Genomic DNA, 144,179 nt, shown 5'->3' with positions numbered 1-144,179 from the left:
ATTGATGGAGGGGTGGGGAAATGAAGTTTTTCTTGGTATGTGTATGGCTGCAGTTTAAAAAAAAATTGGTTGACGACTCTGGATTTGTCCCTGGCCACTCCGTTATTGCCACACTGGAGCCTTACAAGGCCTCTGGTGAATGTCCTCCTCTGCCCCAGCATTCAGCTGGAACTGGGAGGCGGTCATGTTGGGTAGGTTCAGCTTTGGGGTTAAGCCCAGTTAAGCCAGTACTACTGATATATTTGAGTGGCACTGTGCCATAGTGTCGGTTTGTGGAAGGGAGCCCAAGATCTCTTCCCAGGGAGATGGAAGGATTCTCATTTAGATGTCCTCCCCAGAAGACAACTCTCGCCTAGTGACTTTGACCTCTGTTTCTAGTTTCAATGTTGCCTGTGTTCCTCATGGAACCTGTATCTGATGTAAGGGTGTCGTTTTTTCTCGTGACATCCTCCAATACTAAGAGGAATGACTGTTGGAGAAGCTGCAGTCGTTTGGTGTGATGAGGGTTGAGCGCCTTCAGAAAAAGATAGATGGCATTTTGACCATGACTGCAACCTTGTTCTAGACTTTTGACAAGTTGATGTTGCTTGCATTTGTAAAACTGACATGGCTATCGCTTCCTGTGAAGCTGTATGTGCCAACATCAAAGCACTGCTACCACTGCCAGGTGTATGGACATGTTAGCTGATTTTGCAGCTGTGTTCACACTGGCCTTCTTGTTCTCTGCATCTGTTGTGGTGGACCAAGTCATACCAGTGACTGTCCAGGACCCTTAAATGCTATCACTGTGGGGATCCTAATGCTGTACCATCTTAAAACTGTCCTCATTACTGTCTCGAAAAGCAGATTTTGTCAATTCGAACACAAGAGAAGGTTTCGTTTCCAGAGGGTAAGAAGGGAGCCCAGACTCGCTTCTTCCAGAGAGATGTTTTTTTTTTTTTTTTTTTTTTTTTATGTGTCTGACTCTGTTACTTACTGTATGCTGCTGCCCTTTCTGGAATGCCAGTCACTGTCCATTGTCTCAGAGACAGTCATGATTCAATCCAGTGCCCACACCATCACATAATGCTTTGCAGGATGCTGTCCCCGTAGTTCGTACTGTTTGTGAAACTGATGTTCGCCTGCCACTGCTCTGATTTTTTCCGTCCCCACTTCTGTGGCTGACATTTTGCGTACTTCCATGGTGGTGGCTGATGTACATGTTGACAATACTCCTTCTCCCCCGTTGTCCAGTGTGCCCAAGGCTCCATCTGGATCCATAAACGTCACCGTGGTTCTTCAGAGTCTTCTGAGCCTGATGACGGCCACCTAACATCTCAGTTTCGAACCTTGTGTTGACCTCTCTACTGTTCCTTCTGCCCCAGAGGCTGAGGGGTTTAGCCAGGTGGAAGCTGCACCTGATGGTTTGGTCACCATTGTCAAACCCTGTGTCGACCTCTACTGTTCCCTCTGCCCCGGAGGCTAAGGGGTCTAGCTGGGTGGAAGCTGCAGCTGATGATTCACATGTGGTCAGGTCCCCACCTGGGGATGATGTTGGACAGACCGTTGGTGCATGAGTTCCGAAACATACAATGTCTTCCTCCAAGGGTTCTAATCATGTGGACACTCCTTCCAGTTCTGGGGCTTCTGATGTTCGCACTGGCCATCCTACATCACCCAGGGAGGCCTCCAAACCACTTTCCATGGCAAGTATTATTCCACCTCCGAGGAAGTGTCCTGTAAAACTTTCCTCTTCCGTTTCCCCACCTTTGCCCTCGGATATTCGACATAGAGTCCGGATTCCATAGTTCTGGACAATGTCTTCACAAGGGCTTTCCTAACCATCATACCAAACCCACTCGCTTGTCATGAGGTGTACAGTCCTGTGCTTAATCATTATCCTTCCAGTATGAGTTCTATCATCCGGTGGAACTCTCAGGGTTTATGTGGTAGCTATGAAGAACTGTGTCAACTTGTTTCTCAGTTTACTCCTCTGTGCACGTGCATCCAGGAGACCATGGTAGGTGATTTTGTTCCTTCTGGTCCTTCTGGCTATCATGTCTTTTATTCTGATCTTATGACATGCCAAGGTTGTCATGGAGGTTCTGCTATTTTCCTTCATCAGGATATTCCATACAATCATCTGGACATCTCCACTGCCCTGCAGGCTGTTGCTGTCCGGATGTTTTTATGTTGGCAGTATATAGTTTGCAGTTTTTATCTTCCTCCTAGTGCCACTCTTCAAAGGTCGGATCTGGAACACCTTATTCGTGACCTTCCTTCTCCCTTTCCGTTACTAGGAGATATGAATGGTCACCATCCACTATGGGGAAACAGTGGGGCCAACACTCGGGGTGTCATGCTGGCCTCTTTAGAGGAAGATGAGGAACTGTACATTTCTAACTCTAGTGACTTATGTCCATAGCCAGACTGGACCTTTTACTGCCAGTGATTTTTCCTTATGCTCGGCTGATGCTGTTTTAGATTTTGCTTGGGATGTGTTGCACACCTTTATGGCAGTGACCATTTCCCATTACTCTTAACTGCTAGTGCAAGTGGACCTCAGCCTCATATTCCTCACTGGCTTCTGAATAAGGCTGACTGGCCACGTTTCAGGGAATTAAGTTTCATTGCCCTTTCTGTCAGTTAGTTTGGCTTTCTTACTGAGGCGGTTTCTTATTTCACTGACGTGTTGCACTCCACAGCCCTATTATCTATTCCAGGAACGAGGGGTCAGTTTCTTAAACATCCGGTTCCTTGGTGGAGTTCCACAGTGAAAGCCAAACGAGTCGCTTCCTCTCCACTTTGTCATCACTGTGGGGATCCTTAGTATGTGATGATGTATCGAAGGTCACGGGATCATATGAGGTGGGATTTATAGGAGTCCACGCATTCATCCTGGAAAGAGTATGGTTCCTCTTTCAGTTCAAGGACTTCGATCATTCAGGTGTGGAGTTGTTTTTTCTGCAGCAGGTGGAACTGTGGCTGATCCTTTTGCTATTGCAGATTTGCTTGTTGATCATTTTCCAAGCACATCACGGAAGGATGGAGATTCACCTTAGCCTTGTCACCATCGGCACCTAGAGTCTCGTGGTCTAAGTTTTTCCTCTACTTGGGGAGAGCATTATAATGTCCCCTTTTCCATTTCTGAACTCTAGGCGGCTCTGTTGCAGTGCCATGATTCTTCTCCTGGCTCTAATGATATTCCTTATGCCTTTCTACATCACCTATCTGACGAGTCCCTTTCATTCTTGCTGTCAGTATTTGGTAAGATCTGGTGTTTTAGTGAGTTTCTGGCTTGTTTGGGTGTCGCTGTATTTATCCCCATTCCCAAGCCAGGTGAGGCCCACCTACAGGCAACAAACTATCGACCCATTTTTCTGATTTCATGTGTATGTATGGTTCTGGAGAAGATGGTCAAAGTTAGGCTTGTGTGGTTTTTGGAGATAGGTGACTCCTTATCCCCTGTTCAGTATGGTTTTCGTAAACTGTGATGTACCTCTGATGCGCTTCTGTCCTTGGAAACTTCTATGTGAGGCTTTCTTCACTAACCAACACCAGGTCATGGTCTTCTTCGATCTGGAGAAGGCATATGGCACAGCCTGGCGTCATGGCATTTTACTTTTTCTTGATGAGTCTGGTCTTCGTGGGTGCTTGCCTATTTTTATTCATCAGTTTTTATCTAACCATTGTTTAAGGGTCCGTGTGGGAGGAGTGCTTTCTAATGCCAGTGCACTAGAAGATGGAGGACCACAAGAAAGTTTCCTTAGTATTATTCTCTTTGCTGTGGCCATCAACAGTGTAATCATTGTACTTGCTGATGGTGTTCGGGGCTCACTATATATAGATGACCTCTCAATTTCCTTCACTGCATGTAGAATGTCCCTGATAGAGAGGAAGTTGCAGCTGGCTAATAGAATTTCTGATTGGGCTGAGTCTCGTTCCTTCCATTTTTCTTTAATGAAGACAGTGGCTATGCATGTTTATCGTCTTTGGGGGGGTGCACCCAGACCCTGACTTGTACCTCTATGGTCAGAAAATATCCTGTGTGGAAGAGTCGTGGTTTCTGGGTCTTCTAATTGACAGATGACTAACATGGATTCCTCATATTCGTTATGTCAAGGCAGCTTGTATTAAGGCTTTGAGGCCTCTGAGGGTTTTGGCTCATACCACTTGGGATGCTGACCGTCAGACCCTCTTCCTCTTGTACAAGTCTCTTATTCTTCCTAAACTTGAATATGGGTGTGAGATCTACTCCTCAGCAACAAATGGCCAACTCTGGTAGTTAAACTCTGTGGATCATGCTGTTGTACATCTGGCAACTGGAGCATTCACGTCATCCCTGATTTCAAGTTTGTTTGTGGATGGTGGTGTCCTTCCTTTGGATATACGCCACCAGTCATTGGTGATGTGTTGTTGCTATCGTCTTCACAGCATTCCGGACTCAATTTCTTGTACCATCGTTTCCCAGGATTCCCGATCGTCTGTCTATGACACCCGCCCTAGTTTCCCGAAGCCCTTTGGTTACAGGGTCCGGTCTGCTATGTTAGCCCTGTCTGTCGCAGGACTGGCAGTTTGTCCACACTGGATCGCAAGGGTGGGTGTTTGGCTACTCCCTTGTGTATCGTTTAGGTCCATTGTTGGTAAAAAGGGTTCACTTCCCTCTCAGGTGTCCCTGCCTCTTTTTAGAACATGCCTTCACTCATGAGGGCTCTGTCCCTGTCTATACTGACGGATGTAAGACTATTATTGGAGTAGGCTTCGGTGTTGTCTTCCCTTCCTATAGTAGTGGAGGTAGTCTCCCTGGTACTGCTTCAGTATATACAGCAGAACTGACTGCGATTTTATATGCTCTTCAAATCATTTTTGCACTCCTGCAATCTGGTTTTGTGGTTTTCAGTGATTCCCATAGTGCTCTGCCTGCACTGGAGTCTTTTAATGCATCTCATCCACTGATTTTATAAATTTTAGGGTGCCTATTTCTTCTTAACCATCGTGCCGAAGTGTGGATTTCTGTTGGGTTCCCACGCATGTTGGTGTGGTGGGCAATAACAGGGAAGATATATTAGCTAATGATGCGTCTAGTTGACAGCCTCATACAGACTACCCTCTTCCCGCATTTGATGTCCACCTTACTTGCGGTATGCGAATCGTACGGGTTGGCAAAGAGAGTGGGATGGTGTTCCCATGATAAACTAAAGGAATTTTTGCAGTGAGTTGTTGTGCCAAGGATTCTCGCATCCATGCCTCTGCGATTGGAGTAGGCTGTTGCCAGGCTTTGCATTGGGCACTCTCAGCATACTCATGGGTTCCTGATGAGTGGTAGGACTCAACCGTACTGTGATGATTGTCTTGTTCCCCTTACTGTCCGTCTCTTGCTGGTCGAGTATCCAAGTCTGGGGGATCTACGTCAGGGACTCCTCCCTAGCCATAAGGGGGCAGATGGTGCCTACTGTGTCCTTCATGCTTCGTGGAGCCTGCAGCAATTTTACCGATGTTTTTAGTTATTTCCAGGATGCGGGTCTCTTTCCACTTTTATAAGAAATAAATTGTATATACACTATTCATTTGTTATTTGCAGTTTTTTTTTTTCCTACAGTTGGGTTTTAACTTTAATTTGAATATGTACTTTTTATTTGCGGCGTCCTTTACCTTGTTCTTCGGTGGCCTATGACCCTCGCAGTTTCGCCTCTAGTTTTTAATTATATTCAGTCAATCAATTAATAAATCTCTTGGTTGAACGTATAGTGCCTATGTTGTGTTTGTTTATCACCTAGTTTTTATCGACTTCTGGAATCCATGTTGGTCATAAATATTAGTTAGTCTTTGCAGCTCTTTTGCTTGCTCAGTCCACCACTTGATCTCCGTGTGAGGCAGTTTCTTCTGGGTTTCACGTATGAGATTCCAGAGTTCAGTTTTTAGGGTTAGGGAGCAAGGATGATCTAAACAGTTGTTATGTGCTCTATTCTTCATTGCAAGAAGATAATGTAAACTCTCAGCATAATCAAACCAGTAATTAAGGCGGTGAGTGGAAAAACCTAGGGTTTATTCTGCAGTGTCGTGATGCATTGTCTTAATGTTCGGCCACTGTGTGTCTAGGTTTGTTGCATTATTGCTTGGGTCAAGTGGTGGACATGAGGAGAGTTTGATTGTAATACTAATGCAGAAGGTGTTACATGTTGCTTTAATCCTTCAAAATACTTTAGTTTAGTTACGGTGCATTTGTGGGCATGTGAGCAATTGTGGTTTGGCGAGTATAAGGTTATGGTCTATTTAGCACTTAGCACCTCTCGTGGATTGAGTTATAAGAATTTCTCTTTGATCTCGCTGCCTTATACTGACATAATCATTTACGTGCCAATGTCTGGATCGTTGATGCATCCATGTGTCTTGTGTTTATTCTTAAGCTGAAAAATGACATTGATGACGACCAAACTGTGTTATGAGCAAAATGAAAGCAGTCTAAGGCCATTGTTGTTCGTTACCAACACCATGGAGTCCTACAAAGGCTTGCCAGAGGTGGTTATATTTTCCTTGTTTAGCATTAAAATCTTGAAGCAGGATGAGTTTGTCATTACATGGTATTGGAGAAATGGTAGCATCCTGAGTGCCATTAAAGGAAATTTTGATGGTGTCCTCAGAGTAAAAGCATTGGAGCATAGGCACTGATGAGTGTTGTACATTGGCTCTAGAGAGAGGTTTGTGCCAGGACATCAGCATCTCTGATATACCTACAGGTGATTCTTGGATGTTCTGTAATAGGTTGTCTAAGCATCTCCAAAAATAATTATACCCTTCTCCTCCTTCTATTAGGTTGCACTCTCCAGAGAGGCGAGTCTCAGATACGGCATCAGTGTCAGTTTATCGTTTCAGTTCATTGACAATAAAGGCAGTCCTATGGCGTGGTTATGCGTCTTGGTCATGATCAAGCAAGGTCCTTATACTCAAGGCAGCAAGAGTCAGAGGGATTATTTTGGTTCTTCGACCGCGATGTGGAATGCCTTGACAAACGCGGTTATCTGCCCAGGTGTAGAGCAGCAAATGTTTAGTTTACCTTTTCTAAGCCCCTCCCCATCAGCTTAAGCAGTTGGGTGTCCGTTTTTGGCTGCTTAGACGCAGTATATGCTGCTGAAGACATAGCATGTTCCTATGCCATCATACCAGCGACCACCGGGCCAATGCTGCCAATGGGCAAGACTAAAGCTAGCGAATAACACCGATATCCATGACCTGTCACCGTCACCGTATCCTGTTGCAATAGTTCATTTAGCTTTGATGTCTAGGTGAAATGGGGGGTGAACATAGCAGTGGGCTTGTGCATTGAATGGATTTGGTATGGTGGTGAGAGAGCGCATTCCTTAGCACCACATTACTTGTCCCTTCTTAGCTTGTGATGGTAGCATGAAGATTCACGAGATCTACTCATCAGGGTTGCAGGAGTCTGCTTCGAGCTCTGTCTGTCAAGCCCTGTCTTTCGGAGGACTTCACTCAAGAGTTTTACATTCGGGGTTTACTACCGTTGCTTAACTCATCCAAGGGTGCCTGGGTACACTCACTCTGACCCCTCACTGATGGCATGGGTAACCCTGTCCATCTGTAGAGGTCGGGGGGGATCTCCCCCTACTTGTATGGCCCAACAGATATACGGGACGCATGCATCCCATTATGACATGGTGGTTCCTGTGGGAGGTTACACACACACACACACACACACACACACACATACACCGCTCGCTGGCGCAGTGGTAACGTTCTCGCTTGCCAACTGGTGGACGGGAGTTCGAGCCTCGCTCAGGTTGCGAAAAGTTTCACTGACGAAGTGGGTGGTTACTGTCCCCCTTGAGCAAGGGAACGGGTGTGTGCGTGTGTGAAGGTCACAGCCTTGCCCTTAGATCGGACTATATGAGCTCTCAGCTCCCTTCCGGAAGGGTAAAAGCTGACGATCACGACCATCAAGTGATCCCGACCGACCCGGTGAATTACACACACACACACACATACACACGCACACACACACGCACACACACGGCACAAACGTCCATCAACTCCCTCTCAATCCTACGACTGGAAGATGCTAGATTACAGATGATAAACATTCGTCTACAGTCCACCAGGTTTATGTTCACGTGAGCCAAGATTTGCAACTAATGCAGTATATACAGTATGGTACATGCATATATTCATTTGTATAAGCTTATGCAGATTATCGTATTTTAGTACAGAAGTTCACAATATCTGAGTGTGTCTTAACCCTGACTGAGTTACCGTATCACTGAACTAGCTCCCACAACTTACGTTGCCTTACATTATAGGAAATTTATGTACTATGCATAATATGATGAAGTAAAGAGATATTGCTTCATTCATATGGAGGTAACAATACCATTATTACTAATTCTTTGTTGAAGGACAAGGAAATCTGAGTACCCAACATTCTTATTCCTGTATTTCTTCCTGCAGAAACATATTTGACAAACAGCACATCTTCAGCTTGTTTTAGGGTACAAACTGAAGATGTGATGTTTGTCAAATATGTTTGTCTAACCTCTGATCCCTGAGGAATATAAGAGAATTATATTCCACTCTATTGGAATATATCATACTCCGCTAAGAAATCAATGTCTTTTTTTTTTCTATTGTACCTCATTTCTGCACAAGGAGCCTTCACGCGGTAGCACCTACATGATTGGGTGATTGCACTTTCTGGTTAAACAAACGTTCCTCAGCTAATCTCCCTATCATTCGAAACGAGGATGATGGACTTTAAATGAAATGCAGTTTCATCGTGCAGTTCAACGGGCTCTAACTCAGATGATCCTAGGGCATCAACAACTTAGGTTACAAACTGTCAATTTCGAGGAGTGTGTGAAAGTGGCGCTGTTGTATTGTTTTTAATATCAACCCTATACTGCTCAAGAAGGAATACTCCTTTCGTTGAGGGTCGCTGTGTAACGTGCAGATCACTGACGTTTGAAGAAATGAACCTATCGACTATGATCCAGTAGGCGAAGGAAGGTAGGCTGAGAACCATCCCTCCAAAACACTATGTCCAGCACATTCAGGCAATAAAAGTTTGACAGATTTCTGTAAAAAAAAAAATAAATATTGATTGATTGCTATATTAACTGAAATAAGAGCTTGCGGCCCAACTGCCAGAGTCATTCCAAAATAATATGAAGATGAACAAAGTGAAAAAAAAATGATGAGCTAGATGGCAAATTTACATAAAACGATGAGCATTACAACCGATCGGTGTATATAATGACCTACTTACACTGTTTGCTGTAGTTAAATGGAGCCAGTCTTGGAGGACGACCCATATGAACTCGCGAACTTAGTGAGTCTTGAGCCATCAGCGAAGACGCGTGTCTTGTTTGAAGAAAGACGTATGGAAAAGCGCATAAGTGTAGATGTTAATATATATGAGTTTTGAGTCAGGAGTTCGCGATTTTGAATCTTGAGTGAATGATAATGAGGCCTATTCAACTGGGCAGACTGTCGTTAGGTTATTTCCTTTACATCTATATATATATATATATATATATATATATATATATATATATATATATATATATATATATATATATATATATATATATAATAATAACAGAACAGAGGAAGGAAAAACAAATGAATAAAAAAAAAATATAAAATCCATGCACCAGATTAGTGGTGTCCTTTGTTCATAAAATATCTGTAACAGTTAGACTTGAACAGCGGTAGGTTGAAGTTTGGAGGGAAACAACTCTGTGGAAGCGAGTTCCAGAGAGATGCAATTCGGGAATGAAAGAATTCTGATAGGCAGAAGTTCTGCAGTATGGCTGAGTGACATTCCAGTCATGAGCGCTGCCCGATGCCCGTGTAGCACAATGGAAGGCATGGAGAGGTGGCACAATGGACTCAACTTCGTCTGAGCATTTGCTAAAATAATATCTGTAAAATAATGCAAGGGAGGCAACATTCCTTCTTACTTGCTGGGGAGGCAATTTATTAGTAATAGCAGGGTTTTTAATAATTCTAACAGCTTTGTTCTGAATTTTGTCTAGTTGTTTTAATGCGACCTCTCCACATCCATTCCACAAGGGTGAGCAGTATTCAAGCTGAGAGCGCACATGACTCTTATAAATTATAGCAAACTGCTCGTCAGTGAAGAAGTTATGGACTCTGTACAATAATCCAAGTTTTTTAAAATCGGTTTTAGCAAATGATCTGACATGTGAGGTCCAGGTGAGGGCATTGTTAAGTGAGATGCCGAGAATTTCAATACTTTTGGAAATGGGTTTATTTGTAGCACTGAAGGTAATATACGATTCTGGCAATATCTGTCTATTAGTAAATTGTATATATTTAGTTTTACTAACATTAAATGAGACAAGGTTATTTTGTCCCCATTCACTGATCGTGGATAAGTCTTTATTCAAAGAGATGGCTGTACTGAGTTGAGAGTTACAGATATCAGACTTTGTAAATTTTTTCTGAGTGTGAATGAACTATGAAGTGTTGAGTCATCTGTATATGAATGGATGGGATTGTAGGTGACAGATAAGAGATCATTAATATGAATGAGGAACAGGGTTGGTGCCAGAACTGATCCCTTCGGCACGCTGGCGTTAATTGAGTGGAAATTGGAATATACATCATCTACTTTTACACTTATTCTTATTTTTCTGTTGGTGATATATATATATATATATATATATATATATATATATATATATATATATATATATGTATATATATATATACTTATTTATTGGTCTGTGGATCCCAACTATACTCTGTCGGATGAAGGGAAAAGAGGTATAGATGATGATGATGATGAAGGTGATGATGATGATGACGATGATGATGAAAAACCTTGTGCATTGAAAATGCTGGCAGACCTTCCATAAAATACTGTGTTTATCTCCCGTCTGATTACGCCCTTTCAGTGTATTTGTGTTCTATCCAAACAATTTAGGTTCAACTTAGAAAGGATTTCAAATTGTGATGGAGGTTTTTACTGGTATATCCAGTCATATTAGTTTGGGAAACCACTCCCAATGCTTAAAGAAACCGTCTGCTGCCGTTAGGATTGGGTGATTGATTGATGAACCTGAATAAAAAATGGTGGCACAATTGCTTCTTGTGGCACCGGACACCAGTGAAAGTTACGATACAATAATATTAAACAAATAAAATTAAAACACTAAATGTGCTAAACACTAAAACTTACAAAGGAGTCTGGGTGTCTGCACAAAGGAGAGGATTCCTCCATCCCTCTCCATAGCACAAGCATCCTCTCCAAGCACCGGGCTGTGTTAATAATAACGTAAAGGTGTAACATATGAGACAAGGTTAACCTCAATCCGATGGCGTTTTTTTTTTTTTTTCTGATTTATGAGGCAAACAGTAAACAGTTTTACTGCAAGTACGAAGGACATTTACTGAAGAGTGTAATGAAGGCCACATCCAATCTATTACAAGCTACATAAAACCGTGAAGATTATTAGCCTGGTCACTACGATGGTGTCATATGTTTATTGTTACATCCAGATAATAAGAATAAACTTAGGAAGATTTTCCCTTATTCAGGGGGTTCATGGAAGATACATCTGACTGCCCAAATTCAAGTTGAGCTTTTTTTTTTTTTTCTTCCAACCTTAATAAAATTGCCTTTAGATTTCAAGATCATATTATGAAAGACATCTAGTCTTATATCTGGGAAACCAAAGTTCCTGTGTTTACTAATTAACTTCCATTATTTAGTTTTTTTTATTTTTCCACCTCCAGATAATTCTTATCGGAATAGGATAAACTTTTCGGACTGTGGTAGGTTGGGGGGCTCACTATCCACTCACTCGATGTAGTGCTGCTCTCAGGTGGCTGCCCTTTCCCATCTCTCTTCCTCCTTTCCTTCCTTCCTCTTATGTCATTCTTTCCTTCTTTCTTTCTTCTTCTTTCCTTCCTCTTCCTTCTGTCTGCAGGTGACTCTACACTGAGTGACAAGCCAAACTGTATGCTGTAAACCAGGAAACCATTTACTACGCTGTTTGGTAACCATATAATAACCAAATTATGACGCCTGCTGATTAAGTGGGTAATTAAGGCGCTCCAGTCGGACTGAGGCGGTGCAGGTTTATGTCCAATGGGTGGTTGGGGTTTATTGCTCAAGTAATGCCACTCAGGGATGAGTGAGGCTGGTCATCTCATCTTAAATGTCATGACCAACTTGCCAAGCCCCGGGCTCCTACGCTCCTCATGGGGCAACACTGGAGTAGATGATGATGATGATTATGATGATGATGATTATGTCTATATTCTCGTCGGTTAAGGAAGCTCCCTAACAGCTCTTCCTTGGCGATTTATTTTGCTTATCAGGATACTTTTTCCTCTTATCTTCTGTTCATTAATATATCTAACATACTATCAGTCACAGCACAAATTAAATACAAACTGATATTAACCAGCCTTGTCTAAAAATAAACAGCTCGACGAGAACGTGACCCTGGGAGAGTGAAATATGGTATTCATTAACTTCACCTCTACTAGTGGTCTCTCCCAAAATAATATTAACTGCCAGCAGGAAAACTAATTTAAGACGGTACCGTGATGAAATGTTTAAACGACTTAGGCCAGGATCTCGTCGGCTGAGGCAGCTCCTTAACATCTTTCCCTAGGCGATTTATTATATTTGTTAAACCTCACTGTTCTCTTCTGTTACGTATATAGCTCCACTGTCGCCATACTCTGCATAAATGACGCAAAAAGATATTAACCACCAATATCTATAATTAAATCGATAAGAAGAGGTGTTAGGGAGCTTCCAGAATACGAGCTTTAGATCTGTCTATTAACAGCTCGAGGATGGTTAAGGCAGACAACTTTTATCCCCGTCTCAGTTTTCCCACAGGATATGACCCGCAGTATCAGTTTACATCCAAGTCCCTAATACAATGTTGAAAAACAAACTCAGGTTCTCCCATTTGTGAGCTGAATGTACTAACGAATGGCCACCAGCCGGCATGAAAAATTAACAGTATTTTCTAATAGCTTTATCACTGTCACTAGCTTAATTAAAGTGTTAGGAATCATAAGGCCGAATTAAACAACCATTTTTTGTTTGTTTGTCTTTTCAGTTTCATATGAGGCGTTGGCTAGGTGATACAGTGAATATTTTGCAGACCAATTTCCCGTCTTCCGAGTCCTAGGCAGCAGGCATTCAGAAAATCTGAGTAGTCACTGAGACAGGTAGAGAAAAAAAACATTAACCTTAGAAATTCTCATCTGTTCCTCTTGGTTTCTTCGTGGGATGGAGCCACACCGTCGACTGCCAAGTTCAGTAAGGGTTGTATCCACTTGTTTACCTGGCAGTCAACGGCATTGCTTTATTTGACAGGCATTCTGAAGTCCAGGCTCGTGTGAATCGTTTGGCCTGTGAAATGAATAAAAGAATATCGATATCTCAAAGGATCGGGGGCCTAGTTCACTGGTCGTTGCTTCATGGTTATTTTATAATTTCTGTTCCTGTTTCATGTAACCTCCCACTTTCTTATTAATGATATGATAATGTTTTTTTTTTAATGATTCCGAAGACCTCAAATGGGTGAAACGTGAATTTAGCGCAACTTATGAGAGGTAACGAAGTCTGGTCGCGTCGCAGGAATTAAGTGTTAAAATTTCATATGGCCGTTAAGGAAGGAAAAAAAAAAACATACCAGGTAAAGTAGTGTTGCATCTTTATCTCTTTTCTGTCGCTACTTCAATGGTCACTGCTCCTCTGAACTGTCTGCTTGCATCCCTTCACCTGTACGACGGGCGCGTAGCACCCGTCTAGCAACAAACTCTCATCCCTTTTCTGTCCAACTCTCTAATGCAAGAGTTAACCATTACTTCCAGACCTTCATTTATGCAACAGATCAACTCTGGAGCTGTGTCCCTCTATCTGTATTTCCTACTTCCTATGATCCCCAGTCTTTTAAACGCGCTGTGTCCAGGCATCTCGAAATGAGCGGATCTTGACTTTGGCTCTTTTTTGTATTGTTATTTTTTTCTTGGAAGGAACGGTTTGCGGGCTCCAGGCCTTTGGTTCCTTCTTCCTTACATTAAAAAAAATTTATAATTTTTTTGAAGGTTAATTATAGTATGAGAAAGGAGTGGCTTCCTGATGGTATGATCGTGGTATAAGTCTCAGCTGGATCACGGAATAAGTTAAGGAGTTGCATTTCTTTCTGACTGTTTACTGAACTTTCACAGGACTAACCGGCACGTCATGCAACATACCCCAGTTAATTCCATCACATGTAAGCTAGAATGTTTGCCTATAGATCATTCAGTATTAATGTTCAAGATGTGATATGTGATGGTGTGTTTCTCTCTGCCAAAATGTCGTATGGACTGCTGAAGCTATGTCCAAAGTCACATCAATGACTTCCCTTACCTTTAATGGACTGGCTACTATGTGAATCATCATCTCACTCTCCTTATTTAATAATTAATTCTGATAACTGTTCTCAATGTTGTGTTTTCTTAAGGAAAGGCATCACTATTGTTCTTGCATATTGAACTTCAAAGAGATTGTGGGCACTGGGAGTGTGGATGCCTGGTATTCCTTTAGACCCTTCACAATGACCGACTCTATACAGGATACTTATTGTATACAAAAGTCGTGTATGGGTAATATTTACTTTATAAAACATGTTGTACTCTAAAGCTTTTCCTTTCATCGACTCCAGTCCTGTCTTGTACTCAGGTCTTTGTAATAATACATCACTCTTGTTTTGCTAATATGGAGGACACCGCACTTCTGGCCTTTTTTATTTTTTCTTTGGTTGCTGCTTGCTTTTATATTCGACCCTTCAGTAATATGGTGTTTTCTGTACTTGTATTCCCTGTACCTTCAGGCGACGTTATTCATGGTAATCAAAACCTTCGTAGTGACTGTGTTAGAAGCAGTCTCCATCAAAATCGGGTTAGTAACACCAATCAGTCTATACACTCACCTGTTTTTCTTCTGCCTACATTTTTAATGTATTTAGTAGTTAGTTTCATTCCTTCATGCATATTAGTACAGTTGTATAGAACTGGAATAGTCAACATTCATGGTGCCATTCCTTTCCCTGTAACACTATAGCCCGTTTTCCCTTCAGTTAAGGAAGCTCCCTAACACCTCATCTAAACGATTTATTTTGCATATTACTCTTCATTATCATCCTGTAGGTCATTTAAATAACTGAAATAACAAGACATTCATCATAAATAACGTAGAAAGTGATATTAACTTGCCACATCCAAAATTACAAAGCCAAGACAGAGGTGTTTGGGAACTTCCTTAACCGACAAGAATAAGGCCTATGGCTGACAGGGGCCTTGTGAGAAGATTGGTGAGAGACTACCAAAGAAATAAGAAAATTAGAGGTAGAGGCAATGACGGAACAGGGATACCAAAGAGGAGATGGAATGATAGTGTGAAAGAGGCAGGGACTTCGAAGTACAGAGTCTTGCATATGTAGGAGGAGGTGAGGCGGGTATGGAGCAAAACGGAGTGGAATGGACTGGGGAGGGGAGAGAGTTGAGAACCTCGGTTAACGATCTTTATCCAGAGAGAGAGAGATGAAGTGACCAGAGTAATCGGTATAATAATCAACGCTCTCTAACTAGAAATTTGAATTTAATGTGTTGTCGTGCGATAAACATTAGAAAAAAAAAAGGCAGACATGATTCCCCACTGCAGACAGGGGTACTGTGTATATATTTGGGAATATGTTAACGAAGAACTAACTAGGTTCGCTTCTAACTAACTGGGTTAACTTCCAATCTGTTATGTTAATTCTCATTGCATATTTACCCAGTTTCACCACAACATAAACAATACACCAATAATATCACTGTTTTAAGATGATAATAACATCACGTTTAAACTGAGTAATGGTATTTTGGCAACGTAGTGTAAAATTACTAATACAGTCACCGTTATTTAAATGTGTGTGTGTGTGTGTGTGTGTGTGTGTGTGTGTGTGTGTGTGTGTGTGTGTGTTGTGAGAGAGAGAGAGAGAGAGAGAGAGAGAGAGAGAGAGAGAGAGAGAGAGAGAGAGAGAGAGAGAGATGTTGGAACTGTAAAAAATCACAACACGAAGTATTAACACACCTCTTTAAGGGCATGGCAGGGCCTACCTTGTCTTCGTAAGGTTTCCAAACAGCAGAAACTTCCATCACTCGGATACCTTCCCTACTGAGTGTCTTCTCGATCATCTCACTTTTATACATCAGCGCCAGGCACAGAGCGACGACGCAGAACATGCTCTGCTCTGCCGCATTTTGCTTGGCTTGACATTTTGTTTTCCGGGATGAATAAACAACGTGACGAGAACAAAAACAGCACACTTACCTTAGAAATAACAGTAAATGCCTCCCAAGAGAACTGATCATTGTTGTTATTATTCTTTCTTTAGTGTATCGAGTCCTGAAAATAAACAGTATGATATTTGGAGGAATAGTTTTGGCCACACATCCCTAGTCCAGCTCATGTATGATATGTAAATGTAAATGAACATAGTCTTATTTGTCCATGTAATTACGCTTACACCAAAATTATATGCAAAGCATGGATTAATAAATTATTCTTTTGGTTAATTCATGCAAAAAATTTCCGTAAAACATAGAACAGGACATGTCATTTATAAGTCACATTACATCGTACAAGTAATACAGAACTACCAACAGATAGCAATGCCCTCATGCAGCTGGCATTTATGTGTGTGTGTGTGTGTGTGTGTGTGTGTGTGTGCGATAGATGAATGTTAGTTTCTTACTTCATATCCAAGACTTAAACAAAGTATTTCATAACAAATCAAGATCATATAAAGAAATACTCTTCTAACTTGTCGGTCTGACACTATGAATAGGTAATAGTTTGGGAGGTCGTGACATCAAGGTTTTCTTGCGAAACCAAATAATTTGCCAATTCAATGTCAAGTCGTCCACTTTGACCCTACGTCATGTAGGCTGAATGCCAGTAATTTTGTGAATAATTAACAGATTCAGAGCAGAAAAAACAACACATAACGCTGCACCATTTTTCCAGTAACAAATTTCATTACTTTTACTGAAAAAGTCCCACATAAAACAGTAGTAGAATGTTGAAACGTAATTATGAACGATGATCTTCTAGCCCAAATGTGGCTCTTTTTGTTGTACCACGAACTAATTCTGGCTATTTCAAGACGTAGATGATTGAAATCGTTTAAGCACACTTAATGATACACATATTTACATACGCAGCAAGCAGGAAGGTATGCTCCATGACATGCTCGCATTTTAATATTGTGCTTTCCATCTCAAAGAAATCTTTGCTGTCGTATTGAGAAGAATCTCTCTCTCTCTTTCTCTCTCTCTCTCTCTCTCTCTCTCTTTGTCATGCTACCATCTTAGTCAGTTCTACCAACTTCTGCATTTCCACTGCATCCTCAATAATACCCCATTACTTCTTCTGCACTACTGTTAAATTAGATTGTCCACCAACCACACACTGTGTAATGCTGTCTTCAGGTGACATTTCACTGACTGACAACCCAAATGGTTTCGTGTAGTCCAAACAACGGCATAAAGTCCTGGCGGTCTACTGGTGAAAGTACTACGATCGGATGTGGCCTGTAAGGCAACCGAGGAGTATTGAGGGTTTGTGGCCGAGACGGTGGAGAAGTGGCCTGCAGTCCTAGTGGACCCAGCTCGAATCCTGGCTGGGGCAGGGAACAGTATAAGGATCCGAATTTCTTAGAAGCAGATTTTACTGATCTGCCATAAGACTCGTCGACATGTCGTAAAAATAGCAATGTTAATATCAGTATACTAGTCCTGTTTGAGATAGCCTTAGCATGTATTCAATATGGACGGTGGGTGTTAACGCCGAAGTGGTGAGATGTGAAGGTTTAGGAGGACTACTGGGCTGTGGGATAGGCTACTGCCCCAGAGATATAGGCCCTGAAGCCTTTGCCAAGAGTCGGACACATTAAGAAAAAAAAATGTATCACGTCTGCTACTGAATGTCGTTGATCAATGAACGCAAGCATATTAATGTTCCTGAGTTAAACACGACATGCTCTAGTGTTAAGAGTTATTATCGTATTATGTAAATAAAAACACTGAAAACGTTACTCGTACGATGCTACCGCAATGTTATGTGTTTTATCCTCACGTTCTGTTTATCGGTGACCGATAACTAACATAGTACTAGTGAGTAGCCTCTGGAAACAAAGATAGAAGGTTGTTCATTATGATAACCTGACCCTGGTTGTAATCTACTGTAATTCATCTGGCCCTGGTTCAGTATAATTTCCACAAACCAGGTTTAGATCAAACTACAGCATCTTTAGTATAACACTGAAAGCTGAAGAATTATTTCTTGTGATGAGAAGAAGGAAAACAGAAAGGGAATAAGACTATAACATCATTTACTGTTTTCATTGTCAATGTCCATATTCATTCCTTATCAAAGCACAATATTTTTTTTTCTGACTGACAAAATAAATCACTTTCTTGGTTTAATGAAAAAATCACATTCACCTTCAGTAAGATAACGTTCTTGAAAGTTTGTTGGCTTAATCAACAATCGAAATTATTTGGCTTAGTAGACAGTTTTTAAAGAAAAAGAGGTAAGTATATTGTTCATTATCTCCGTCGCAGCTACGAGTGACGGGGGGGGGGGGGGAGGATGGACTTCTTTGAAACAACCTGATTAGCTAGAGAGGAAAAACAAAAAAACTTCTTGGGTTCAAGATATTGAAAAGTTAAAGTAGTAAAATGTTTAGTACTGATTATGTGAAAAAGATATGTTATTCCAGTAAAATGTGATCCATATTATGCCATGTTATTCCATTCAGCCCACTGATATATTTTGTATTATACCTTTTCCATTGAAGTGACTACCAAGTAAGATAAGTAAATCTTTTGCTGGTTGCATGAGTAAATTATTACAGACGACCTTGAGTCCCTTGTTGTTTATCATGGTTTTTGAAGCCCTCTCACATGACATGGGAATGGACTCCCGTTGGAGATGTTGTATGCTGATGATTTGGTGTTTATTACAGAGAAGGAAAGGGAGGCGGAGGAAAGATTTAGTAAGTGGAGAGATGGTATGGGGTACAAAGGCTTAAGAGTAAATGCAGATAAAACAAAAGTGATGATATCTAGGGTTGGTGGTGATACCGTAAAAGATGAGGGAGAGTGGCCATGTGCAATTTGCCACAAGGGCGTGGGGGAAGTAGTTCCATCCCGTGCAGTGTTTGTGATAGGTGGGTACATAAGAGATGTAGTGGTATTAGTGGTAGACTGCGAGATAATGTTGATGTTATGTGTGCGATCTGTCAGGGAGAGCAGGTGAAGATCGTCAGGAGTGAAAGGATTGGACTTTCTGGCGAGTCTCTTGAGGGAGTGTGTGGAAGAGTTTGTTTTATTTGGGAGACGTGTTTTGTGGTGGAGGTGGGACTGGAGCTAGTTCTGTGGCTAGGATGAGGAGTGATTGGAAGAAGTTCAGGGAGCTGTTGCCTCTCCTGACACTGAGTGGGCTCTCTCTACATGCTAAGGGATCTTTGTATGCAGCATGTGTTAGGAGCATAATGCTCTATGGTAGTGAGACCTGGGCAGTAAAGGAAGATGATATACGCAGGCTCAGATGTACAGAAATGACAATGATTAGGTGGATGTGCAGAGCGTCCCTGAGTGCAAGGGCAATGGGGGTTAGGTTTACAATGGAAGAGTTGAGAGGTAGAATGGTACTGGGGTGTACTGTAGCTGTTATGAGGAGAGGTAGATTGAGATGATTTGGTCATGTGGAGAGGATGGGGGATTATAACTGGGTGCAGAAAGTGAGAAGCATTTATACTAAGGGTGGGGTTGCGAGAGGTAGACCAAAATAGACCTGGGACGAGGTCATTAAGTGTGACCTCAGGGCTAAGGGAATTAACAGAGAGGTTCATGCAAGCATGTTGGAGCCTTCAAAAACGAAACGAAACGAAACGAAACGACCTTGAGCTGAAGACATAAGCGATCAAGATAAGTTACTTCTGAAAAAATTTTTAAATGTTAGTAATTGGGTGGTTTTGAATTTTATTTAAATTTTATGATATATAATTTGCTGTGCTTTTCTCCTGCAGCGTGAGGGCCATTATTCTGTTGTTTATTTCCACTTTCTTTGGAACCTTTTAATCACCTAGCGGGAGCTCCCAGGTACAAAAGAATTTAATGAAGGCTGTGACCTAACATTTCTTATTCAAATTATTACCGTTAGCTCCAAAGAATCGTCTAATGGTAGTAAGAAGAAAGAGTCGACCCTTTAATGGGAACATGGAAATTTATGGTTTAAAAAATTACAACTGCAAAAGCTTCCTTTATTTTTATGAAAAAGGAACAGCCTTTACTTCAACATTTTTTTCATATCTCCTTTAGTTCTCATAATACGAGTCTCAGCAATATTGTTGAAGTGCCTGTGTAAGCTGGCATTGCTCATATTTAATGATGCACCCGGCAACCTAAAAATATGTGTACTGTATTAGAAATACGCCTTGTTATTCTCAGTCATAGCTTTGGAAAAGAAATAAAATAAAACAACTGCATCCATAAAGCTTTACAGTCATTAATATCATTGAGCTGTTTTGTAGTATTGAGACAAAATATGCATATTTTTTTTTATATAGAGAAGGTTTTGCCTCACACAGATATATTATACTGCCTGTTTCCACATTGCATTTCAGATGCAGAAGTTTCTCTTTTCTGTACCTCCACTTCAGTATAATTTGTATTTGTTGAATATGCCTCACCATTTTTGTTGAGCAAAAGGTTAAAGGGCTAAGTCCATCATCTGATTGGCCTGCATCATTAGGTACTACTTTCTTTTTATGCGAGGAAGAAGGAACCAAAGGCCATGAGCCCGCAGTAACAGTTCCCTCCAAGAGAAAAACAAAATACAACAGAGAGCCAAATTCAAGTCTTACATTTTTCACCCAAAAACGGGTGAGCATTCATTATAATATCTGAAAGAAGTGTAAACACTCATAAAAACTGTGTTTCCATGATAACTGTTTTGTTGAACTGTTTCAATACAACGTAATTTGGCCATAAACATGTCTCATAACAAAACTGTTAAGCATTATTCAGGCATCTAATGCAACATATTACACATCATTTATCATACGATACTAGTTATAAAAATCATCAACAATGTATTGAAAATACAAAAATGGTACAGAACTATTGCTTGCCTTTCAACAGACCACTAAAAACGAATGAGGAAGATGAGGAAAATCAGGTCTGGTTGGTACCTGAGAGGCTGTGTTTTCTCTGAGTTAGTTGACTGACACATGCTGCCATCTGTTGAGATCAGACACCAAGGCAGAGTCTTCAATGTTGCTGAGCAGTTTGGAAAGGGTTTCTCTTTTCTGTACATCCGCTTCAGTATACTTTGTCTCTGTGTATCTATTTATTCCCAGGTGCCTCAATCCCATTAGGGGTGGCCACAAACAAATCGCCTACATGTCGCCCTGCCTAATGTCACGTCACTGCATTGCTCCCAGCTCACATCCCCCTCTTTCATATATCTCTCCACTCCATCCCTTAACATCCTTGGCCTCCCCCTCCTGCTCCCGTCCTCCACCTCACTGGGATACACTCTCCTCGTTTGTCTCTTGCTCACCATCTTCTCCAAATGGCCAAAACACCTCAACGTATTTCTCCTAGCACTTTCTATCACATCCACATCCACACCACAGTGCTCCTCCACTTCCTCATTTGTCAGTGTCTCGCCATGTAATTCCACAGGTTTCCCTCCATTGCTCTAACCCTTGACTTGTGTCTTTCCAACAAGGTCCAAGCTTCACTTCCATACGTTAGAGTAGATATCACAATTCTGTCGTTCAGCTACTTTTTTACTTCCATGCTCACTTCCCTGTTCCTTACCACTGCTTTCGAAGAACTAGCAACCTATCTTCCCTATTGTACCCTTTCAAGCACTTCACCCTCTAAACTTTCATCCTTACTCATCACACTACTCAAACGCACTCACATTTTCCAGTTCCTCCTCATCCTACCTCACTGTACATCAAGGGACTTCATTTCTCTCAAAGACCATAACTTTACTCTTATGTACATTCGCCTTTATATTCCGTTTCTTACACAAACTCCCAAATTCATTCACCAAGCCTTGCAGTTCCCCTGCATCTTCACTTTACAATAACATCTGCAAACAATAGTACTGGGAGTTTCGAAACACTGCCTTCTCTCATTAGGGTCGCTTCAACATTCACTGCCCTACCTTGTATCTCTTTTATTACCTCATCCATATACAGATTGAACAGCCATGGTGACATGACACATCCCTGTTTCAATTGAACATTTGGATAGAAAAATTCACTGAGTTCACTATCCACATGCACTGCAGCCTTAGAACCCTCATACATACTCTTCATGGCATTTAGCAACTTCTCATGTACACCATGTATCCTTAATACTTTCCACAATCCTTGTCTATCCACCCTGTCATATGCTTTCTCCACATCCATGAAGGCCACATACAGCTTCTTATCTGTCTCTAGAAACTTTCCCACTAAAGACCTAAGAATGAATATCTGATCTACACAACCTCTTCCCTTCCTAACACCTCCTTGTTCTTCCCCAATTAATTCCTCTGTTATTTCCCTTACTCGGTCAGTAAGTACGCTACCATATACTTTTCCTACTATACTGAGAAGACAAATGCGCCTATGATTGCCACACACTTCTTTTTCCAATTTTCCTTTGTACAAGGGAATAATTATACCTGACTACCAATCCACCGGGATTCTACCTTCCTCCCAGGCCAATCTGCACATCTTTAAAGTATACTTTTTACTCACTGAATATGCCTCATCATTTTTGTTGAGCAAAAGGTTTGGGATTCAACTGGGTAAGTGTGAGTTTGACAGAGACATCAGCCTCTCCAATACAATAGGCACAGCTCCTAGAGTGAGACCTAACAGGAGAAGCAACGGAGGCCCCTGCATTTGAGTCAAGGTCAGGCTTCTGAATCTGGATGAGGAACACTCTGATGCCACTTGCTTCGACTCGTGCGTCAGTTCATCCCTGTGCTTCATTCTTCGTTCTTGGGCAGCTGCTTCCAGGGTTTCCTTCTTGCACTGCTCATACAAGCCAGCCTGAATGCGACAGATGAGAAACATGTATCAACATAAGAACACTGTGTTTCATAACACAAAACATTCTGTTAATGGTTTGGCAATATAACAACAAAAATTTGTTTTTTTTTTTCTCATTATTCCTTTTGACTAATGACCTAGAATTTTCTGGCTTCATATGAACTCGCTGCAATGAAAAGCTGAAGGCCATCTACCTTAATTGCTGTCTACATTAAGTTTCTAGGTGATGAATGAAGCATTTCCTAATAAGCTGGAATTAAATTACTAATCCTGTATTCTCAGTTCAGATGTAAACCAAAAGATGTTTTCCCTAATTTTAGATGTCTTAGGTTCTTCTTCAGATCTTTAAAACTGTCTATCGTTTGTCAGCAAACAGTGCAAAGTAAGGTAATTCACAGCCAAAGAGTTAACTTTTAGGATGCTGTGTATTTTGTACTGTAATTAGCGAAACGGGTCAACATATAACTGAACTGATTTCTTACTTCCTAGGTTATCCTTTTTTATCCTTGCTATCTACAGACGATCTTCAGCACGAGAGTTTTAAAAACGGAGGAGTGGGATGTAGCCTTCATAACCCCTTTCACTGAAGATGTCTTTTACAAGTTAATAAAATCGCTTGAAACCAAAAAAAAATTATTTGAAAATACGTCACCGAATTTAAGGATTTTTCTGTTAGATATCAGTTGATACAGATGCAAGAGAACAGGAGGATAAAAAAAAAAAAGTTAAACATATAAGAATGATGGAGAAAGGATGGACGTCCAAAAAGTTTCCAGCAACCAATGAATCTCTCTGCTTACTCTACATGTTATGCTGAGACTGGTTCTTCCAAAGTTATGGGCAACTGTTCTCGTGAGCTGAGAAAGCTCCCTTACATCTTTACCTAAGTGATACATTTTGCATATTATGCATTACTGTCCCGTTCTGTGTTACATAAAACCTTCCAGTATCGACATACACTGGATAGATAATGGATAAAAGGATATTACCCAGCCATACCCAAAAATACATCTCTAAGAAAAAGGGGTTAGGGAGCTTCTACAAATGGCGACAATACGAGCAATGGTGTATACAAAGTACGGGTATCTACGGGCGAATTATTGTGCTATGATGTCAAAATAAGTTTTTGCACTACCAGTCATCTTAAAACCTACCTGAACTATAATCGTAAGTTTCTCATCCTGTGCTGGATTATAGGAAGCATCGTGTGGTATTGACCGAGCGAACAGCAGCTTCAGCACACTCTGCTTTCTCAGATACAGTGGGGAGGTTCCGTCTAGTCTCACGAAGTGTTGATTAAGGGACATTTGCAATTCCAGACCCTTGCCAAAATGAGCACGCCTGGAGGTAACAACTAGCTGGTCCTTATAAGGGAGCATTAGTTAAATATTAGGTTCATTTTTTAGTTACATATTTGTATTATATTCGTGCTACCGTCTATCATCACAAAATATTATTATAAAACCATTTGCGGTTCATAAAATGCTCTTGATTGGCTTGCTTGAAGAAGTGCATTATTATAGGAAAATGATGCTACGATATACCATAAGCCTTTCCTTACTGTTACGACATTTTTTCTGCTTTTATCCTGCTGTCTATACCCACGACATTGTGATCACTGTCATATGCAAGACTTGCGGCCCCCCTGGATGCGAACAACATAAGATAGTAAATGGAACCACTCGATTTTGGGAAATGGGAGCAATATGGTATGTTAAACTCTTTAGTACCAGGCGCTCTGTCTTTCCAGAGACAGCAATGTTGCGTCAGCGTGTAAGAAATGGTAATTCAGGTAGACAGTCAGTCATTATTCCCAATAGCAGCTCCATAATAAGAAAAAAAAAAATGAAATGGTGAGTACTCGGTCCCCTAGCTGTCAATGCAAAACTTTGCTTGGTATGCCTCTGCCAAGCCTTCCTCATGGACTCGCCATACAACTTCCATGACGGGGTTCACTGTGGGTTGAAATGAGATGAAGATAAACTAAGTCAACTCCATATTACTTTGACCTTTGACCCCTTGACTTTGCTGACCCAGTTAGTTCATTGTTCATTCATACTGTATAAATGGCAGAAGTTTGGTCGAAAACCGTCGAGGGGTTCAGGAGATGTCGCGCCCAAACCCATATGACCTTGACCTTTGACCTTTTGACCTTAATGACATAATCAGATCATCCTCGCTTTATACTGTATCGCTAATAAAAGTTTTGTCGAATTCCTTTGTGCGGTACACGATATATTGCGCTACAGGGATAAACTAACTTCTAATATACTATAGCACTAGCTGTGTGTGTGTGTGTGTGTGTGTGTGTGTGTGTGTGTGTGTGTGTGTGTGTTTTGGACAGCCGAAACTACACATTCAAATCTCACCAAAATTGGCACAAAAATCGCAAAAAATTACGCTGATGTGAAAAAAACTTGGTCCAATCATGATTGAAAAATTTTACTATATTTAATGAGCGACCATATTTTGACCAAAAAACGCCGCTCCCGGCGCCCGCCATAGGATCTCCGTAGAATTTTTTCCCCATAGCTATAAAAAATATATATTATTTGCAGCGCAAGAGCCCTCCACAGGAGCAAGTGTGAGGGGCCCGAAGGCCCCACGAGCAGTTGTACTTTCTCTATAATAATTCTTCCATATACCTTCCCTACAACACTCACTGAACTTGCGCCACGATAATTCTTGCAATCACTTCGCTCACCTTTTTTTTTGTACAAGGGTACGCTCATAACCTTCCTCCACTCTGCTGGCACAATTTCACTCATCCAAGCCTTCTTACATATCTCCAACACGCACTTCATTCAGCTCTCTCCACTACACTTAATCATTTCTCCATACACCCCATCAATAGCAGCTGCTTTCCCATTTTTCAGCCGCTTCATAACGTTAATAATAATAATAATAATAAAAATAATAATAATAATAATGAAAATAATAATAGTAACAACAACAATAATATTAATTATAATAATAATAATAATAATAATAATAATAATCATAATAATAATAAACACTTTGTCTCTAATATAGGCCTAACGATGAAGCACGGTCACTGTGGACAAACAAACACGGAATGTTGACAGAAAAATCTATTGAATTAGATTACAGTTTTTTCTTGATTCCGCAGTTTTGTGCAGTGCCTGAAATATATCTGTAATACAAAGCGTTCTGATAGGTAGTGACTTTTCAGGCGAAATCTATTAGGATATTAATATTTTTGGCACATCCTTGCATAGTGCATCAGTGCTACTAACAGAGATAACTCAATATTATTAATGCTTATGGGTTTAATTGGAGTTAGGTAAAATGCAGGCAGAGTACACTAGGGGGGCTCCAAATATAATCCCGGTTAGAGTAACCAAAATTCCAGAACCAGCACTGAAGTGAAGTAAAGACATTGTTTCTACTGAAGTAAAGCTTGGAATTACATCGTAGGTTACAGGGCAAGAGTGAGTGTGGAAATTTGTTATTTGATAACCGCATGTGGAGTTACACGCAGAAAGAGTAAGTTCTTGTACATTGTGATGTTAATGTGATTGTGCTTCAAGGTGTAAAGGTATGTACCTCAAAGATGGAGAGAGAGAGAGAGAGAGATTTACGTAATTGAATATGAGAGAGGTCGGGAGGTGGTGGTGGTGGCGGGGTGGAATGAAAGGGATTGAGGATGAACGAGATTGAAAGGTATATCCATGAGCTTAGTGTGGCCTTGTCGCAAGGCAGCCTGATGCTGGAGGACACGCGACGCGGAGGCTTGTTCTTCGTGGCAACCACCTCTGGGATAAAGGCGTTTGGCTGCCGTACTCCAAAACCACAGGTGCCCAGTGATCCCGTTGACAAGCCTTTATAATAATGCTTCAGCGTGGATGTTGCAGTATCTGGGTGCTTTTTGTCAATGGCCATGGAGGACGCTCCGTAGCATCTCTTAACGATTTATTTTTGTATTCGGATGCTTAGCATAATTCTGCACGTCACTTAGGCGGAGTACGGTGAAATTAGACTGATCTAAACAGCACACAAAAGGGCAGTAAGGTATAATAAGAAAGATAAATACCTTTGGAAGAGGTGATAGGGTGCTTCCTTGGCCGAGGAGAATAAGTGACTAGATCATTGGGCCTCTTTTTCGGGACAGTTCTAGTATTATATTCCAGCTAATGACAACCGGTTGTTGTCCGAAAAGGTTTACATAGGAAAATTGTCGGCATTTTTGTTCATACTCTCCACTGGTGCAGGAAACTGATCACCCTCGCCGTTTTTACATTTTTTCTACGCTGGGATAGGGTTGTTTCTTTGTGTTGGGTTAGGTTAGTTGGTTAGTCAGTTTTGTTATTATGTTATGGTAAGTTAGGTCACGGTAGAGAGAGAGAGAGAGAGAGAGAGAGAGAGAGAGAGAGAGAATGTTCATCGTGGGAAAATCAAACTTAGCTGGCAGTGAAGGATTAGTGTTCTGTACAGAGTGGAAATCTGCGTCACGGTTCCATACGCCCTTTGTGAACCAATAGAAGACTGAATGAGGTAAATATATATATGAATCGATTCGTATGGTCATTACCAAAGGATACTGATGTCATTTCTATGACTAATCCTGTTTCCTGAACTTAACCAACTCATTCCTAGTGGCAGTAGAGTAGGTGCCTTTGTTAATCATTACCGTTATTATTACATCATAATGCAGGATTAGACCTTAAACTCTTCAATCTGATATCGTATTCCCTATTTTATTTTTGCCACCTCTACGATAAACCAACTGACCATCAGAATAGACACAACATCTGGCTTCTTTCTGGGTAGGAATCGAACAGCTGAACTGGGATGGATAGGATCCAGCAGCTGAAAAATCCACTAGGAGGACCATGACGGCCAAGGTTGTGGGGCAGGTCAAGTGGTTCCACGTCCGGAAGGGCTATGGCTTCATCACACGCCGGGATGCAGGGGGGTGGATGTGTTCCTCCACCGCTCCTCCATCGTGGCCGCAAACCCTGCCCACCCTGTGCCGTCTGTTGCTGCTGGCGAGGAGATAGAATTTGTTATATGGGAGGATGCTAAGGGCCCCACAGCTGCCTTTGTCACCGGCCCTGCGGCCCAGGCAGTTCGGGGCTCGCCCCATGCCATCCCCCGTCGGCGGCGGCGGCGGCGGCCGCCACCATCTGATGTTCCTGCCTCCTTCCCTGCCTCCTCTGCCTCTACCATCATCACCATGTGTGTGGAGGTTGCTAAGGCCTTTTCAGGGGGAGATATGGCGGTTTTTGCTCGACTCCTGCCCGTCATTTTCCAGGCCAACGGGCTCCCTGCCATATCCATCCCAGAGACTTTTTCTTCCACACCCATGGCACAGAGGAGGCCTGGGAGAGGAGCTCCTTGTCCTCGTCCTCTTCGTCGTCACCGTCAGCCCTCTTCGACCCCCAGCTTCTTGGTACTGCGGGTGCTGCAGCTGCAGCCTTCCACTCCACCGACGAGGATTCAGCTGTCGGGGCATTCTGTCTCCCGCCAGTCTGCCTCTCAGCCCATACCTGAGGTTCCCATTGAGGTTGGGGATGCTGAATCCTCATCTACACCTGAGGCTGCTTCTGATGCACCTGTATCTGAAGAGGTGACTCCTGCTGTGCGTCCTCCATCATCAACGGACCAGGGAGCGAAGAGTGCCAGGTCCTCCAAGTCGGTTCGGCAACTCTCTTGAGGAGACTTTTCCTCCCTCCCCCCTCTTGGCCTCGAGATACTGGAGAACCAGCTGCTCCACTATGAAGACACGGCACCAGTGGAGTCTGGCGAGCGAGAGTTTTCCAAGGGGGACTACCGGCAGGCGTTGCTCTCCTTCACCGAGCTGCGCCGGGGGTCCCTCAAGACTGTTACCGACCCCAAGGAGTGTCGTATACTTTCCTACACCCTCGGGGTCGTGCAGTCTCACCTCGCCGCAGGTTCCGACTCAGACTCAGACTCTGCTGCCTCCACGGTTTAGTCCCAGCCGTCACTTTTGCTGCCCATGCCTTCCTGCCCTACTGCTCCTGATTGTCTTCTGTGCTGTGGACTGTCTGGATATTGTGTTTCCACATACATACAAGTGTGTATATGTATATATGTACAGTGTATGACATTTTGGCTTCTACAGTGTACAGTGTATGACATTTTGGCTTAATGGCCAACGTTATGGCCGATAGCCATTAAATCGAAAAATCAATCAATCAGCCACCTCTACACGATGTAATACATTTCTGAAGAAAGATTTTCATATGGGGAGTTAGCTACTGATACTACTGACCCCATACATACAAAAGGTCTCCACTGAAGTTAATGAAATTGTTTGTCTGTTCCAAAAATTAACCAGTTAAGGGGTAGATGCAGTATTTGGTAAAAGGATACTAAACTCTGATGCAGGTAAACTGAATCTCTCTATCTATAGCCCGACGCCCTAATCCCGCAAATGGTGGCTGCAGACAAAACGCCTCCAAGTCGCTCTGTCACCCACCATTTGACTGCCCTCCCTCCAGCTCACACCCCCCTCCCTCATATACCTCTCAACTCCATTCCTCCACCTCATCCTAGATCTCTTGTTCCCTCTCCCTCCCTCCACTTCGCCTACATACACCCTCTTAGTCTTTCATTCTCCATTCCCTCCACATGTCCAAACCACCTCAGTGTACATCTCCTAATTCTCTCAATCACATCCATATCCACCCCACAACGTTCTTTCACTTCTTCATTCGTCAGCCTGTCCCTCCATGTCACTCCGCATGCTTCTCTCAGGTAACACATTTCCACCGTTCTTACTCTTGACTTGTTCCCCTCTAGCATGGTCCACTGAATCTCTAGTTAAGATATATATTTTATGTGCTAGAATAATAGGGTCAAATATGGTTCAGTCCTGAAAGTTCTATGGCATAATCGTTCTGCCTCATTAAACCATCGCGTGAAATATTTCCCTCACATTAAATTATCATTAACAGACGTGGGAACAACAAAAGAATAACTTCTTCGTTATTAGATTATTCACCAATATTCTAATGACTTATTTATGGAATATGGCATTATTGTCTGTCCATAGGAATTAATACATTATAATTATACAAACTTAAGTCCATCTGTCCTGAACCACTGTTGTCCCGGTTACTTCTGGACGTATATTGACTTCAGCTAATATGGAATGGCATAGAAAAGGTAGAGCATTATGCGATTTTATCTACAGCTCATCACACAAGAACCAATACAATTAAGGCCAGTGAAAATAATCTAGGTGGTAATATATCAGTCACTGTATTAACGCCTTAATAAATTTCAAATTTACAACTCACCGACACTATATCGAAATACACCCCCAAACCATCTCCGGGGGCATCGCTACCAGAGATTAAGAAACAGTGCATTAGTGCGTAACTCTCTTCTGTGAAAAACATGCAGATGATGGAGCAATCTCTCCAGCACAAAGCCAACAGTACTCAGGACAACACTCGGCACATATAGCATGAGAGACCTAGTATGTGTGTAGAATAGTGTGTCATGTTAATACAAGCTGGTATAGAATTGTTCATACCAAGTCAACAGTTCACTAACAAATCGGACTCCCCAAACTGGTTTCATAGCACCTGTGCCACAGCAACAACCCATACTTAAAATATAAAACATCTGATTTACTTTGTCAATTGAAAATTGTTAGAAACCATGCAAAAGCAGTAATAAATTGCTAAATAAAACTTTCCTCACAACCAAGCATCCAAACTACCAAACAATCCCAATGACAAAAGAAGATTCTGGTTAACTTTCAGTTCTTTCAATAATAACTTTAACAATTCATCACCCATTCCCCCACTAAAATCTTCAGACGGTAACATTACAAATGACCCGTGCAGTAAAGTGAATATCCTTGCCAGTACAATTACCAGAAATTCTACAGTAACAGTAGAGGAAATCGGCCAGAACGTCCAAGTACTTGAACTTGACTCTACCGAAATATCTCCACTTAAAATACAGACTAGATACATAAAATTCATCCTAGACAATTTACCAGCCAACAAAACTCCAGTCCCAGGTGGAATTCCTCCTTTTGTTTTTAAAAAGCGCTCCTCAGAACTTGCTTCTGTTCTAGCTAAATTGTTCAGACTATGCATACGTACTTATTCAGTCCCTGGTTCTTGGAAACAATCCAATATCCACTCAGTTTCGAAGAAAGGAAGTTCCTCTGACCCCTCTGATTACAGACCAATAGCTATAACGTCTTCTCATGGTAATGCATTTGAAACTGTAATGAATAAGAACATAGTTAAACATCTTGAACCCAACAGCTTAATTAATGATAGATAGTATGGTTATCGCCATGAAAGAGCCACCATTGATATTCTCACCAGACATCAGTCAATTGACCAACATTGAGAAACTCGTGCAGTAGCCCTTGATATTTCTAAAGGTTTTGATAGAGTGTGACACTGTTCCCTGCTATCCAAACTCCCTTGCTATGGAGTAACGTCTTTTAATCCTCTGATTTCCTCTTATCTCAGTGACAGAAATAGAGTAAAAGTAGAAGATACATAATCTAATTTCCACTCAGTTAACGCCGGACTGCCATAAGGATCAGCTCTGGCTCCAACCCTATTCCTAATTCGTACAAACGATCTCTTATCTGTCACCCGGAATCACATCCATTCATATGCAAACGACTCAACACTTCACAGTTCAATCACACTTAAACACCCAATCACAAAGTTTAATATCTCTAACTCACAAATCGGTACAGTCATTTCCATATATCAAGACTTAACTAGGATCACTGAATAGGGGACAATATCACCTATCTATCTATCTATATACCTAGGCTGCTTCCCCCAAAGGAAAGGGAGGTAGCCGAGACAGGACGACACACTCCCCATTTACACATTCATTCAAACACATTCATTCGCATCTTAGCCCCGAAGGGGACAAGGGACAGATCCTCACTGCACCACACCGCACAAGGGTCAACTGCGCAGTGCAATCAGTGACATCCGCATCAGGGCCCGACAGCAGAACTGGTTTACCCCTGCCACATCACAATAGACCCATCCCCTTACCCGCACCTGACTTGACTAGCTGATCAGACCAAATGTGGGAGAATATCCCCTCAGGGCTGCGTCATCATTTATTCATTCACAATTTCTCTCCATTTATTTCTGTCACGCACAGCCATTCTTCCTTGCTCAACAGACATGCCTCTCACAACCAGCACTCTCTTCACACTGTCCATCCATCCTATTCGTGGTCTCCCTCTCAGCCTTACACCTCTCACATCAGATCTAGTTATCTTTTTCACCAATCGCTCATTATCCATTCTCTCCATATGGCCAAACCATCGCAACACCCTCTGCTCAACTCTATCAGCCATCTCCTGAACAACTCTAGTTCTTCTTCACACTTCATCATTTCGCACTCGATCCATACGCGTCACTCCACACATACTCCTCAGACACCTCATCTCCATTGCATTCAAACCTTTCCTCTCTGCTACAACCATATTCCATGTTTCAGCCCCATATAACGCAGTCGGTACCACAACACCCTCATACAGCCTTCTCTTTACATCCGTTCTAAGTGAACAACATCTAAACACCTTTTCAATTCCTCTCAGCACCTTTCCTACTTCATTCATTCTAAACTTTACTTCTGCATCTATTTTTCCATCCACAGCAACATGTGACCCTAAATATTTAAAACACTCTACCTCCTCAAGCAACTCACCATTCAAAACTATATTCATCCCCCCACCATCTACCAACCTCGTACACTTCATCAGTTTGCTCTTATTCTCATTTACTTTCAATTTCCTCCTTTCACACAGCCGTCCAAACTCCTCTACCAACTGTCTCAATCTCTCCTCTGAATCAGCCACCAGTGCAGTATCATCTGCAAACAGCAGCTGCTTCAGATACCACTCTCCACCATCAACATTCACCACACTCAGACCTCCACCCAAAACTCTTGCATTCACCTCCCTTACAACACCACCCATGTAAATATTAAACAACCAAGGCAACATCACACATCCCTGTCGCAGCCCCACTCTCACAGGAAACCAATCACTCACAGCGTTTCCCACTCTTACACACGCTCTACTATTTACATAGAAACTCTTCACTCCTTTTAGTAACCTACCATCAAGTCCATACAATCTTAAAACAGTCCACAAAGCCTCCCTATCAATTCTATCATACGCTTTCTCTAAATCCATGAATGCCCAAAACACATCCTTGCCTTTCGCTAAATATTTTTCACACATTTGTCTCACAGAAAACACCTGATCCACGCATCCTCTCACTCTCCTAAAGCCACACTGCTCATCACCAACCACTCCCTCAGTACCCTCTCTAACTCTCATAATTAACACTCTACCATACACCTTACCTACAACATTCAAGAGACTTATACCCCTAAAGCTAGTACATTCATACTTGTCACCCTTGCCTTTATACAATGGGACCACACAAGCACTTGCCCAGTCAACTGGCACCATACCTTTCACAAAGCACACATTCAACAATCTTACTAACCAGTCAGCAATAGTCACTCCACCACCCTTCAGGCAATATAACCTAGTCTCATTTAATGCTAGTAGAACCAAGTATATACAATATACTAATTTACAGTTATTGCAAGATTCCTATATTACCTTCAGTGCTATTAATACTGTTATCTCCAAAAGTACTGAAATTCTCGGTGTTCCACTTGACAATGCCCTTAGCTGAATCTCTCATGTCAGATCACTTGCTGTAACTGTCTCAAAGAAAATTGGCGTACTGTACAGAGGACATAGGTTCTTTACTGACTGGCAGTTAGCTATAGTTTATGAGAGTCATGTGCACTCACAGCTAGAGTATTGCTCACTCTTGTGGAATGGATGTCGTGAGGTTGCACTAAAACAGTTAGACAAAATTCAAATCAAAGCTGTTCGAATTATTAATAACCTCGCCATTACAAATAAACTACCTCATCTACAGGTAAGAGTGAATGTTGCCTCCTTTGCATTATTTTACAAATACTTTTATGGCAAATGCTCTTGCGAAGTTCGACCCATTGTGCCACCTACCCTTGCCTTCCCCTGTGCTACACTGGCATCCGGTAGAACTCATGAGTGGAATGTCACACTGCATTATTACAGGACTTCTGCCTGTCAGAACTATTTTTATTCCTCGTACTGCGTCTCTTTAGAATTCGCTTCCCCAGATTTGTTTCCCTCCAAAACTCAACTTACAGCTGTTCAAGTCCAACTGTTACAGATTTTTTATGACTGGAAGACACCAGTAATCTGTTGTATGGATTATTTTTTATTTACTTTTCCTTTCCTCTCCATATAAATAACAAAAACAAGTCCACATATGTATGAACTTTTTGGTTGTAAGTGGTTCTTACCTTGAGAATGTGTGCCTCTGGTACAAGTTCATAAACCCTACGAACTGCATCCTTTACAACATCATAATCAGCACACTGGTCAGCTGATAAAGCAATATATGTCTCCTGTGCTGTACACTAAATTGCACTCTGAAGTAATATCGACCCAGAGTATTGGGCCAGGAAACACGAGCTGCCACCTGAAACATTTGGAAATATTTAGTGACACCTTACTCCTAAAGGAGAGGACTAATTGTTCTTGGCATCATCAAAAAAGTTACTTAAGGAGGCACAACAAGGACTAGGTAAACCGCCAAGCTGCCTCAGTCTGCACTCATGAATTAATGCAGATTCACACCGGATGCTATGTGAGCTATGCTAACTACTCTAGCCACGTGGCTGTGAAATCTCTTGTGTTATTTTCATCAGGGTTGTCTAGACCGGATGCGATGCTATGTAAGCGATGCTTGCGATATCGCGGGCATAGCTCTGAAGATCGCTCCTCCGGCAATTTTCCTTGTCATATCTTCCATCGTGCATGAGCACTAGTGACCGTGCCGACGCCAGCCCAACCCCCCACGACAGTCTCACGCCACTCAGTCTGCCTGCCCCTCGGACGAGTACAGTACGGACGGACGGCTTCTGCAGGACGCAATGGAGCATGTAAGGAGTGCATGGAGTGCAAGTAAGGAGTGCACGTAAGACCACAAGAAAGCTGTCTTGCAGGCCACAAGAAAGATTTCTTGCAGGCAACAAGAAAGCTGTCTCGCAGGCCACAAGACAGCTGTCTTGCAGGCATCAAAACAGAGTGAAGAGGGACATTCTGGACATTATTGCCCGAGCAGAAGAACAGGATGATTAGGATAGCTCTGGAAACACAGTATCACCAGTACCTCATACACCCTCACACTACTCTGTGTCTTATACACCCTCCCCGGTACTACCCCCATAAGAAGATGTACAACAACTTTTCCTTTGTTTTGAGTAAAATTGGTTTGCAAATACATTTATCTTTTAATTTACCTTAAGGTAATGGCCAGCCTTTCCTTCGCACTTATGGAGTTCTTGTAATTTGTATCTTGTCACTTGATGTCTTGTTCAGTCATTGATAAAACCTCAATGAATTGAGTGGGGGATAGTCTAAAATACTGTCTGAATTTCTCTTCATCACCTGAAAATTCTTGAAATAGATGATGGAATTCCCCAAACTTTTGTCTTTTCACATTAGTCTCGTGTAGCCATTTCATTTTCCTTTTTACAGAAAGGGATAAAGTAAGCTATAACAGCTCCTCCTACTCCTCACAGAACCACATTTTGCTCTCCTCCATAGCTGAAGCGAACCAACTGTCAAAAACAACTGACCATGACAAGTATCACATGTAAAGTCTGCGACGTAGCTAGCTGGCAAGGCTTCCAGTGTAAACAGTCAAATAGCAAGCATCGCTAGCGTGCGTCCACAGCATAGCTCACATAGCATCCGGTGTGAATCCGCGTTTAGTTTACGCTGTTTGTCTTGTGCTTGAAGTTGTACCATTTGCAACTGAATTTTGGCTAATTCAGGTTGTTTACTGATATTACGATTTAAGGTATTATCATCTACTTCTGAGTAGGATCACTGTGAATAGGTGGGTGTCGGTACAAGAACTTAGGATTCTGAACATTATCAATACTGTGAACAGATGGCTCATGTTCTCTGAGATCATGACCAGTTTTGGTTTGATTAGTTTCGTCATCTTCACTCACTCTAAACAACGTGTCCTGAATCAGACCAAGTAAATTACGCTTATTATTACTGAAAAGTTTCACTCATAACACCTGAGTAGTTGATTTAAGGTCAAATTTAGCAAGATTTTTTGTTTCATAGTGTTTAGGGTCAGTTTGCAAACATGCTCCAATATCACCAAAATTCGTCAATATCATGATAGATAATTACGTAATTAGGTTCAGACCATAATCATTAGGCTATCCTGGCAGAGGTCACTATTTTAATTCTGCTACGGACTGTACAAGGAGATTTCTGGCTCTGATGGCCAAACCAAAGGCAATGACACTTAAACACATAAACATTACTTTATTTACAAAATCTCCATACAGCACAAAACAGACTTAGGTTCATTTTCGTAATAAAAGGACAGAAAAGATTCATTGACACTTCAGTTAATACAGTAATTTCCTAAATAGAAACAGTTACATTACTAGGCTGCTGTGTGCAGGTTGATCACAAATTCTTACAAAAACTGATGGATCGATGTCTTGGAGTACACCATACACTAAATCCTCAACTAAGAATAGGATTAAGAGGGGTCTGGAGTCGAAACTTAGGCTCTCCTCAACATCTAGCCACTGTTATCTATCCCAGTAGCCATGCCACTTTTCTTTCACTGACCTATCAAAGCAGCAGCATTATGTTTCCAACAGTCCTTAAAGTGAGTAAAGTGGGTGGTACCACCAGGTTTTTCAGCTGGAGTTGGCTACTGCATTATAGATGGGCGGTTCTCATCACTTGGGTTCGGCTCCATCTGCTTTCTCTCTCTCTAATTCGACATAAGTTGATCCTTATTATTGCTGATAAACCGTGCTCCAAACTGTGTTGCAGTTGAGTTATTTGTGAAGGTACAGTAACTTGACTGTGTCTTCACATGGTAACTTCAACTGGCCAAACCCCAGACTAGTAGCCAGGCGGTGGCCAGTAACAAACAGAGTATAGGGGAAGTTTTAAACTTAGTAAAACATTAATTTTCTTCCTTAATGACCCTCGTGGAGTCGGTAGGCATAAATATTAAGTCTTTTCTGACATGATGACGTCCTTTTCTGTTTGTATTATTTATAAAAGCAAATTTATCTATCTTGAATTAGAAGTGGCACCAGGTTCACTTGAAATGTGAGCCCAGTGGACAGCAGGCTTAAGATTTTGTTTTCCTGCAACTAACCTTCTTCCTTTCAGGGGATGGGGAGGGAGCCGAGAGACGTTTGCATAACCGGACAATAGAGCAGCTCAGTTATACCGATGCCTCTACATAAAGGCGTCCCTCTCCAACACCTTCATTTACCTTAACCCGTCACGTCCCGAGGTTTTCCGCACCTCCGACATCCCCCAGTCCCGAGGTATTTTCGATTTTTTTCTTTTTGGCTAAAACCTTCGCTTTTGGTGAGAAACATCGAAAATTCATAGAGAAATCGCTCACTTGAGGTTTAAAGTGCCCAATCCTGGTAGGAGTTCCTCCTTACCTGAGTGGGTTTTCTAACATGCTGGCACCAAAGAATTCTATGGGAGGGTAACTATTTTATCCACTCATAAACGGTATTTATTTATTTACTTGGCACGAATGTATATGTAGTATGACAGTATATTGGTTTTCAAGCAGTAATAAAAGCATTATAAGCATTGTTTCACTCACTAACTAATCACCATACCTGACCTATTTTTGCCACACTACCTGATCATTATTTCTGGCTGTTTCTTCTTCTAATGCTATGTAAACATTGTCCTCCACATTGTCATCGATTGGGGAATCACTTTGGCCCTGAATAACTTTACTAGCCAGGTCACTGGTAACAGGTCCTTTGCCAAGACAATGGCGTGAGGGGGGGAGGGGGAGGTTATGCAGTGTAAGGCATTGTCCCTGCTTGGTATCTTGTACAGGAATAGAGGAAGGTGTCCCGTGTATACATACGAAAAATCACGTGCGAAAATTAAAAATTGTGCAAATTAGCGACCTTGCAATTGCACGACGTACTGGTACGTCACTGGGACTGGCAAATGCAAATCGTTGCAACGTACCCATACGTCATCGGGACGGGGCGGGTTAAAGAGACTATTCAACTCGAGAAGTTGGACACAGCCCTCACTAACTTGTTTAGAATGAAGTTCTAAATTGATTGGCAGGTGTAAGACCATGAAGATAAGAGTATATACAGGGTATTCTGGATGGTGGGCATAAAGATAGGAAAATAATATATGAAGTAATTCTGAGTAAAACATGGGTAACATTACGCTTTTGCAACTTTCCACCTGACAAAGCACATACCCCCAACCTCCCTGCACACCTAACTAAGCACATAACGGACCTCTCCCCCCCAATCTTTTCTTTTAACCCGCCCCGTCCTGACCACTTTTTGACCACTGGTACCCCCCAATCCAACCATTTTTCAACCCTTTTTTTTTTTTTTTGCTAAAACTTTCGCTTTTGGTCAGAAACAATGGTCAGTGGCAAAGAAATTGTTCCCCGGGGTCCATAATTACCCTAACCAGGTATGCCTTGGTCCCACCTGGCCCCGTGTTCTCCCTAGGCGGTCTGAGCCTCTAACGTTTTCTATGGTATTATAAGTCTGGGAAACCAATGAAAGTAAGTAGATATGTATTTATTACAAACATAAAAACATGTGATAAAAGAGTATATTGGATTTTATACAAAAATAGAGCAGAAATAAGCATTGTACCATCTTGCGAAACGAGCAAAATCGGGCAACTTGGTCACGATGAATCGCTAACATTCTAAAATCTTGATACATATCATTTTTTTTACTTACATAATACTTCTACAATAACATTATACCATTTTACATTTTATTGAACTGTGTTTACGTATTCACAGGCCTTTTGATAACATTTAGCGTAATGTTAGCGCTTATTTACGTAGTGAGTGAACTCGCTGTGACTGTTGTTTCAACTCGTATTGTGTTTTTTCTACTTACATAATACTTTTCTAATAACATTATTCACTTTTCAACTTTATAGAACTGTTTTGAGATAATTTCAGGCCTTACGTAAATATTTAGCGTAATAATAGCACATAATAACACACACGGTGAAGTCGCTATGACTACTATTTCAACTTACAACCTATTTTTGTACTTATATAATAATTCTCCACTAACATTGCACATGTTTACAGTTGATATAATTGATATCACATAATTTCAGAACTTACGATGCAACTGAGCGTCATATTAGCGCGTACTTACACAGGGAGTGTTATCGCGATATCATTTGTTTCATCTTACACTAGTATTCAACTTATAAAATACCTTACTACTAACATTACAACAAATTCCACTTTATATAATTCCTATCACATACTTACTGACCAGAATGTGGGTGTACTCGTGACATCAATTATTACAACTTACACTATTGTTCAACTTATACGTTTTATTCATGCTAACATTACACCCGTTTCCACTTTATATTCTTGCTATCACATATTTACTGACCAGAGTGTTATACTGAGCGTCATATTTTCGCAGATTTATACAGTGGGTGTAGTTTTCATATCACTTCGTTCATCTTACACTATTTCTCAACTTATACATTACTTTCCTGCAAACATTACACCCGTTTCAAGTTTATATAAGACTTGGCACATACTGACTGGCCTTACCATTATACTGAGCGTCATATCGCCATCCCACACAGTTTCAGTAGTGTAGGAAGTTTTGGTACTCTCTGAAACATAGCTGAAGGCACAACGCAACATTGGTGGTGGTGGGGGAGGTGGAGAGCGGCGCCTTTCATCACTCACACTTCTCTTCCCTCTCCCTTTTCCTTTACCCTTTCCCTTCCCTTTCCTTCCTTTCCACACATCCTGGGGCTGTGTGGAGGAAGTTGGGGAATATTGTATGGCGAAAGACGTGCTGGGGAGTGGCTCCACCTCCTCTCCCCTAGGCCTACATGCACCACATGCTCGTGCTGCCTCCCTCACACCACATCCCTTTCACCCCACACTCCCACCACACCACTTTCGCCTTCCCCAGACAAAACACTAGGCCATACTTTATTTGCCTTCTCACCCCACCTTCTGATCCTCGGGGTGAGATTTTTTCCTTCCCCAACCACGAGGCAACATCACTTCCTAAGCCGCCGTCATCGTCATCGTCCTTATCCTCGTCCTCATCAGAATCTCTCTCTAGGGGATGGAGAGAGGTCCATGCAGGTGTTTTGGGTGCAGGCTGGCCTTCCCTTGCCTTACGATACGTGACATACAGCTTTTTCCGGGGCGAAGGGACCTCCTCATCACTGCTTGTTATTTCCTCCTCAGGCTGCACATAATCTCGATCCACCACATCATCATCAAGTGGAGAATCACTATCTCCAGTGAAGGCATCCAGGGCAGATTGTATTTTGTCGTCTGAGAGACCTTTACGCACCATGTCTGACCTGGGTCACTGCTAACAGGTGAGTGACCGAGACAAGGGCGAGCGCAGGTCACGCGGGGTCTGGGACGCTGCCCGCCTGGGGGCAGGTAGGGGAGGCTTGGGTACGTGGGCGAATCGAAAATCTCGCGCGAATTTTGAAAATTGTGGAAATTATGAACCTTGCAATTGCAGGACGTTGAAGTATGTCAACGGGATTGGCAGTGACATAACGTGAGGACGTGGAAGTACGTCAATGGGACTCCGTGGGTTAAAGGTGTACATAAGGAGAACGCATTCAGAACACATAACGTGGGTCTATCAGATTCCTTGTGAAGGCGGCATTGAAATCTATGGAAAAATTGTTTTTGTTACTTTTTCATTAAAAAAAAAAAAACTAAGACACAGCATATAAGTATGTGAAATTTCATGACTCTATAGTGAACATTTTCTGAGTTCTGACCCGAAAACGAAATCTCGATGCCCAGAAACCACCCTGCAACCCAACACTTATTGATCCCAGTGATAATAAGACCCTCGTCTGACTCTGCCAGGTGGAGGGCAAAAATGTCGATCTACAAGGCTTCAATTTTCAACAGTTATCGAGCTACAGTTATTGAAAACCTTTACCAAGCTGTGGTTACTGAAAACCTTATGAGGAAGACATTATGGAAGATCAGTTCCCCAATTGTTTCATCTATTCAGAAGCGAAGTGTGACGTTGCCGAATCATTCACACTGAACTCACTCCAGTGTTGCCAAAATGACTGGATGAATGAGTGCTCCCGAACAAAAAAAAAAAAAAACAAACTGCCAAGGTGGGATTGTTTGGTGGGGTGAGTGAGTAGGTGGATGAGTGGGTAGGTAGATATGTGGCTCCCCAGGTAACAAAGCAGGAGATGGACTTATACCGCTAGTAATCATATAATATGTCTCTCTTACTTGGATTTTAGTATATCGTTTAGAAGACGATGGACAAAAATTTGAATGTATGTAGTACACTTGGGTCATTTTATAGAATCCTGCTAGAACTTCAATATTATTTCTTCACATGGAAGTGAGGGTGCATCTATGCACGTAATAATAAACCTAATGGGGTAAATGAAACTATTATTACATCAGAGAGAGAGAGAGAGAGAGAGAGAGAGAGAGAGAGATTACCAGTTCATCGACTTTGCAAATCAGTGCTTTGGTGGGGGTAAGGAGAGTGTTTCTGTGTGAATGGGGGGGGAGGGATGTGTTCGATTAAACTGCCCTGTAGTAGCAGACTATTGGCATTCTCCATGTTTCTTTATTAGTATTCATGATTGTGTCAACTTTAACATATGGATGTGAGACTATGGTGTGGCATGAAAATGAAAAGTCAAGAGTAAGAGCAGTGGAGATGGGACTACTGAGGAATGTATGTGGAGTACAGAGGGCGGACAGGATACGTAATAATGTGATTCGTGAAAGGTATGGAGTGAGGAAGTCAGTGGACTCCAGAATCGAAGAGAGTGTACTGAGATGGTATGGTCATGTGAAGAGAATGGATAACAATAGAGTGGTGGAAATGGTATATCTGAGCGAATTTGAAGGAGGGAGGAAGCGAGGTAGGCCAAGGAGAAGGTGGAGAGACATGGTGAATGAATATGTGAGGAAGAGAGGTTTGGAAGTCGGTGAGGCTAGGGAACTGACAAGAGATCGAGCTGGCTGGATGAATGTCGTGAGGGTAAGTGCATGATCAGGGATCTTGGCACCCCTTTTAAAGGTGGCAGTGTCCGGACTGACTGAGTCGGATACTTTTGTGTGAAGCTGTGGAGTGTGGTGAATATTTTTGGTGTATCCGATGGAGCCAGGATTCTGAGGCCTTGAAAGATGAGTGAATGGAAGCGTGACCCATTGGACTGGGCAAATTTGGGCTGTCTGGACATTGCTACTCCTCACCCTACCCTTGGGTGGGAAAGGAGGTCCGGATGATGGTGATGATGATGATGATGATGATGACTGTGTCCATCCTGTGGCGCAGAGGACACAATCTGGCCACACGATGGGGTGATACCACCACTCTACGACCAGGTTGTGTTAGGAAGAATTCTGCCATCATATTCCCTGCGTGTTGTAAAAGGCGACTAAAAGGGACAGGGTGAGGAGACTAGGGACTACCTCCTCTGTATTTTTAGTTCCTACAATGGGACAGGCATAGAAAGAGAGAGGGGATTGAGGTATACTCGCACTCTGAAGACTGGGTCTACGAATGTGCGTGAATGAAGTACAATTCAGGCTAAAAGGGAGGACACTGGGAGAATGTTTGTGAGAAGAAAGATGGATGTGTTGGCTTTGAGTGAAACAAAGATGAAAGAGAAAGGTGAATCTAAGTTTGGAAGTGTGACTGGAAGGATGACAGCTGTTGATAGAGGAAGAGCAAGAGAAGAAGTGGCCTTAATAGTGGGCCCTGAAGTGCAGCAGTGTGTGACTGAATGGAAGGTGTTATCGAGACTGACGTGGGTGAAAGTGAAATTTGGACACGAGGTGTGGGTATCTGTGAGTGCATATTGGCCTGGTAGTGAAAGGGATGAAGAAGTGAGGAAGTCTTTCTGGAATGATGTTCATGAGTGTCTGTAGAGTTTTGGAGCAAATGTGAATGTGGTAATGATGGAAGATCTGAATGCTAGAGTGGGAAATGTAGCAGTTGAAGGTTTCGTTGGTATGCACTGTGTGCCTGGAATAAATGAGGGGACAGTATGTTGGGGATGTCTGTTGACTGAGAGATGGCGATTGAGAATACCTTGTTTAGGAAGAAAGATATTTATAAGTATACTGTACATGGGTGAGACAGGAGGGTGGAAGAGTTGTTGATAGAGCATTCATGAACTATGTGGTTGTGTCCAGGAATGTAAGAGAAAGATTGCTGGATGTGAGAGTTTTGAGACGGGAGGGTGGAGCTATATCTGATCACTATCTGGTGGAAGGAAAGATGAGAGTAGCTATGAGGTGGGTGAGATCTAGGAGCGCTAGGTGGTACAGGGAGGTTTAGATAATCAGTGAACTGGAAAAAAGAGAGAAAATAACAGAGTGTCAGGAAAAGTTGAAAGATGAATGGAATGCAGTGAAAGTTCAGCAAAATGGCGGTGTGGAGAAGGAGTGGCAGTGGTTTAAGTGTGCTGTAGCTGAGTAAGCGGAAGAGGTGTGTGGTGTGAGACGAGTAGGTAGTGGTGTATGAAAAGGGAAGTGAATGGTGGTATGAGGAGGTAAGTATGGTTGTAGCTGGGAAGAGACGTGCATATGAAGTGTAGCTGCAGAGGAATGATGAGGTGTAATATAAGAGATATAAGGAAAAGATGAATAGGGCGAGAAAGGCTGTGCTTGATCCTAAAGTGGCACACAGATGAGAAGTGGGGTAGGCGGTTGACAGAATTATGAACAGAAAAAGAATATTTTGGAGGGAGATGAACAGTGTGTGAAACAGGAGTCTGGGAAGGTAGAGTGAGTATAATCAGAGGATGGAAGGATGTTAACTGACATGGATGCAGTAAGGAAGAGATGGGCAGAGTATTTTGAAAGATTGTTAAATGTAGAGGAGGAAAGGAATGCTGCCATTGTGGCAGATGGAAGGGTTCAATGAATAAATGTGTTGGGAGAGTTGAGTCATTCTTTGATCACGACTGAGAAAGTGCAGGAGTCAGTTATGGAGATGAAAGCAGGGAAAGCTGCAGGTGTGGATGGGTGTGCTGTGGAATGCCTGAGAGGTGGTGGACTACTGTTGAGTGGTTAGTAAGATTGCTGAATGTGTGTTTTGTGAGTGGTATGGCGCCGATTGACTGGGCAAGGGCATGTGTGGTTCCGCTGTATAGAGTAAAGGGTGATAAGTATGAATGTACCAGTTCTAGGAGTATAAGTTTGTTGAGTGTTGTAGGTATGGTGTATGGTAGTGTTGATTCAGAGAGTTAGTGGGGGTACAAAGAGAGTGCTTAGCAATGAGCAGTGTGTCTTTAGGAGAGGGAAGGGATGCGTAGATCAGGTGTTTGCTGTGAGACAGGAGTGTGGAAAGTATTTGGCGAAAGATAAGGATGTGTTTTGGGCGTTCATGGATTTAGAGATAGCATATGATAGAAATGATAAGGAGACTTTGTGGACTGTTTTGAGATTGTATGGACTTGATGGCAGATTGTTACAAGGAGTGAAAAGTTTTTATGTAAATAGTAGAGCGTGTGTAAGAGTGGGAAATGCTGTGAGTGATTGGTTTCCCTTGATAGTGGGGCTGCAGCAGGGATGTGTGATGTTCCCTTGGTTATTTACTATTTATATGGAGGTGAATGGAAGAGTGTTAGGTGGAGGTTTGAGTCTAGTGAATGCTGATGGTGGGGATTGGAATGCGAAAGTATTAGGTGGAGGTTTGAGTCCGATGAATGCTGATGGTAGTGAGTGGAAACTGAATCAGCTGCTGTTTGCAGAAGAAACAGCAATGGTGGCTGATTCGAAGGAGGGATTGAAACAGTTGGTATAAGAGTTTGGAAGGGTGTGTGAAGGAGGAAATTGAGAGTAACTGAATGCTGATGGTAGCGAGTGGAAACTGAATCAGCTGCTGTTTGCAGAAGAAACAGCAATGGTGGCTGATTCGAAGGAGGGATTGAAACAGTTGTATAAGAGTTTGGAAGGGTGTGTGAAGGAGGAAATTGAGAGGAACTGAGAGTAAGAGTAAAGTGATGAAATGTACAAGGTTGGTAGATGGTAGGAGGATGAATGTATTTTTGAATGGTGAGTTGCTTGAGGAGGTAGAGTGTTTTAAGTACAGTATTAAGGGTAACATGTTGCCGTGGATGGAAGAATAGATTTAGAAGTGAAGTGTAGAATGAATGAAGTAGGAAGGGTGCTAGGAGGAATGAAGAAAGTGTTCAGATGCCGTTCACTTAGAATCAGTGGTGGGCAGCGCAAACGAAAAAGGACCTTGGGCAAGCGTAATACATAATCTGCAGTTCATTATTTTGTGCAAGTGCAAGTGCCCAATCTGACAAATTTTTAGCTTGTTCAATGTCACAAAGCGCAAGTGCAAACCATTTGTATCTATCTGTGGGAATTATTGTAAAATATTTTGATATTGAAATAAATTAGCATACTTAATTTTCTTTATTATTATTATTTTCTATTATTTGTAATTTGTGCAAGGGCACAATCTAAAATTTAGCATGCCCAATGACACAAAGTGCTAGCGCAAACCATTTGCATATATTTGTGGGAATTACTCTAAAACATTGAGATAATTAAATTAATTAGAATACTTACTTTTATGTATCATTATTATTCTATCTGTCTATCTATTGCCAGACGCCTTAATCCCGTAAGGGGCGGTCACTGGCCACAAACAACAAATTGCCTCCATGTCACCCTGTCCCCCGCCATTCCACTGACCTGCTCCCAGCTCACACCCCCATCTCTCATTTACCTCTCCACTCCATCCCTCCATCTCATCCTTGGCCTCCCCCTCCCTCTCTCCCCCTCCACCTCACTCACAGACACTCTCCTCACTAGTCTCTCACTCTCCATATGGCCAAACCACCTCAAAGTGTTTCTGCTAATGCTTCCTGTCACATCCACATCCATACCAGAACGATCCTTCTAGCCTAGTAAAATATTAGGCTCTGGATATTTGATTTAAATAATATGTTTTAATGATTTTTGTAAGGAATTGCAGATGCAACTCTTAATAAATAACGTATTATTAGTTTATTATTATTTATTAATAACAATAATTTAATTATTAAAATACATTATCTCTGTTGAAGCATTTTAAGAAATGCTACTGCCCTCCCGCCTCCCCCCAACAATCCAGAAACCTCGCGACCTGCCCGAGACTCCCCCATCCCTTGTCCAACTACGCGGGCAGCTCCCAAGACCACGTGTCCACAAGACAGGTGCGCAAGGCGGGAGCACAAGTGAAAATTTAGTTCTTCAAGTGCAACTAGATTTGCATTTGCGCACCCGCCTTTTCATGTGCAAAAATGCAATCTTCTGCAAGGTCTCATGCGGTGCATAATGCACAAATGATATTCACCGGATTGCAATGGTGCGCAGTTGTGCATTGCGCAAGTCATTGCGCACCTGCCCAGCACTGCTTAGAATGGATGTAAAAAGAAGACGTATGAAGGTGTAGTGGTACCAGCTGCATTATATGTGACTGAAACTTGGACTTTGGGAGTAGCTGAGAGGAAGAGTTGAATATAATGGAGATGAGGTATCTGAGGAGTATGTGTTGAGAGATGCATATGGATCAAGTGAGAAAAGATGAAATGAGAAGGAGAACTGGAATTACGTGGGAGATGGCTGATCAAATTCAGCAGGGGAGTTGCGAAGGTTTGGGCATTTCGAGAGAATGGATGAAGAGGGATTGGTGAAAACAATAAGTGAATTGGATGTGAGAAGTGTAAGGCTGAGGGGAAGACTATGAACAGGATGGATGTACAGTGTGATAAGAATGTTAGATGCAAGAGAGACGTCTGTAGAGCAAGGACGTGTGGCTGCACGTGATGGACATGACTGGAGAGAAATTGTGAATGAATAAATGGTAACGCAGCCACGAGGGGATATTCTCTCAAATTTTTTTTAATGTGAGGAAGAAGAAACCAAAGGCTAGGAGTCCCCAAAACAGTTCCTTCCAAGAAAAAAACAAAAACAATACAAAAGAAAGCCAAATTCAAGATCCGTTCATTTTGAGATGCCTGGACATACTGTGTTTGAAAGACTGGAGATCATAGGAAGTAGGAAATACAGACAGAGGGAGACAGTCCCAAAGTTGACCTGTTGCATAACTGAAGGACTGGGAATAACATCTAACTCTTGCATTAGGGAGTTGGACAGAAAAGGAATTAGAGTTTGTTTGCTAGATGGGTGCTATGCACCCATCGTAGAGGTGGAGGGATGCAAGCAAGCAGTTCAGAGGAGTAGTGACAATGGATGTAGCAATAGAAAAAAGATAACGAGGCAACACTATGGCGAAAAGACAGAGGTTGAAGGAAGCCAGTAAGAGAAGGAGAGTTAATGAGATGAAAATCCTATGAGTCCATCCTATTGAGAAGAGCTGAATGTGAGGAGCCTCTCCACATGAGAGTTGTACTCTACACAGGAGCGAATAAAACCCGTGTATAAAGTCAACAACTGTGCAGGGGTAAAAAAGGTATGGAGTCAGCTTAGCACACCCAATCTCTTGGAAGCAGATTTTACATGAGATATAACATGATCTTTCCAGATAAATCCCTAGTGAGTGAAACCCCAGGCATGTTCAAGAATGATGCAGGATTGTGCTGGATATTATTAAACATTACTGGGTACTCCTGTGGAAGATTTTGTCGGGTTGGTAGGTATAAAAACTGAGTCTTTAATGCAATAAAGACAAGATTATTTTTACATCAGTCAGAGGTAGGAGCCAAGTCAGACATTAGGTATGCCATAGCCTCATCCCTTGTTGAAGTAACTGCTAAGATGGACGTTGCGGAAACCGAATGGAAAGGTGAAAGGTGGAATCATCAGCATACGGGTGGATAGGGTTAAATGTACAGCTTAAATCATTAATGAATAAAAGGAAGAACGTTCAGGATAGGACAGAGCCCTGAGGAACACCACTGTTCAAAGATCTAGGAGAAGAACGATGGCCATCTACAACTGCAACAATAGAACGACCACAAAGGAAGCTGTAGATGAAGGCACAGATAGAAGGATAGAAACCGTATGAGGACAGTTTGGAAATTAAAGATTTATGACAGACTCGATCGAAAGCCTTTGAGATGTCAAGTGCAATGGCAAGGCTTTCACCAAAGTCCCGAAAGGAGGGTGACCACAAGTCTGAGAGGTAGGTGAGAAGATTATCAGTGGAGTGTCCCTAACGGAACCCATACTGACGATCAGAAAGAAGGTTGTGATAGGAAAGATGTTTTAAAATTTTTCTGTTAAGAATAGATTAAAAAACTTTTGAGATACAGGATGTTAAATCATTTGGACAATAGTTAGAGGGTTGGGAATTGTCACCCTTCTTTGAGGCTGGCTGAATGAGAACAAACTTCCAGCAAGAAGGAGAGGTACAAATTGAAAGACAAAGGTGAAAGTGTTTACCTAGGGTGTAAGCACGGAAGCAGAGGTCTTGAGGACAACAAGAGGGACTCCATATGCCTTGTTAGTCTTGAGGTCAGTGATGGGAGAAAATACATCAGCTGAAGAAATTTAAATGTCAGCCATTAATAGGTCAAAGAGGGCAAGTGATGAAGGAACAGCACCAGAATCGTCTTAGGTGGGATTGGAGGAGAAAGTCTGAGTGAAGAGATCTGCTTTGTCAGTAGAAGAAATAGCTACAGAGCCAACAGAGTAGAAAAGAGGAGGGGAAGGATGATGAGGTAATTTTGTTAGAAAGGTTTATGATGAGGTACCAGAAGGAGCAGGAAGAATTCGAATTGGAGAGTTGAGAGCATTTAGTACGGATGAAATTATTTTTAGCAGAGCGAAGAACAGACTTAGCATGATTCAGGGCAGAAACATAAAAAAGATGTTATTCAGGGGTGGGTTGGCTCTGGTACAATTTATAGGCCCTCTCCTTGTTGCAGACAACATTAGAGTGAGCGTGATCAAACCAAGGCTTTCTTGCATTAGTCAAAGGATATAAGAAAGGAATGTATGTTTCTGTGCCCGAAAGAATAACCTCTGTAATGCGCAAGAGACACTCAGATGGCCCCCGGCCATGGAAGCAATAATCATTCCAGGGAATATCAATGAAGTACTGCCTGGGGGCTTCCCAATCAGCAGCTCCAAAGTGCCACATTCGATATTTCTTTGGAGGGCCCACAGGCCATACCGGAGCGATAGGACAGGTTAAGGTGATAAGGTTATGATCGGAGGAGCCCAACGGAGAGAAAAGTTTTACAGTGAAAGCAGAAGGATTAGTCGTAAGGAAGAGGTCAAGTATGTTGGAGTTCTCTCCAAGGCGGTCAGGGATATGGGTAGGGTGCTGTCCAAGCTGCTCTGGTTTATTAAGGATAGAAAAGATGTAGGCTTATTCACCAGGTGGATCAGTGAAAGGAGAGGATAGCCAAAGGTGGTGGTGAACATTGAAATCTCCTTCAATGGAGATTTCAGAGAAAGGAGAAATGGATATAATGTGTTCCACTGTAGAAGTAAGACAGTGAACGAATTTTTGATAGTAGCATTAGGGGATAAGTAAACAGCACAGATATATTTCGTCACAGAATGACAGGAAAGTTGAAGCCAAAGAGTAGAGAATTCAGAAGAATCAAGTTCAGGAACACGACAGCAAGATAAGTCGTTGCGTACATATACACAACAGCCACCTTTGGCTTTGAAGTAAGTGTAGAGAAAGGAGCATACAGAAAAGCGTTTTCTGTCAGTTGCCTCAGACAGCTGAGTCTTGGATAAGAAGAGAAGTTGAGGTTTAGAGGAGGAAAGGTGGTGTCTGATCAGCTGAACAGGTCAGGTGTGCATAAGGGGATGGGTCCATTATGATATGGCTGTGGTAAACCAGCTTCGCTGTCGGGCCCTGCTGCGGATGTCGCTGACTTTGCTCTGCAGTTGTCTCTTGCGCGGTGTGCTTTGGTGAGAATCTCTCCCTTCTCGCCTTCGGGCTTGGATACGAGTAAATGTGTGTGTGTGTGAGTAAACTGGGAGTGTGTTGTCCTGTCTAAGCTACCCCTCTTTCTTTGGGGGAAGCAGCCTAGGTATACAGATAGATGATTGTTGCCACAGATTTTAAGCTTACTGGACTATCTACCATAGTCATTCAGGCACCACTAAGGATATTCACACTCAACGGGATTCATTCTAATGCTTCATTGTAGCGAATAAGGATTTTCATACACAAGGAGCTCAGCTTTATTAAGCCCCATTTGATGTTTCAGTGTAGCTCTCTAAGGATTTATCATGCACGTTACTCCTGCGAATCCCTACAGGGTACCTGGCTTCAGCAAAATTAAGTACTTTAAGTATGTTTCCTCATGTGTCGTCATGAGCCACAGTGGCACTAGTTACTTGTATGTTTAAGAGTTGAATTAAGAATTCTGAAATACTTGATGTCTTTATCTGGACCATTTGCTTTATTGATACTGTTGTTTTTGTTATTGTTGTTGTTGTTGTTGGTGGTGGTGGTGGTGGTGGTGGTGGTGGCTGATAGTGGTGGTGACGATGATGTTTTTACTGTTTTTCTTGCTGCAGGTTCTTCTAAATATGAACTCAATAAACTGAAGTTAAAAGTTGTCCTTTTCTTGAGATACAGCATCGTCATTTCAGGGAGAGGGAGTTAAGGGATGTTTATGGAAAGGCAATGGAACTGCCCAATTATATCGGTGCCACATCATGAAGGCTTCCTTATTTAATACCTCTCTTGATAATTGGCTTGTCAAATGTCAACAACACATTTCTGTCTTGCTGTACTGTCACCAATTCAATACATGAACGGTGAAGAAGAAAAAAAAAAGCATTTGTATTTTCTTCTGTCAATAAAATGCTAAAAAGTACTTTAACCCGCCACATGCCAGTGCCGTTTTAAAACGGTCTGACATAATGCCGCAGCCAGTGCCAGTGCTGTTTTAAAATGGTCTGAAATAAAAAAAAACTTCACTGTGACCACATTTTTCAAGATTTGTGGGTAAAAATTGGCAGGCATGTAAGGTAACTGTTCCTCTTCCATCTCCCAGGCTGTCAAGGCCATACACTCACTCGCTTCCCCCCTCACACTTGCTCTGCCTCACTCTGCCTGTGTGCCTCACCCAGTGCTGTACATAGTGAAGGCATTTTGTAAATATTTTCATGTAAGTGTAAGTTGTAAATATTGTCTTGTAAGTGTAAGGACTATATAATGAAGTCAAGTTATAAATACCTTCTTGTAAGTGCCAGGACTGTACGTAATGAAGTCAGGTTGTACCTATCTTCAAGTAAGCATAAGATAATGCATTCACAGTGAGAAAGATACGCAAATTGTGATAGATGCTGAAGTAATAAGTGATCAGAAAAGTGTACTGAACATTGCTATACCTTCCCAGCATAAATACCTGAGTATACCTTACATAGAAAATGGCTTTCTCTCACGTACGTGGTGAGCATGAGAGAGTGGCTATAGCTGTACCCAAGTATGTAGGACTCAATAAAACTGATTTCCGAGCCTTGGTGAGCATTTTAATGGTGAAAATTGTTGTTTCCAAATCAAAATCTACTATTTTAGCCAAAAAATCAAGGTCAAAAACTGGCCGACACTGGGGTGACCGAGAGGACTAAAAATAGCCGGCACGTGGTGGTTTAAGTATTAGGGTCATATCGCTTTCACTTTATAGAGTTGCAAGAATAGTTATTGATAACACCTTTCTGTTATAAGCTGTTACAGATGTCCAAAAAAAAAAAAAATCATGTGAATTACATTGAATAATTCACATGTTTGGCTGTGCATGACAGAAATGATTGGAGAGAAATTGTGAATGAAAAAATGATGACACAGTCCTGAGAGGATATTCTCCCGCATTTGGTCTGATCAGTTGATCAGGTCAGGAGCGGGTTAGGGGATGGGTCCATTATGATGTGGCAGGGGTAAACCAGCTCTGTTATCGGGCCCTGCTACGGATGTCACTGCTTGCACTGCGTGGCTGACCCTCGTGTGATATGGTGAGGTGAAGATCTGTCACTTCTCCCCTTGTGGCTAAGATGCGTATGAATGTGTTTGAGTGGATGAGTAAATTGGGAGAGTGTCGTCCTGTCTCGGCTACCTCTCTTTCCTTGGGGGAAGCAGCCAAGGTATACAGATAAAATTACTTCGCTTTTTTTTTTCTTTCCGAATCTGACTTTACATGCACCTCATAAGAGTATATGGACTTGTGAACTACTTATTTTTTCCTTTGGGTTAAAAATACAATATTAATACACAATGTACCCCTGGATGCCTTTTCTACACTATTCATGTTTCCACCAAATGATTACTAACTGTATGGATACAACAGTAATGATGCCCTAAGGCTGAAGAGGTCAGATACTACCGGTATATTATGTTATGGGCCTGTTTTATTTCAGTAAATCAAAGAATCTGCCTGCAGGAGCTATATGGAAAATTAATCAGTCAAATGTTAGTCTAGTAGGTCCCGGTGAAGGAGAAGGGTGAGGCTCCGACACCAGCAGCCTCTCCACTACAAAGGCCACACTGCCCAGGGTGATGCTCACCAGGAGAAGCATCAGAGGTCCCTGCATATGGATAATAGACAGACTCCTGAAATTAGTTTGGCTGTGTTCTGCTCCATCCTGCCCTTGCTGTTTTATTTCTTCCCTCTGTTTCATTCGACTTTCACTTGCAGCGGCTTCCAGTGTTTCCTTTTTCCACTGCTCATACAGACCAGCCTGAAAACAGAAAGTTGCAGTAGTGAGTCTTGGAAGAACTTAAATAGACTACGTCAGGCCCATATGTAGTAAATGCTCTAGTGTAGGAATCTCTTAACCAATAGTGTCATAACATTATATTTACTCTTCTTTATCTTAATGTATTGGACAGACTGAATTTATGCACAGTCATCCATTAGCGATACATGCACAGTGTATAATGACAATACAACATGTTAAGAATCGATTTAACAATCTGTTCTACAACTCTAATAAAGCAAAATCATTAAATACAGTGATTCAGTCTAGGCTGGTCACTCCTGTCTTTCATTCAAAGTAAAGTGACTGGTTGAGGTATAGTTCAGGCAACAGCTAAGAATACTGTGCCGCCCCCTCATATTCAGTGGTACCATTACCACATTTTATCGGGCTGCATGGAATATTTCGATATACCGTAACGTGGCCTAAAACAATGTGGTCTCTATGTAGCATGCTTTTGAACAGTCAGGCCGCACAGTCAAGAATTACTTCTTTATAATATTATTAGGAACGTACTCTTCGTCCCAAATTTATCCTTTTTATATTCTGTTCAATGTGGTAAGGTGCATGTGTATTGTACAAATACGATAATTAGCGCAGTATTTCGCAAATACAAAAAGGATATCTTAGTGTAATGAAATGGGGGCCAATACTTTTAATTCTACATTAGATACTGTATAATGCATCTAAAAAGAATGTTTGCTACTTTGTTAGAGGGTGAAAATATAAGTAAGCTCCTTAAAATTATGAATGCTAATATATTTTCAAGTTACATTCAGTAATAATATGTAAAACACTGGTGTTTAATCGCTGAATGGAGTCTTCTGTAGAACAGATTATCTCATTTAAGTCAAAATGCTTTGGTTCAAGCATGAACCGTATCACATTACCGGTACACAAGTAAATGCTAATAATTCTCAAAATTCTTATTAATCTTTTAATTTTAAGCATTATTTTCATGTCCTAAACTTTTGATAATGATCATTCTTCGTTACATAGGCCGATATAGGACCAGTGTGATTTATAGAGTTGTCTGATATATTCCCATGTATCTCGGCTGTTACTGGGGGGAAACAGGTATAAATTTCAATGAATAACAAGTTTGCGTTACAATTGAAGTATATGTCACGTTTTCAAGGGTCACCTACCACGGAATGACAAAACTGTTTACAAACCTGCTCCTACGGTCACATGAACAGCCACTGGAACAATCCGTTAACACTTCTGACAAAATCCGTCATTTATTAGTTTGTGCTAACAAAATGTCTCTCTAAAGCATTACACATGCCTGTGCATTATAACGCATATTTTGGTCATCAAAGGAAACTCATTGCCTGTTATGCTTCCCAAACAGAGTCATCATACAAGCAGATTTCACCGATTTTCGCCTACAAGGTCCCTGGGATAACACAATATAGGAAAATGTTTCTTCAGCAGACACAGAAAGAGAGAGAGGGGGGGGAGGGTTGATTGATTGATTGATTGATTAAGTATAATTATAATCTGGCGGCGCAGATAAAATAAAATGTGCATATTCAAAATAAAGTTAATACCCGTTAGCAGGAATAAAACACTGAAAGTAACAAATGTATAAAATATTAATTACTTATAAAAGTGGAAGGAGGCCCGCTTGCTGAAGAAAATCAATTACATCAGTAAAATCGCCAGTGGCTCCAACAAACATCAACAGACAGGAGACACCATCTGCCCCGTTATGCCTATGGAGGAATCTTTGATGCAGGTACCCCAGACTTGAACACTCGACCAGCAAGTAACGGACAGTAAGGGAAACAAGGCAATCATCACAGTACGGTTGAGTCCCACCACTCATCAGGAACCCATGTTTAAGCCGAGAGTGCCCAATATGAAGCCTGGCAAGAGCCACCTCCAATCGCCGAGACATGGAGGGAAGAACTCTTGGCACAACCACTCTCTGAAAGATTTCTTTTAACTGATTATGAGCAACACCATCCCAGTGTCTCTGCCAACACGTAGGAATCTTGTACCTCAAGTAAGGTGTTACATCCGAAGCAGAAAGAGGGTAGTCAGTTGAGGGCTGTTGAAAAGGTGCAGCTTTAGCTAATGTATCTGCCCTCTCATTGCTCACCTCACCAACATGTGCGGGAACCCAACAGACGTCCGCATGGCCAGGAAGAAAAGGCCACTAAAATTCATAAAACCAATGGATGGGATGCATTAAAAGACTCCAATGCAGAAAAAGCACTACGGGAGTCACGAAAAATCGCAAAAACTGATTGAGGGAGAGTTAAAATGATTTTGAGAACATATATAATAGCAGTCAGTTTCACCGTATACACTGAAATAATACAAGGAAGGCTACCGCCCTACTAAAGCAAGGGAAGGCATCACCAAAGCCTACTCCAGTATCAGTCTTAGACCCGTCAGTATAGACGGGAACAGAACCCTCATGAGTGGAGGCATGTTTCAAACAGGGAGAGAGGGGCACCTGAGAGGGAAGTGAGCCCATTTTATCATAAACGAACCTACAAAATGTCATTCGAGAGAGTAGCCAAATACCCATCCTTAGGATCCAATGTGGACAAACTGCCAGTCTTGGAACAGAGAGGGCAATCATAACAGACCGGACCCCGTAACCAAAGGGCTTCGGGAATCTAGGACGAGTGTCATAAACAGAAGATCGTGAATCCTGGGAGACGATGGCACAATAAATTGAGTTCGGAATGCGGTCAAGACAATATCAACACCTCATCATCAGTGACTAGTGCAGCAAATCCAAGGGGAGTACACCAGCATCCACCAACAAACTTGAAATCAGGGATAGCCTGCATGCCCCGGCTGCCAGACATACACCAGCATGATGCACAGAATTTAACAACCGGACACGGGCATCTGTTGCAGAGGAGCAGACCTCACACACATATTCAAGTTTAGGAAGTATAAGAGACCTTTGGAAGAGGAGGCGGGTTTGACAATGAGCATCCCAATAGGTATGAGCCAAAACCCTCAAATAACTCAAAGCTTTAAGACTAGCTGCTTTAACTGAACGTATATGAAGAATCCACGTTAGTCGTCTATCAAAAAGGAGACCCAGAAATCGCGTCTCTTCCACACAAGATATTCTCCAACCATTGAGATACAAGTCAGGGTCTGGGTGACCCCTCGAAGACGACAAAAATGTTTAGCCACTGTCTTTGTTAAAGAAAAATGGAAGCAGCGAGACTCTGCCCAGTCAGAAATTCTGTTATGAGCCAGATGGAACTTCCTCTCTATCAGTGACATTCTAGATGCGGTGAAGGAAATTGAGAGGTCATTGACATATGGTGAAACTCGTACACCATCAGGAAGTACAGTCATTACGCTGTTGATGGCCACATCAAAGAGAATAACACTATGTACTCCCCTGTGGTACTCCATCTTCTAGTGCACGGACATTAAAAAGCACTCCTCCCACTCGTACCATTCAAAAATGGTTAGACAAAAACTGCTGAATAAAAATAGGCAAGCACCCAGGAAGACCAAACTCATGAAGAGAAAGTAAAATGCCATGACACCAGGCAGTGTCATATACCTTCTCCAGATTGAAGAAGACTGTGACCTGGTGTTCATTATTGGAGAAAGCCTCACAGACAGATGATTTGAAGGACAGTTGTGCATCAGAAGTAGATCGCATTTTTTGAAAACCATACTGGTCAGAGGATAAGAAGTCATCTCTCACCAAAAACTACAGAAGTCTAACATTGACCATCTTTTCCAGAACTTTACATATACAAGAAGTCAGTGAAACAGGCCGATAATTCGTCGCCTGTAGGTGGTCCTTACCTGGTGTGGGGATTGGGATGACAACAGCACCACCTCAACAAGCCAGAGACTCACCAGAAAACCAGATCTTATTAAATAATGAAAGCAAAAATGAAAGGGACTCATCTGACAGGTGACGTAAAAAAGGCATAAGGAATATCATCACAACCAGGAGAGCAATCATGGGACTGCGACAGAGGCGCCTGGAGTTCAGAAAAAGAAAAAGGGAACATTATAAGACTCTCCTCCAGAAGGGGCAAAACTGAGACCACGAGTCTCTAGGCGCTGATGGTGGCAAGCTGAAGGCGTATCTGCATCCTTCTGTGACACACTGCCAAAATTATGAACAAGAAACTCTGCAACAGTGAAAGGATCAGCCACGGTTCCACCTGCTGCAGGTAAGACAAGAGAGGAGGGAACAGTAAATTTCCTGAAACTTTCGTCACCCGGTCCCACACCTGAGTGAGGGAATTCCTCGAACTGATGAAGGAAACATAATTCCTCCAGGATGAATGCCTGGCCTCCTTTAAAACCAGCCTCATACGAGCTCATGCCCTCTGATAAGCCACCAAATACTGAGGATCCCCACAGTGACGACGAACTTTAGAGAAGGCAACTCGTTTGGCTCTCACTGCAGAACTGCAGTCAGAGTTCCACCAAGGAACCGGACCTTTAGGAAATTGACCCCTTGTTCTTGGAACAGATAATAGGGCTGCTGAGTGCAACAAGTCAGTGAAATATGACACTGCCTCAGTAAGACAGCCAGACTCATTGACAGAAAGGGAAATGGAACTCAATTATCTGAAACGTGGTCGGTAAGCCTTATCCAGAAGCCAAAGAGGAAGATGAGGCCTAGATCTACCTCCGCCATCAGTTAAGAGTAATGGAAAATGGTCGCTGCCATCCAGGTCTGGCAACAAATCCCAGGTAAAATCTAAAACAGCATCAGCTGAACATAAGGACAAATCAATGGCAGTAAAAGTTCCAGCCAAACTATGGAAATAAGTCATTTTATCGGAGTTTAAAATGCCCAACTCCTCATCTTCCACTAAAGGGGCCAGCATAACACCCGGAGAGTTGGCCTCACTGTCTCCCCATAGTGGATGGTGACCATTCATATATCCTAGTAACAGAAAAGGAGGAGGGCCATGAATAAGGCTTTCCCGATCCACCCTTTCAATAGTAGCACTAGGAGGACAGCAACAGCCTGCAGGGGAGTGAAGATGTCCAGAAGACTGTATGGAATATCCTGGCGAAGGAAGATAGCAGCACCTCCATGTCGACCTTGGCCTGGCACAGGATCGGAATATAAGGCATGGTAGCTAGAAGGACCAGAAGGAACAGCATCTGCTACCATCTCCTGGACGCACATGCACAGAGAAGTAAAATGAGAAACAAGATGACACAGTTCCTCAGAGTTAGCACATAAACCATGACATTTCCATTGGATGACAGAGCCCATAGTGGAGGGATGATGATTAAGTGCAGGACTGTACAATTCCTGACAAGCAAGTGGATGTGGATTGATGCTTAGGAAGGCCCTTGGGAAAAGACTGCCCAGCACTTGGAACCCAGACCCTTTGTCAAACATCCATGGGCAAACATGAGGATAAGGAAGGGGAAAGTTTTACAACACTTCCTGTGAGGTGAAATAACACTTAACTTGGAAAGTGGCTTGGAGGCCCCTTTGGGTGATGTAGGATGGACAGTGCTAACATCAGAAGCCCCAGAAATGGAGAGTTGACAGGATTACAGCCCTGTGAGGATGCTATTGGATGTTTCAGAACTGAAGCACCAACGGTCTGTCCAACACCATCCTAAGGTGAGGACCTGACCACAGGCAAACAATCAGCTGCAGCTTCCATCTGGTTAGACCCCTCAGCCTCCGGGGCAGAGGGAACAGAAGAGAGTTTGGCACAAGATTCGACAACAGAGACCTTTGGTGGCTGGTCTTCAGGCTCAGAGGACTCTGAAGAACCACTATAACGTTTGCCAGATACAGATGGGGGCCTCAGGCATACTGGACAAGGTGGGAGAAGAAGCCAGGTCAACGTGCACATCCGCCACCACCAAGGAAGTGTACAAACCATCAGTCACCGAAGTGGAAGCAGAAGCAGTTGGAGCAGCGGGTGGGTGAACATCAGTTTTGCAAACAGTACGAACCATGGGGACTGTATCCCACAAAGCACTAGGTGATGGAGTGGTCACTGCATTCGGTCAATGCCATCATTAAGACACAGGGCACTGGCATTGCAGAAAGGACAGCAGCATAAGTAACCAAGGGCTGGAAGAATTGAGTCTGAGCTCTTTTCTTGGCCTCAAGAAATGAAACCTTTTCAAGCACATAAATTGACAAAATTTCCATTTTTAGGCAATAGCGATGGTAGTTTCTAAAATTTACAACATGATGACCCCCACAGTGCTAGCAATTAAGGGGTCCTGGACAGTCACTGGTATGGCATGGTCTGTCACAGGAGACACAGACACCAGGAAGGCCTGCCTGTGCATGGCAGCAAAATCGGCTGACATGTCCGTACGCTTGATACTGGAAACATCTCTTTGGGGTGGACACTATGGCTTCACATGAAGTGACATCCAAGCCAGCTTCTCAGAAGTAGGTAAGGTCAACCTGTTGAAAATCAGGAACAAGTTAGGGGTTGGGTCAGAACACCATTGATTTTCTTTTGCAGTCGCCCAACAGTTGCCACATCAGAAGATCTCAGTTCCTCCAACAGCTACCTCTGGGTAGTGGAGGATGTCACGTGAAAAAACTTCACTTTTGCATCTGTTAAATGCAGCATGCGGAGCACAGGCAACTGCGACACCGAAAATGAAGTTAGAGCTTGTAAGCAGGCGCTCTCTTTTGGGAAGGACACCTCAATAAGGATGCTTCCATCCCTTTGGGAACAGATCTTAGATTCCCTAAAGCAAGCTGAGATGATACCATAGTGAATATTGAAAATGTCAATATCTAGTATTCAGCCGCCCACAGGGTTCTTCATTTCCAGATACTTTGCATAGGATTCTGGCACCCATCAAGAAGCCCAGCAAAGGGAGGTCTAATGCCAGGGACAACACCAGTGGTGACCCCTGAGGCAGCAGGAGAGTATACCTGGGTAACCACTCGGGGACCTGGGCAAAGATGACTCCAGGACGATAGGAGCCACCAAGCCCCCCAGTGCCACTTGACCCTAGCCAACACATGACCAGCTCACTGACCTGGTCGGGGCAAACCAGGCCACCTGTCTAGCAAGAACAAGGGACTAAAGAGGTGTATTACTAGCTGCAGGGCGCATCGTGCAGCATTACTCAACCCCCAAGACTCCCGTCTCCCAGCATGACGGGACGCCATGCATGGCAGACACATGGGAAGGCAACAGTCCCGCCCTAGATGGCAAATGTAACATCACCAGCAGGCCTCCTCCACCAGTGATGCAGGGGGTGCTTGGTCCACAAGGCCAACAGATGCCAAACTCTACAAAGGTGGGCACGCCCCAAAGTAGGTGGCACTGCCAAGCACACTTGAAGGCCTGCCACGGCCTCAATGTGACCTCCTTCAGCGGGGAAAGGGGGGAGGGCTTTCCAAGTAGTACTACCTCAGAAGGTCTTGCAACCTGTACCTCAGAGGTACCAGAAATGAAATTAACAGATATAAGTTGTTACTCAATTAGTGAGAGGAAAGTATAACAGAGATGAAGGCTCTCTCTATCCACCTCCTCCACCTGCGAAACGGGCACATAAAAGGAAGTACACCTAACCCAAAGGGAAAAGGATAGGCTATGAAATTGGAAGAAATATTCACTCTACCACATTGTCAGGTCTGGCATAACCCTGAACTGCTCTGTTGACGAAGTGTCAACTACCTGTGCTTGTAGATGATTCCAGATACAACAGATCTTATACATGAAAGAAAAAAAAACTACCTAATGTTTCATTTGGAATGCTCACTGGAGGGTTATCAACAACCGGTTCAGATGGAGTAACACGGCTATTATAATAAAAGTAATTTAATCACTAGGCAGTGATGAGAGGAAAATAGCACAAAACTAGGTCAGTTATATATCCGTTTTACAATATGGTTTTCTCTTTCCATGCTGATTATTTAACATAGTTATGGTATTGGACGTTGATATTCATAATTCTTCATAACACACACTGTTACCAGACCCATTCACAGAGCTGGGATACTACAGACAATGATTTTTATTGTCTGGTTTTAGCAAGGCGAGGCGATAGAGTGTGTGTGTGTGTGTGTGTGTGTGTGTGTGTGTGTGTGTGTTCTTACCTAATTGTTCTTACCTAATTGTATCTTTACAGGAATGAGTCAAGCTCGTACTGTCCCGTGTCTTAAATCATATTTATCGTACATATCCTTAAATCTGTGAATTGTTTTGGCACAAACTATTTCATTCGGTAGTGCATTCCATTGATCAATTGCTCTGTTTGGGAAACTGAATTTCCTTACGTCTTTATCACCTCTCTTCTGATGCAGTTTTTTGCAGTGTCCTCTTGCTGATGCTTCTCCATATGTTAAGTAATCATTTATGTCTATTTTCTCCTTTCCTGATATGCACTTATATAGCATTATCATGTCACCTCTTTTCCTTCTCTCCTGTAGTGTTGGTAGATTCAGTTTATTTAGTCTTTCTTCGTAGCTTAGGTCCCTTAAGCTTGGTATCCATCTTGTAGCGGCCCTTTGAACTTTTTCAATCTTGTCTATATGCTTTTTGAGATGAGGACTCCAGACTACTGATGCATATTCCAGGGTTGGTCTAATGAATGATGTTATTATCCTTCTTAGCATGTCTTCATTTATGTATGTGAATGCTATTCTCATATTTGCAAGCAGTGTATACATGTTCCGTACCTTCTCGCTGATGTGGTCAGCCGGAGATAGTCTGTTATTGATAATCACACCTAGGTCTTTCTCTCTTTCTGATGTGTATAGGGTTTTATTTCCTAACTTATAATCCCAATCAGGTCTTTTTCCATTTTTACCAAACTTGATTACATGACACTTGTCCACACTGAATTCCATTTGCCATGTACTACTCCATTCATGAAGTTTATTTAATTCTTCTTGTAGCTCTTTACAAGAGTCTGTGTTAGTAATTCTCCTTTGTATTTTTGCATCATCTGCAAACATATTCAGATAACTCTCATTTCCAGTGTTACTGTTTATATCATTTATATACACTAAAATCATGATTGGTGCCAGCACTGAACCCTGTGGTACTTCACTAGTCACTTCTTTCCATGATGAGTAGTTTCCTCTTAGTACTGTCCTCATTTCTCTTTTTATGAGAAAGTCTTGCATCCAACAAAAAAGTTTGCCTCGAATTCCTCCTTGATGGTACAGTTTCCATAAAAGTCTTTGGTGTGGTACTGTGTCAAAAGCTTTCTTGAAATCTAAATAGATACTGTCCACCCATCCTTCCCTTTCCTGTATTGTGTTTGTTACTCTGTTATAGTAGCTCAACAGATTAGTAACATGATTTTCCTTTTCTGAAACCAAACTGTCTTTCTGTTATCATACTGTGTTCTTCTAGATGATTTACCCAAGCTTTTCTTATAAGTTTTTCTAATACCTTGCTTACAACACTGGTCAGTGATACTGGTCGGTAGTTGAGTGGATTTTGTCTATTTCCTTTCTTGAATAAGGGGACAATATTTGCTTTTTTCCAAATATCAGGTAGTTTACCTTGACTCAAGGATTTCTTGAAAATTAAAAATAATGGTTTACTTAACTCCTTTGCACATTCTCGTAATACCCAACATGAAATTTCATCAGGACCACTTGCTTTTCCTCTGTCTAATCTACTTAACTCTTCCTGTATTACTTTTTCTGCTATTTGTATATCTGGTAGTATGTGTGGACATGCGTGTTCCACATAGTCCCTCTCAAAATTTTTTTCTTCTGTAAAAACTAATTGGAAATTCTTATTTAGTGCTTCACAAATGTCTTTCTCTTGTGTATAAGTGATTCCCTCGTCCGTAATGGATTGTATTATATATTTTATTTTGGTTTTGCTTCTGATATAGCTGTAAAACAGCTTTGGTTGATCACTACTTTTATTTATTATATCCTCCTCAAACTGTTTTTGGGCTTCCCTCCTTATACTTGTATAGTCGTTTCTTGCCTGTTTGTAATTATTATACGCCCTTTCACTATTGTGTCTTCTGTATCTTTTCCACAACAAATCTCTTCTTTCTTTTGATTTTTTACGTTCTGTATTGAACCATTTCTGTATTTTCTTATCTACTTCTTTGTGCTGTGGGATGTACTTCTGGACTCCTATTTCATAAAATTCACAAATTTTTTTTATATACAGCATTTAAATCTTGTCCTCTAAGCTCATTTTCCCAATCAACTTCTAAGAAATGCTTCTTTAGGTCTTGATAATTTCCCTTTTTATAGTTTAGGCTCTTTTTGTAACTGTCATTGCTGTTTACTATGTCATATGCTATCCTGAAGTTATAATTTAGTACTGCATGATCGCTTTTGCCGAGTGGAGGGTGATATATTAAACCGTCAATATCATTTTCTTGCCTAGTAAATATTAGATCTAGCACTGAAGGTACATCAAGTCCTCTTTTTCTGGTGGTTTCCCTCACATGTTGCGTTAAGAAAAACTCTTGTACGAGATCCAGGAGCTTTTGGTCCCAACAGCTTTCTTGGCTAATTATATCTAGAGTATTCCAATTTATATTTGTATTGAAGTCCCCAGTTAGTATAATACTTTCCGATTTCTCTTCCATGTGTGTGTGTGTGTGTGTGTGTTTACCTAGTTGTATCTTTACAGGAACGAGTCAAGCCCATACTGTTCCGTGTTTTGAACCATTTTTATCATACATCACTTGAAATTTACTGTATGAACTGTTTTGGCACACACTATTATATTCGACAGTGCATTTCACTTATCAGCTGCATTATTTGGGAAACTGAATTTCCTTCCGTCCTTATCACCTCTCTTTTTGTAAAGTTTTCTGCAGTGTCCACTTAATGTTGCTTCCCACAGGGTATATATTCATTTACGTTTATTGTCTCTTTTCCTGTGATGCATTTATATAACATAATCATGTGTCCTCTTTTCATTCTCTTCTGCAATGTTGGTGGGTTTAATTTTTCATACACTAGCTTAGGTCCCTTAAATTTAGTGCCCATCTTGTGGCAGCCCTTTGTACCTTTTCAGTCCTTATATATATATATATATATATATATATATATATATATATATATATATATATATATATATATATATATATATATATATATATATATTTTTTTGAGATGTGGATTCCAGACTATTCATGCATACTCCAAAGTTGGTCTGATGAATGATGTTATTATCTTTCTCAGCATGTCTTCATTTATAAATGTGAATGCTGCCCTCATATTAGCAAGCAGTGTGTAAATGCTCTTTTCTATTTCATTTATGTGGTCAGCTGGTGATAGTTTGTTATGGATAATCACTCCTAAATCCTTTTCCCTTTCTGATGTGTGTAGGGTTGAACTTCCTCATTTATCGTCCCAGTCAGGTCTTTTTTCACTTATACCAAATTTTCTTATATGACATTTGTCCACATTGAATTCTATTTGCCTTCTATTGCTCCATTCATGAAGCTTATTATATTCCTCTTGTAGGTTTATGCATGAGTCTGTGTTTGTAATTTCGCTTTGCATTTTTGCATCATCAGCAAACATATTTAGGTAGCTTCTGTTTCCAATGTTGCTGTCTATGGCATTTACACATACTAAAAACATAATTGATGCCAGCATCGAGCCCTGTGGAACTCCACTTATCACTCCTCTCCATGATGAGTAATTTCCCCTTAGCACTATTCTCATTTCCCTTTTAATGAGACAATCTTGCATCCAATCGTACAGTTTACCTCGGATTCCTCCTTGATTGTACAGTTTCCATAAAAGTCTTTTGTGTGGTACTCTGTCAAATGCCTTCTTGAAATCCAAGTATATACTGTCTACCCAGTCATCTCTTTTCTGTTATTATTTCTGCAAGTCTGTCTTAGTAACTCAATAGGTTAGTAACACATGATTTTCCCTTTCTAAAACCAAATTGTCTTTCTGTTATCATATTGTGTTTTTCCAGGTGATTCACCCAAATTCTTCATATCAGTTTTTGTAACATCTTCCTTACGATGCTGGTCAGTGATACTGGTTGGTAGTTAAGTGGATTTTGTCTATTTCCTTTACTGAAAAAAAAAAAAAGCACAATGTTTGCTTTCTTCCAAATATAAGGTAGTTTTCCTTGCCTTAAGGATTCTCTAAATGTTAATTGTAATGGACTTCTTAGCTGTTTTTTGCACGTTCCTGTAATACCCAACATGAAATTTCGTCAGGGCCATTGGCTTTTCCCCTGTCTAATTTCCTCATCTCTTGCTGGACATTTTGTTTTGTTATACGTATATTTATGAATATGTGTGGGCATGTTTGTTCGTCTTCATCTCTCGCAAATCTACTTTACTGAGTAAAAACTGACTGGAAATTTGTGTTTGGTACTTCACAAATATCTTCTTCATTGATACAAAATTTCCCTTCATCGATGATAAATTTTATTTTATCTTAACTTTTGCTTTGCTTCGTATGTAGCTGTAAAACAACTTCGGCTGATCAGTGCTTTTATTAACAATGTCTTTCCCAAACTGCCTTTGAGCTTCGTTCCCTATCCTTGTATAATAATTTATTGCCTGCTTCTAGTTCTTATATGCTCCCTCACTTTTATGTCGACTGTTCCTGATCCACAACAAATCTCTTTTTTCTCTTTTGCATTCTTACAGTCAGTATTAAACCAGTTATTTATCCTTATTTCCGTGTCTTTGTGGAGTGGGACATATATTTTTTTTTTTTAATGCATGGAAGAAGGAACCATAGAACAGGAGCCCACACACTCTTCCTTCAAAAAAAAAAAAGGAAAAAAAAGAAAAAAAAAGCCAAATTCAAGATCCGTTCATTTCGAGATGCCTGGACACACTGCATTTCAAAGACAGGAAATTATAGGAAGTAGGGTATATAGAGGAAGACGATTCCAGAGTTGACCTGTTGCATAAATGAAGGACTGGGAGTAACGGTTAACTCTTGCATTAAAGAGTTAGACAGAAAAGGGATGAGAGTTTGTTGCTAGACAGGTGCAACACGCCCGTCGTAGAGATGGCAGGATGCAAGCAGACAGTTCAGAGGAGCAGTGAGAACGGAAGTAGCGACAGAAAAGAGATAAAAATGCGACAGCATGGCAAAGAGACAGAGGTTGAAGGGAGCCAGTAAGAGGGGAGAGTTAATGAGACGAAAAGCCTTTGACTCCACCCTACTGAGAAGAGCTGTATGTGCGGAGCCTCCCCATAGATGAGAGCTGTACTCCACACAGAGGCTAATGAAACCCATGTATAAGTTCAACAACTGTGCAAGGATAAAAAATGTACGGAGTCAGCCTGGCACACCTAATCTCTTGGAAGCAGATTTTACAAGTGATGTAATATGATTTTTCCAAGATAAGTCCCAAGTGAATGACACCACAAGCATGTTCATGAATGATGCAGGATTGAGATGGATATTATGAAACATTAGTGGGTACTCCTGTGGAAGAGTTTATCGGGTTGATAAGTAAAAGAACCGAGTCTTTGATGCATTAAAAAAAGATTATTTTTACCCCAGTCAGTGTTACGAGCCACGTCAGTCATTAGGTTTACCATAGCCTCATCCCTTGTTTGCTGAAGTAACCGCTGAGATGATCGTTGTGGGAACCGAATGGAAAGGTGAAGGGTGTAATCATCAGCGTATGAGTGGATAGGGTTAGATGTACACCTAAGAAGGTCATTGATGAATAAAAGGAAGAGAGTTGGAGATAGGACAGAGCCCTGAAGAACACCACTGTTGATAGATCTAGGAGAAGAAAGATGGCCGTCTACAACAGCAGCTATAGAACGACCAGAGAGGAAGCTATACATGAAGGCACAGATAGAAGGATAGAAACTGTATGAGGGCAGTTAGGAAATTTAAGATTTATGCCAGACTCGATCGAAAGCCTTTGAGACGTCAAGTGCAATGGCAAAGCTTTCGCCAAGTCCCGAAAGGAGGATGACCAGGGGTCTGAAAGGTAGGTGAGAAGATTGGCAGCTGAACATCTCTGACAGAACCCAGACTGATGATCAGAAAGAAGGTTGTGATAGAAAAGCTGCTTTATAATCTGTTAAGAATTGACTCGAATTTTTTTGAGACACAGAATGTTAAAGCAACTGGACGATAGTTAGAGGATTGGGAATGGACGCTCTTCTTTGGGACTTACTGAATGAGAGCAAACGTCCAATAAGAAGGAAAGGTACAAGTTGATAGACAAAGGCGAAAGAGTTTACATATGTAGGGTGTAGGCATGGAAGCACAGTTCTTGAGGACAACAGGAGGGACTCCATCAGACCCATATGCCTTGTTAGTATTGAGGCCTGTGCTGGCAGAAAATACATCAGTTGAAGAAATTTAATGTCAACCATGAAAGAGTCAGATGGTGGAAATGATGGAGGAAGAGCACCAGAATCGTCTTAGGTGGAACTGAAGAAGAACGTCTGAGCAAAGAGATGTGCTTTATGAGTAGAAGAAATAGCTAGAGCATTCAAAATAGAAAAGAGAAGGGAAGGATGATGAGGTAAAGTTGTTAGAAAGGTTTTTGGCAAGATGCCAGAAGGAGCGGAAAGAATTCGATTTGGAGATTTCAGAGCATTTAGTCCGGATGAAATTATTTTTAGCGGAACCAAGAACAGACTTAGCATGCTTCCAGGCAGAATCATAAAAAAGATGTGATTCAGGGTTGGGTTGACTATGGTACCTTTTATAGGTCCTCTCTTTGTGATTAAACCAAAGCTTTCATGCATTAGTCTGAGGATATGAGAAGGGGATGTATGCTTCCATACCCGAGAGAATAACCTCTGTAATGTGCAAGGCATACTCAGATGGCTCCCGGCTATGGAAGCAATAATCATTCCAGGGAGAATCAAAGAAGTACTGCGTGAGGGCTTCCCAATCCGTAGCTTCAAAGTGTTACAATCAACGTTTCTTTGGAGGGTCCATAGGCCGTACCGGAGTGATAGGATTGGCTAAGGTAATAAGGTTGTGATCAGAGGAGCCTAAAGGAGAGGAAAGATTAACAGTGTAAGCAGAAGGATTAGTTGTAAGGAAGAGGTCAAGTCTGTTGGAGATCTCTCCAAGGGAGTCAGAGATACAGGTAAGATGCTGTACAAGCAGCTCTAGGTCATTTAGGAGAGAAAAGATATAGGCTTGTTCACCAGGTGGATCAGTGAAAGGAGAGGAGAGCCAAAGGTGGTGGTGAACATTGAAATCTCCTAGAATGGGGATTTCAGAGAAAGGAGAAGAATCAAGTTTAGAAACACGAGAACAAGATAGGTTATTGCATATGTATTCACAAGAACCACTTTTGGCTTTAAAATGAGTATAGAGAAAGTAGGAGGATACAGAAAAGGGTTTGCTGTCAGTTGCCTCAGACAGCTGAGTCTCCGTCAGGAAGAGAAGGTGAGCTTTAGAAGTGGAAAGGTGGTGCTCAACAGAGCAAAAGTTAGAAGAAGGGCCACAAATGTTGCAGAAATGAAGAAAGAGTGAGTCAGACAGTGGTTCCAGGCATCTCATTGAGTCATCACTGGGAGAGGGGCGGATGGTGGGGGCATTTATGGTCCCCTCCCCTTGGGGACTCCGAGGCTTGTTTGAATACCGCCATTTTTCTTTTTTGAATTTTGAATAGGAAGTGTAGTGTGTATTATGCATGTAGTTTGGTGTTGACAGTTAGAGAAACTTGTACTGGAGAGCATGCTGGCCTACTCTCTGAGTCACTGAAACACCGAAAAAATTCAACAAAGGGGGATGGTCAGGAACTACTCCCGAGGGCTGGTGAAACGAAAGCTCCAGCCCTCCCTGTCATCAGCTTTCCATCCACCTCGGGGGTACTGCCCTGCTCGATTGGTGCTACAGTCTACTCCTCTTGGTGCTACAGTCCACTTCTCTTGGTACTATAGTCTACTCCTCTTGGTGCTACAGTCCACTCCTCTTGGTGCTACAGTCTACTCTTCAGAATTATGGGCTCCTGTTTCGTAAAGTTCACAGAATTTTTTATATATAACATTTATATCTTGTCCTCTTAGCTCCTCTTCCCGACCTGTACCGTTGAAGTACTTTTTTAGGTCCTGATTTCCCCTTTTTCGTAGTTTAGCCTCTTTTTGTAATTTTCATTATCTCTATATTGTATGCTATCCTGATATTGTAATCTAGTACTGCGTGGTCACTTATGCTAAATGAGGGATGGCAGATTATAGTGTCAGTTTCATTTTCTTGCCTAGTAAATATAAGATTTAATAATGAGGGGTCTTCTGGTCCTCTCTTTCTGATGTTCTTCTTTACATGTTGTGTTAGAAAACATTTCTCTGTAAGATCTAAAAGCTTTTGATCCCAACAACTTTCATGGTTTTTACATCTAGAATATTCCAGTTTATATTTGTGGTAAAATCTCCCGTCAGTATAAATCTTTCAGATTTTTCCACTATTCTGTACAGTAACGTTCTTAAACTCTGAATTGTCTTTTCTGCCAGGTCTTCATATTCACCTCTATCCCATGTGTTTATCGTGGGTGGCATTAATAAATTTGCCACGATTATTATCCCTTCGAATGTACTAATCTCTTCTGCAGCTAATTCTGCTTGTGAGGGTATGTCTATTTCTATCTCTTTTACTTGGAGCATTTTCTGTTATTATCATAACTCCTCCTTCCTTTTTTAAATTTCTGTCTCTTCGCCAAATATTGAACTCATCCAGATTTAAAGAGTTATCTGATATCCTTCAGTTTAATTTTGTTTCTGTTAGACAAATGAGGCCCTGCACGCCACAAAGGGTAAAGTGCCATACCTGCTGAAACCTGCTTTTATTTATTTTTCCATCAGCCGCTCCTTCAAACACTACCCTATGACTGCGAAAAGTTGCTTTGCTGAATTCCAATTAGTGCACTAAGGATGAAAGTCTGATGTGAGAAGTGTGCTCCAAGTGACCTTGTTGACACCTGGTCAGGGGTGTAGGTTCTGCTGCACGCCACGTAGGGTAAACTCCATTCGTATGTCATCCCACTGCAGTGACCTGCCATCCAATAAGCACGTACTGTCACCCATGCACGGCCAATTAAAGCCACCAATTTTCTCAAGGATGGTGGCTTACCTGCTAAGTCTTAGTGACACTGTTATGCTATGTGTTCAGAAGCCAACTTCTTGTCCTCTGAACACAAGCGACTGATCTGGGGTTCCCTTTGAGACCAGGTCTGGAGCATGCAACTAGAGAAACTCGGCTCAACCAACCTTACACGTATATTGCCTTAAATACTTAATACAATCTTAACACAACACACTGTATGGAATAAATACATGATAAGACAGGAGGACTCCGGCTGGACTGCTGGGGACTTGGGCTTATCACAGATGTCATCCAGATGTGGGAGGAGTCCCGTCAGGTATGCCTTCCTGCAGGAGGTGCAGGACTACTGCCAGGGGCCATGTCGTCCGGAGTGGGCTGCTGGGCGGTGTGGAGGGAGGCCCTTCCCTAGTGGGGCCTCGATCAGACGGTCGGCCCTCAGGACTGGGGCCGAACAGAGCGAGCAGGCATGCTTGCTTGCACCCGCTTCTGGAGGACAGCTTGCTGATGAGGCTGGGAAGCTCACACCCCGGAGTGCTGTGGGCGCCCCTGGGTGACTGAGGGCTGTGGTCTCGCTTGGGTCAAGCTGCTGTCAGGGGCTGCCTGTAGCATCCCCTCCTTCGGGAGTCCGACAGCGTGCTGCATCACTGGGCACCGGCTGCAAGGCACGGATCCCCAGACTCACCAAGTTGCCATGGTTCCACTAACCCCTGGGACAGCAGATGAAGGGCGTACGGTGGCCAACCCTCCCCCAGCGTGGACAGTGGCTGTCACCGTGGTCCTGCTCCCTGCAGAGGTGGAAGACGAAGGACGTACGGTTGCCGATCCTACCCTGGTGCAGAAAGTGGCCATCGCCGTGGTTCTGCCCTTCTCTGGGGTCAGAACCGAGAGATGTATGGTGGTCAATCTCTCCCCAGTGTGGATGGTGGCAGTCACCATGGTGCTTCTCCCAGTGGAGGCTGCAGGTGAAGGGCGTATGGTGGCCGACCATTCCCCAGCGTGGATGGTGGCCATCGCTGCGGTCCTGCAGAGGTTAGTAGCTGAGAAGCGTTCGGTGGCTGACTTCTCCCCAACACGGACGGTGGCCGTTGTTGCAGTGCTACATGGGACTGTACGGCTACAAGTCCCACCCCGATCCTGGTGAGTGCTGGCCTGGCTGGAGAGTAATCTGGCAGGGCGGCGTTCTTCAACTAGCTCTGTTGAAGGCAATAGAGATGCAAGGTAGTGGGGGACATAGGTCCATTTTGCCTGGGCCCTTCACGTGCCCTATGCGCCTCCCTGTGGTCTCCCCATGGGGTGGGTGTTGCGACACCCTGTCTGTGGTTCCTCCTTGAGGTGGGTGTTGCACCACCCCATCCGTGGTCTCCCATTGGGGTAGGTATTTCAATAACCTCTGCCGAATGCAAAGAACCCTAGCAACTTCGTCCTTGTCTCAGGTGGCACTTTTCATTTTACCGTTTTCGTCCATATTGCCCTTAAAAACAACTTACCATTATCATAGTATTGGATGACTATGATACTTTATTGGTTAGAATAAGAAAAAAACAAAACAAAAGTAGCTGCAAAACGCTCACAAAGGCTGGCAAGACACTTGCAAAAAATAATTTTTTCTGCTGATGACGTAATTTTAACAATGAAAATATTCTGCCAAATTTCTTAAATATTGCCCTTAACCCGCGGCGTCCCGTCGACGTACTTCCACGTCCTCACGTTATGTCACTGCCAATCCCGTTGACGTACTTTCAAAGTCCTGCAATTGCAAGGTTCATAATTTCCACAATTTTCAAAATTCGCGCGAGATTTTCGATTCGCCCACGTACCCAAGCCTCCCCTACCTGCCGCCAGGCAGGCAGCGTCCCAGACCCCACGTGACCCGCGCTCGCCTTTGTCTCGGTCACTCACCTGTTAGCAGTGACCCAGGTCAGACATGGTGCGGAAAGGTCTCTCAGACGACGAAATTGCATCCGCCCTGGAAGCCTTCACTGGAGATAGTGATTCTCCACTTGACGATGATGTGGTGGATCGCGATTATGTCCAGCCAGAGGAAGAAATAACAAGCAGTGATGAAGAGGTCCCTTTGCCCCAGAAAAAGCGGTATGTGACATACCGTAAGGCAAGGGAAGGCCAGCCTGCTCCCCAGCCACGTGCACGGCTATCTCTCCATCCTGAATCTGATGAGGACGAGGATGAGGACGATGAGGATGACGGCGGCTTAGGACGTGATATCGCCTCGTAGTTGGGAAAAGAAAAAATATCACCGCAAGGATCAGAAGGTGGGCTGAGAAGACATATAAGGTATGGTGAAAGTCTGATACCCAGAATCGCCCTCATCATCATCCAACCACTCACGCACATCGTCCACATCAACATCGTCGCCATGCGTACGTAGCCGTGCATGGAAGTCATCCAACTCAAACCCTAGAAAATCGTACTCCACATCCGTTCCGAGAAGCAGACGAGACCAACCGTTTTCCAGAGTCTTGACAGGGACTTCCTTCCATGCACTGGCCCAGTTGTAGAGTGCAGACTTGATGTAGTAGCAGTGAAGGTTTTCCAAAGTCCGCTGGCCTCGTGTGTCCCGTCCCTCCCTGCGCTCGCCCTCGTCCTCGAGAACAACCATCACCTCATCCAGGAACTTCCGGCGGTATAGGCGCTTTGTTGCCACAATCACTCCTTGGTCCATTGGTTGGATGAGAGCAGTCATATTAGGTGGCAGAAACATGCACCTAATCTGGCCATTCTCAGCCACCAAGTCCTTGTTGCACGGATGGGCAAGTGTATTGTCAAGGAGGAGGGCCTTTACCTAGTCACGCTGGATTCCCAGTGTCTTCGTCTGGTAATTGATGACCTCCTTGACGAAGTGGCGGTGGAACCAGTCTTTGAAGATCTGGGCTGTAAACCATGCCTTCAAAGAATGGTACCAGACAACAGGAAGGACATCCATCACCCCACGAAGACACCGAGGCTGCTTTGCACAGCCAACAACAACGGGCTTAAGCCAGTGCATGCCGTTAGCATTGGCACAACACAAAGCAGATATCCGTTCCTTGGAGAGCTTGCGGCCAGGTACACGCTTCTCCATCTCCTCAGCTAGAGTGTTCGTTGGCAAAGAGTGATAGAATAAACCAGTTTCGTCAGCATTGTAGACTTGACCGAGAGTGAAGCCCTCCCTGTCGATCAAACCCTTCACCTTGTGCCGAAACTCGTCAACTCCATCCTCGTTAGTGTTCAAAGCTTCGCTATGAGCTTTACGGTTGGTAAGGCCATGCCGTAACTTGAACACGAAGAGCCAACCCTCGGATGCTTTGAAGTCTAGGGCGTCGTGAAGCCTGGCGAACTTCTCAGCAGCAGCCTTCAGCTCCGTTCCACGTACCATCACACCAGCAGCACGTTGCTGTCGATACCAAATCAACGTGGAGCGGTCGATTTCAGCAAACTTGGGAGTAAACATGACCTTCCTCTCCACGTTGCATTTGCTTCTCGACGAGAAGTCAGCCGTGTACTGCATGACTTTGTCTCGGGATCTCTTGATATCGAACAAAGTAGATCAGGCCAGGTTGAACTCGCGGAGGATGTGGGAAGAAGACCACCCCGCATCTACTTTCTTCAATATCTCCCGTTTCTTCTCCAGAGTCAACACCACTCTCTTCCTCTTCTCAGGTGGCAGGGCCATCATCACACACACTAATAGGAGGCCCAAGAGCAGCAGGAGTACCTGCAGCAGGTAAGGCACCACCACAAAAGCGAGCACGTGGGCAGCCATAACGATGAGCATGCACTCGCGGCGAGAGACAGGCAGAAAGTGGGGAGGATGCAGCAGCGCTCTATCGGACGTCGAAGGAATGACGCGCCACAACAAAACTGTCTTGCGCCATGCACGGCAAGTTCAAATTATGGGAGGGAAAATTTTCTTTTCTTTTTTTATTTTTTGCGGTTTTTGGACCATTTTGGGAATGTTGGATCCCGGGACGATTATGTCCGGTTAGTGGGGATGTTCAGATATTGGGCGTTCGGATATTAGAGGGATTACTGTATACTAAAAAGGTAAATGCCGCTATGATTACCACATGCTTCTTTTTCCCCTTTTCCTCTGCCCAGGGGAATAATTATACCTGACCTCCAATCCTCCGGGACTCTACCTTCCTCCCAGGGCAATCTGCACATCTTCCACATCCATTCTGTTACTATCTCTCCCCTATGCTTCAACATTTCACCACACACTCCATCAATTCCTGTGGCTTTCCCCATTTTGACTTTCTTCATTGCTTTCACTACTTCCAATCTACTGATTTCTTCTCTTCTCACATCCCTCTGTCTCCCGGCCATTCCTCAGCCACTTATTCATGCATTACTTTCATTCTCTATGTCCATAAATTCCTTAAAGTGGTCTCTCCATCTGCTCACTTTTTCCTCTTTCTCCACTAGTGATCTACCACTTTTATCTTTCACTCCCCGACTAACTTCCTTGAAAACTTGTCAAACTGTCTTTACCTCTTTCCAGGACATTTTCTTACGTTCCCTCCACTTTGCACTCAAATTCCTTCCAAATTTCTCATCCACTCTCTTCTTACTCTCTCTTACTAATCTTTTCACCTGATTCTTCCTCTCCATATATAACTCTCTCTTCCATCTTTCAACTTCTTCCACACCCCTCTTTCTCATCCACTCACTATATGCTTTCTTTTGTGCCACAGCCTGTATCGCCTCTTCATTCCACAAGTTTGTTCCCTGCACCCCCTTTCATCTTCTCTTCACCCCACACACCACCTCACATGCTGCACAGATTTACTTTGATTGTTGCTGGGTTGTAAGGCAAATAAGGCTTTATGTGAGTGGGATCCTATAGATGAGCGATTATTATACGCACGGTTTAAATCAAATCATGGCAACATCAGTCTGTTTGTGTGTTATGCACCTACTAATGATGCACTCGATGAAAGGAAAGACACATTTTATGAAAAGTTGCAAGAAGGAGTAAGCAGGGTACCTAGACATGATGTTTTGATCTGCGTTGGAGACTTTAATGCAGTAATGGGCTGTTCAAATGAGGGATTTGAGGCATGTATGGGTAAGATGGGAGTTGGTAGTAGGATGAGTGAAAACGGAGTGAGGTTTGGAAGCTTCTGTCTAGCAAATGACTTAGTCATCGGGGGCACACTCTTTCAGCATTGCAATATACACAAGACAACTTGGGTGTCGCCGTGTGGAAAATATAAAAATCAGATTGATCACATCGCTATCAGTAGGAGGCATAGAAGTTCTCTGCTAGATGTTCATGTTAAACGGGGAGCGGATATTGGTAGTGACCATCAACTCAGCATTGCAAAAATAAGGTTTAAACTTAAAAATCAGAAGAAGGAAAAATCTGGTGTTGGTAGATGCGATATTGTTAAGCTTAGAAGGGAAGGGGAAGAAAAGGAGGAATTCAGATTAGAATGCAGAAATAGGTTTTTGGTGTTGGAAACGTTGGGAGAGGGGGAGAGAAGTGTAGATGAGATGTGGGAGGATGTGAACAAAGTTTTGCATGAGACTGCTGAATGTACGATTGGAAGGAGACATAGCTTCAGGAGAAAGAAATGGATATCAGAGGAAACGTGGGATATGATAAAAAAGAGAGGTGAGGCTAAATTGAGGAGTGAGATGCAATGCGTTGATGAACAAGAGATTGAATTAGCAAGAGCTGCGTACTGGAGTTTGAATTCAGAAGTAAGAAGGTTAGTTAGGAGAGATAAAAGAAGATGTGTGGATGAAAAGGTTGCAGAGACTGAAATCTTAATAAACAAAAATGATGGACAGAGTCAAAGAATAGCATATGAATCGATTAGAGAACTGAGTGGTAATGCAGGTAAGCGCAAGGAAATACCAGTTAGAGACAGGGAAGGAAATTTATTGACCAAAGATGGAGATATTAAAAATAGATGGAAAGAGCATTTTGAGACAGTTCTTAATAGACCAATACCACCAGAAGAGGATATACCGTCTGCTCAGGAAGATTTAAATATAGAAACAGGAGAGTTGAGGCTTGTAGAAGTGGAGAAAGCAGTAAAACAGTTAAAGAATAATAAGGCACCAGGGGAGGATGGTTTATTTCCGGAAATGTTTAAAGTGGAGGGGGATAGATTAATAATGATCTTGACAAAGCTATTCAATAAGATATGGGTGACGGGGTTACTACCATCAGTTTGGAAGAATGGTGTAATTGTTAAAGTTCCGAAGAAGGGAGACCTGAGTGAATGTGGTAATTGGAGGGGAATCTCTTTGTCACCGATAGCTTTGAAAGTTTTCAGTAGAGTGTTGTTAAATAGGTTGGAGCCAGTGGTTGAGGGTATTCTGAGGGATGAACAGGCTGGTTTTAGAAAGGGACGTGGTTGCAATGATCAGATCTTTATAGTTAGGCATTTGATGCAGCAAGTTAATGAAATGAGAGTACCGTTAAGTCTTTGTTTTGTTGATTTTGAAAAGGCTTTTGATAGTGTTTCGAGAGAGACTATGGGGAAGATCATGAGACATTATGGAATACCAGAGGAGTTTGTGAGGGTCATTATGAACATGCATGAGGACACATTTTGTAAAGTGATGGTTGATGGTTGTCTGAGTGATTCGTTTGAAGTCAAGTCCGGAGTAATTCAAGGTGGTGTTCTATCGCCTTTACTATTTATATTGGTCATTGATTACATTATGAAACGCGTTGGAACAGAAACCGGTGCAGGTATACTTTGGGGAGAGAACAGGAAACTTTTGGATTTAGATTATGCAGATGATATAGTTTTGATTTGTGATGGGCCAGAAGAGATGCAGAGAGTGTTGGACTGTTTGGTGAGTGAAGGTCGCAAGGTGGGTTTGGTTATTAATTGTGGAAAAACTGAAATAATCAATATGAATATGGAAAATGCGCAGGAATGTGTAATTGGAGGTATGGTTGTAAAGCAAGTTGATAGGTTTAAATATTTAGGTACTTATTTAGCCAAGGATGGTTCTTTGAACTTTGAATTCGAGGAAAGGTTAAAGAAGGCTAATCAGGCAATGGGAATGCTTAAAAATATTTGGAATAATAACAATTTCTCTGTGCATACAAAAATCAAACTTCATAAGGTAATGGTTAGGAGTATCTTAATTTATGGACACGAGTCTTGGTACAGCACAGTGACTATGGAAAATAAATTCTTGGTGTTTGAAAATAAAGCACTTAGAAGAATATTAGGAGTTAAGCGGTGGGAAAGGATACCAAATAGTAGAATTAGAGAAATAACGGGAGTGCAGCCGATCGATGAATATGTTAGATTCTCACGATGGAAGTGGCTAGGACATGTGTATAGGAGACAGGGAATAGTACGAGGTACACCAGGGTGGGTGGCACTTGGTAGGAGAGGTAGAGGAAGGCCAAAAGAGACGTGGGTGAGGACAATGAGACAGGAAGCTGGAGATGAGTGTTGGGGAGATCTTGAGGAGTTAGCACAAGATAGGATGTGGTGGTGTGAGTTCATCGAGGCCCTATGCATCCCCGAGGGTGCCACAGGAAATGATTGATTGATTGATTGATATCTTGCACACACCTTCCACATCCCCCATCTGTTCCAATCCATATTTACCCAATCGCTCCTCCACTTCTCTCATATATTATGATTTTTTTTTCTTTTCTACCCTCTTGTAACCTTTCCATCTATCTTGTATGCACTACTTCCTCCTGTCCATCCCTTCTATTTCTCCATTTCATTTGGACCTTGATTCTGACCACCACCAAGTGGTGATCAGAAGTTCCACCAACCTCTATATGCTCTTGCATCCTTTACACACCCTCTCATCCTGTTATCCACACACACATAATCAACCATTGCCTTCCAGTCATTCAGTTCACCACCCACCCTTCTCATCACTCGCGACATATACCTATGGATCATTTTGTCCCAGAAGAGGGTATTGGCTATCACCAACCCCTTCCCGGCACAAATATCTGCTAAAGCACTGCCATTCTCATTCATCTCTGCAGGCACACCAACTACTCCCTCCACCTTTACATTCCCTACTTTTCCATTCATATCTCCAGTCAAAAATACTCTCTCATGCCTTTTAAACTTTTCCATGCATGCTTCTACATTTGTTCAGAACTCAGCTCTCACTCTGCTTGTATGATCTTGCATTGGCACATGCACGCACACACTCGCACGCATTTGTAGTCCAACTTTCAATCTTACCCACACAATCCTTGTGCCGACTGATCCATACTCTCTTATATTCTCCTTCCATCTGTTACACACAACAATAAACACTCCTTCCTTTGCCCTCTCATTCTTACCTACTCTTGCACATATACCCCATCCATACTGTTATTCTCTCACCTCTAACCTCTCCATTTAGTTTCAGTTCATCCACATACCTCTACTTTCGCACCCTCAAGCACCTGGACAATCTCTCTCTCTTTCACCTCATCATTTGCACTCCTTACATTCCATGTCGTGATCCGTACTATGTAATTTGTTTGGTCCTTAGTCATCACCTTTTGGCCAGTCCTGGTCCGAGGCTTCTTTATTACATTAAGTTTGCCGTATTGTTCACATATTTGACATTGGTTGAGTCTACTCTCTTCCTCTTACTTAGTCCCCCCTGTTTATGTGCCATTTTTTTACATGCAATTCTAATTCTTCATAAAAAAAAAAAAAATAGTTCTCTCTTCATCTGATCTTCCCTCTTTTCCTTTCGTAATCGCCATTCCTCTTCAATTAGCCACCTTTTTATCCACACTTCTTTGTACTCATCTGATTCCTTAAGTTTGTTAGGATTTTTGATACCTCTTCTACAGTGTTCACAATTTGGAAGGTTGCTTCCAGAGCCCTTGACCTGTTTCTCTCATATTTCCCTAATCATTTAAATTCCTCTACATCTTTCTCACGGATTACATATGATACTACTTTTATTATGTTCATCATATATACTATTTCTTTGTTATCTCTGGTGATTCTATTCCTTATTTCTTCTTCACCTTTACCAGTGATGACTATAGATCTGTTAATCCCAGCTGTTTCCTTTATCAGCCTTGGGTTTTTTATGATGTCTTTCACCTCTCTTGTTATGTTGTTTCCTTCACCTTTTTTTTTTTTTTTAAACTTGAGTTGCTTTGGCTACTTCTGCCCATGAATTTTGTACTTCCTCTGTGTAGTTTCTCATCATTTCATTTGCCTGAGTTATCTTCTCATCAATGTCTCTGCGCTGCGCTATCAGATCACCTGCTTCTCAAATTACGTCTTTATCATCATTGTACTCCTTCAAAACTCTTTCATGGGTGACTACTGTATTTCCCATTTCGTTAATTTTCTTCCTCAGAATGTCTGCCTAAGCTTGTAGCTCACCTATTGGTGCATCTTTTCTGTTAAAATTCCTTTACCGATACCTTTTTTTTTTTCTTTGTTGGTACAGTTCCTTCCTTATTTCAGTCAATTTCAGTTTGAAACTTTCTTCTAGTTTGTTCACTTTCTCTGCTACCTTATTAAATGTAACCAGTTCCACCAGGTCTGTGTAGTCATCATTTTGTTTTTTACTGTTTCCCTTCCTCTTACCTAGTTGCACTTCTTGAAAGTATGCCATCTTTTAGAAATATACGTTCTACTTAGAGTTTAGCATCGTTCCGTCAGTGTTGAAATTTACCTGGGTCTCGTCTGTTTACCCAACACAGCGTCTGTCGTCTGTTAATGTAGCAAACACCTCAGGGCTCTGACCACTTGATATGCTTCCTTTGAGAGTATATCAAGTGTATGTGTGTGTGTGTGTGTGTGTGTGTGTGTGTGTGTGTGTGTGTGTTCCCGAAATCTCTAGAAGTTGTAGAAGAATTTTCACCAAACCATAATGAAACAGCAATTATGTGAATAGGCAGAAGTGATTAACTTCTAGTTAGGATTTGATCAGAGGCGCCGGAATACCATTCACATACAGCAGACTGCATTTTGGCCAATATCTCACCAATGGATAGAGATATTTTCTTAAAATTAGGTTTGAAGGTAGCTTGTACCTTAGCCAAGATATTTTGCAGGAGATTGGCAGTTGCTTATGTTTTTCATTTCACTAAACGTTTAAAGAGGCTTCACTACGAGATTTCTAACTTTAACCTAGTAGAAACCATTATCACCACGGGGTGACAGTTTAGCGCATTTTCAAAACAGAAGTAAGGAGGGAACTCCAGGTTGGGTCATAAGATCTTTGGGACTATGACCTGATAGATGAATGGTAGTATGCTAAGAACCTTGCTCACAAAATCTCACCTGCAGCAACTCAGGGTTTTAGAGAGTTAATTGTAGCGGCAGACTATGTTACCCATCATTCATGACATTCTTTAGAAGCTGCAGCAAAATTCTGTTATCATTTGCGTGAAGATAACCTGCCATGCCTCGTCCTTTAATTGCTGCTCCACAGTGGAACTGTTGAGGTGTTTGAGAAAATTGGGAGGAACTTCAACAGCTCGTGTCTGTGTTTCTCCTTCTGTGTTTGCCTTCGGGACACTATGATCAGAAACAAGACTCTTCCTGCTTTACGAGGATATGCAGTTCTCCAATCATCAACCACAGTACTATGGACTGTGGTATTCGAGGTGGCTGTGCTCTACTTTGCTGTAATGTCTGGTCTCTCCTTCAGGCTGTGGCTGTTCAATTACACCTGGGGAGGAGTTACATATCTGTTTTCTTTATATATCTCCCCCCCTCCCCCCACGCCTCTCTGTGCCTTGACTGCTTCATTGATCAGCTTCCTTGGCCATTTGTTCTAGGCGACGTAAATGGGCGTCATGCTTTGTGGGGTGAAACTATGTAACACTTTTGATCTCATGGCATCATTGGCTGAGGATTTGGAATGTTTCCTCTGAGCACAGAAGACCTGACGCATTTCAGGTTCACACTGGTATTGTATCTGTTATTGATCTTACATTGGTATCCTGTGGTTCTTCGCTGAACTTTTCATGTGAGATATTGTCTTACTTGAATGATATTGATCATTACCCTATTGTGGTTAAAGCATACAACTCTTTGCTGGTGAAGCATGTCCCTGCCTGGCGTTTGGGTTCGGCTGACTTGGGAGAGTTTGCAGAACACTGCAGTCTTTGTAGTGTTCCTAGTATTCAAAGGGCTGACCATGCAAAACAGCATTTCACAACTACAGTATATCAGGCTGGCCTTTCCTCAGTTCCATGAATGTCTGGAAAGTTTTGCAGCTGACCTGTGCTTTAATGGGATGAGGAGTGTGCTTTAGATAGATGTGTCCACAAAGCTGCTTGTAGGAACCACAGGAAAATAAAGATGTCTTCTTTTACAATCAGTTTAGGAAAGCTCGTGCCTGTTATCAATTGGTTCTGAAGAACCCGCATCAAACCTTGTGGAGAACCTGTCTCCTCAGCTACCTTATCCACTTCTTTACCATTGGTCTGGAAGAGGGTGATGAAAATGTATTACTAGAAATTATAGAAATTATGAGGAATAGGGTAGCATGATCTTATCTGAGAATATCTAGGAAATAAGGTAGCGTGATCTTATTAGAGAGGGCGTGAGTAGTTAGATATTAGCACACCTTGCGGGCCACTAAATCTCGTCTACACCAATCCTTGGAGGACAGCAAAAATTAAAACTCAAAATGACTTAAACCTAAGATTTACTAAGTATTAAGAACTGAGATACAAATTACTCTTCAATCTGGGAATACAAAACAAAATATAATGAGGATCTATATCACCGGAAATGAGAATCTTTACCAAATTATCTCTATCTATCGATCTATTGCCAGACGCCTCTCTCCCGTTCGGGGTGGCCACAAACAAATCGCCTCCACGTCGCCCTGTCTCCCGCCATTTCACTGCCCCACTCCCAACTCACACCCCCCTCTCTCATATACCTCTCCACTCCATCCCTTCATCTCATCCTCGACCTCCCCCTCCCTCTTCCCCCCTCCACCTCACTCACATACCCTCAATCCTCTCCACATGGCCAAATCACCTCAGTGTATTCCTCCTAACTCTTCCTATCACATCCACATCCACACCACAACGCTCCTTTATATCCTCATTTGTCAGCCTGTCTCTCCATGACTCCACAGGCTCCTCTTAAATAACTCATTTCCACTGCTCTCGCTCTTAACTTGTGTCCTTCCAGAAACGTCCAAGCTTCACTTCCATACATTAGAGTTGGTATCACAATACTGTCATGTAGTAACTTTTTCACTCCCATGCTCACTTCCCTGTTTCTTATCACTGCTTTCAAGGAACCAGCAACCTTTCTTCCCTGCTATACCCTTTCAAGCACTTCACCCTCCAAACCTCCATCCTTACTCATCACACCACCCAAGTACTTAAACGTACTCACATTTTCCAAGTCCTCACCATCCAACCTTGCTGTACATTCACTGACTTCACCTCTCTCAAAGACCATCACTTTACTCTTCCCTACATTCACCTTTAGATTCCGTTTCATACACACTCTCCCAAACTCATCGACCAAGCCTTGCAGCTCTCCATCATCACTCAACAACACAGTATCATCTGCAAACAACAGTACAGGGAGTTTCCAAACACTACCCACTCTCACCAGGGCCACTCCAACATCCACTACTCTACCTTGTACCTCTTTTATTACCCCATCCATGTACAGATTGAACAACCATGGAGACATGACACATCCCTGTTTCAACGCAACCTTCAGAGGGAAAAATTCACTTAGTTCACCATCCACAAGCACTGCAGCCTTATCACCATCATACATACTCTTCACAGCATTAAACAACTTCTCATCTACTCTATATATTATTAATACTTTCCACAATCCTTGTCTATCCAACCTGTCGTATGCTCTCTCCAAATCCATGAAAGCCGCATACAACTTCTTTCCATTCTCTAGAAACTTTTCCACTAAAGATCTAAGAATGAATATCTGATCTACACAACCTTTTCCCTTCCTAAAGCCTCCCTGTTCTTCTCCATCTAATTCCTCTGTTCTTTCTCTAACTCTGTCAATAACTATCCTACCATACACTTTTCCTATTATACTAAGAAGACAGATGCTCCTATGATTACCACACACTTCTTTTTCCCTTTTTCCTTTGTACAAGGGAATAATTATACCTGACTTCCAATTCTCCAGGACTCTACCTTCCTCCCAGGCCAATTTTCACATTTTCCACATCCATTCTACTGCTATCTCTCCCCCATACTTCAGCATTTCACCACACACTCCATCAATTCCTGGGGCTTTCCCCAATTTAACTTTCTTCATTGCTTCCACAACTTCTATCCTACTGATTTCTTCCTGTCTTCTCACCTCCCTCCTCCTCCCAGCCATTCCCCAGCCACTTATACTGGCATTACTTCCATCCTCTGTGTTCAACATTTCCTTAAAGTGTTCTCTCCATCTGCTCACTTTCTCTCTCTTCTCCGCTAGTAATCTATAATTTTTATCTTTCACTCCCCTGCTAACTTCACTTCCACCCTGTCTTACTCTTTTCACCTCTTTCCAGAACATTTTGTTACAGTCCCTCCACTTTACACTCAAGTTCCTTCCAAATTCCTCATCAGCTCTCTTCTTACTCTCTCCTACTAATCTTTTCACCTCTCTCTTTCTTTCTACATATAACTCTGTCTTCCACCTCTCAACTTCTTCCACGGCCCTATTTCTCATCCATTCATTGTATGCTTTCTTTTGTGCCACAGCCTGTCTTATCTCTTCATTCCACCATGCTGTTTCTTGCACACCCCTCCGTGTTCTCTTCATCCCACACACCACATCACATGCTGCACATATTTCTTCTGTAAATATCCTGCACACACCTTCCACGTCCTCCATCTGCTCCAATTCATATTTGCCCAATCGTTCCTCCACTTCTCTCTTATACTCTGTCTTTTTCTCATCCTCTTGTAACCTTTCCACTCTCCTTACAAATACTCCTTCTTCCCATCTTTCCCTTCTTCAATTTCTCTATCCTGATTGGATCTTGATTCTGGCCACCACCAAGTAGTTGTCAGAAAGTCCACTCTCCCAACCTCTATAAGCTCTTGCATCCATTACACATTTTTGCATCCTTTCATCCACACACACATAATCAATCATTGCCTTCCTTTCAATCAGTTCACCACCCACCCTTCTCATCACTCACCATGTATACCTGTGGATCATTTTGTGCCTGAAGAGGGTATTGGCTATCATCAACCCCCTCCCAGCACAAATGTCCACCAATGCACTGCCATTCTTATCTATCTCAGCAGGCACACCCCACGCACAAACTATTCCATCCACCTTCACATTCCCTACTTTACCATTCATATCACCGATCAAAAACACTCTCTCATTCCTTCCCAACTTTTCCATGCACACTTCCACATTTGTCCAGAACTCTTCTCTCACTCTGCTTGCACGATCTTGAGTTGGCGCATACGCACACACAATCGCCCACATTTGTATTCCAACTTTCAATCAAACCACACAATCCTTAACCCAACTGATCCATACTCTCTTATCCTCTTCTTCCATCTTTTACTCACAACTATACATACTGTTTCTTTTGCCTTCTCATTCTCACCTACTCCTGCACATATACCTCATCCATACTCCCATTCTCTCACACTCTCACCTTTCCATTTCGTTTCAGTTATTCCACATACATCCACTTTCGCACCCTCAAGGACCTGGACAATCTCTCTTTCTTTCACCTCATCATTCGCTCCCCTTACATTTCACGTTCCAATTACCATGTCCTTTGTCCGGTCCTTGGTCGTCATGTTTTTGTCAGTCCTTGTCCGAGGCTTATTGTTTGTCTTTTTAGTTAGTTGTTTTCCAGGGAGGGGCACTACCCTCCACCAACCCTTTTAGTCATCTTTTACGACGAGCAGGGATACTGGGGGAGTATTCTTGAAAAAAAAAAAAAACTACCCCCAGGGAGGGTACACACTAGATTACATCCCAAGATTACTGATACGCATTGATATAGTCCCGTGGTCTCTGACGGACTCATCGGGAAGGAATCTAAAGATTACCACCTAAGAATATCCTCTAAGACTAAATGGACAACTGAAGAATCATATATAAACTAGGTACAATAATCAGTAGAATCAGTAAGCAGATGGACCGTAATCAAATGGACAAATGGACCAGCCGATAATCACTTTGATTCCATGAACTAAAGGGGAGGGGGGGTGATTTAGTGTGTTAGAGGTTAGGCCACGGCTAGAACGCTCAAATCCTTGGGATGCAAGCCATGGCCCTCCATAACTCTCGTCTGCAACAATGAAAAGGAGCAATGATCTCATTATTCAGTACAAGAAGGAGAAGGGGAAAATATCACTAATTTAACTCACAAACATATATGATGACTTAATAAACGAGGGAGAGAAAGGGGAGGGGGTGAGAGCTCGGGCACTAACCTGCAACGATGAAAATGAGCAATGATCTGAATTGTTTGGCACGGCTTCTCGCCTTTTATAAGCATCAAGACAGTATTCAGGAATCGGCTAAAACTTTAACTGATTACTTTGATACTACTGACCCTACTAGATCTTCAAGGACTACGAGAGATACGTTTGCTTTCAACATACGTAGAAAAGTGAATTACGATGTTGAAGTTTTTGTAACAAGCGTACAGGAACTTTAGTTATAATGAAGCCAAATTAATTATGAATTTGAACAGTTTTATTTTCCATGTCAGTTACATTCCTATGTGACTGTAACTAGGACTCACTAACATGAATTTCATGCTTCACAAATGACAATCTTCAATATTCTTGCTTCAGTCAACTCTTAACCACCACTGCATAGTTCAAAAGGGGAAATCTGTTAACTTCAGCAGGTAAAACTCTAGATCAGAATATACAGGAAGATACTCACGATTTTTAATCTCTGCTTTAATTTCTGCAGTTATACGAGTTTGTTGAAAACGGCTAGGTTATATGTATAAACACTAGTCATATTCACATAAAAACTCGACTTAGCATTATCAATAGCAGGATCATGTTCAGATTATGAATATCAACTTAGACTAGACTTAATTATAGAACTTAACAGTTAAATCATATCTTATACCTACAATACTTAAGCTTAAGGTTACACTTACAATACTAGCTTATACTAACTTACACTAATACTTAAAATTATGGCACTACAAAAATAACAGACAAGTAATCACTTTTTTCTCCCTTGGTGCTTAAAATTCAGGGATCTTCTTAATCCAACTCCTCTGATGTAGCTTCAACCCTGACAGGGCATTCTTACAATGTTTTTTGTTCATATCCCTCCAAGCTATTTAGCTTATTCTGGCATCAACAGGAAAGGTTATGTATTTTGTTTCTGTATACTGATTGGGAACCTTGTGTCTTCTTTGCTGTCTGTGAACTCAAGGCTGGTCTCCAGCAGTGTAATGACTCTGCTCTCTTGGGCCTACTGACATTCCTTATGCTATGATTTACCATCTGTCGTACTATTCTCTGTTTTTATTAAAAATATATAAGAGGATAAGGGATAAAGATAAAGTATTCACTGACTTGGGGATGGGTATGGTTCTTCCATTTCCTTAGCCACTTTGAAACTATATTTTTAATGAGTCTAACTATAGTCCCAATTGTTTGACATCTTCTGTATGCTAACTGTTTGAGAAGATGGTTAGCACGATACTAGTTCAGTAACTAAAGATGTTTCTTCTCTCTGTCACAAAGAGGGTTTCACTGGATGAGATGTACACTGGACTACCTCATCGGTTCTGAGTCAGCAGTATGTGAGGCTTTTGCATCTGGCCATCTTCTTGCAGCTTTGTTCCTTGACCGGAAAAGGCACATGATACCATGGGATTCTGAATTAACTTCGCAGATTGGGGCTGCATGACCATCTGCCAATGTTCCTTAGTGACTTCTAGTTGAACCGCAGGTTTCAGGTCCGTGAGCTCTCCTCACTCTGTCCTATGAGTTCAAGCAGCAGGTGTACCACAGAGGAGTGTGCTAAGTGTTCCTTTACTTGCCGTTGCCATCAATGGCATATTTTATTCCCTGCCACAGAGGATGTCTTCTTTCTTTTATGTGGATGACCTAATGATATGGTTTGCTGGTTTCTAGATGTATCCTGTTGAGAGGAGGATGCAGCTCGTGCTGGAAAGGGTCGCCAGCTGGGCAGACTGGAGAGATCTCCTTTTTTCTTCAAGCATGAGTGTAGCAATCTACTTTTAAAGATTAAAGGGGCTGATGGCTGCTACAGTGCATGGAGAAGACTGAGCTTTCATATTCTACCCGATTCCTAGGTTGTGGAGGCTGGTGTTCCTTCCTTTTATCTTCAGCACAAGTCGCTAATCATTCATTGTTGGAATCACGTTAGATATATTCCAGAGTCATTTATTGCTGCTTGTGTATCATGGTAGTCATTTTATCAGTATCTTGTTTCTTATCCTCGCACTCCATATTTCTTTGTGTACAGGGTTAGGCAGATTATGAGGGAGTTAGGTCTCTCTGCATAGCCTGTCCGACTGGCTCGGCAACAAAGAATTGCACCATGGTACCTTTCCAAGGTGCAAGTATGCAGGTATTTTTAGGATACTAAATTTTCTCTCTTCTCTCTGGTGCTTCATCAGCCATCAGCTATTTTTGGAACATTCGTCCATTCACAGAGGCACCCTCCCTGTATATAAAGATGGTTCAGAGTCACTTACTGTTTCTCATCCTCATGCTGCATATTCTTTTGCGTACTGGGTCAGGCCGATTATGGGAGATTTAGTTTTCTCTGCAATGCGTCTGCCCTGTCCGGCTCCCCCAAATCGCCCCATGATGCCTTCCTGAGGTGCAGGTGTGTATGGATTCTGAAGTTACGAAGTCTTCTGCCTCATCCTTCATCAGCTGTTTAGCAACATTCGTCAGTTCACAGAAAAACCGTCCTTGTATATACAGATGGTTCATAGTCAGACACTGATGTCGGGTCTGGGGTAAATTTCCCAGATTGTGTAAGGGTAGGAATTCTTCTAAATTACACTATTTTATCATCAGAATTTAATTCAGCTCATCCCCTGTCGTTCCCTTTCTCGAGTAAGGCAAGGGTTCATGAGCATGTCAGTGTCGACGGCATTGAGATGGAAAATACATTTGCAAAATCCGCTTCTTCTCAATGACCCCTGCCAACTACCCCCTTCCTGTTTCCAGTATGACACCATACTTGAAGTATGATTCTTATTAGTTGGCAGAGCCTGTGGGATGCTGGGGGTAGGGGGGTTTTCAAGAATACTCCCCCAGTATCCCTGCTTGTCGTAAAAGGCGACTAAAAGGGTTGGCGGAGGGTTAGTGCCCCTCCCCGGAAAACAACTAACTAAAAAAACAAACAAGAAGCCTCGGACAAGGACTGACCAAACGATGACGACCCAGGACTGGACAAAGGACTTGGTAATGAGTACATGGAATGTAAGAGGAGTGAATGATGAGGTGAAAGAGAGAGAGATTGTCCAGGTGCTTGAGGGTGCGAAAGTGGATGTATGTGGAATAACTGAAACAAAATGGAGAGGAGAAAGTGTGAGAGAATGGGAGTATGGATGGGGTATATGTGCAGGAGTAGATGAGAATGAGAGGGCAAAGGAAGGAGTGTGTATAGTTGTGAGTAAAAGATGGAAGAAGAGCATAAGACAGTATGGATCACTTGGGTCAAGGATTGTGTGGGTAAAGTTGAAAGTTGGAATACAAATGTGGGCGATTGTGTGTGTGTATGCGCCAACGCAAGATCGTGCTAGAAGAGTGAGAGAAGAGTTCTGGACAAATGTGGAAGTGTGCATGGAAAAGTTTGGAAGGTGATATGAATGGTAAAGTTGGTAATGTGAAGGTGGATGGAATAGTTGGTGAGTGGGGTGTGCCTGCCGAGATAGATGAGAATGGGACTGCGTTAGTGGACATTTGTGCTGGGAGGGGGTTGGTGATAGCCAATACCCTCTTCAGGCATAAAATGATCCACAGGTATATATGGCGAGTGATGAGAAGGGTGGGGGGTGAACTGAATGAAAGGAAGGCAATGATTGATTATGTGTGTGTGGATGAAAGGATGCGAAGATGTGTAAAGGATGCAAGAGTGTATAGAGGTTGGGGGAGTGGACTTTCTGACCACTACTTGGTGGTGGCCAGAATTAGGATGCAAGTGAGGTGGAGGAATAGAAGAAGGGAAAGACGAGAGGAAGGAGTAGTTGCAAGGAGAGTGGAAAGGTTACAAGAGGATGAGAAAAAGGCAGAGTATAAGAGAGAAGTGGAGGAACGATTGGGCAAATATGAATTGGAGCAGATGAAAGACGTGGAAGGTGTGTGTAAGATATTTACAGAAGAAATATGTGCAGCATGTGATGTGGTGTGTGGAAGGAAGAGAAGACGGAGGGGGGTGCAAGGAACAGCGTGGTGGACTGAAGAGGTGAAACAGGCTGTGGCACAAAAGAAGAAAGCATATAATGAATGGATGAGAAATAGGGGCGTGGAAGAAGTTGAGAGGCGGAAGAGAGAGTTATATGTGGAAAGGAAGAGAGAGGTGAAAAGATTAGTAAGAGAGAGTAAGAAGAGAGTGGATGAGGAATTTGGAAGGAATTTGAGTGTAAAGTGGAGGGACTGTAAGAAAATGTTCTGGAGAGAGGTGAAAAGAGTAAGACAGGGTGGAAGTGAAGTTAGCAGGGGAGTGAAAGATAAAAATGGTAGATTACTAGTGGAGAAGGGAGAAAAAGTGAGCAGATGGAGAGAACACTTTAAGAAACTGTTGAACGTAGAGGATGGAAGTAATGCGAGTATAAGTGGCTGGGGAATGGCTGGGAGAAGGAGGGAGGTGAGAAGACAGGAAGAAATCAGTAGGATAGAAGTTGTGGAAGCAATGAAGAAAGTTAAATCGGGGAAAGCCCCAGGAATTGATGGAGTGTGTGGTGAAATGCTGAAGCATGGGGGAGAGATAGTAGTAGAATGGATGTGGAAGATGTGCAGATTGGCCTGGGAGGAAGGTAGAGTCCCGGAGGATTGGAAGTCAGGTATAATTATTCCCTTGTACAAAGGGAAAGGGGAAAAAGAAGTGTGTGGTAATCATAGGGGCATTTGTCTTCTTAGTATAATAGGAAAAGTGTATGGTAGGATACTTATAGACAGAGTTAGAGAAAGAACAGAGAAATTAGTTGGAGAAGAACAGGGAGGCTTTAGGAAGGGAAGAGGTTGTGTAGATCAGATATTCATTCTTAGATCTTTAGTGGAAAAGTTTCTAGAGAAGGGAAAGAAGTTGTATGCGGCTTTCATGGATTTGGGGAAAGCATATGACAGGGTGGATAGACAAGGATTGTGGAAAGTGTTAAGAATATATGGAGTAGATGGGAAGTTGTTGAATGCTGTGAAGAGTATGTATGATGGTGCGAAGGCTGCAGTACGTGTGGATGGTGAACTAAGTGAATATTTCTCTTTGAAAGTTGGTTTGAAACAGGGATGTGTCATGTCTCCATGGTTGTTCAATCTGTACATGGATGGGGTAATAAAAGAGGTACAAGGTAGGGTAGTGGATGTTGGAGTGGCCCTGGTGAGAGAGGATAGTGTTTAGAAACTTCCTGTACTGTTGTTTGCAGATGATACTGTGTTGTTGAGTGAAGACGAAGGGGAGCTGCAAGGCTTGGTGGATGAGTTTGAGAGAGTGTGTAAGAAACGGAACCTAAAGGTGAATGTAGGGAAGAGTAAAGTGATGGTCTTTGAGAGAGGTGAAGTTAGTGAATGTACAGCGAGGTTAGATGTTGAGGAATTGGAAAATGTGAGTACGTTTAAGTATTTGGGTAGTGTGATGAGTAAGGATGGAGGTTTGGAGGGTGAAGTGCTTGAAAGGGTACAGCAGGGAAGAAAGGTTGCTGGTTCCTTGAAAGCAGTGATAAGAAACAGGGAAGTGAGCATGGAAGTGAAAAAGTTACTACATGACAGTATTGTGATACCAACTCTAACGTACGGAAGTGAAGCTTGGACGTTGTTGGAAGGACACAAGTCAAGAGTGAGAGCAGTGGAAATGAGTTATTTAAGAGGAGCCTGTGGAGTCACGTGGAGAGACAGGCTGACGAATGAGGATATAAAGGAGCGTTGTGGTGTGGATGTGGATGTGATAGGAAGCGTTATGAGGAACACACTGAGGTGGTTTGGCCATGTGGAGAGGATGGAGGGTGAAAGACTGACGAAGAGAGTGTATGTGAGTGAGGTGGAGGGGGGAAGAGGGAGGGGGAGGCCGAGGATGAGATGGAGGGATGGGGTGGAGAGGTATATGAGAGAGGGGGGTGTGAGTTGGGAGCAGGTCAGTGAAATGGCGGGGGACAGGGCGACTTGGAGGCGATTTGTCTGTGGCCACCCCGAACGGGATTGAGGCGTCTGGCAATAGATAGATAGATAGATATTCAGAGGGTAGTAGTGCTGAGGGTTCTCCCCTCTGTGTCTTAGCGATTGGGGGTGGCTGTTGCCCAACCACGCATTGGGAATTCATGGGTTAGTCATGAGTTCATAATGTGTGGTGGGACTCAACCGTATTGTGATGATTAACTTGTTCCCCTTACTGTCCGTCACATGGTAGTCCTGTGTCCGAGTCTGGGGGACCTGTGGTGGATGTTTGTGCACATGCATACCAGGACAGATGGAACCTACCCTCTGTCCTTCATACTTGGGGGAGCTTCTGGCTATCTGATTGATATTTTTTTCTTAAGGAAGTGAACTTCTTACTCCTTTTATAGTTGATTAATGAGTTATTTACTTCGTCGCCAATTTTTATCCTTGTTAGAATATCGATTTTGTTTTAGTTCACAGACTTTAATGATTATTCGGCATCATGTAATCGAGTTGTTGCAGCGCCACTATTTTCATTTGTAATAATTCAGTTCAATTCTCTTCTCATCTACGAAAATTTTTATTCATCTCAGAATATATCGCATTGAAGCCTCGGAATTAACCCGTCACGTCCCGACCTATTTCACACCTCTTACACCCCCCAATCCCGAGCTATTTTTGAACTTTTTTTTTTGGCTAAAACCTCCGCTTTTGGTGAGAAACATCGGAAATTCATAGAGAAATCGCTCACCTGAGGTTTAAAATACTCGATCCAGGTAGCAGTACCTCCTTATCTTACTGGGTTTTCTAGCAGGCTGGCACCAAAGAAAACGAGTTCTATGGGAGGGTAACTATTTCACACCACTCATAAGCGGTATATATTTATTTCCTTGGTACAAATTTATATGTAGTACGAGAGTATATTGGTTTTCAAACAGTAATATAGGCATTATAACCATTGTTTCACTCACTAACTCATCACCATACCTGACCTTTCTTTGCCACATTTCCTGATCATCATTTCTGACTGTTTCTTCCTCTAATGCTATGTAAACTTTGTCCTCCACATTATCATCGATTGGGGAATCACTCTGGCCCTGAATGTCTTTATTGGCCAGGTCACTGGTAACAGGTGAATTGCTGAAACAATGGCGTGCGGGGGGGGGGGTAGGTTATGCGATGTAAGGCATTGTCCCTGCTTGGCATCTTGTAGAGGAATAGAGGAAGGTGTCCTGTGCATACGTACGAAAAATCACGCGCAAAAATTGAAAACTGTACAAATTATGAACCTTGCAATTGAGCAAAGTACCAGTACATCGTCGGGACTGGCAAATGCAAAATGTTGCAACGTACCCATACATTGACGGGACGCCTCAGGTTAATGATGACTCAATGACTACTTGGGCTTTATCCTCAACTGGGTAAAAGTGCTTGGAGGTTGCAAAAATAGAATATGTAAGACATCATCCTTGTGAAATAAATAACTTCTTTACTACAATAATATCATTAAAAATATTGCTGTCTGCAGTTATTGTTACTCAGCTAAGGAGTGATTTCGTGTAAAAAACATATTAAGCCAAAAGATTAAATTCTCTTACCCACCTGCGATATAATCCTCAGCCATTTATCAATCTGAGGTGTGTAGGGGGCATCATGAGGCACTGGCCAGGCTATCGAAACCTGTAGCAAATTTTCCTTACCTAGATACAAGGAGGAAGTGCCGTCTAGTTTAGAAAAGTTTCGGTATGTTATCAGCTGCAGGTTCAGAGGGCTACTAATATGAGCACTCCTGAAAGAAACACAAAAATAATAAAATGTAATAATTCAGCCAGATGCTTTCTCCACCCAAAAATAGCATAAGGTAGGATAAATAAGGACGGAATATTCGATACTGGGAGAGTCATGCATTGGATGCCCAATAGAATGAGCCACATAATCATTCGTACATCATTCAGTTCTCTGGGATCCTGGTGCCTCGTCACATGCCAAACAATCTACACGTTATTGCTCCATCAAATTCACCTGCCAAATTACTTTTCAGCTGACTGTTAATATATAATTGTTCCACGCAAAATTGTTCCAATTAGAATACAGACAAGATACGTAAAATCCATCCTAGACAATTTACCAACCAACAAAGCTCCAGGTCCAGATCGAATTCCTCTGATTGTTTTGAAAAAGTGCTCCCCAGAACTTACTTATGTTCTAGCTAAATTATTCAGGCTATGCTTACATACTTCTTCATTCTCTAATTCTTGGAAAGATGGAATATCAACCCAGTTCTGAAGAAAGGAAGTTCCTCTGACTCCTCCGATTACAGACCAGTATCTATCACGTCTTCTCTTGGTAAAGTATTTGAAACTGCAGTGAATAAAAACATAGTTCAACATATTGGATTCAACAACTTAATTAATGATAGCCAGTACGGTTTTCACCACGAAAGATCCACTGTTGATATACTCAATCTCCTGACTCACACCTTCCGTCAATCAATTGACCAGCATGGGGAAACTGATGCAGTGGCCTTTGATATTTCTAAAGCTTTTGACAGAGTGTGGCAACATTCCCTGCTATCCAAACTTCCTTGCTATGGCTAACATCTTTTGTTCCTTTGATTTCCTCATGTCTCAGCTGCAAAAATATAAAAAATAGGTGATGTATAATCAAATATTACTCAGTGATCAATGGCGTGCAACAAGGATCAGTTCTGGCCCGAACCTTGTTCCTAATTCATATTAATGATCTTTTATCTCTCACTCATAATCAGTTCATTCATACGCAGTTGACTCAAAACTTCACAGTTCATTAACATTTAAACAACCATTCACAAAGTTTAATATGTCTAACTCACAACTCAGTACAGCCATCTCCATAAATCAAGACTTATCTAGGATCACTGAATGGGGACAAAATAAACTTGTCTCATTTAATGCTAGTAAAAGCAAATATATACAATTTACTAATAGACATACAGTATATTGCCAGATTCCTATACTATCTTCAATGCTACTACTACTCCCATCTCCAAAAGTATTGAAATCCTCGGTGTCTCATTTATCTGTGCCCTCAGCTGTACCTCTCATGTCAGATCACTTGCTAAAACCGCCTCAAAGAAACTTGGATTATTGTACAGTGTCCGTAACTTCTTCACTGACGAGCAGTTAGCTATAATTTAGAGGAGTCATGTGTGCTCTAGGTTTGAAAATTGCTCACCCTTCGTGGAATGGATGTGGAGAGGTTGCACTAAAACAACCAGACAAAATTCAGAACAAAGCTGTAGGAATTATTAATAACCCTACTATTATAAATATACTACCTCCCCTACAAGTAAGAAGGAATGGTGCCTCCCAAGCATTATTTTAGAGATATTTTTATGGCAAATGCTCAGACGAAGTTGCGTCTATTGTGCCACATCTCCATGTCTTCTATCGTGCTACACGGGCATCTGGTAGCGCTCATGACTGAAATGTCACACAGCTCTATTGCAGAATTTCTGCCTATCAGAATAATTCTTTTACTCCCCGCACTGCATCGCTCTGGAACTCGCTTCCCTCTAGATGTTTCCCCCCAAACTTCAACCTACAGCTGTTCAAGTCCAACTGTTACACATATTTTAAGAATGGAGGACGCCAGTAATCTGGTGTATGGATTATTATTTTTTTCATTTCTTTTCCTTCCTCTGTACTTACATAAAGAAAATGAAGAATTAAAAAATTAAAAAGAAAATTATATAAATATATAAACATCTTTATGCCCTACACGCTAATTACCCACTCCTGCGAGCAAGGACACAATGTAGGCTCATACCAGTAAATATTTATTCAGCTGAGAGAAATATGGACGATGAAAGGATTAAACAACCGCTGTACAACATCTCACTTTTCTTTTCTTTTTAACTTTACATGGAGGACACATTTCCTATTTGGTTCTGCATAAAGTCAGATCACTGTATTCAGCCTGATAAGAAGGGATTATTGAAGCCTGTGTCTGGCTTTTCATCCTCAAAAGGTCTTCAATGTAATCGTGTGGGGATAGTAAGATGATAATATAAGATATACAGTGAACAGATGTAGTATGAAAACCAACCTGAACTGTGGCGATTTAGTCCACGGTTTCTTAGTTAGAAGTTTCTATCACTATACCACTGAATATTTTAGTGCAAAGGGGAAAAAAAATCCATTGTAAACACGTTGTATTTTCTCTCTGTAATATATGGCAGTAATGCCTGACAGTGCTCAAAGTTCACTCTGAATGACATGTAACATATATAGTTCGTAAATCAGGGGCCACTGTTCAAATAGCCATTGTGGCCTGTATTATCGTTGGCTAAGGGAGTTCGTTAACATCTTCTCTTAAGCGATTTATTACGCTTATGACGCCTTACTGTTAAACGTGGTGTCATATAAATCCTTCACACATCGCTGTACTTTGCATAAATAATGCACGAAAGGATATCAACAAGCCACAGCCAAAAGTAAATCGCTACGGATGAGGTGCTAGGGAGTCTTCTTACCCAGCAAGAAAATGCTCCTGTGTTTCAGAGAGATGCATTGTTTTAGGGAACAGACTAAACCTAAAACAAGTACTTTTTTCGCTATTTCGGAAAATTGTATCAGTGTGTTTACCTGCATCTTTTTTTTTTTTTTTTTTTTTTTTTAACTCTCGGAACAGTATGTTAAAGTTTTAGAGATTCAGACTCATAGGCAAAAATGTATTTATAATATATTGTGAAAAACTACAAAACAAGAGAGAAAAATCTTCATAAGTTTTGCATAATTCTAGTTATAATTTGTGTTCCTCCAGCTTTATTTGTTTATAAACTATTGCCATGACTTTGTGAGGTCATAAATACTGGACAAATTATCGCCATACAGAATTATAGTTTGTCTTCTCCTGATAATAAGTATTTGTTTTAAGTAATTCCATCAAATGGAAGTCACTGCTATAAATGGTCGAGAATAAATACAGTCGACAAAAGCACTAGCGAGACCCCTACGTTCTACTGTTACCTTCAGTCCAGTGACATTTGACTTTTCATCCATGCTGTCTCCAAGCAATGTCATTCAGGTCTGGAGAGATTTTTCAAACAGGTGAGGACGGATCGGACATCCATTTACCCCTTCATGGCAAGAGATCTGCCTAAAGCCGAACAACGTCGTCTGAGGAAACATGAAAAAAATTAAACAAATGCATTCGAGGGCCCAATGCTAATCGCCCTCCAAAGTATGTGGTTGGAGAAGGAACAAATTACCTACAAAATAAAATTGACGAAAATTCATAAAACTCTATGGAATTTAGTCACCGCGCCTTGCAAAAAATCCCATCGGTATTGTTATGAAGCGATACAAAATTCTCGACGTTTCCCGATATTTACCGTAGGTTCCGGTATGAGTCAGAGTTGCCAGTTTGCCTGCTGTTTGTGAGCATAGTTGTTTCGTAAGTTATGCATTAATTTCTGTGCTCTTTTTTTCATTAATAATGTTTTAGTTATGTCATTGTTAAATTATGCAATTCAATTTAAGTTTGTATTTATTTTTTTTAGTAGCAGAACAGAGGAGGGAAAAACAAATGAATAAACAATAATTCATACACCAGATTACTGGTGTCCTCTGATTATAAAATATCTGTAAATTAGACTTGAACAGCTATAGGTTGAAGTTTGGAGGGAAACAACTCTGGGGAAACGAGTTTCGAAGAGATGCAGTACGGGGAATGAAAGAATTCTGATAGACAGAAGTTTTGCAATATGGCTGAGTGACATTCCAGTCATGAGTGCTATCAGATACCCGTGTAGCACGAGGGAAGGCATGGAGAGGTGGCACCAAGGACACAACTTCGTCTGAGCATTTGCCATAAAAATATCTGTAAAATAATGTAAGGGAGGCAACATTCCTTCTTACTTGTAGGGGAGGTAGTTTATTTGTATGGCAAATAAATGTCAAAAATTCTAACAGCCTTGTTCTGAATTTTGTTTAGTTTTTTTAATGCAACCTCTCCACATCCATTCCACAAGGGTGAGCAATAGTCAAGCTGAGAGCGCACATGACTCTTATAAATTATAGCTAGCTGCTCGTCAGTGAAGAAGTTACAGACTCTGCACATTAATCCAAGTTTCTTCGAGGCAGTTTTAGCTAGTGATCTAACATGAGAGGTCTAGCTGAGGGCATTGTTAAGTGAGAATTTCCATACTTTTGGAGATGGGAATATTAGTAGTACTGAAGGTAATATACGAATCTGGCAATGTCTATTAGTAAATTGTATATATTTAGTTTTACTAGCATTAAATAAGACAAGGTTGTTTTGTCTCCATTTACTGATCGTAGATAGGTCTTGATTTATGGAGATGGCTGTACTGAGTTGAGAGGTAGAGATATTAGACCTTGTAAATGGGTGTCTGAATGTGAATGAACTATGTAGTGTTGAGTCATCTGCATATGAGTGAATGGGATTGTGGGTGACAGATAAGAGATCATTAATATGAACCAGGAATAGGGTTTGGGCCAGAATTGATCCCTGCAGCACGCCGGCGTTAATTGAGTGGAAATTGGAATATACATCTACTTTTACTCTTATTTTCCTTTCACTGAGATCTGAGGAGATCAAAGGAACAAAAGATGTTATTCCGCAGCAAGGGAGTTTGGACATCAGGGAAAGGTGCCATACTCTATCGAAACCTTTAGTATGCTAAATAATTTATAGTATTATGTACTGTAAGAAAACCTGCATGTTTTTTATTGTCTCTGAGTTGGTAACTTTGCTCTCTCTCTCTCTCTCTAGAATACACCAGGACTGTGGAGAAGTAAATCATTCTCGAACAACGCAAGTTTATAAAAGGATGGATAAGAGATTGGTTCAGGTTTAGTTGGTGTTCAGTTCAGTTTGAGTGTGGTGCAGTGTCAGTGCATTGTCAGTTTGTATAATTTCGGTACCTGTGAAAACAGTGAAGTGTTGTCAAGCATTAAGTATAATTGCAGTCAGTACTGTTTGTATGGCTCCAGTCCATGTGGGAATAGTGAAGTGAAGTTGGAAAGCATTAAGTGTAATTATTTGGAAAATAAAGACAGTGAACTTAAGCAGCCAGTGTTTATTCACCATGCCTGAGCTGATCTTGTGTACTGTATACCTAAGGCTGACCACAGGAAGAACAACTCACTGGGAAACGTCCTTCCTGTACCGTAGTACTGCTGTTGGAGCCTGTGGCAGTGTAGGGTAGGAACGTAAGACTGGTGTCAGGAGTGTGGATTATTCAGGGCTGCAGTGAGGCTAACCTTCGACATGGAAGCAGAAAGTGTCCATTCAAGAGGCCAAGCTAGGCAGGAAGAGGCATGGCTGGGTACAATTTTGAAACTACTACAAGCACAAAGTGTCCAATTACAAGCACAAAATCTAAGAACTACAAGAAGAATTACCGGCCCAAAGTGAAGAACAGAAAGAGCTAAGAAACGAAATCAAAAAACAACTGAAAGCACAGAATGAAGCACAGAAAGAACATTATGATCTGCTTCAAAAGGCATTACAGGAGCAACAGAGGGAAGTACATCTGAGGGTGCAAGGACAGCTACATGCATTCATGGGGGAGATGAACGAAGAACAGCAGCAGCAGCTTAAGGAGGAAATAGTTGCCAAGCTAGAGCAGCAGAAGTATGAGGTAAGCAATAATGTGTAGGAGTGCAAACAGCATGTAGACAACCAGCTGAAGATTAGTGAGGGAATAGTGGCAGAGTGCACACAGCATGCAGATAATCAGTTGAAGCATGTAGTTGACCATATGAAGATAATTAGTGAGAAAATTGAGGCTGTAGAGAAATACTGCACTGCTGAGCCTCACGTTAGTATAGAGGGAGCATATGGAAGGAATGGCCAGTGTAGGGTGAATCTTGACTGATCCCAGGCATTTAAATGTACCATTACAGGGTTGAATAATCAGAATGCAGAAGTTTAAGTTCTGGCCTTAATTATGATGCCCGTTTATAGGCCCCAAACCAGTGAAGTGCATGACTATAATGGGTCTCCAATTAACCCGCCCCGTCCCAACCACTTTTTCACCACTGGTACCCCCCAATCCCGACCATTTTTGGACCCAAATTTATTTTGCTAAAACTTTCGCTTTTGGTCAGAAACAATGGTCAATCACCAAGAAAGTGTTCACCGGGGTCCATAAGTTTCCTAAACAGGTATACCTTCGTCACACCTGGTACCGTGTTCTCTGTAGGTGGTCTGAGGCTCTCACGTTTTCTATGGTATTATAAGTCTGGGAAACCAATGAAAGTAAGTAGATATGTATTTATTACAAACATAAAAACATGTGATACAAGAGTAAATTGGATTTTATACAAAAATAGAGCTGAAATAAGCATTGTACCATCATGCGAACAGAGCAAAATCGGCCAGACTGGTCACGATGAATCGCTAACATTGCTGAATCATGATACATATAATTTTTTCTACTTACATAATACATCTCCAATAACATTATACCATTTTACATTTTATTAAACTGTTTTTACGTATTCACAGGCCTTTCGATAACATTTAGCGTAATGTTAGCTCTTATTTACATAGTGTGTGAACTCGCTGTGACTGTTGTTTCAACTCGTATTGTGTTTTTTCAACTTACATAATACTTTCCTAATAACATTATACACTTTTCCACTTTTGAAAACTGTTTTGAGATAGTTTCAGGCCTTACGTAAATATTTAGCGTAATAATAGCGCATAATAACACAGACGGTGAAGTCGCTATGACTACTATTTCAACTTACAACCTATTTTTGTACTTATAATAATTCTCCACTAACATTGCACATGTTTCCACTTGATATAATTGATATCACATAATTTGAGACCTTACTATTCTACTGAGCATCATATTATCGCATATTGACACAGTGAGTGTTATCACGATATCATTTGTTTCATCTTACACTAGTATTCAACTTATAAATTACTTTCCTACTAACATTACACCCTTTTCCACTTTATATCATTCCTATCACATACTGACCAGAATGTTCTACTGAGCGTAATATTTTCCCAGATTTACACAGTGGGTGTACTCGTGACATCAATTGTTACAACTTACACTATTTTTCAACTTATACGTTACTTTCCTGCTAACATTACGCCCGTTTCCACCTTATATTCTTGCTATCACATATTTACTGACCAGAGTGTTATACTGAGCGTCATATTTTCGCAGATTTACACAGTGGGTGTAGTTTTGATATCACTTCTTTCAACTTACACTATTTCTCAACTTATACATTACTTTCCTGAAAACATTACACCTGTTTCAACTTTATATAAGACTTAGCACATACTGACTGGCCTTACCATTATACTGAGCATCATATCGCCATCCCACACAGTTTCAGTAGTGTAGGAAGTTATGGTACTCTCTGAAAAATGGCTGAAGGCACAATGCAACATTGCACTCTACACACTCGTACCTTGTGTCTTTTCTCTGAGTGGCTGGTCTGACTGTCGACTGCTTGCATACATGGCAGTGGCGCTGGGGTTTACGACGGTTTGGGTCGGAAGGGATTGTGCTAGGATAGTGGCGTCCTGCGAGGCGTAGGGGAGTCTGGGCAGCCATGGGGGTGCGGGTGTGGTGTGTGGGTCTGTCCTGGGCATGCCTGGCGATTATTTCACGTGCCAGCTCCCTCACAAACCCCTCAAAGGTCTCTGATACTCCTGTTGTCATGGCGTGCAGGTAGCGTGCGTTCAGGACCGTGATGTCGAGCAAGTGGAAAAAGAGCTTTTTGTACCACTTCATCGTGGTCCTGGCACAGTCAACACTGGAAATCATCGAGTCTGACTGATCCACTTGCCTCATGTTCAGATTATAGTCCAGTACAGACTCGGGTTTTCAGACGTTGCGCCTCCTCTCGCTACGGTGATCAACGGAGTCTGTGCGGTGCATCAGGGGGCTGTGTACAGTTGATAGGAGGCAAACTTCCCTGTTGTGGTTCCACAGGGTGGCAAGGATGTTATTTGCCTGGAAGAAAACCACCTCGTTCTTGTCAAGTTTCCTCCCTATCTTGACCATATGGCGACGGTTTCTCTTGACTGTACCACAGACTCCGGTGTCGTGTTGGTGGAGGAACCTAGCGAGAAGAGGGCTACTGTACCAGTTGTCCAGGTACAACACATGACCACGATGAAGGTACTCCTCTATCATTGTCTTCACCACGGCCCCTGAAAGTCCTATAGTACGATCTTCTGTTATATCTGTCCGTGCGCCCGTGTACAAGACTATGTCTTGCACATAACCAGTCTTACAGTCACACATAACAAAGATCTTGAACCCGAAACGGTGTCTCTTGCTGGGTATGTACTGCCTAAAGGAAATATTGCCTCTCCACAACACAAGACTCTCGTCAATGACGAGGTCTCTGTAAGGATAAAATGAGGAGCGGAACATTTCCCGTAAATGATCAAATACCAGCCTAATTCTCCTCATTTTATCAGTGTTATTTGCATTAGCTGGATCTTCTGCATCAAAAAAGTGGAGGCGGCCGAGAATCTGCTGAAATCTGTTACGACTCATCACCTTTCCAAAGAAAGGTGTGAGGATCATTGGGTCAGTTGTCCAGTATGCAGGAATTTGTTTTTTTCTTACCACACCCATCAAGAGAACCAGGGCAAAAAATAAGAACATCTTAGAAATTGTCACAGGATAGTCATATTGCTGGGAATGCCTGCTCGTTGTCCCCAAACGTTCACTTTCACGGCGCTGTGTTCGTGAAAATATGTTTGTCTGTTCCACTATGCGCCCCACAAACGCATCCCCAAAAAACAAGTGGAAAAAATCCACCCTAGTGGAACCCGCATGCACACCTGGAGCCGTGCAACCAGACCACCACTCCTCAGTGAAAGGGTGAATGATGGGAGTAAAATTACTCCCATCTTCCCAGTTCCACGAGACACCACCGTCTCCAGCCACTTCCCCATCGTCGCCTTCATCAGGGTGGGGAGGTGAGGTTGGTGGGGGAGGTTGGGGAGGTGGAGAGTGGCACCTTTCATCACTCGCACTTCTCTTCCCTCTCCCTTTTCCTTTACCCTTTCCCTTCCCTTTCCTTCCTTTCCCCACATCCTGGGGCTGTGGGGAGGAAGTTTAGCAATATTGTGGGGCGAAAGACGTGCTGGGGAGTGGCTCCACCTCCTCTCCCCTAGGCCTACATGCACCACGTGCTCGTGCTGCCTCCCTCACACCACTTTCCCTTTCACCCCGCACTCCCGCCACACCACTTTCCCTTTCACCCCGTGCTCCCACCACACCACTTTCCCTTTCACCCCACACTCCCACCACACCACTTTCGACTTCCCCAGACAAAACACTTGGACCATACTTTATTTGTCTTCTCGCCCCACCTTCTGATCCTCGGGGTGAGATTTTCTCCTTACCCAACCACGAGGCGATATCACGTCCTAAGCCGCCGTCATCGTCATCATCCTCATCCTCGTCCTCATCAGAATCGGGATGGAGAGAGGTCCGTGCAAGTGGTTGGGGTGCAGGCTGGCCTTCCCTTGCCTTACAATATGTCACATACCGCTTTTTCCGGGGCGAAGGGACCTCCTCATCACTGCTTGTTATTTCTTCCTCTGGCTGGACGTAATCTCAATCCACCCCATCATCAAGTGGAGAATCACTATCTCCAGTGAAGGCCTCCAGGGCTGATGCTATTTCGTTGTCTGAGAGACCTTTACGCGCCATGTCTGACCTGGGTCACTGCTAACAGGTGAGTGACCGAGACAAGGGCGAGCGGGGGTCATGTGGGGTCTGGGACACTGCCTGCCTGGCGGCAGGTAGGGGAGGCTTCGGTAGGTGGGCGAATCGAAAATCTCGCGCGAATTTTGAAAATTTTGGAAATTATAAACCTTGCAATTGCGGGACATTAAAGTACGTCAACGGGATTGGCAGTGACAAAACGTGAGGACGTGGAAGAACGTCGACGGGATGCCGCGGGTTAAAAAGAAACCCCATGAATCTGACGGTAGAGTATCTTGGGAAACTTACTGCGCACAGTTTGAGTTACTTGCGAATCGGAATGGTTGGCATGATAGGTAGAGGGCTGTGTAGCTTGCTACTGGCCTTAAGGGTGCCACAATGGAAATTCTGGGCCAGATGTCGGTGATGGAAAGGAACAGTTATCATTCCCTAGGAGAATTGCTGGAGTGCAGATATGGAACCATGTACCAGACTGAGGTTTACAGAGCAAGATTCCGGAGCTGTGTACGGGCTCGGGGAGAATCCCTACGGCAGCTTGCTCATGACTTGGAGAGTATGGCAGTGTACCTTGGAGCAGCACCTAACCTCTTGGCTATTCTATTGAGGGACCAGTTCATTGATGCTCTTGACAGTGCAGAGTTGAAAGTGAAAGTGAAGCAAGCACAACCCAGAAGCATGCAAGAAGCATTAGGCAGGGCTCTAGAGTTTGAGTTCTACGTCAGGTCCAGTATGTCCACTTTTCATACAGGTCATAGTGCAAGACTCAAGGCAAGAGAGGGGCAGGTACGTGAAAAGGAAAAATTTGAGGGAAGTTGCTGGTACTCTGAAAAGCCAGGACACAGAAAAGAGGACTGATACAAGTGGAAGAGGGAACAGGAGAAGACTGGAGGAAGCTGCTGGTTCTGCGGGAAATCGGGGCACAAGAAGGAGGATTGTCACAAATGGAAGAAGGAGCAAGAACAAAGTAGTGTAAGGAAATATTCACTTGTAACAAAAGGGTATTGGACATGTAGTGAGGTGGGACACTTCAGTTCTGAGTGTCTGAAGAAGAAAAAGGATGATAAGAAGGTTGCAGAAGACCAGAAAGAAGTGGAAATCTAGTGGAGTCTGGTGTGAAGGGGCAAACACCAGCCAGCTTCTCCTAAGTTGCCCTACCACCGAGAAAGTCCAAGAGGACGGCAATCAAAAGTGTGCAATAGATGGAAGGATAGACGGAAAGAAGTGTTCTTTGGTGATTGATTCGGCCTCAGGGCAGACTTTTGTGAGGCCTGATGTGTTACATCATCAGTATCTGCCTGAGTCATCAGAACAACGTGTGGCATAACTGTGCACCGTGCGGGACTGAAGGGACCCCTGGATGTCTGGACTGAAATGGCAGGGCAAAAGGTTACTCTTCCAGTCTCTGTGGCCAACATGGAGGATCCTTGCCTTCTGGGTCTGGACTATCTGATGTCCATGGGATATGAGCTGGACATCTGCTCCATGAAGCTGAAGGTTCGAGGAAGGTCAGTTCCTGTCACAGCAGTGAGACGTACCAGTTCTGATGGAGAGGTGGGGGTACTCCGCATTACAGTGATATCACCAAAATCAGAACTGCTGCTCCAGTGCAAGGTGAATGGCTCTTTTGACAGTTGTCTAGGGGTAGTGGAGCCTGATGTACAGTGCAAGACAAATGCTGGAGTGATGGTGGGGAGAACATTGTTGGAAACACATGCATATGAAGTGCCGGTTGTGGTTGCCAATTACTCCCGTGAGCCAAAGAAGATAAATGAGGGAGAAATTGTGAGACTGTGCCAGGTGGTGGACCCTGAGTGGCATCAGAGCAGGGCCTGTAAAAGGAGCGTAGTCAAGGAATATGGGTACCTGCCAGACCACCTATTTTCAAGGAGTTGCCAATGCCAGGATGGTTCACAAGTGCTCAAGTTAAGGCAGCTGCTGACAAAGTTTGCTGATGTTTTCACCTGAGACCTAGACCTGGAGTGCAGTGATCTCGTGGAGCATAGTATAGACTCGGGATCACCACCTGATTTAATAGCTGGAACGAAGGATGGCGCCAACCAAACTGCAAGAAATTGACAAGGTGGTGGAGATTCTCCAAAGTCAAGGAGTAATAGAAAAGTCCAGCAGTCTTTGGGGATCAGCAGTGGTTCTAGTAAGGAAAAAGGATGGCTCAGTAAGGTGCTGTATAGATTACTGAGCCCTAAATGATGTGACAGTGAAGGACGTATAACCCTTGCCAAGAATTGATGACACCCTGGATGCTCTGTCAGGTGCTAAGTGGTTCTCCACCCTAGACATGAAGGCAAGATATCATCAGGTCAAGGCTGCAGAGAAGGACAAAGAGAAAACGGCCTTTTCATACAGGCGGGGTTTATGGCAGTTTACAGTAAGGTGATGCCTTTTGGCCTGCGCAGTGCCCCAGCTACTTTTGACCATCTAATGGATCGCATACTGGAAGGCCTGCATTGGTAGACGTCCCTCATCTATCTGGACGTTGTGATTGTCTTTGGACGAACTTTTGACCAAGAACTGGAGAGGCTGCCGGAGGTGCTGAACAGGATCTGTGCAGTGCACCTCAAACTGAACCCCAAGAAGTGCCACTTGTTTCAGAAGGAAGTAAAGTACCTGGGACACATTGTAGGTGAGAGTGGCGTTAATACTTACCAGGAGAAGGTGGCAGCCATGGAAGACTGGCCAGTTCCAACTTGTGTGAAGGAACCACGGAGTTTCCTTGGCTTGTGTACAGCTGCCAGCACTCCCGCGTGTTACAAGAGAGCGAGGGTTTGAAGAGATGTGGCACCACTGTGATTATTAACTTCAAAACAGTCCACGTGAGTGAAGAGGAGTTACCTCGATATAGTTGCGTTAAGGGAAAATGTTTGTTGTATGTAACTCCATTTTGAAAGGTTGACATTTCAACCCGAATCATCGGTATAATTTACATTGTTCTACCTAAGGATAATAATCGCCCATATATGACGTATTATGACTGTCCACAGTTTTCAGGTGAACTAACGTGTAAAGAAGGGTGCGAGGGGAAAGAGAGTGTTCCCCAACCCCACCTGGGGTAAGAAGGAGGATCCCCCACATGGAATCGGAGAGGGGGGGGGGGGCTGGAAGCTTCGCACATGACACTGTGAGACGAGACCACATCTGCTTCATTACCATCAATACGATAACTCAGCAGTACTGAACAATCGTAAAATAATGAATAACTTCATGAACTATGTTTATATGAGGAATAAATCATGATAAAAAGAGAAAACTATATGTTTCAGTTTATGTATTAAGAAAATATTACGCTGTATAATCATAAACTGCGGGTGAAACCATGTCCATGGGGCCATGACTTGAGAAGACACTGATCCAGACTGAGACTTGTGGATGGCAGCCTTCAGAGATCAAGGTCAACCCACTCTAGTAGTGTTTATCTTATCTTTATAATGATTATAATATCTTAGTCTATCTATCCATCCATCATCCAATCCTACGTTGCCCCATGAGAAGCGTAGGTGCCCGAGGCTAGGCAAGTTGGTCCTGACATTTAAGATGAGGGTGACCAGCCTCACTCATCCCTGAGTGTCATTACGTGAGCAATAAACCCCAACCATCCCTTGGATATAAACCTCAACGGGCTCAATCCGATCGGAGCGCCGTAATTACCCACTAAACCACCAGGCGTCATAATTTGGTTATATGATTACCACTGAGCGTAGTAAATGGTTTCCTGGTGTACAGGAAACCATTTGGCTTGTCACTCAGTGTAAAGTCACCCACAGGCGGAAGAAAGAGGAAAGAATGAAGGAAAGAAAGACAGAAGAGGATGGAAGGAAAGAAGGATGGAGGAGTTTAAAGGGCAGACACCCGAGAGCAGCACTACATCGCGTGAGTGGATGGTGAGCGCCCCCACCTACCACAATAAATAACATGGTGATCGTAGCATTAACACCTACACTAAGACAAAAATTGATAATGGAGTTAAATTGCTTAATAACTACCGTAATGAAGGATTTTGATACACCAAATGAATGTGGTATATATATATATATATATATATATATATATATATATATATATATATATATATATATATATATATATATATATATATATCAAATGTGTGTGTGAGAGAGATAGAGAGAGCGAGAGAGAGATGCACTCTTTGCCTACATCTTTATTAGCCAAAAACTAATAGTGTGATTCAGCTTGTTAAGATTGTTTAGGCTAAATTTTCGAACCATGTTCCCACCACCATCACCACCACCACCTCATATTCCGTGACAAGTATAGTTTCTGGCAGACTATAAGGCAAAAGTGGATATAGCTTCCTCACCGGCGAGGTGAAGAAACCTGGGTTAAATCATGATTAGCTGCCCAACCTTCTTAAGTGTGACTGGGTGCAGAATTAACAAGAATATGACAGGATGGTTTCTATACCCAGCAACTGTGCGGTTAGGAATAGTTAGCATAGATTAGTGGACTGTAAAAAAAAAAAATGTTCGAGTTTATCCCTTCTTTCTGTCAAAGTTAAAATGGATTTCATTCAATAACAAAATCAATTTGATAGAAGAAATGAATCGGACCAACATAGCGTCCCAAACACTTGTATTGCCACGACCTTCAGCCACATCTTGACACCTTTTACTTTATAAAATTGAAAAAATTTTACTCAGTATTATTTATAAACAATTAATATCGTGTCACTTTATTGCACAGTCCTATATGGACGTTATAGACTACCAGAAATTAAGCTTGTCATGGAATGAGAGGTGGTGGTGGTGATGGTGGTGGGAACATGGCTCGAAAATTTAGCCTAAACAATCTTAACAGGTTGAATGACACTATCAGCTTTTGGCTAATAACAATATAGGCAGAGTGAATCTCTGTCTGTCTGTCTGTCTGTCTGTCTGTCTCTCTCTCTCTCTCTCTCTCTCTCTCTCTCTCTCTCTCTCACACACACACACACACACACACACACACACACACACACACACACACACACACACACACACAAACACACACACACACATTTTCTATATATATACACACTGTATGTATACACTGGAGAGAGAGAGAGAGAGAGAGAGAGAGAGAGAGAGAGAGAGAGAGAGAGAGAGAAATAGATACTTAACCACATTCATTTGGTGTATCAGAACCTTCATTATGGTAGTTACTAAGCAATTTAACTCCATTATCAATTTTTATCTCAGTGTAGGTATTAAAGCTAGGATCAACATGTTATTTAGTCTTTAAGACTAAGATGTTATAAACATTATAAAGATAAGATAAACACTACTAGAGTGGGTTGACCTTGATCTCTGAAGGCTGCCATCCACAAGTCTCAGTCTGGATCAGTGTCTTCTCAAGTCATGGCCCCATGGACATGGTTTCACCCGCAGTTTATGATTATACAGCGTAATATTTTCTTAATACATAAACTGAAACATATAGTTTTCTCTTTTTATCATGATTTATTCCTCATATAAATATAGTTCATGAAGTTATTCATTATTTAACGATTGTTCAGTACTGCTGAGTTACCGTATTGATGGTAATGAAGCAGATGTGGTCTCGTCTCTCAGTGTCATGTGCGAAGCTTACAGCACCCCCCCCCCCTCTCCGATTCCATGTGGGGGATCTTCCCTCTTACCCCAGATGGGGTTGGGGAACACTCTCTCTACCCTCCCACCCTCCTTTACACGTTAGTTCACCTGAAAACTGTGGACAGTCATAATACATCGTATATGGACAATTATTATCCTTAGGTAGAACAATATAAATTATATCAATGATTTGGGTTGAAATGTCAACTTTGCGAAATGGAGTTACATACAACAAACATCTTTCTTTAACCTAACTATATCGAGGTTACTCCGCTTCACTCACGTGGACTGTCTCGACGTAAATAATCACAGTGGTGCCACATCTCTTCAAGCCCTCATGCCCATGTAACACGCAGGAGTGCTGGCAGCTGTACCTATTATCGGCGTTTTGTCAAGGACTTTGCAACAATAGCTGCACCTCTGTGTAAGATGTTGAGGAAGAGGCACAAGTTTGTGTGGACAGCAGAGTCTCAGAAAGCCTTCGACGAAGTCAAGCATGCGTTGGCTAGCTCTCCAGTATTGCCGTACCCGGATCAGAGTCAGCCATTTATCTGGGACTGTGATGCTAGTGACCATTGCATTGGTGGAGTCCTGTCACAGAAGAAGAATAAAAAAGAGTATGTGGTAGCATATTACAGCAAGAAGCTCAGCCCACCTGAGTGGAACTATTGTGTGACCCATAAGGAGCTCTTGGCAGTGATGAAGTGCCTTGATTTCTTCCATCCCAACCTGTATGGGTTAAGCTTCATCATCAGGACGGACCATGCTGCATTTAAGTGGCTGAAAATGCTAAGGAATCCAGAAGGACAAATGTCACGGTGGCTTGGGAAGCTAAACCAGCACAATTATGAGGTGCAGCACCGTCCTGGGCGGGTACATGGCAATGCTGACAGCCTGAGTCGTTGGCCTTGTGATCCGGACTGCCGGCAGTGTATTAAAAAGGAAAATCATGGTAAGAAATGCAGTCGTACTGCAGTGACAGGGTCAACGTCAGATGGAGAAGACCCGAAGAGCATGCAAATGGAGAATGCAGATTTTAAACCAGTGCTAAAGTGGCTGCAGCAAAGTACAGTGCGACCATCATGGGAAGAAGTTTCCAGGTTAAGCCCTGGAACCAAGAGCTACCCTCTTCGTCTGAACAACGGATTACTGAAGTGTCAGTGGGAGACAGCCAATGGCCTCAGCAAGTATTGGCAACTGGTGGTTCCAAAGAAGATGAGGTCCAAGATCTTGGATGAGTCCCATAAACAGATCACTAGTGGTTACCTTGGAGTGAAGGAAACCCTAAGCTGGCTGTGACAGAGGTTTTAGTGGATTGGCATGCATCTGGATGTTGAAGAGTGATGTCGGGCCTGCGGTGTATGCTGTGCCAAGATGGGACCCAAAGAACATGGTTGCTGTAGCAGGTTGTGCACTGATGGAAAGAGTTGCAGTGGACATTGCTGGGCCTCTGCCATTCACTACTACTTCACAAAGTGGCCAGAAGCCTATAAGGCTGATGCTAAGATGTTGGTTGACCAGTTTTTCTGTCGTTTTGGGGTGAAACAAGAGCTACATTCTGACCAGGGTAGAAACTTCGAGTCTGCTGTGTTCCGTGAATGCTGCATGTTATTGGGGATCAAGAAGACCAGGACGAACCCCCTAAGGCCACAGTCGGATGGGATAGTGGAGAAATTCAACTGGACCCTAGGACAAGAACTGGCCAAGTACTGCATAGATGGACAAACAGAATGGGACCAGGAACTACCTGCATTGTTGAAGACATCGGTCTGCATTCCATGAGTCTACTGGCTACACCCCTGCAAAGCTGATGTTGGGCCACGAGTTACGCTTACCCGTTGACTTGTTAATGGGAAGACCACCGGGTGAAGAGCTGCCTACAGACACCACCAACTATGCGAAGCACCTTCAGAAAAGGCTGGCTGAGGTACATCATCAAGTGCGAGGAACTCTCAAGTTTTCAGGAGAGGTGATGAAGTGCTAGTATGATGCCAAGGCAAGTGAAGTGAGCTTCAAAGATGGTGACCAAGTTTGGTTATACAATCCTCAGCAAAAGATGGGACAGTCGCCGAAGCTGCAGAGTCCATGGGACAGGCCTTACACTGTATTGGACCACCTATCAGACGTAACGTATCGGATTTGGGGAGGCAGGAAGCCTCGCCCAAAGGTGGTACACGTGAACCGTCTGTGGCAGTACCATGGGCCAGGACAGTACAGCTAGGACGTCTCTAAGTAATCGTGCTCACCTACAGCTGAGGATATTGAAGAGGGCCAAGGAACTGAAGTGCAAGAGGATGGTGACAGTTTCCCAAGCGAAGAAGTGAATCCCGAAGAGGACCAAGACCTTCCAAGAGGAGTGAACTGTGTGGAGGAACAAAGACATCGTTGGAAGTGGCATGGAAGAAGACCTGATAAGTTGAAAGGTTATTATGTGTACAGTTGAATGTTACATTAGGATTAAGGTTTAAGTTTGCATATACTGTATAGTTCTGTCGGGACGACAAGGAACTAGGGCGGGGGTAGTGTTAAGAAGCGAGATTTGCCATTTAGGTATTGCTAGAGAATTCTTGACGTTTCCCGAGTTTTATCGTAGGTTCAGGCACGAGTCAGAGTTGCCAATTTGCCTGCTGGTTGTGAGCATATTTGTTTCGTAAGTTATGCATAGATATTTGTGCTCTTTTTCTTTAATAATGTTTTAGTTATGTGATCATTAAATTATGCAATTCATTTTAAGTTTGTATGCTAAATAATTTATAGTGCTATGTACTGTAAGAAAAGTTGCATGTTTTGGTTGTCTCGGAGTTGGTAACTGTGCTCTCTCTCTCTCTCTAGAATACACCAGGACTGTGGAGATGTAGCTCATTCTCGAACAGTGCAAGCTTATAAAAAGATGGATAAGAGACTAGGTCAGGTTTGGTCGCTGTTCAGTTCAGTTTGAGTCTAGTGCAGTATCACTTTGTATAATTTCGGTACTTGTGAAAACAATGAAGTGTTGGCAAACAGTGAAGTGTTTAGTAAAGTTTGTTTTACCTGTGAAAATAGTAAAGTGTTGACATGCATGAAGAGTAACTGCAGTCAGTAAAGTTTGTATATCTCGAGTGCTTGTGAGAATAGTGAAGTTGGAAAGCATTAACCCGTCACGTCCCGAGGTTTTCCGCACCTATGACATCCCTCAGTCCCGAGCCTTTTTGGAAAAAATTTTTTTTTGCTAAAACTTCCGCTTAGGTCGAGAAACGAAGGAAAATCACAAAGAAAGTGGTTCCTGCGGTCTATAAGTGGTCCGTACAGGTGCGGTTCCCCGGCAGGTATGGTGTTCTCTAATGGGCTGGATATGCGTTTATGTTTTCTATGGTAAGGAATAATGGGAGAAACAACACACAACACCTCTATATTTATTGAATTTGAACTCATAAACAATAACAGTAACAATATAATGGATTTCAGACACATATATATATGAAAAATAAGCATTGTACCATCGCGCGAGCATAGCGAGTTTGGTCCGAGTCGTAACATGCTATATGCTAAGTGTCTGGTATGAGTCAACCTATCATTTTTTCTACTTGTATACTTCTGTTTCAATGACATTTTACCAATTACAATTGTTTGTAAGTGTTTTCAGATGTTTTCATTCATTATGATGACATGCAGCATAAGTATAGCGCACATCAGCTTAGTAAGCACACTCGCTATGACTCGTATTTCAACATACCAAATTGTTTTATCACTTTCCAATTATTTTCCCCTTTACATAGAACCTTTCCTCCACCACTGTAAAGGTTTTCAAATATTTTCATTCATTACGAGGGCATTTAGCGATATGCTAGCGCATATTCATGTAGCAACCACGATCTCAAACACTCGTGTTTCATCGTCTACTTTATTTATTCACTCCACTTATGATTTCCCACTTACATTACACACGTTTACACCCCTATAATGCACTTTACATACTTACTGCCATTATTTATTCAAGTGAGCGTGAGAATATCGCCTGAAAATACCCTCGCAAGGAATGTTTCGACAAACATAATACTCACACACTTATATACTAATTCACTCACACACTTATATACTAATTATTCACTTTATCACTTGCTGACTTTTATTTTGACTAATACGTGCCTTATTCATTCAACTGAGCGTCAGGAAATCGCATCTCTATACACACGCTATGAATATTTGACTTAGAATATATATCATCACTTACAGTAATTTGAACTTATATTATACCCGTAAGAATTTGCAATAATAATAATTACATAATTACGGGCCGTATTTATTGCACTGAGCGACAGAATATCGCATCATAAAACCCTCGCTATGTAAGTTTCAACTTAGGGCAGATTTATATACTTACATACAATGTTTTCACTTATGTTCTACCCGTATGGACTTTATACTAATATTTGGAGATCAACATGACTGACAATTTCACTGAGCATCTGTCTGTCGCATTTACCTCATAATTTCTGCGTCCTTTTGCATTCACACCATACTAAAATTGCATCAACGTGTGATATTCACTAAAACATGGGTGAATACAGAGACCCACGTCACACTGCACGCACTCATAGCGGGTGTCCTTCCTCTGTGTCGTGAGTCTCACCTGGGAATTACTGCACACGTGACACCTGCGTTGGGGCCTAGGTCTGTTTGGCTGGGGAGGGATAGGAGTGGGGAAATGGCGGCCGGATATTCTCTAGGGAGTTTGGGCAATATGGGCAGTGCGGGTGCGATGTTGGGGCCTTTCAACAGCATACTTTGCAAAGATTTCTCTTGTGAGCTCCCTCACAAACCCTTCAAATGTTTCCTGAACTCCTGTTGTCATGGCATGAAGGTGGTGGCAATTCAGAGCAGTGATATCTAGCAAGTGAAAGAACACTGTTTTATACCACTTCATCGTGGTCCTGGCACACTCTACCGTCGATATCATGGAGTCTGACTGGTCCACGAGGCGCATGTTTATATTGTAATCCATAACACACTCAGGTTTCCAAACACGACGCCTGCTCTCGCTACGGTAATCTACTGAATCAGTACGGTGCATCAAGGGGCGGTGAACCATGGACAAGAGGCTTACTTCTCTGTTGTGGTTCCACATTGTTGCAAGGATGTTGTTGGCTTTGAAGAAGACAACCTCATTCCTTGCAAGTTTCCGCCCTACCTTGGCCATGTGACGCCGGTTCACCTTTACGGTTCCACAGACTCTCGTTTCATGTGTGTGAAGATAACGAGCGAGAAGAGGGCTAGTGTACCAATTCTCGAGGTAGAGAATGTGACCACGATGAAGGTAGTCTTCTATCATCGTCTTTACCACTGCTCCCAACAGTCCAATACTTCGATCTTCTATTATGTCTGTCTGTGCACCGGTGTACAAGACTATGTCTTGCACGTATCCAGTCCTACAGTTGCACATAACAAAGATATTGAACCAAAAACGGTGCCTTTTGCTGGGTATATGCTGTCTGAATGAAATATTGCCTCTCCACAACACGAGACTCTCGTCTATGACGAGGTCTCTATAGGGATAGAATGAGGAACGAAAGGTTTGCCTGAGGTGATCAAAGACCAACCTAATTCGCCTCATTTTATCAGTGTTGTTTGCATTTGCAGGGTCATGAGCATCATAGAAATGGAGGCGACTTAGAATTTGTTGAAACCGATTACGGCTCATCACTTTACCAAATATGGGGGTAAACATAACAGGGTCCCTAGTCCAGTAAGCAGGAATTCTATTCTTTCTTACAATACCCATCAAAAGGACCAGGGCAAAAAATAAGAACATTTCTGGAAGGGAGACAGGGTAATCATATATGATAGAATGCCTACTCCTTGTTCCCAATCTTTCACTCTCTAGGCACTGGGCGCTTGCAAACAGGTTTGTTTGGTATACAAGCTGATCAACAAATGCCTCACTGAAAAACAGGTGGAAAAAATCCAACCTGGTGGAATTACGGTGAATTCCTGGAGCAATGCAGCCAGATCGCCCCTGCTCAGTGAAGAGGTGAATGAGGGGAGAAAAATCACTCCCATCCTCCCAATCCCACGACACAAATCCCTCGTCCCCATCAGCCCCATCACCGCCTTCATCTGGGTGGGAAGGAGATCCTGGTTGGGGAGGTGGGGGAGAAGGAGTGCAGAGGGCTTCCCCACTGTCACTTCTTTTCCCTCTGCCTTTACCCTTTCCCTTTCCCTTACCCTTACGGCCTTGAGGAACATTAGGGGGCTGTGGGGATGAAGTAGGGGAATATTAGGGAGCAGAAGACATGCTGGGGAGTGGTTCCTCCCCACCTTCCCCCTCCATGACAACACCACGTGCTTTCTCATGCACCCTAGCTCGACCACGTGTTAGCGGATATTAGGGAGCATAAGATGTGCTGGGGAGTGGTTCCTCCCCACCTTCCCCGTCCATTAAAACACCACGTGCTCTCTCACGCAACCTAGCTTGACCACGTGTTAGGGGATATTGGGGAGCATAAGACGTGCTTGGGAGTGGTTCCTCCCCACCTTGCCCCTCCCTCACAACCCCACGTGATAAGGAACGCACCCGCACTGGCCCACGTGATCCACTACGCCGCCTCACACTACGTAGGGAGAGCAATGACTCACTCACGTCACTCTCACTTTCCCTAATCCTCCCTGGACTTTCCCTTTCACTCCCCACTCCCTCCACTTGACTTCCTAGCTCCCCAAACAAAATGCTAGGCCCATACCTGCTCATACGACGTGGTGTGCACTCTGGGCCACGATGTGTTATAACCTCCCGTCTATACCACGTGGCAGCATGTCCCACAGCTCCGTCATCATCTTCATCCTCGTCCTCGTCCTCGAATTCTGGTTCCAAATCACGCTGGGGATAGGGATAGGATATTGCACGTGGCTTCTTTGCCTCCTGCCCCTCTCTAGCAGCACGGTAAGTCACGTACTGCTGCTTCCTGGGAGACGGAACTTCCTCGTCACTGCTGGTGGTTTCTTCCTCCTCTGGCTGCACATAATCCTTGTCCATATCCTCGTCGTCCAGTGGGGAATCACTGTCGCTGGTAAAGGTGTCCAGGGCAACTTGAATTTCGCTGTCTGAGAGACCTCTCTTAGCCATGTCTGAGCAGGACCGTGGCTACCAGGTGAGTGGACAAGTGGTGGGCTAGTGCGGGTCGCGCGGGGGGCGCCGAGTGTCCCTGCCTGGTGGCAGGTAGGGGAAGGTCATGCGAGGGTATGTACCGCAAATCAAGCGCGAATTTTGAAAATTGTCGAAATTATGTAAATTGCAATTGCACGACGTACCGGTACGTCGCCGGGACTGGCAAATGCAAATCGTTGCAACGTACCCATACGTCGACGGGACGGGGTGGGTTAAGTGTAATTATCTGGAAAATAAAGACAGTGAACTTGAGAAGCCAGTGTTTATTCACCATGCTTGAGCTGATCTTGTGTACTGTACACCTAAGGCTGACCATAGGAAGAACAACTCACTGGACAACATCCTTCCTGTTCTGCACTACTGCTATTGGAGCCTGTGGCAGTGTGGGGTGGGGATGCAACAATTTTAAAAAAACATTTGCTGGTTGACATTCGTCCGTCATTGATCAAATCCACACCAAAGTACTAGGCTTCCGCACATCCAGATAGTTGCTATTTCACGAGGGTTTGGTGAAAATTCGTCCACATCTTTTTGAGACATGTTGGGACCAGATACACATACAGACACACAGACACCTTGCAAAAGGTGGATTATAATGAGGTTTAAGAAATGGACCCTAGGTGATAATTATCTTTATCTATCGGTGGTCGAGTCGGTGGACAGGTGTTCTCACATCCCAATCGATGCGGGTTCAAATCCCTGCTGGGGCGGGAACAGTTTGTGTATTTGATTTTCATTAAAAAGCAGACTTTACTGATCTGCTATCAGACCCGCTAACATGTTGAAATGACAACCTTACTGATACCAGTACACCAGTCCTGTGAAGACAGCCTTAGCATGTTTTAAATATGGATGGCAGATGTCAGTGCAGAAATGGTGACATGTGAAGGTGTATTGTACAGTACGTATAGGGACTGCTGGACTTCAAGGAACAGGATCTGGTGCTTACACCCTGATTCAGACACATTGTTAAAAATCTTGATAGTAAATTATCTTATTTTAAACAGTAACGTAAGACGATGTATAATATACTGTATGTGAAGTAGAACAAAAAATACTGTACTCATATATAATTGTTAATGCCGATACATTTATTTTTTACTTTTTCATTTTTTTCATATACAGTATAGTGGTTATTTTTTTCTACTGCAAATGTATATGACAGAAGATTAACATACATAAAAGAATCAAATTTATTAATACAAGCATCCCAGTAACTTTATCATATGTCAGTCAACGTATCTCCGAAACAGCAAAAAAAATTTGTAACAAGTCATCACCCATTCCCCCACTAAAATCTTCAGACTAACATTACAAATGACTCACGTGGTATAGCGAATATCCTTACTATTATATCTGCAAGAATTGCTACATTACAAGAAGTCAGCTAGAACGTCCAAGTACTAGAACATGACTCCCGAAATTGCTCGACTAAATTACAGGCTAGATACATACAATCCATACTAGACAATTTATCAACCAACAAAGCTCCAGGCCAAGATTGAATTCCTCCAACTGTTTTGACAAAGTGCTCCCCAGAACTTGCTTATGTTATAGCTAAATTATTCAGGCTATGCTTACGTAATTCTTCATTCCCTAATTCTTGGAAATAAGTCAATACCAACCCAGTTCTGAAAAAAGGAAGTTTCTCTGACCCCTCCGATTACAGACCATTATCTATCACGTCTTCTCTTGGTAAAGTATTTGAAACTGCATTGAATAATCGCAGAATTAAACATATTGAATTCAACAACTTAATTAGTGACAGGCAGTATGGATTTCCCCACGAAAGATCCACTATTGATATACTCAATCTCCTGACTCACACCATCCATCAATCAGTTGACCAACATGGAAAAACTGATGTAGTGGCCTTTGATATACCTAAAGCTTTTGACAGAGTGTGGCACCATTTCCTGCTATCCAAACTCCCTTGCTATGGACTAACATCTTTTGTTCCTCTGATTTCCTCATATCTCAGCAAGAGAAATATAAGAGTAAAAGTAGATGATGTATATTCAAATATCCCTCAATGACCAATGGCATGCGACAAGGATCAGTTCTGACTCGAAACATATTCCTACTTCATATTAATGATCTGTTATATGTCACTCAATCATTTCATTCATACGTCGATGACTCAACACTTCACAGTTCATTCACACTTAACCCATGGATTGCGAGCCACAGCTGAGGCTGGGTAACATTGCACTACGACCCACAGCTCACGCTGTGCTGGCCGTGCATAACCGTAAACAACTCAACCACTACGTAAACTTACACATAGTGCTACGCAAAGACGGAGAGATAGAGATAAAGTAATTACGTAATCCATGGGTTAAACATCCATTCACAAAATTTTACACCTTGAACTCACAACTCAGTACAGCCATCTCAAAAAATCAAGACTTATCTAGGATCACTGAATGGGGACAAAATAACCTTCTCACAATTAATGCTAGTAAAACCTAATATATACAGTTTACTAATAGACAGATATTGCAAGATTCCTATACTATCTTCAATGCTATTACTATTCCCATCTCCAAAAGTATTGAAATCCCCGGTGTCTCACTTATCAGTGCCCTCAGCTGTACCTCGCATGTCAGATCACTTGCTAAAACCGCCTCAGAGAAACTTGGATTATTGTACAGAGTTCGTTGCTTCTTCACTGACTAGCAGTTAGCTATAGTTTATAAGAGTCATGATAGGGTTAGGCATATGACAAAGGAGCTAGTTGGAGAAGAACAAGGGGGATTTAGGAAGGGAAAAAGGTGTGTAGATCAGATATTTGTTCTAAGATGTTTAGTGGAGAAGTATCTAGAGAAGGGAAGGAAAGTGTATGCAGACTTCATGGACTTGGAGAAAGCTTATGACAGAATAGATAGGCAAGGTATGTGGAAGGTATTAAGAATATATGGAGTGGAGGGGAGATTGTTGAGTGCTGTGAAGAGTATGTACGAGGGAGCTAGGGTTATGGTGCGAGTGGATGGTGAGCTGAGTGAGTTCTTTGATCTCAATGTGGGACTGAAACAGGGTTGTGTGATGTCTCCATGGCTGTTTAATATACACATGGATGGGGTTGTTAAGGAGGTGCAGGGTAAGGCAGTAGATGTGGGGGTGGCTCTAATGAATGAGGGTGAGATTTGGAAGCTTCCGGTGTTGCTGTTTGCTGATGATACAGTACTGCTGAGTGAAGATGAATGGGAGTTGCAAGGTTTGGTGAATGAATTTGGGACAGTGTGTAGGAGGAGGAATCTGAAAGTTAATGTAAACAAAAGCAAAGTTATGGTGTTTGAGAGGAATGAAGTCACAGAGTGTGCAGTGAGGTTGGATGGTGAGGATATGGAGAATGTGAGTGCATTCAAGTACTTGGGTAGTGTGATGAGTAAGGATGGAACTTTGGGGGATGAAGTGCGTGAAAGGGTACAGGAGGGAAGGAAGGTTGTTGGTACACTGAAAGCAGTGATGAGAAATAGGGAGGTGAGTATGGAAGTTAAGAAGTCACTGCATGATAGTATTGTGATCCCTACCCTGACGTATGGAAGCGAGGCATGGACCTTGCAAGAGGGGAACAAGTCAAGAGTGAGAGCAGTGGAAATGAGTTACTTGAGAGGAGCATGTGGAGTGACGTGGAGGGACAGGTTGACGAATGAAGAAGTGAAGGAACGCTGTGGGGTGGATGTGGATGTGGTTAAGAAGATTAGGAGAAATACACTGAGGTGGTTTGGACATGTGAAGAGAATGGAGAATGAAAGACTGACTAAGAGGGTGTATGTAGGTGAGGTGGAGGGAGGGAGAGGGAGAGGTAGACCGAGGATGAGGTGGAGGGATCGAGTTGAGAGGTATATGAGGGAGGGGGGGTGAGTTGGGGGGAGGGTAGTCAAATGGTGGGTGACAGAGCAACTTGGAGGCGTTTTGTCTGCGGCCACCCTTTGCGGGATTAGGGCGTCGGGCTATAGATAGATAGATAGATATGACAGGGTGGATAGACAAGGATTGTGGAAAGTATTAAGGATATGTGGAGTAGATGGGAAGTTGTTGAATGCTGTGAAGAGTATGTATGAGGGGGCTAATGCTGCAGTGCGTGTGGATAGTGAACTGAGTTAATTTTTCTATTTGAATGTTGGGTTGAAACAGGGATGCATCATGTCTCCATGGTTGTTCAATGTGTGTATGGATGGGTTTATAAAAGAGATACAAGGTAGGGAAGTGGATATTGGAGTGGCCCTTATGAGAGAGGGCAGTGTTTGGAAACTCGCTGTTCTCTTGTTTGCAGATGATACTGTGTTGTTAAGTGAAGATGAAGGGGAGCTGCAAGGCTTGGTGGATGAGTTTGGGAGAGTGTGTAAGAAACGGAATCTAAAGGTGAATGTAGGGAAGAGTCTTCAAAAGAAGTGAAGTCAGTGAATGTAGAGTGAGGTTAGATGGGGAGGAAATAAAAAATGTGAGTATGTTTAAGTACTTGGGTAGTGTGATGAGTAAGGATGAAAGTTCTGAGGGTGAAGTGCTTGAAAAGGTACAACAAGGACGAAATATTGTTGGTTCTTTGAAAGCAGTAATAAGGAACAGGGAAGTGAGCATGGAGGTGAAAAAGTTACTACATGACAGCATTGTGATACCAACTCTAACGTATGGAAGCCAAGCTTGGACCTTGTTGGAGGGATACAGGTCAAGAGTGAGAGCAGTGGAAATGAGTTATTTGAGAGGAGCATGTGGAATCACATGGAGAGACAGACCAACAAATGAGGATGTGAAGGAACGTTGTGGTGTGGATGTGGATGTGATAGAAAGCTTTAGGAGAGACACATTGAGCTGGTTTGGCCATGTGGAGAGGATAGAGAGTGAGAGACTGAAAGGGAGAGTGTATGTGACGTGGAGGGGGAGAGGGGGAAGGGGAGGCCAAGGATGAGATGGAGGGATGGAGTGGAGAGGTATATGAGAGGGGGTGTGTGAGCTGGGAACAGGGAAGTGAAATGGAGGGGGACAGGGAGACGTGTAGGTGATTTGTTTGTGGCCAACCCGTATGGGATTAAGGAGTCTGGCAATAGATAAATAGATTTTATGACAAATGCTCAGACGAAGTTGCATCCACTATGCCACCTCTGCATGCCATCCCCTATGCTATATGGGCATCTGGTAACGCTCATGACTAGAATGTAACACTGCCAAATTGCAGAACTTCCACCTATCAGAAATCTTTTATTCCCTGAACTGCATCTCTTTGCAACTCACTTCCCCAGAGTTGTTTCCCTCCAAACTTCAACCTACAGCTGTTCAAACCCAAATGTTACTGATTTTTATGAATCAAGGATACCAGTAATTTGGTGTATGGATTTTTTTTTTTTTTAAATTTGTTTTTCCTTCCTCTGTTCTGTTATTAAACAAAAAAAAAAGTGTCACTGTAAGCAAAACCAACTCACTTCATCTTCAGAGCTGCGTTGAGTCCGTCCATAACATCTTCCCCGACAAGCATGCTCCCAAGTTCTCTATAGGCACTTGATTCAGAGTTTAAAAAGAACTTCTTGTATGAACCATCAAAAGATCTTATTGTCACCCTGTAACATGTACAAATTAAAATTGTTTAGTTAGTATTACTACTAAGGCCCCATAGAATAACGCAACACCAAAACTTAACTTCCAGATACATTTAGTAATTTTCTGTTAACTTTAAAATTTACCTAAAATTGCCATATTTGCATTTCGAATGCTAACTTGTGACAATAAATTAAAACCAAGATATGATGCTAGTCACGAAAAGGTGCTATGGAAAAGAAGCAAGACGTAGTACTGTCTCTCCCTGCCACTGAGTTTCCTGAAATAAGTTACAAATGAAAAAAAAAACGGGCAAGTTAAATTGAAAGAGCTATAGTACTTTTATTTGGTCTTTCTCTATATCGCTTATTACAGCACATTCATTGCATTTATCCTATTGTAGTATAATAATAATAATAATAATAATAATAATAATAATAATAAAGTTACACAACTTTCTGAATATACGACAAGCAGTGAACTGAATAATTTCCAAAGTGCCATAGGATGTGCGGATCCAGTCCACGTATTAATGCAGACAGTGGAGGAGGCATAAGCGAAAGTCTGTACGGCAGTGATATATCTGCAGAACAATGGATGTGAAAGTGAATAAGGTTACAAGGGCGGTAAGCACAAAATTAAAGAGAAAAAGAATATAGGAAAGCCGGAGATAAATACTGAGGGATGGAATATTTCAAGTATGGTTAACCCGCCCCGTCCCGACGACGTATGGGTACGTCACCACGATTTGCATTTGCCAGTCCCGGCGACGTACCAGTACGTCGTGCAATTGCAAGGTACCTAATTTGCACAATTTTCAATTTTCGCACGTGATTTTTCGTATGTATACACGGGACACCTTCCTCTATTCCTGTACAAGATACCAAGCAGGGACAATGCCTTACACTGCATAACCTCCCCCCTCCCCCCCTCATGCCATTGTCTTGGCAAAGGACCTGTTACCAGTGACCTGGCTAGTAAAGTTATTCAGGGCCAGAGTGATTCCCCAATCGATGACAATGTGGAGGACAATGTTTACATAGCATTAGAAGAAGAAACAGCCAGAAATAATGATCAGGTAGTGTGGCAAAAATAGGTCAGGTATGGTGATTAGTTAGTGAGTGAAACAATGCTTATAATGCCTTTATTACTGCTTGAAAACCAATATACTGTCATACTACATATACATTCGTACCAAGTAAATAAATAAATACCGTTTATGAGTGGATAAAATAGTTACCCTCCCATAGAACTCGTTTTCTTTGGTGCCAGCATGTTAGAAAACCCACTCAGGTAAGGAGGAACTCCTACCTGGATTGGGCACTTTAAACCTCAGGTGAGCAATTTCTCTATGAATTTTCAATGTTTCTCACCAAAAGCGAAGGTTTTAGCCAAAAAAAAAAAAATCTAAAATACCTCGGGACTGGGGGATGTCGGAGGTGCGGAAAACCTCGGGACGTGACGGGTTAAGTGGATGATGTATTACATGGTACTTGAGAACACCATTTATTGATTCTTTCAGTGTTGCCCGCTTTCGAACAATCAGGTCTGAAAGTAACGTATCAAAGGATTTGAATAAAACACCAGCTGCTGGGTGAAAACTAACTCACTGTGTGATGTGTTGGTGAATGAGGGGCAAAATAGTACTAAGAGTTTAAGAACTGTGATGCAGTGTAGAGCAGAGATAAATAACCAAAGGGTCCAGCATTAATTTACATTTCAATTTCATCCAGCACCTTTGTATCCAAACATTTGTTCTTCGATATCTTACCTGTCAACTACTTTGACCAGTTCCTCAACTGTCTCTGGTCTGGGTGGCAGCCTTGGGAGGGTGAGGGAAGCGATGAGGCTGGCGCGATATGCTGTGCCCACCACCACACCGAAGAACAACCAAGTGCCGACCAGGATGTGGTTGGACTGGCTGGTTGAGAGGCGTCCGTACAGTCCCTGGCCCAACAGGGTGCCCACAGACTCCAGCACCACCGATCCAGTACTCAGCACTCCATGCCGCGTTTGCCACGTTTTTCTCCTCGTAATCTGTAAAACATACATATACAATGATATACATATACAACGATATGAGTGCATAGCTGTTTCTTTATTGTGTAACAGGGGCGAGCAGTGATGTTTCGGACAGTGGAATGGTTTTGGTAATACCAGCCATGAAAGAAAGTGCACCTCCTCGCATCTGCTACCGTCAGGAAGACACACAACACTGTTGAGGTCATTTGCATCATTTTTTTTTTTTTTTTTTTTTTGCGGAGCTGCTTGATATGTCCAGATTCATAAAGTAATTTTGATCTTTTTCTACTTTTTTAATGTAATTTTTCGGCTACATATAGCACGCTGTACAATAGTGAAATTGTTATGGAATAGTCAGATATTGGTTATAGTGAGATTATGATGTATTATTCATTTTTTTAGAGTTCAATTAATTAGGAATGGCTAAAGTTCTTTCTTCGTCGAAAAAGGCAGACAAATTAATACTGTATGAAAGCAGAATTAATTAACAATTCCATGCTATGGTTTCAAGAAGTCAGCAAGTGTGAAGTTGCCTACCACTTACATGACAGTGGTGGCTGTAGCAGAGGCTCGGGGTGGAAATAACAATCTGAACCCACTCTTTACTCATCTATACCATAAATATATATTTCAGCAAAGTGTTTAATGTTATGCTGTATAAAAGCAGCAATATATATTCTTTATTTTCCCATTGCATGAATCTAACATCGTCCAAGAAGAGTCGTTGTACTTATAGCTGTAAAATGTAACTAATATTTTTTCCAGTACATTTCTTAATTGCTCACTCTGATTTCCACCTGTGAGTCTCCTGTTAAAGACTCAGTTGAACATATCGTCTGGAGTTAACTGGAAAAGATAGTAGAATTAACCTGACCAAGGAAGTGTTCATGGTACGAGAATAAGCAACTGTCTCCATTGACACATTCAATTAAATAAATATCATATACTGTTGGCTCATGTTATATAAAACGGAAGAAAAAGAAAACGCGACAATGAGAGGGTTAAATGAATCATTGTCCTCTGTTAGTATAAAACAGTAAAGAACAATGGCAATAGGCATATTTGGCACCAAATCGGCCTTCACTAAAATGAAGAACCATACTGTGCTTTGCTAGAGTAAAGCACATTTGTGAAAAAAATCCTGAAGGAGCTAAACAGAAACATCTACCTTGTGAAAATATATTTACGTGTGTGGCTACTCAGAGAGATGCCTGGAACCACTGTCAAACTCACATCTTCATTTCTGCAACATTCGCGGCCTTTCCTCTAACTTTCTCTCCGTTGAACATCACCTCTCCACCTCTAAACCTCACCTTCTCTTCCTGTCTCAGACTCAGCTGTCTGAGGCAACTAACAGCAAACCCTTTTCAGTTTCCTCCTACTTCTCTATACTCATTTCAAAGCCAAAGGTGGCTGTTGTATATGTGTACACAACGATTTATCTTACTCTCGTGTTCCTAAACTTGTTTCTTCTCAATTCTCTACTCTCTAGCTTCGGCTTTCTTGTTATTCTCTGGCTAAATATATCTGTGCTGCTTACTTAGCTACTGACTATGAAAAATTCTTTGACTGTCTTACTTCACCGATGGAACACATTCTCTCCATTTCTCCTTTCTCTGAAATCTCCATTCTAGGATATTTCAATGTTCACCACCACCTTTGCCTCTCATCTCCTTTCACTGATCTACCTGGTGAACAAACCTACATCTTTTCTATCCGTAATGATCTATAGCAGCTTGTATAGCACCCTACCCGTATCCCTGACCGCCTTGGAGAGATTTCTAACATACTTGACCTCTTTCTTACAACTAATCCTTCTGCTTACACTGTTAATCTGTTCGTTGGGTTCCTCCGATCACAACCTAATTACCTTGACCTGTCCTATTGTTCCTGTACGGCCTGTGGACCCACCAAAGAAACGTCGACTGTCGCACTTTGGAGCTGCAGATTGGGAGACTCAGGGAGTACTGCATCTGGGTGTGCATTGCACATTACGGAGGTTATTCTCTCGGGCATGGAAGCATACATTCCCATCTCATATCATTTGACTAATGCAAGAAAGACTTGGTTTAATCACGTTTGTTCTAATGCCATCCGCAGCAAGGAAAGGGCCTACAAAAGGTACCAAAACCAACCCACCCCTGAATCATATCTCGCTTATGTTTCTGCACTGAATTGTGCTAAGTCTGTTCTCTCCACGAAAAATAATTCATCCGTACTAAATGCTCTTAACTCTCCAGCTCGAATTCTTCCCGCTCCTTCTGGCACCTTGCCAAAAACCTTTCTAACAACTTTATCTCATCATCCTTCCCTCCTCTTTTCTATTCTGATGGCTCTATAGCTATTTCTTCTACTGATAAAGCAGATCTCTTCGCTCAGACTTTCTCCTCCAATTCCACCTTAGATGATTCAGGTGCTGTTCCTCCATCACTTCCACCCTCTGACTTCCTCATGGCTGACATTAAAATTTCTTCAGCTGATGCATTTTCTTATATCGCTGGCCTTAATACTAACAAGCCATATGGGCCTGACGGAGTCCCTCCTGTTGTCTTGAAGAACTGTGCCTCTGTTCTTACACCCTGCCTAGGTAAACTCTTTTGCCTCTGTCTGTCAACTTATACCTTTCCTTCCTGCTGGAAGTTTGCTCTCATTCAGCCAATCCCAAAGAAGGGTGACCATTCCCAACCCTCTAACTATCGTCCAAGTACTTTAACATCCTGTGTCTCAAGAATTTTTGAGTAAATTCTTAACAAAAAATTTTTAAAGCATGTTTCCCATCACAACCTTCTTTCTGATCGTCAGTATGGGTTCCGTCAGGGATGCTCCATTGGCGATCTTCTCACCTACCATTCAGACTCCTGGTCATCCTCCTACCGGGACTTTGGCAAAAGCTTTACTATCGCACTTGACATCTCAAAGGCTTTCGATTGAGTCTACCATAAATATTTAATTTCCAAACTGCCCTCTTACGGTTTCTATCCTTCTATCTGTGCCTTCATCTATAGCTTCCTTTCTGGTCATTCTATAGCCACTGTTGTAGATGGCCATCGTTCTTCTAGATCTATCAACAGTGGTGCTCCTCAAGGCTCTGTCCTATCACCGACTCTCTTCCTTTTATTCATCAATGACCATCTAAGCTGTACATGTAACCCTGCCCACTCATACGCTGATGATTCCACCCTTCACTTTTCTATTCGGTTCCCGCAATGTCCATCTCAGCACTTACTTCAACAAATAAGGGATGAGGCTATGGCAAACCTAATGTCTGACTTGGCTCGTATCTCTGACTGGGGTAAAAGTAGTCTTGTTGTTTTTAATGCTTCAAAGACTCAGTTTTTACACCTATCAACCCGACACAATCTTCCACAGGAGTACCTACTAATGTTTAATAATATCCAGCTCAATCCTGCATCATCCTTGAGCATGCTTGGGATTTCATTCACTCGGGACTTATCTTGGAAAGATCATATTGCAACTCTTGGAAAATCTGCTTCCAAGAAATTAGGTGTGCTAAGCCGACTCTGTACCTTCTTTACCGCTGCACAGTGTTTGACTTTATACACGGTTTTTTTTTATACTTTATACACGGGTTTCATTCGCCCCTGTTTAGAGAACAACTTACATCTGTGAGGAGGCTCCCCACATACAGCTCTTCTCATTTTGTCTCATCAACTCTCCTTCTCTTACTGGCTCCCTTCAACCTCTGTCTCTTCGCCACACTGTTGCATCTTTATCTCTTTTCTGTCGCTGTTTCAATGGTCGCTGCCCCTCTAAACTCTCTGCTTGTATCCCTCCACCTTTACGACGGGCGAGTAGCACCCTTCTAGCAACAAACTTTCATTCCTTTTCTGTCCAAATCTCTAATGCAAGAGTTAACCGTTACTCTCAATCCTTCATTTATGCAACAAGTCAACTCTGGAACTGCCCCCCTTTGTCTCTATTTCCTACTTCCTATGATCTCCAGTCTTTCAAACGATATGTGTCCAGGCATCTCGCAATGAACGGATCTTGAATTTGGCTCTCTTTGGTATTGTTTTTGTTTTTTTCTTTGAAGGAACCGTTTGTGGGCCCCTGGCCTTTGGTTCCTTCTTTCTTGCATATGAAAAAAAAACTGAAAGACGGCCCGGGGCTGCTAACTGAGAATGTCCCAAGACTAAATTTAATATAATGATGAACAACAACCACAATAAGAACAACAACAAGGACAATAATAATAATAATAATAATAATAACATAAGGAACCGTTTTCTGCTGCCTGTTATTACTAATACTGGATGCGCCCGTTCCTGACCAGTTGCATGTTTACCTTGACAAGTGTGAAGCAGACAGTCAGCGTACAAGCCAAGACACCGATCCACACTTGGCCACTCAAAGGGTAGTAGAAGCTCAGCCAACTGGGTGTTATGACTGGCGTGGCCATGGCGAATTTAGCAGCAGTTTGATCATAGGGAAACGTCAAATCCCATCTGGAAACATTGTTAGAAATAAAGAGGCTACGTCTGTAGATGTTATAGCCATTTATTCCATCTAACCAGAGGAAGGAATTTGTTATCGAATAATAATAATAATAATAATAATAATAATAATAAATTAATAATAAAACTAATAATAATTATAATAATATCAATAATAACAATAATAATAATAATTAAGAATGAAAGAAAAGCATTCCGAATCCGAATGCTAATTGCCTGCCAGAATATGCTGTTGATTAAGTCCATGATTTTGGCCATATCTTCATATGCTGAAGGTTTCATTTTGATAGCTCAAGTCGTTTACGAAATATAATTGTGCCACAGGCGGTCTATAAATGATTCTTGATTTTTGGCAGCCATGTTTCTGATCTAAACCAAGACCCCGAGTGCCCATTATCGAACTCGGTCAAGATTTTGGCCACATCTTGATACCCTGAAGGATTCATGTTGATAGCTCAAGCCGTTCATGAGATATAATGGTGCTAAAGACGGGCAATAAAAAGTAGTTGAACTTTGGCAGCCATTTTGGTGACCTTGACCTTGACCCCGATTGCCCACTTTCGTACTCGGCCAAGATTTGGGCCATAGCTTGAGGCCCTGAAAGTTTCATGTTGATAGCTCAAGTCGTTCATAAGATAAAATGGGAACACACACACACACACACACACACACACACTGAGAGAGGGAAAAATATTATTTCTCTCCCTCGTAAGGTGGGCGATAACCAGAGGCCCTCCCAACTGGGGAATCACACCAGCCGCGAGCCAATACATATCTAGCACGGCTTGAAGTATGACATTGACCTACTTTCACCAATTTCGAACTTGTAGATTTTCATCCCTACTACGCACCTGTAAAATTTAGTGATGATATCTTGCAAAGTTATCATGGTAACAGATACACAGATCTTGACCAACTTTCACCAATTTCTAACTCATAGAAGATTTCGATCCCTGCTGCAGTACATACATGTTAAGTTCTGTGGTGATAACCTGAGCGGTTGCAAAGTTATTGTCTTAACAGACACACAGACCTCCTACTTTCACAAGTTTCAAACTCGTAAGAGATTTTCATCTCTCCTACACACCTGTAAAATGTTGTGACGATATCTTGATCGATTGTGAATTTATCATGGAAACAGACACATAGAGCTTGGCCTACTTTCACTAATTTCGAACTCGTGATCGATTTTTTATCTACTACAGACCTGTAAAATTTTGTAATGATATCTCGAGCGGTTGCGAAGTTATCTTGCCAACAGAAACACGGACAGACGGACAGAAAGACGGACAGAAAGACGGACAGATTGAAAACAATACCAGCCTCGCTATTATTATTATTATTATTATTATTACTATTATTATTATTATTATTACAGCTGAAACTGAAGTCCCATCTGGAAACAGTACCGTAAAATTAAAGATTTTTTATATTTCCCACTTGATCATCTTCCCATAGCTCCATGCATAGACAACCCTCCAGATCATTTCCTATACCATCGAACATTGTTAGACTACAAGAAGCTACGGTACAATATTTACAACTCCATCATCATCTTCCCATCCATTACATCCTTCCTATTTCTGTTTATGTTGGGAAACGAAAATCTATCTGTCTATCTATTGTCTGACGCCATAATCCCATAAGGGGTGGCCATTTGACTTTGAGTTATTTGTTTTACGGGGAGGGGCACTAACCCTCCACCTACCCAATTGCTGACACGTAGGGAGCACGTATGGTTTGGTTATATGATAACCATCCAGCGCTGTAAATGGTTTCTTGGCTTACGGGAAACCATTTGGCTTGTCACTCAATGTAAAGCCACCTGTAAAGGAAAGAAAAGCAATAAAAAGTGACAGGAAAGATGGGAGAAATAGGAAGAGAGGAGGGCAGGCACAGAAAAAGAATGATAAAGACTAAGGAAGAAGTAGGCAGCACTACATGAAGTGAGTGGATGATGGTCGTCACCACCTACCACTAATAAAACCGAGAATAAGGCACAGGTAATATATTTTTCTCATAGATGAATATATAGTCCTTCTTGGACGCACTGGCGGAACACGTTGGTACTGACATTTTTTTCATCGGCTGAAATAAGATTCTTTTTAAAAGATGAGTTATCAGAGCCAGTTTCTAACCCCTTCATTATGGGATGGACTTTCTTAGGCTTACTAATGTTGCTTAGTAACATAAGTGAACCAAGAAAAAGTGTCATTATTGTCAACAAGCAAGAGAAGGTAATATGTACAGAATTCAGTTCCACATTTGTAGACAGTCAGTAGAAGAATGCTCCTGAATTTTGTTCACTGACAGGTTCATTTTCAACTTACCCCACTTTTACAAGTAAAACAAAATTCAAAAACTATTTTCCTCATCACTTAGGTTATCTATAATTAATAAGATATTAGGCAGTTTCAGATTAGATAGGCTATCTCTATCTTTTGACAATGTGTAGGTTTTCTTTGCTGCAAAAAACTATCCACAGTTAAACCGGATTATCAATAAAAAACAGTGAATACTGCAGTGCAAAGGTTACCCTTAGCTTTGAATCTCACCTCTCCAGTTCTTGAGGAATAACACCATATATCACTGTTGCCATGAATGATTTACGAATCTGCACCTGATCTGTCACCTGCAAGTAAATATAACAATGAAAGAAAGAAATGAAATCCCCAGTTGATATATATATATATATATATATATATATATATATATATATATATATATATATATATATATATATATATATATATATATATATATTATTTCGTGTGTCATTCTTACCATAAACTCTTTCAGAGAAATGTTTCGAACTAAAGTTATGATGTAGCATTCCTTAAAGCTTACCAGCAAGATGCCCTTCCTAATTTGAATGAAACTGATCGTTTTAGTGCTTAATAAAGTACGAGCCCAAGGCTCCAAGTATAATACTGTATTGTTCTTCCGAGGAAAACCTAAAAACATCGTCATGTTTATTTCGAGATGTCTGGATTGAACACATTGGTTAAAGTTTAGTGATCATAGGCAGTGTGAAATACAGAATGATGACAGATCCTAATTTGATCGTTTATATACATGAGGACTGAGACTACCAGGTAACTTTTGCAAGCAAGAGCTGGAAAGGAAAGGGGACTATGGTTCCCTGCTTGGCGGATGCTATATGGCTTCCGTTATTGGGGAGGGACAGAGGCATTCACTTCAGGAAAGTAATGTCAGTAAAATATGGCAGGATATGCAACGCTTCAGTGAAATGCGAGAAGCGCTATGCCACAAAGAAGCAGAGGGGTGGCGGGGAATCATGCCTTCACCTCCACTGTGTTTTAAATACGAGAGAGAGAGAGAGAGAGAGAGAGAGAGAGAGAGAGAGAGAGAGAGAGAGAGAAGTCTTTCCAGAGTAAAAACAATCCCCTGGACCAAGTCATCAAACTGTCCAGAGATAATGGACGAGCTAAGGCATTTTTTTTTTCTAGTTTTTTCCAGTTAGGGAATAAATATTCAGAATGAAACATAAATTACTGCTTTCGGTACCAAACTTTTTGAAAAGAAATCTAATAATATCCTCTAAATAATAAAGAATATAATAACATCCTATAAATAATTAGTTATATATCAAACAGGGATAGAGTCGAAAGAAGCCCATTGGTGCATACCAAACAAGAAAAAAACGACGTCACTCACACGACATCGCTCACAAACAGTGGTGCACTATGGTTGAACTTATCTAAGTACATACTGGGGGTTCATAAAATATACCAAATCTGATATCCCTGGGGTTTATCATGTAGTTTTAGGTGGCACTGACGATACCGATGCCAGCGACAGCTAGCAGTTTGTACTGTATGTTTCATTGATCGACATCGATCATCCCTGAGGGCAGCGGAGATGTGAAAGTGCTGTTTCAGTAAGTTTACTTTCATTCATTCATTCATGCGAAGTTTTCCTACACACATAGTGCAGGCCGGGCCATACATTAGCCCGGTCAGTGGGGTATGGGCTGGTTAAATAATAGTAAGTGGGGAGGACAGGACCTGGGGATTGCCCAGCACACACGTCCTGTCTCCTGGCTGGCTTTGTGGTGTTTTCAGCAAGGATGATATTGTAGAACACTGATATGCTAGAGCTAAATCGAGTTTGATTAACACCTTAAAAGGGATGACATCTTATTTGAAATTAGGTTTCAGGCAGTAGCAGCCAAAATGAGATCAAATCCAAACCCTTGCAGTGAATACTTTTGGAATAATAATTGTGAAAAACAATGCAGTATCTTTAGAGGTCACATTTTAAACAATCGCTAACATAAAAAAGTAAGTGGGCTACTAAATACAGTATTCCTAAACGATGCTGATATTATATTCGTATGTAATATTCAAATTACTTTAAAAAAAACAACAGATAGTAACAGCAAAAGTTTGAATGTAGACAGGTATATAATTCTCACCTCGATCCAGCTGCGTGATGGAAGGACTCGGTAAGTAAAATTCAGGGCTTGGCCAACCGTAACCAGCTGATTGTAGTCAGTGCCTGAGTACCTGGTGGTGTTGCCTTCGATTGCCTCTTGCCAGTAGGGTTCTATTGGAAGCGCCGTCACGTTTATCGTTGCGCCATAGAAACTGCCAAAAATAATGTAATATTGTGAACGTATGGAAGCTGCAGTGCAACATTAGGTGGAAGTGACTTTTTATTCAGCCTATGATAATCCTGTAGGAATAAAGGCTATTGCATATTATTCGAAGCAAGTATAGGTACCAGGTACTCCGTGACAAATTTTTATCATACTGGATTACTAATATTAATTTCATTTAAGTAATTGTGTTTTGGCTCGGTGTTCTCTTTGATTACATTGTAACATGTATACCACAAGCTACAAGTTACACCTGTTTTACACTAATCTGCACTAGATTTTCAGCCTTTCACAAATAGATACCTCAGATGCAGAAAAATACAAAGCCGTGGCTCTACTTCATTTCCATAACACTTTCTCATGACTAGCACCATATTCTAGTGTTAATCTCTTCTTAAACCCGTTCAAGATGATGAGATGACAGTTTTAAGCCAGGTTAGAATGAAATGGGTATAGCCCAGTCTATGCTCGTGAGTAATTTGGATATGTTACTTATGTTTTTTTTTTTTTTTTCCATTTTGTAATGCCCAGTAATTTCAACACATTACATAAGATACTTCAGTTCTGAAATGGCCAGTAATCTGTACACATTACTTGGTGTATTTCTCCGGGAAAAGGGTGGGAGGTGTGAGATAGCGTAGACCTGATGTGGGGGTCCAGGAAGCCACTTGCACCACCCGGGCACCGTCAGGACTGTACGGCAAGTGAATCAACATGCTGTACCTGCACAATACGTTTATAGTTTTGAATGAATTATCTTTATTCCCTAGACACTACAAGGGTGTATTTTATTATTTCCTGTAGCTAAAGAAGGGACAGTTTCATGTAGTCTTTGGAAGAACTCTTGTATCTAATCGAGGCTATAATTTAACCCATTTGTTTAGGAAAATATAACTAACACTTCAATCTGAAAATTGTCTCCCTAGTGAAATTTTCTGGCCGTAGCAGGAATGAATGAAAACAAAAATGTATGAAGTTAATTCCACTTACATTCTGTTCATCACATAGGGCCGCTTTTCTAAGTCTTGAATGGTTTCTAGTAATAAATCTTGTCCAGTTAATTGGTTACTACAGTTGACTCATCAGCCATTGGTTCTGTATAGCCTACTCTCCACTGTTTTTATCTCGCCGAAACAAAGTCGTACTCAGGGCTTCTCACGGGATAAAGACCAGTTACTCTGCCCTGTTCACTTTAACTTGACCTAATCTTATCACCTCTCCATCTTGAATGCTAAGCTGTAACTAGATATCAGCACTATGATATGTTCATGGTCGTGAAGTGTCATAGAAAGGAAGTATAATCACAAAATTGTTGTTCTGCCACTTAGCTGTGTGGAATAAGATGCAAAAGGAAAAAAATCTGGGATTAATTATAATGAAGAAAATGAAATGATCATGTAGACTGCACAAGTAATAATATCATCTTGCTTTGTTCTCGCTTCAGTCCAACAAAGCTTTGAACTACCAACAGCAGGCTTTTATTCAGTGCGGAACTCTGGCTGCCATTTCCTTTTACTTGTTGGGAAATTTAGAGGGTCGGCAGATACTATTGCTCAAAAGTGTATGTGTATATTTGCCACCTAATTATTGCAGCGTCTTCCATTTATTCATTTTCTGGGGGGGAGGGAGGAAGGGGGATTCCCACAACCGCTAGATAATTTTACTCAACACTGGAGAGTTTTTAAATACAGGGGTGAAAAATAGCCTCCATCAAATCTTTCACAACGAAATCTCCATCCAAAACTCAACTTAAATTCTTGGGTTTTACTCTTGATTAAATTTCATGAGACATTACGGTTCTGAAGGTGCTAAGATCTCATCTATGATTACGTATTCGTCGTTGTTAAAGCTATTTAAATGACACACAAGCGCATAAGAGGGTGTCCCATGCAAAATTAGTAAAGAAAGAGAATGAACCTACTTTCGTAAGGCACCGAGGATCCGACACAAATGACAGTACACTTAAATTACAAAGGGAAATACGGACTCCTAGATAATAACAGAGATATACGCATGTCTGTGGCCGTGGTGTACGTGGTGCACGTGCCCATTGCCCTAGTTCCCATCAGCCAAGTGTAGGGACAATCAGTATTACTGTGTGAAAGGAGGGGAACGGGTTTCAGCACGCGGAGGCTGCTTCTGATGATCCTCAGACAGGTATTTGGGCACATTTTCCGGGGACAGGCAATTCGTGCATCATGGATTTTTCACGGCATTTTTTTTTCATTGTCCGTGAAGGAATACCTGCGCACAGGATCATTATCACTAGAAACTCTCCCTACATTGGCTTGACTGCCCTTCCTGTAACAAGGGCAAATATGACGGAATGGTATTCTTTTGAAGTCGGTGAATTATACATGTTGTCACAGAGTTTTTATAGAGTATGCGATATTAAAGAATAATATGCAATAATACTTGAGAACAGGACAGAGAATCGACTTGTGAAAATCAAGCAATGATTACTTTATGCCGGCTTACTTCACCGATTCTCTAAGGACGAGAATTTATAAACTTTCTCAACAGTACACAGCAGAGACTAATTGCTCACACGTGCTGTTTGTTGGTACTGTTGGCCTCTGGAGAAAGTGACTCCACACCTGACACTCAATAACTAATGCTATTAATGATAAACAGGTTCTTGCGGGTGCAATTAACTCCTGGTTGCACAACGGATTTTAAGCTTAATACAAAGGGACTGGCCTAAGTACCAGTTAGGAATAATGCAAAGCGTTTATGCAAACTGGGAGCTATAAGTGAAATAAACTTAATGGAGAAATAAAACACGAGTTTACATTACATTAAGCTCAAGAAAAATAAAATTAATTTATTGATTACAATGAAACAAATTTACGTTACACGTTTCATTATGAATTTTAAAAAAAGGAGAACACACTCACTCGCTCACTCAAGAGTTAAACTCTTAAGCCTAGGAAAATATGAAAGAAAAATACTGGTCAGAGAGTGGGCTAAGCAGGAACTGGGCGTCGTTGCTGAGGAAGGATGCTGCCTCACTGAACCTCTCACCAAATCACGCTAGGTGGTAATTCAGGAACTCGCTGGACAACGGTGGCGGCGGGATGAACTGGTCGTCGTTGCTGAGGAAGGACGCTGCCACACACGCTGCTCGACACTGAGCCCAATCGAACCTACTTCCACAATGCTCAAATCCTGCCTGAATTCAAACAAGCGAGGCGAGGACTGAGGCCAGCTGCCAACTGTTAATGGCTAGAAGTGAGCAAAACACACCCATAACAAATCACTCTGTGGAGGTGCTAATGTCATGCACAAACACGATCACTTATGAAACAGTGAAAAATTGATCCGAAAACACTCCCGATTGGGTGAATATGTGGCGGTTGACTGAGTGATACATACTGGGATTCCACTAGAATTCGTGGTTTCCCACCAAGTTCAATGTCACGAGTTTATTTAAATATATGGTCGCAGCAACCCGTGACATAACGCCCCATCAAAATGAATTTTTTTTCTTGGGGGGAAAAAAAATTTCAATTCACATACTTATAAATCCTAACTCAGTCACACAAGATTCACACTGTGGTGTGTGTGTGGTATCCTGCTAAAGGAGAAAGTCACAGTTGCCAGTGAGCGAAAAACCTCGTATTTACGTTAATAGAAGCAAGCTTGAGGAAAAAACTCCGTGACGACGGTGAAAAATCCTGTACTTAGGTCAAACTGAGCAAAAAGTTCACTACATTTACATTAACAACTAATTGTTATGTAGCGTGATGTATGTAATACTTGGTGTAAGTGTAACAGTTATGATGTAACCGTACCTACGTGTAAAATTACATAATGCAAATCAGCAGTAAATGATGACAACAAGGCAGAAGAGAAGAGGCGGCAGCATGCATCAGGGACGATCAGCTGTTCTGCACTGCAATGCTGCACCCGCCAGCTGCACCTACAAAAGGAATCAAGGTGGAGGATCAAAAGTGTCATTTCTCTCTCTGCCTAACAATGAGTACTTATGTTATAATTAACCAGGAAAAGTAGTCTTTGGATTTACAAATCTCTTAGAATCCTTGTAGTTTACTGGTTAACGCTTATTAACTAGGAAACGTGCCAGTTCTTCAATTCACAAATTTCTTAGAACAAGCAGTTTACTAGTTAACCTAACATTATTAACCAGGAAACGTGCCAGTTTTTGAATTCACAAATTTTTTAGAACAAGCAGGTTACTGGTTAACCTAACACTACACTTACGATTAACCCGCCCCATCCCGACGTTTTCTGGGCAGTGGTACGCCCCAGTCCCGACATTTTGGGACCTTTTTTTTTTTTTTTGGCTCAAACATCTGCTTTTGGTGAGAAACATCGAAAATTCATAGAGAAATCACTCACCTGAGGTTTAAAATACTCGATCTAGGTACGAGTACCTCCTTACCTGGCTGGGTTTTCTAACAGGCTGGCACCAAAGAAAACGAGTTCTATGGGAGGGTAACTATTTTATCCACTCATAAACAGTATTTATTTATTTACTTGGTACGAATTTATATGTAGTACAAAAGTATATTGGTTTTCAAACAGTAATATAGACATTATAAGCATTGTTTCACTCTTTAACTCATCACCATTCATGACCTTTTTTTCCCACATTACCTGATCATCATTTCTGACTGTTTCTTCCTCTAATGCTATGTAAACTTTGTCCTCCACATTGTCATCGACTGGGGAATCACTCTGGCCTTGAATGTCTTTATTGGCCAGGTCGCTGGTAACAGGTGAATTGCCGAAACAATGGCGTGTAGGGGGGGGGAGAGGTTATGCGGTGTAAGGCATTGTCCCTATTTGGCATCTTGTAGAGGAATAGAGGAAGGTGTCCTGTGTATACGTGTCAAAAATCACTCGCAAAATCACTCGTGAAAATTGAAAATTGTGCAAATTAGGGCCCTTGCAATGTTGCCGCATTAATTCACGTCTCCGGGATATGAGTGCACATCATGTGAGGACGTGAATTCACGTCTCCGGGACGCGGTGGGTTAATGACAGGAAGCTGAGAATCCCTACGTTATCTCGGGCAGGTCACATTTTAACACCCACCGTGGGTGTGAACACTCATGTGGATAATGTGCATTCTCCGGGAATCCTCAGAGAGGCCCACAGCTCGAGACATTCCACAAGGTAATTCATACACTGCCTCGGACTGTCTCTGCGGGGTTCTCAAACTTCCCCCTTAACTTATGGTATACATGTATATACAGGCCCTGGACATACTGTGTCCGGTGGGGCCAATGGGTGAGACGTCAGGTCTGCACCCACTTTACCACTGCCCTGTCTCTCAACTGCTTCAGAGATTATAGGTGTGGGTTCAAACGGCACAGGAAGGAGATGTCCCTGATTAGTGGTACTTTGACACACACTGCAGGAACGCACAAAACTATCTATCTCTCGTCCCATCCCTGGCCAGAAAAAGTCAGCTTAGATACGGCCCTGGGTCTTCCTTTTGCCCATGTGACCTCCTGAGGCTGAACAATGACCCCATTCTAACACTGCTAGGCTGTACTTAGCGGGAACGACAGACTGCAGTCGAATCTCGCCCTGGGGTGTTCGTGACTCATGGTACAGCCATCCTTGTTTGCGAAGGAACTTGGCTTGACCTCCCCGTGAATACTTCATCACTCTACCCTTTTGCTTCTTCCACATGGCAGCAGGTGTCGGGTCAGAGTGTTGTTCTTGAACAACAACTTGGCTACACATCAGATCTTGCGGCGATTCAATGGTCACTGGGGTGACACAGTTTGGAGCCTCAGCCATGGCTCGGGTTACTGCAGCCAAAGTCTGAGTAGCGTCATCTTCAGTGCAACTATACTTGGCACCGGGAATATTGCCTATGATAAGGTCAAATAAAGGTTCTGGCATGACAACTGCGACTGTCGTACAAGTGTAAAATGGAGATGCCTCCTGGATACATGCCTCAGGGAACAGTCTCAATGATCCATCAATAAGGTTAGCTTGGATCTGTCGACCTGTGTACTCCTCAGGCCGAACTAGACTCTGCCTGACAGAGCAACCTGAGGAACCATTGTCTCTCAGAACCTTCACAGGAATGCCTCCCACAAACCCTGGCTGAACAAGGAAATCACTGTCACCTGTGGGAAGGCCTGTGGAGGAAGCAGCAAGCCACTGATGAGGCTGCTGAATAAATGATGCGGCAAACATGGTGCCCTGAGAATTAGATGCTTGAGGGGTTATACTCACTGTCTGTGGAGATGGAGCATTGGCCTCCTGTGGAGTGTTCACTGTCACTTAGGGACTAGTGAACTGTGGGGAAGTACCCGTACTGCTAGGGATGACACCACCGTGCTGCTGCTGAGGAATGAAGGCTGCGTTCGCCTCCTGCCTCCGATACACTGGGGCTGGTGCCGAAAAGGTTTGTCCCATCGGTCGGTTGCGTGGCTGATACTGCTGCTGATTAGGGTACTTGTTGTACCTCTTCCACTCAGGCTTCTGAGTGTTTTACCCGTGGTCCTTCCTCTGCGGTTTTGGACCTTGGCCATTATTCTGAAAACGGCCTTATTGCTGGGGTTCAACCTGAGACGGTTTCCCAGATTTATCAGCTTTCCTGTTCCAGGTATGCTGCTTGCGAGTTTGATACCCGTATGCAGTGAAGAATGCATCAGCTTTCTTCACCATTTGGCTGGCATCTCTTACCTGGCAGATCTTAAGCTGAGCCATAAGTTCAGTAGGCCACAACTTTTCTAGCTGCGTGCGCAGTATAAGATCAATTATCCCCTCACGCATGGAAGGAGTTTCATCTTTCTCCATCCAATCATCTAAGTAAGCAGTAAGGAGGTCAAGAAACTGAACGGCAGTCTCTTTTTCCTGTAAACACGCTCTCATGAACTGACTCTTGGCATCTTCAACTGTGAGACCATATGCTTTGACGAGTGCTGCCTTCATCATCTCATACATGAGATTGTCTCCACGAATTCTGTGGAGAATATCGAGGGCAGGGCCCTCAAACAGGCTAAGAAACTGAAGCTGCTTAGCTGCATCATCCAGTGGCTACAGTTGAGCCATGTCTTCAAAACGAGCTATGTATGGCTCAATTCACTCGCCTTCCTTGTATGGAGGAAGCTTGATGTGTGGGGTCACCAAAATATGTGCAGGGATAGTGCTTGAGGAGCTTGGGCCAGCTGCACCAGATGTGTCTGAAGCCAAGGAACCTCACTTGAGCTTCAACATTTCAAATTCATGTTTTTCGCATGCTTCTCACTCGGCACGTTCGTGTTCTCGTTCTCTCTCTCGTTCCTCATGCTTTTCTCGCTCATGTTCTAACTCGAGTTCGCGTTGTTTACGCTTGTGTTCGCGCTCTTTTTCGCGTTCCTCACGCTGAATTTGCCGCTCTTCACGAGCATCATTCTCACGTTGCTGCTCATAATTAAACCGAGAGAGGACATGGTCCTTTATTTTCTCGGGGTCTGTAAGCCTCATATCTTTAGCTTCCTGTACATAAATGCTGGTAGACATGATGCTAAGTCAATCTAAGTGAACTAGAGACTCAGTACTGACTGCAATTTTGCAGAGAAAGATGCCAATAATCGAGAATAAAGAATATAGGCACAGGTTAGTGGTGACCAGTTTTATCAAATTAAACTGGTAAGGAAAGAAAATTAAGCAATTGACTGTGAAAACTATTACGTAAATTAATAGAACTGAATCAATAATCACCAGTAAAGATAGTGCCTATAGACTTTAATAATAAATACCTAAGTATTGAGTGAGTAGAGTATTATGCACTTGTGAATAGCTTTTAGAGCTAGGAGTTAATATCCTGGCTAGGTCGCCAAAATGTCATGGGGTTTTATATAGAGTATGCGATATTGAATAATATTCAATAATGCTTGGGAACAGGACATAAAGAAATGACTTGTGAAACTCAAGCAATGATTACTTTATGCCGGCTTACTTCGCCGATTCTGCTAAGGACGAAAATTTATGAAAACTTTCTCAACAGTACATAGCAGCAGAGACTAATTGCTCACACATGCTGTTTATTGAGTACTGTTGGCCTCTGGAGAAAGTGACTCCACCCCTGACAATCAATAACTAATGCTATTAATGATAAACAGGTTTCTTGCTGAATTTGCAGTTAACTCCTGGTTGCACAATGGATTTTAAGCCTTAATACAAAGGGACTGGCCTAAGTACTCAAGTTATGAATAATGAAAGCGTTTATGGCAAAGCTGGGAGTTATAAGTGAAATAAGCTTAATGGAGAAATAAAAACACGAGTTTACATTACATTAAGCTCAAAAGAAAAAGAACTGTTAATTTACTGATTACAATGAAACAAATTTACGTTACAAACGTTTCATTATGAATAAAAAAAAAAAGAACACTCACTCACTCACTCAAAAGCTAGAACCTTAAGCCTAGGAAAATATGAAAGAGAAAAATACTGGTCAGAGAGTGGGCTAAGCGGGAACTGGGCGTCGTTGCTGAGGAAGGACGCTGCCTACGCTGAACCTCTCGCTTAAAATCATGCTAGAGTGGTAATTCAGGCACTCGCTGGACAACGGAGGCAGCGGGATGAACTGGGGCTTGTCGTTGCTGAGAAAGGACACTGCCACACACACGCTGCCTTCGACACTGAAGCCTAATCGAACCTACTTCCACAATGCTCAAATCCTTGACTGAATTCAAACAAGCGAGGCGAGGACTGAGGCCAGCCGGCCAACTGGTAATGGCTAGAAGTGAGCAAAACACGTCCATAACAAATCACTCAGCGGAGGTGCTAATGTCGCACACACAAGACGATCATTTATGAAACAGTGAAAAATTGTTCTGAAAACACTCCTGATTGGGTGAATACGTGGCGGTTGACTGAGTGATACATACTGGGATTCCACTAGAATACACGGTTTTCCACCAAGTTCAATGTCATGAGTTTATTTAAATATATGATCGCACTAACTCCGTGACACATGTACCAAGCTCAATGACCGGGTACTGATAAGCCCACCCTTAATAAAAAAAACCTTCCCATACAGGACTATTGGATCATGGACGACCTCACAGCCACACCTGTCTTTGGGAGGTAAATGGCACATTACACAGTACTTTACCATATTATGGTTCCTGCACTTTTTCCACAATGCCATCGTGGGACCCTTACTAAATTCTGACCATGCTAAAAGGTTCTTTCACCATTTCTTTTCGCCTTTCCATAAAGCTGTGGTGGATGAGTTGCATGTATTGTTCTGAGGTTGACTGGCGATTTATCCAATACACATTGTCCAACGTCATCTCTTATGCATCACAGTCTTTGTTGCTTGTGACTGCTGCAAGATTGGATATATGCTGGACGTTATGTAGTTGTCGCCCATCTAGCGTGACGATAATGTAACCACTTGCGTCTCTCCTTTTGTATAATATAACTGCCAAGTTTCTCCTTGAGAAAGTGGGACAGGAACCAGCGGTACTGTCAAGCGAAGGAGGAAGCCTGTTTTCCCTGCCAAGACCGAGAATGGTGCTTTACTCATCGAGAAATGTGGTAACATGTCGGTCATCCACTGGCATGACAATGGGATGTGCTGGCAGGTGGTACAAGAAAAGTGTTTCTACACTTTCCTGCTATCCACTCTTAGTGAATGCATTCATACTCGTTCAGACGTCTTGTTGGTATAACTGCTGCACCAAGGACACAGTGCTGCAGTAATGCATTCTGACAGGGTCACCCAGGCAGAACTACTTCGCGTGTCACTGCATGGTGAGAACTCTGGGCACCTGCAGGTTAAAAACTGTGCAGGCAGTGCCATGTCTGCCTGAACTGTAGTGACGGCAGCAGGTTTCAAGGAAATGCTCTACAAGTGCAGTGAGTTAAAGGGAGATTTCCTCAGTCACTGGTGTGTGGGAGAGTGTAAATAGTATATCTAGTGATCTCATTACATGAAAATTTATAATATAGAGTATAATATAAAAAGGTATGGACTTAAAACATTGTGAGGTTGCACTCCTGCAATTGAACTTGCAGTATAAGTGCAAATATGTTTTATGGTTATACAGTGCAGCATACATGCAAAATTGGATTTTTTTATAGCAAACTAGTAATTACCTTGTAGCTTTTCCTCTAGTGCACTCAAGAAATTACACCAGGAAGTGATTTTTACCACAAGAAAGAATATAGAATATAGAGGAAAAGTACGTGTGTAAGGAAATGATCTCAGGATATGGTGGATGATCTCGCAATACAACTGCCAGAAATAAAGAAATTTTATTTTCAGGTTACAGTACAAGTCAACTTGCATTACAAGTACAAACATGTATTATGGTAATATAGCGTAATATTAGTTTGCACACTGCTTTTTGTTGTGATACTTTTTATTTATTTCTGCACATTAGCAAATTTTCCTTTAATTTTCTCTCTGCTGAACGCCACCTCTCTTCCTCTTAAACCTCACCTTCTGCTCAGTACACTGAGTCTCAGACTAGTCTAAGGCGACTTAATGCAAACCCTTCCTCTGTATCCTCCTAGTTTCTCTATACTCAATTCAAAGCAAAAAGTTGCTGTTGTGTATATGTACATAAAAACATATCGTGCACCCACGTTCCTGTTCTTCAGTCTTCTGGAGTTCTCTAGTATCTAGCGTCGGCTATCCTACCATTCTTTGACTAAGTATATCTGTGCTGTTTGCTTATCCGCTACATCTGCTGATGATATGAAATATTCTTTGGCAGTCTTATTTCTAAGATCGAACATCCATTTAATTTCTTCTTTCCCTGAAATCTCGATTCTAGGTAATTTCAATGTTCACCACCACCTTTTGGCTCCTCCCTCTCCTATCACTAATCCACCTGGAGAAGAAGGCTACATCTTTTCCATCCTTAATGTCCTATGAGCAGCTTGGACAGCATCCAACCTATATTTCCGCTAACCATTTTGTAAAGAGTTCCAACACATACTTGGACCATTTTCTTACTCCTAATCCTTCTGCTTTGTGCTGTTAATGTTTTCTCTCCATTGGGCTCCTCTGATTGCAGTCTTCATAACCTTAACTGTCCGATTACTCTCAGAAAAGGCTGCCTGTGAACTATCCCAATAAGCGGCAACTTTGGCATTTTGGAGCTGCTGATTGGGAGGACCTCAGACAATACAAATATATATTTTTTTCCCTGGAATGATTAGTTGCTTCCATGGCTCGAGAATCATCTTTTGAGTATTCCTCAAGCATTACAGAGGTTATTCTCTCAGATATGGAAACATACGTTTTTCTCTTTTATCCTGTGACTAATGCAAAAAAAAAAAAAATGTTAAATTACGCCTGTTCAAATGCCGTCCACATCAATGAAGAGAGCCTTCAAAAGGTACCGGAGCCAACTCATCCCCTGAATCTCATCTCTTTTATGTTTCTGGCTGGAATCGTGTTAGAGTCCGTCCATCACTCTGCTAAATAAAATATCAATCGTACTACCTCAAATTCTTCCTGCTCCTTCCAATGCTTGCCAAAGACTATTTTCTAACAACTTTACTTCATCATCCTTTCCTCCCTACTTTCCACTCTGACAACTCTGTAACTGTTTCTTCTACTGAAAAAGCAGAACTCTTTGCTCAGACTTTCTCCTCTAGTTCCACCTTTGAGGATTCTAGTGCTTTGTTCATCCATCACTTCCTCTTACTTTCCCTCATGGCTGACCATTAAAATTTCTGCAGTTGTTGATGTGTTTTCAGCCATCACTGGCAGTTAATACTGACAAACCATATGGGCCTGATGAGGTGCTGATGGGGTCCCACTCCAGTTGTCCTCAAGGGTTCTGCTTCTGTGCTTACAGCCTGCCTAGGTAAACTGTGTGCTCCTTTGTCTGTCAAC

The 144,179-nt window shown here is 42.2% G+C and overlaps 2 protein-coding genes across 2 annotated transcripts in view; one reads left to right on the top strand and one right to left on the bottom strand.

Annotated features, from left to right (window-relative positions):
* Positions 1–52,684: 52,684 nt before the first annotated feature.
* On the bottom strand, positions 52,685–128,338 carry LOC145395794 (ionotropic receptor 93a-like). The gene is made up of 6 exons (XM_080269330.1): positions 128,262–128,338; positions 127,560–127,719; positions 123,003–123,268; positions 121,120–121,254; positions 92,824–93,010; positions 52,685–52,963 (listed from the first exon to the last, which is right to left on the bottom strand). Exons 1-6 carry the CDS (start codon positions 128,336–128,338, stop codon positions 52,685–52,687), a joined length of 1,104 nt encoding a protein of 367 aa, XP_080125456.1.
* A 13,036-nt stretch (positions 128,339–141,374) lies between these two features.
* Positions 141,375–144,179, top strand: part of LOC145395793 (glutamate receptor ionotropic, kainate 3-like) — a 36,985-nt gene continuing 34,180 nt past the window's right edge. Inside the window, exon 1 of the mRNA XM_080269329.1 lies at positions 141,375–141,409. Within this exon, the coding sequence (XP_080125455.1) occupies positions 141,375–141,409 (35 nt within the window). The remainder of the gene's footprint in view (positions 141,410–144,179) is intronic.

This window comes from Coenobita brevimanus, chromosome 33 (assembly GCF_032717465.1).
Source record: "Coenobita brevimanus isolate Jiangsu-jjx chromosome 33, ASM3271746v2, whole genome shotgun sequence".
NCBI lineage: Eukaryota > Metazoa > Arthropoda > Malacostraca > Decapoda > Coenobitidae > Coenobita > Coenobita brevimanus.
Note: the sequence above shows the minus strand (reverse complement) of the source record. Positions and strands in the feature narration are given on the sequence as shown.

Coding starts and splice junctions, on each gene's coding strand:
- LOC145395794 (XM_080269330.1), bottom strand. CDS start 128,338: ATGAAACTTTCAGGGCCTCAAGCTATGGCCCAAATCTTGGCCGAGTAC. Junction 127,720..128,261: donor CAATCGGGGTCAAGGTCAAG/GTCACCAAAATG, acceptor CAATGTTTCCAG/ATGGGATTTGACGTTTCCCT. Junction 121,255..123,002: donor CTGGTCAAAGTAGTTGACAG/GTAAGATATCGA, acceptor TACATGTTACAG/GGTGACAATAAGATCTTTTG.